This window comes from Electrona antarctica (genome assembly GCF_951216825.1).
Source record: "Electrona antarctica genome assembly, chromosome: 17".
Taxonomy (NCBI): Eukaryota; Metazoa; Chordata; class Actinopteri; order Myctophiformes; family Myctophidae; genus Electrona; species Electrona antarctica.
Genome location: NC_136798.1, coordinates 11873118 through 12017296, shown reverse-complemented (window position 1 = coordinate 12017296; position 144179 = coordinate 11873118). Strand labels below are relative to the sequence as shown.

General features: G+C 42.1%; 7 protein-coding genes across 9 annotated transcripts in view; 3 read left to right on the top strand and 4 right to left on the bottom strand.

Annotated features, from left to right (window-relative positions):
• ak9 (adenylate kinase 9) overlaps window positions 1-2673 on the top strand; it is a 12602-nt gene extending 9929 nt beyond the window's left edge. The window contains exons 23-29 of the mRNA XM_079526534.1: window positions 1-136; window positions 692-888; window positions 1040-1209; window positions 1422-1520; window positions 1637-1739; window positions 1847-1961; window positions 2360-2673. The exon at window positions 1-136 is cut by the window's left edge and continues 82 nt beyond it. Coding sequence (XP_079382660.1) covers window positions 1-136; window positions 692-888; window positions 1040-1209; window positions 1422-1520; window positions 1637-1739; window positions 1847-1961; window positions 2360-2568 — 1029 coding nt within the window. The 3' untranslated portion in view covers window positions 2569-2673. The remainder of the gene's footprint in view (window positions 137-691; window positions 889-1039; window positions 1210-1421; window positions 1521-1636; window positions 1740-1846; window positions 1962-2359) is intronic.
• Window positions 2674-3851: 1178 nt separating this feature from the next.
• Window positions 3852-13188, top strand: uap1l1 (UDP-N-acetylglucosamine pyrophosphorylase 1 like 1). Its single transcript, XM_079526532.1, has 9 exons — window positions 3852-4236; window positions 4335-4539; window positions 4679-4854; window positions 7020-7192; window positions 7665-7858; window positions 9867-10007; window positions 10288-10473; window positions 10680-10746; window positions 12620-13188. The coding sequence occupies exons 1-9, from the start codon at window positions 3957-3959 to the stop codon at window positions 12722-12724; spliced, it is 1527 nt and encodes a 508-aa protein (XP_079382658.1). The 5' UTR covers window positions 3852-3956; the 3' UTR covers window positions 12725-13188.
• Window positions 13189-33157: 19969 nt separating this feature from the next.
• LOC306941232 (uncharacterized protein) lies at window positions 33158-34718 on the bottom strand. 2 transcript variants are annotated; one of them, XM_079526566.1, is made up of 6 exons: window positions 34655-34718; window positions 34517-34574; window positions 34298-34429; window positions 34116-34208; window positions 33938-33982; window positions 33158-33834 (listed from the first exon to the last, which is right to left on the bottom strand). In XM_079526566.1, exons 1-6 carry the CDS (start codon window positions 34672-34674, stop codon window positions 33751-33753), a joined length of 432 nt encoding a protein of 143 aa, XP_079382692.1. In that variant the 5' UTR covers window positions 34675-34718; the 3' UTR covers window positions 33158-33750. The 2 variants fall into 2 exon arrangements, with proteins under 2 accessions (XP_079382692.1, XP_079382693.1); XM_079526567.1 differs by lacking the exon at window positions 33938-33982.
• A 5451-nt stretch (window positions 34719-40169) lies between these two features.
• Window positions 40170-42805, bottom strand: LOC306940649 (uncharacterized protein; the record flags this gene model as incomplete). Its single annotated transcript, XM_079525755.1, has 9 exons — window positions 42777-42805; window positions 42618-42701; window positions 42447-42512; window positions 40900-40951; window positions 40765-40815; window positions 40625-40669; window positions 40477-40541; window positions 40327-40393; window positions 40170-40223 (listed from the first exon to the last, which is right to left on the bottom strand). Exons 2-9 carry the CDS (start codon window positions 42677-42679, stop codon window positions 40170-40172), a joined length of 462 nt encoding a protein of 153 aa, XP_079381881.1. The 5' UTR covers window positions 42680-42701; window positions 42777-42805.
• Window positions 42806-49508: 6703 nt separating this feature from the next.
• On the bottom strand, window positions 49509-70553 carry LOC306940342 (structural maintenance of chromosomes protein 6-like). Its single transcript, XM_079525361.1, has 27 exons — window positions 70424-70553; window positions 69268-69466; window positions 68198-68318; window positions 67990-68095; window positions 66998-67134; window positions 66814-66875; window positions 66114-66194; window positions 65424-65525; window positions 63360-63479; window positions 63174-63272; window positions 61288-61434; window positions 61086-61174; window positions 60480-60644; window positions 60092-60270; window positions 59640-59841; window positions 58579-58693; window positions 57820-57980; window positions 57090-57225; window positions 56458-56538; window positions 55837-56007; window positions 55145-55282; window positions 54778-54923; window positions 54061-54186; window positions 51543-51648; window positions 50938-51090; window positions 50679-50776; window positions 49509-49903 (listed from the first exon to the last, which is right to left on the bottom strand). Exons 2-27 carry the CDS (start codon window positions 69454-69456, stop codon window positions 49807-49809), a joined length of 3327 nt encoding a protein of 1108 aa, XP_079381487.1. The 5' UTR covers window positions 69457-69466; window positions 70424-70553; the 3' UTR covers window positions 49509-49806.
• A 984-nt stretch (window positions 70554-71537) lies between these two features.
• On the bottom strand, window positions 71538-101451 carry LOC306940343 (structural maintenance of chromosomes protein 6-like). Of its 2 annotated transcripts, none has more exons than XM_079525363.1 (27): window positions 101338-101451; window positions 95866-96061; window positions 88204-88318; window positions 87977-88082; window positions 87281-87417; window positions 87083-87144; window positions 85584-85664; window positions 85334-85435; window positions 84916-85035; window positions 84731-84829; window positions 83836-83982; window positions 83588-83676; window positions 82737-82901; window positions 81256-81434; window positions 80331-80532; window positions 79954-80068; window positions 79672-79832; window positions 79318-79453; window positions 79149-79229; window positions 77086-77256; window positions 76242-76379; window positions 75920-76065; window positions 75599-75724; window positions 75283-75388; window positions 74636-74788; window positions 73186-73283; window positions 71538-71913 (listed from the first exon to the last, which is right to left on the bottom strand). In XM_079525363.1, the coding sequence occupies exons 2-27, from the start codon at window positions 96049-96051 to the stop codon at window positions 71811-71813; spliced, it is 3324 nt and encodes a 1107-aa protein (XP_079381489.1). In that variant the 5' UTR covers window positions 96052-96061; window positions 101338-101451; the 3' UTR covers window positions 71538-71810. The 2 variants fall into 2 exon arrangements, with proteins under 2 accessions (XP_079381489.1, XP_079381488.1); XM_079525362.1 differs by lacking the exon at window positions 101338-101451 and adding an exon at window positions 99454-99582.
• On the top strand, window positions 100050-103175 carry tmem18 (transmembrane protein 18). Its single transcript, XM_079525364.1, has 5 exons — window positions 100050-100404; window positions 100591-100708; window positions 102104-102158; window positions 102398-102491; window positions 102593-103175. The coding sequence occupies exons 1-5, from the start codon at window positions 100312-100314 to the stop codon at window positions 102689-102691; spliced, it is 459 nt and encodes a 152-aa protein (XP_079381490.1). The 5' UTR covers window positions 100050-100311; the 3' UTR covers window positions 102692-103175.
• The last annotated feature ends 41004 nt before the right edge of the window (window positions 103176-144179 follow it).

Genomic DNA, 144179 nt, shown 5'->3' with positions numbered 1-144179 from the left:
TACTTCCAACAGCAGTACGATAACTGGGTCCTGCTAGACGGATTCAGGAGCAAATGGTGGGTGTGGAACCATGTTATAGAGGAGGTTTGCGTCTCTATGAAGCACATTTACAGCTACCTGGAGAGGAACCGCAGTGGTAAGTTATGAAGGAAGAGAACATGTTGCACCACATACACATACATTATATACTATTAGGCTACATCTGCCTTTATGTCGGGCCCAGCACAGCAAAGTGTGATGGTCCCAAAGCTCCATTGGTCAGCATTAATGTTACATCTGCATTCCAGATATCTATTCATTTCTATTGTTTGAAAGACTTTAAATGTCTCTAGGCTCATCATATCTTTCAGCTTTGTCTCTTGCTTGGCTCTAAATGAGTGGCAGTGCTATGTAGAACATGACTGGAGTTTATAACATGTAATAAGTAGACAATTATTAATTCAACAACATATCCTCATGTATGTTCTACTCATGAATGAATGAACAGTTCTTTATTTCTGCCATTTTGCCTCATTTTACCTGATCTGGGTCCAAATTCTGAATGTTTAACACCAATAATCTACATGGCATATCCATGTAATTGTATGTCCAAAGTAAGAAATACCATGATCATGCAAAAACATTGAACATGAACCAAAATATAAATACATCGCTGTTCAACTAAGAGCTATTAATTGTGTTAATTCTGCAGGCCAGGCGGCTTGCGTTGATAGGCTGTGCATTACCCCCAAGGAGCTGCAGTCTCGGCTGGGTGAGTTTGGCCACTATTGTCCAGTCTGCTTGGCTCTGCACCGCCACCTAGTGGATTCCACAGACATTGCATCCCTTGCACTGGCAGCTGAGTACAAGAGACACTACTACAGGATGTGTTGCAGAGACCACTTTGAGGTGATTGTCCATAGACCTCATTTACAAAACACCAAAATCCAGGATAATTGTTATAAGAGGGTTACACAAGTTCTATGCTACATAATTTGATGTGTATTTATTAAAGGAACCTCAAAGCACACAGTAACATATTTTCCCTCATCAACCACAGCGGTTCATGGCCACTGCAGATCAGTTTGTGAGCCCTGGCTGCCCATACCCACTGCCCCCACCCCACCTACTGCCCAGAAAGCTAACTGCAGTTCAGGTGAAAAATCGGTTCCCACAGCAGCTTGAAATGAAGGGTTTCTGCCCTGTTACTTACCTGGATGGAAAGCAGAGGTATGCTGCAACACAGTCCACAAACCACTTCACTCTTGATAGAAAGCACAAGAAAAACGATACATTCTACAAACATGCTCAAATATCACTAAACAAACAAAATCAATATTGAAACCGATTTTCTGTCCAGTGAAGCCACAATCTGATCCTAAGTATTATGCCTTTAAGGTGCAATGTTTCATAGTGTTAATGGTAGATTTACCTCTCCGCAGATACGATGCCCTGATTCGAGGAAACATAGAATATGCTGTGGAATACAGGGAACGGATTTACACGTTTGAGACAGAGCATAAACAGGACAAGTTTCTCAGGTATGGAGTTGACTCTCACAGTATGTTCTTGGCATGGCAAGTGTTTTTCAGCTTAATGAAGCCTATTCACAATGACTATAGGAAGCTTTAGTGTTCAAACTATACCTTATACACAGGCTGCCTGAAACCTACTGGGACCAAAAGCTACCCATTAAGCTTCCGCCCATTTGTGAGCCAGTGCAACTTACCTCCCTCCCAATGCTGGGTTATTTGCAACAGGTGAGACTTGCACTCAATGAATACACCTAATGCAAACAATGTTTGAATTACAGTATGCTTCTGAGACATCCAGCTGAAGTGATTTGTCTCATGTTTTTTCATGACAGGGTGTTGCAGAAGCCATTATCAAGGCCATGACAGCTGTTGGGCGTCGCAAACCAAAGCATCCCTATATGAGTGTGCAAAGATCAGCTCTGCTCTATGTGGCCTATTATCTGAAAGGTAAATGAGACTTCAGTGAGCTCTTGGGTCCAAGTCATGTGTCATTTAACACATTTCTTAAATGTAGTTTGTCAGCAGTGTGGTTTTCCCTAGTTTGACCAATATATCGATTCATATTTTAGCCCCAGCCCCTTAGGCAGGATGGCAATGTTGGTCAGGCCGCCTGTCATTCGGTCCCATTTATAGGTCGCAGACCACTTTTTAGGGGTCACGACTCAAGTAAAAAAATCCCATTTTCTTTTTCTTGTTTCATATTACTTTTTTTTCCTTCATCTGAGGTTTGCAAAATAGAATGAATTCCCATCTTGCTTGCTTCTCTAACAATCTGGTTCATCTTGGTTTCTATTCGCCTCTGCGTTTCTTGTTCGCCTCCATCCTTTTCTCACTTTTCCCCACAGCCTTCAACCATAAAAGCTCAGACTACGTCCATCGGAAGTACAAGAAGAAGTTGGCGTTGTTTGAAGAGAGTTGTGAGCTCATTCCCTACCTGGTCAACAACATGACCAGGACCTTCAGGCATCCTAGTGACCATCCCATTGACTTTGAGTTTAAGTTGCACAGATTCCTCTCATTAGGTGACATGCCAGGAGCCACAGGGATGCTGTGACAATTAAATTGTGATACACAGATACAGTATTACAAGATGTAAGGACGTGGAACACTTTGATGTTGAATGTTTTCCAGTCTTTGCACTTCATGACTATTGCAAAATGTTCACTCAGTTATATCTAATTAATTACAAATATACTATGTTGTAAACTACTAAGTAAATAGCCTAGTGGTTCATGGGTTGACCCCCGGCTTGGGTGGGTTCAGGTATTAAGCAATTAATAGCAATTATAGTCAGGTTGGGTTGTGGTCAGGTTATGGTCGTTGATTAACACATATTATAGTCTTGTGGGTTGGCCCGTAGGTCTATGGGTAGGTCCCTCAAAATGGGCCGGTTTAGGTCAGGTTTTAAAAAGAAAAGAAACAGGAGGCCTTAATGTTGAAATCCCCTGGATGGTTAGTGAATAGCAATCCCATCCCTCAATTTACAATTGCTGTAAAATAATATCTGTAACTTTATATTGGAAACTAATTAAAATAAATTAAGTTAAAATGTGTTATGTCTTGTCTGTCTTGTCTGTTAGTGTTTTTTCCTTTTTCTGGTCCAGCTCCAGACTGCATGAGTTGAATGCAGGACAACTGAACTGTGTTGCTCTGGGGGCTGGGCCTATTTAATAAGTTTGCTCTTTGCCTCACTTTTCCCTCGCTGATGCAGCCAGAGCCAAATGTGTATTTCCTTTAAGTAGCCTATATTTGGTTTATATTCATTAAATAAATCCTTTAGGCCAATATTACACTTTTAAGTATTGCCTTAATTGTGTTGCGGTGTTTGGTGTAGTATAGCCTATTACTATTTACATTATTTTAACTACTAGGAAAAATAATTTAGAAAGAAGAAACTAAGAAATCTCTATATTCCATCAGTTAACCCAAAAATCTCTATTTGGCTGGCATAATGGCACATATTAGCTTTGCTCAGATAACAATGAATATGCCATCCATGATATCCTATGATACTTTTTTTTAATGTATTTGGTGGTCAGCTGACTGAGTGACCGTTTTTCTGCTTGCCTGTACTGCTGGAGTGCAAGTGCAGTAACACAATAACGGTCTCGTGCTCTCGACAAACCCCAAACGGGAAGTCAGTACACACAGACAGTCAGACAGACACAGTATACTTTTGTTTTGTTTTGCAAGTAATCAAGACACTTTATGATTATAAACATATTCGGCGGAATATTTGCCATCATGTCAGCAGTATCACAAGACATCCTTGTTCGGATCCTGCCCTACTCAGTCACGAGTTCGTCATGAAAAGGGGCCGTCGCTTCCTCTTCACAATAAATACCTGACCGAATAGTGGAACAAAACACACTGATCGAGGCAGAGTGTGATATTCTGATAAAAGTTCGTTTTGGCTACTTTACAGTTTGACCAGGGTACGCGATGCCTTCGTTTGAGGAGCTCAAGCTACATTTAGACAATGCAGGTCAATCTCACGTCCTGGGATTCTGGTCCGAGCTCACTGAAGAAGATCGGGACAATTTCCTCAGTGAATTGTCTCTGTTAGATCTTAGTGAATTAAAAGCCCACTGTGAGGGAGCCGCAAAAGCTGCAAGTGGTCCGTCCGTGAGAGTAGAACAACACATAGAACCACTGCCTGAGGAGTTTGTCGGCAGCATTCAGAGAAGCGAGGGGAGTACTCTGGCAGATTGGGAAAATGAAGGTGATTTACCGTCTTTGTTGTGCATTCATAGCCCATTGAACATTCTAAGTGGTCGTGATAAAAAACGGTACAATACATTCATAACATGTACTCCGCAGGACTTTTGCAAATCTCAGAAAATCGAGTTGCAGTTTTGCTTTTGGCTGGTGGTCAGGGGACCCGCCTCGGGGTGTCTTATCCTAAAGGGATGTACAACGTTGGTCTCCCAAGCAGCAAAACCTTGTACCAACTCCAGGCAGAGCGCATTCGCAAAATACAGGAATTGGCGACTTTAAAACATGGTTCAAAATGCACAGTTCCTTGGTAAGATTGTGTGGCCTGTCTGTCTCCCCAAATGCGGGGTATTTACTGAAGGTTTTCACATGTGCAATGTTGTGAATGAATGTCTCTCTCTCTCTCTCTCTCTCTCTCTCTCTGACTGTTATTGTGTAACTTTCATCAGGTACATAATGACCAGTGAATTCACCCTGAAACCAACTGAGAATTTCTTCAAGGAAAATCACTACTTTGGCTTGGAGCCATCAAATATAATTATGTTTGAGCAAAGGATGATACCAGCAGTGACCTTTGATGGGAAGATTATACTGCAGAATAAAGGAAAGTTAGCCATGGCCCCAGGTAGGTGATGAAGATCTTAATGTAGTCACTGCTGAACTTTGTGACAGAAATTTGTATTTATTCAAGAAACTATTTGGATTACAATTATAGTCTATATTATGTGCGCTTGTCTGATATCCAAATATGAAAATACCAGTAATAATAAACCAACTAGCAGGTGTTAATAATGGCCCAGTAAATACATTTCTATGGGTTTTATGTCATTTAGGTAAGTAGATGCAAAATGCTGTTAAGTTTATTGAGAGAATTGAGCACCTCTCCTCACAAGATCCCTCCTTGTAACATACAGGCTGGACAGTGTATTATTTATGACCAACCAAGCCCACTATTAAAGGAGCTCTTCACCCATTTTCAACGTGAATGGATTCTACGTCCGAGCATAGACATGGTAACGCCCCGCCTGCCTCTGATTGGCCTACCGACACTGCCCATTTTGTCCCCATGGTCTCACCCCTATGGGCTTGGCATGCGCGACAGGCTGCAGCCTTGTAACTAATAACTTGTAACTTTTATTTTTGTAGAAGAGGCAAACTAATATGGTTTATGCCGTTTGCTGTGATTGAATAATTGATTGAACACATACGTTGTACTATGATTTGATTTGGGTGTGTTCTAAATAAAGTGTAGTGTCCTCCACCTCGGAGGAAAGTCTGGTGCGGCAGGCAGTGTCGGTAGGCCAATCAGAGGCAGACGGGGCGTTACCATGTTTATGCTCGGACGTAGAAAAGATTCAGCTGTTCATAGCTTATTGCTCATCACAAATGCTAATTTTGTTCCCTGGCTTTTCTCATCTCAATGGGATGAAAACTATGAAGTGAGTGGCAAAGTGAGTTTAACGTCATTGAATGCAATCAGACTTTTCTGTTTGGATGTATGGGCTGCCAAGGCCAGAAAGTAGTTTTTTGCTACTCAGTCAGTAGGCGTTCCAGCATAATTTCCGGGTATGATGATGTCACACGCATACCCTATAGGGTGGGACTTTGATGTGCTTTCCCTCATAAATAGTTGTTTGAGTCACTGGCCGCTGCAGTAAAGACATAAAAAGGCTTTGGGGCCTTTTTATGTCTATGCTTTTCCTGAACACGTGCATGCACTGCTGCGCACAGGGTTATTAGTGGTATTTATGCTCAGAATGGCATAACATGTTTATAGCCTATTGATCCGAGCTAATCATGACGCTGCTCTGGGGGGCGATGGTACGTCTGCTCCCTAGGCCTACACTACAGATCCGGACTTCACTTCCGGCTCAGGCGGAAGTGACCCTTCTTCTCTGCTTATTTCTTCTCTGGCACTAGTGCCACAATCTCGCCTAGAGGGCTGGGCAGTAATGTGTTAAGTTTAAGTTGCTGGAAGAAGGGTCCAAAAGGGTCTAATTTAGCTTTATGTAGAAACTTGGTTACATTACAGAGTAACAAATATGTTAATTTAACTCCCAAGTGTACAAAATGAAACCAAATGCATAAATATGTAACATGGCCATATCACTCAAGACTGGTTATTTCCATCATTTGAATGTGGCCATTGTATCCTGCTGCTGCTTGAAATATCTTGAGTGCTTCTTTCATTAAACTATGGAAAGCTTCTCCAAATATGTGTTGCATGCACCGCAGGCTCCGCAGCAAAAATAGAAAAATATCTCCAAGTGGTTGTGTGGCATGTGCCACTGCCCTGTAACCTGACTCCGCCAGATGGGGCAGCAGAGAGTACACTGGGTTAACTGCCCTGTGGCACAGCCAGTTAGTGCATAGATCATTATGGTCCCAAATTCCCAATGCGGTGGTTCTCAACCTGTGGATTGGGACCCCATGGGGGGTCCCCACATGATTTGATTCAGATGAGAGTGAAGTGACATTTTTAATACCTGAAAGAAAAGAAAAAAAGCCCACATTACTGCATCAAAAGTAATCAACAAGCTATATTATAAAATAATCACACCCGTATGAAGTGAGTCCTTGGGTGTCCTGGTAAATTTGTAGATAAAGGATGGGTACTATTGAATTTTGTGTGAATGTATACAGCATAGATTTTACAAAGCAAAATAATTAGCCAATTATTATAATACCTAATTTGGTCAATTTTAAGAAGCACTTGTACACTAACACCATCATTGTTATTCCATAAAAAAACGGTCTTGTTGTAAGTTAACCTCTTTCTCTTCTTGTCAGATGGTAATGGTGGTCTGTACCGGGCAGTCATGGATAACAAGGTACTAGAGGATATGACAAAGAGAGGAGTGGAATATCTCCATATCTACTGTGTGGACAACATCCTGGTCAAAATAGCTGATCCCATCTTCATAGGATTCTGTGTCAGCAAAGGGGCAGACTGTGGAGCGAAGGTATAGTAATACCTTCCGAAAGCAATACAGACACAATGGAATTTTTGCAAATCCACTTTGATCATTGTGACTTGATGTAGCACCTGTTGAGGGCAACACGAATGATGTTTACATGCACAGAGCTGCATACATAGTTTAGAATTTCTGTTTATGTATACAGTAAGTTGGTCAAGATTCCTTGCCTTGAAGCTTTTTCCTAAGCTTCTGTTTTGCTATTCTAAGTTTATCCATGACAGGATTATAATGTTAAAAGATACATATAGCAATCAAACAGGAGAACCAGTATTGAGGTGCTGCTGATCTTGGTAAATAAAAGTACCGGTAGTAAAAGTAAAGAGAAGACTGCACAGTTTGTAGCCACAATGCATTAACCTGGAAAGGTCTTCATCAGGGAATCGGATAGATCTATACCCACTATATGCATTCATTGTACAGTTCAGTTTAAATTATGCCCCTACATAATTTCTGTCAGGTTGTGCAGAAAGCGTACCCCGAAGAGCCGGTTGGAGTGGTGTGCAGAGTGGGAGGAGTCTACCAGGTAGTTGAGTACAGTGAGATCCAGCCAGAAACGGCTGCGCTTAGAGGCCCTGGAGGCGGCTTGCTCTACAGTGCTGGAAATATCTGCAACCACTTTTTTACCAGGACTTTTCTGCAAAAGGTTGCACAGTAAGGACCTTCTTCATGTTTGCTTTTTATGTCATGACACATTGGAGAGAAAATGACAATCTTCAGATAAAAGTTGTGTTTTTTTAATGGCTAGAAGGTAAATACTAGACTCTAGGCAGATTCACACTGAGTCTGTTTGATTCAAGCTGTTCCCGAATACGATTGCCTGGTACCTGCTGGCCATGATTCTTAATTATTCTGCACCCGAGTACACTTCATTCAACTGTATTCAATGCTTTCACATTGCATCGATCCGTATCCGAGTACACTTCATTCAACTGTATTCAATGCTTTCACATTGCATCGATCCGTATCCGAGGTGGTCTAGGTGGTCCCAGGAACGGTTGGGTGATCTGCTCCTGGGAACAGTACGCAGCATTCACAGTTCACACTACTACAACATCTGCCACGTGGTTCCGAGTACGCATCCGGGACCATAGTGTGAATCTGTCCTCTAACCACAATCTGGTGTTTTTGAAATCTTTTCAAATGGCTCTTTTCTCATGACTGAGCTGATTGTGTCAGGAGTCAAATTTGCAACTACCGATATAATTTTACTACTTTGCAAAAGTGTTGCCTAGTTAACTAGCAAAACCATATCAGATTGCAACTACAAAGTTTAATTTGGAGATGTTTTTTTTTATTTGCTTCAAGGAATATCTTAGGAGTGTTCATATTTTATGGCCATAAGGCAGAACTTTGTCCCCCCTACAATCAAATGGTAAATGCTGCTGCATTTAGTTGTAAACTCGCAATTGTCAAGTTTGGAACGGAAGTCTATAGTACGGCATTGTGGTAGATGGAACCATCGGATTGTAAAGCCTTCAAACATCCCATTATTTTAAGAATGGCAAATTCTCTTATTTGATTTTTATTCTAATTTTTTTTTAGTTTTCTCCTGTTTTGTTTACCTAAAGAGGAAGTGACTCAGAAACCATTTTATACCCCAATCTTGCCATGTTTGTCATTCTTTATGATGACTGCTGTACATTCCCTTCAAGATTTTACATTATTAACAATATGATTCTAAATGAAGGTAAATACAAAAGAAAAACATTAACATTTAGAGCTGCATGGTTAAGGTCTTGCCTAGACTTCTGGGGGGGGGGGGGGGGGGGGGGTTGTGATGAATCAGGTGTCCCCTTGGTGGAACCAAATTGTATCTACCTTCCTCCTCTTTAACAACAGGAACCGGGAGCTGATGGCTCTAAACATATTTGCGCCCAAATGATTAGATTCCCAAGATCTTGCGCCCAAATGATTAGATTCCCAAGATCTTGGATTATGCATCTGCGACCAAGCAGTGGTGTGGATGTTGTCAGTTTGTGGATGTGGTGTGGTTGTTGTCAACCAAAATGGTCAAGTTGGAATGCGCAGAAGTTTTCCCTAGCATAATGATGTAAATTATGGCTGCACTAGATTAAAATTGTGTGTGAATCTTGCTGCTAATTACTGGTAACCATCATGACTATGGGCTTTGTTAACTTTGTGTTAACAAGACAGATAGCCGTGATATAATCAAGATATACCACAACCTCTTGTGTATTGTTGTACATGAACTACAAAGGCTGTAGCCACCTACACCCTGTATTATTAGTGAAACTGACATAAGTTGCAACTGTACTTGGTACATTGGTTCACTCCTCACCAAAAATAGCAACCTACAAGCTTGTAGATCTGCTATTTTGGTGGGAACGTTCCCCCCAGAATATAGATGCTGGTGTTCAAGTGGTTGAAAAGGAGGCTAGACAAGGAAAACATCACTGAAATGGTGCGTCCAGTAATGCTGATGTTGTGACACTCCAGTAGTCCTAATGTTAAGATAGTAATGCATTCAATATTTCCCTACACCTAACCTGGATTCTCTACCTATATTACAGTTGCTTTGAATACTTTATGGGGGATTGTTTTTCTCAATGTCTTCTTCACTACAGTCCAATCCAATATTAAATGCAAGTTTGATGCATGGACTGCTTTTTGTTTTCAAGAAATTATTTTCACCATACAGGACATTTGATGGAGAACTAACGCAACATGCTGCAATCAAGAAAGTACCTTTTGTGGACAGCGACGGCAATCGGATTAAACCCACCAAGCCCAATGGCATTAAGATGGAGAAGTTTGTGTTTGATGCCTTTCAGTTCTCAAGGTATTAATTATCCCAATACTGTTTCTGCATCTGGTAATCCTGCTTGTTCTTGAGTAACCATTAACTTTAATCAAAGTATATGCAGAAACTAAAAGACCTCATTATCTCATAGACATTCACAGTGAGAACTCCTTCATTGATCTCTAAAACGAACTGTATTAAGCCAAACCTGACCTTTTGAATACTACTGAAAATGTTCTGCGTTTTTGTACCATTAATTAGATTAGTCATCTAGGTTGTGTCATTCATTTAAGGGCATTTGTCATTTTTTTCTTCAAAGGAACTTTGTGGCCTTTGAGGTCTTGAGGGAGGAGGAGTTTTCTCCCCTAAAAAATGCAGATGGGGTAGCCTTGGATACCCCAACAACAGCCAGACACTCTTTACTAACACAGCACTGCCGCTGGGCCCAGGCTGCCGGAGCCATCTTGTTAGATGATCATGGAAATGTCCATCCCACTACGTCCAGGTTGTAGCCACACCCTGCAGTAAAATGAAAATAAATTGTATTCACTGTGTTCAGAGAGATGTTTTAATTTGAAGGTTTAGACTAGAGGAGTTTAAATGGCATTCCAGATCTGTTTAGATCATGATGGACAAAATGCAATGCAAGTTTTATTTTTTTAATTTTTTTTGACTCATAAACAAAAGTGTGTGTTTGTGTCTGTGTGACAGGGAGAAAGCAGAGGACAACACTCCAGTGAAATGTGAGATCTCCCCACTGGTCTCCTATTTTGGAGAGGTGAGACAATGAAACTGCACAGTTACAGTTCCATAAGGGAAAATATGACTGGATTCTGGTCTTAAGTTGCTTATGGTGGACTGTAATTCCATCCATCCATCTTCAACCGCTTATCCGTAGTCGGATCGCGGGGGCAACAGCTCCACCAGAGAATGCAATGTAATAGATCACATTACTGATTGGGAGGGAATTGTCTTGTCTCATCATAGGGCACGTAGGCTATGCTATCGCAAAAAGCATGTTTTAAAATTCCGCATTTGCGGCATCCCCTATGGATGAAAATGGAATTGCTTTGGGCTCTCCGTTGATTAAACCACCCTCGACATGTGAATGAAATTTGGGGTGGATTGGACATTCCTTTGGTGATTTGTGTAATTTTTTGTAAAACGGGCCCCTCCCACTAATTTATAGCCGAACGATACGGACTATGAGAATTCTGCCTGTGGTATTTTAATCGGATAGGTCCAGAGATCATGTGTACCGTTTTTTGTGAGATTTGCACAAAAGCTGTAGGTGGAAGAGCAAAAAGTGTGTTTTGAAGAAAAGTCAAAATGGCGGTAAAATCTATCCTGACGCAAATGGCCGTGGCCTATGGGGAGATGCGTCATGACCCAAGGAATCCAGGGAAAGTGAAATTCTAAGGTGAAATGTAATGTGGGCTGTTATAGCGCCACCATGACACCGACTGATGTAATTATTTATTACATTCATTTTAATAATAATGCCACAGACGAATAACAGTCTAAGTCCACACTATTGATCCATAATGTATAAATGATAGATAAGGGGTCAGGACAACGAGGCCTTTTCGTGGAGAGGTCAGTCTGAAATTTGGACTTAGACTGTTTTTCGTCTGTGGTACTCATTATGAACCTCCAATCCAAGTGTTGTAACTGTAGCTCTGACGGTTTCTGAGAGAAAAATACTTGATGTGAGTTTTCGCATTTTCTTATGTAAGTCGATGGGAAATTTCAATGCACTTATAAATTAATTATTAATCAATAATTATTTTAAGTGAAATAAGGACTTCGTTAAGACCTCCGTAATATGGTCAATGCCTGTGTGCAAATTGAGGAGCTACGTTTTTCAGTCATTCATTCAGACAGACAGACAGACAGACATTGAGTGAATTATAGTATGACATTGAGTGAATTATAGTATGAGGAATTATAGTATCATGAGATGATGATGATAAATGGATGGATTATCATCTACATTTTGACAGAACTAACCACCCCAAACATTCTCCCGGATCATTTTATTTGCCTCAAGTGGCTCAGAGTGTTGGAGAAAGTAGAAAGCACAGGTGCGAATTCTTCTTATAACTGTCAGGGGTGCCCCAAACTCCCCCACCCCAATAGCCCGCTCCTACAATTCGACAGTAGGGGCTTAGTCAATTACTTTTCTAAGGTTGGCACAGTTATTCCACAAGAGGGAGCTCCAGAGACTTTGTAAGTAGCAGATTCAAAAGCTTTATGGAAAAGGTTCATGGTTTGTTAATTACACCCTTTGGAGTTAAAATATAAAAATGTGTTCTGGTACTTCTCATAATTTGCAGCAGCATGAACAAAAAGTAGAAGAAAGAACAGAAAACATGAAAACAGCGGTAAAAACAAACAATACAAATTATATATCTGTATACGGTATGTATGACATCGTAAATTGGTACATCAATATAAAAAAGCTCTAAAGTGTATAATTCAAAGTTCAACCCCTCTGGCTGCCTCTTGACTTCAGACAGGCCACCTTAACTAGGTGGAGGTTAGGGGGGTTTGGCAGTTTCTTCTTTTTTCTGGGGAAAGTAGCTGTTAAGCAATCTCTTGCTCTGATTTTAACACACCCACTCACCCATGCACTTTTCTGTCTTTATAAGGGCCTGGAGAAGCTGCTGAAAGGGAAGACTGTGACAACTCCCTTCATCCTGGATGAAAAGAGGGCAAAGGAACTTCAGTCTTCTGTAACACTTTCTAATGAATGATAAATGGACTATAAACTATTATGTAGCCTAGTTTTTCCAAAATGTGAAATAATGTATACATGATGTTTACATGCATGGTGCATCATTATCAGGCTTAATGTATCCTTCCACTTCTTGTTTATGCCCCAAAATGACTGGATATACAGATTGTACAGCATTTGTAGAAATATTAGACCTGCCAAATGTTTAAGCATGTTCTAATCGGGTATACTTTACTTAAATCATCCACCTATCCTGTTACCCTTTAATCCACATGAACCCTAATGTGGGTTTAAGATACTTAAAAAATAAAGGGAATACAATATAAAAGCAAAACAGCATCCTGCATCCCTGTACCACCTTAACATTTTTATTTAGCTTATATTCATTTTGCAACCATTTTTTCACCCAGTGTCAATTATCTAATGTAATCCTGGGCGCTACACTTCCTCTGCCAACCTGGGGGGGCTGCGGACTGACCTCATGCTTCCTTCTATGCATGAGGACTCCAAGCTGCTTCTTTTCACCTGACAGGGGAGAGTTTCCCCGGCCGAACATCATGTGCCCCGGCTGGCCAGAGGTAATAGACTAGAGACCAGGATTACTGCATGTTTTTTGTGAGGGTAAAATGTTATTCATTTGACATCAACTTGTTTTAAGATAATTGTAATTGTTTCAGAATAAGTTCATTTGTTATGTTATTGACTTATTGTGTAAGCCAATTAAAACATTCTGGGCCATCACTGGCACACAAAAGGTTTCTGAAAATGTAATAGATTCCTAATTATTTAATTAATTTGATTGCATTATTATTGCCATGTGGCAGGTATGTTACACATACACGGTAACAAGACTAGTCTCAGTGAAAGTACATTCGATGTAAACCGTCTCAATGGTTCACACTCACCAGTCATACACATCATTTCAGTACTGTAGCTTATAGGTTAGTCGTTCTGAAACGGTTTCATGTCAAGGACCCCCAAATTGATATACACCCATCAAATGGGGTTCAGTTAAATTTAAAAGGTTGAGAATAACTGTTCTACTTAAGTGTTGTCATTGTTTCATGAGTTAGTGTATTGCATATACTAGTAGTATATATTCTTTTTACTTAATTGGGTTTTAGACTAGTAATACATCTGGTTTAAGTCCAATGTGATGTCCATGGCAAATAAACATAACATAGCTTACTCGGTGGAAAATAGTTTTCACAGCAGCCATTTTCAAACATTAAATAGAAGGGTAAACACAGGTGTCACACCCATTGTGTTCAGGGTGCTGCTATTTTGAATGTTGGCTCTACACAACATTTATAGCTCATTAGAATGTGATTATCCTATTTCTATATCAATGTGGCGGTGAAAAAGGTCTATAAATAAAGTGAAAGTCCTTTGGGACGTCGAAGTCAAACGAACAAAGAAAACACTAATTTGGTGCTCAGTTTACTACCAAATATTCAGTAGGCTTATACATGTTACATGCAGATACCCTTTTCACAGCATCAATTTGAATGGAGAACAACATTAAACTATGCTGAGCATCAGCTCTAAAACTGAAATTAAATATCAGTAGGCCTACTAGTAAGATTGAGAGTTGTAAGATTAGCCCAGACGTGCTGATGTAAATGAACTATAGAGAGAAATGTGTGTTCTCCCTATAGGCCTACTGCACAAACATGAGACTTGAAAATACTCAGGCAAAAATACGGAGAAGTTCTGAGGCAGAAGCAGGCAGTTCCATTTATTTTTTATGGCATATCCATCTGACGGCTTGTGGGAACTAACACACACTACAGTAGCCTACATTACATTGGGTCTTTATACAGTACAGGACAGAGACAACAAATGCAAGGGTGGGCTCAGGTTTCCAACCCCCGGCCTAAAGTTTAAACCAAGTGGTCAACATATCTCCATATTATGTGTGGTGAGGTCACAAAAGAAGCTAGTGGGTGTTCTAACAGGCGCCAAACAACCCCCGACCATTTGTTTGTGGTCATCAATAGATAGTGGCCACACCAGGGGCTATTCTGAGATTCTTATCTATCCTGCATGTAGGAACAGCTGAAGTTATTTAGGCCTACTAACTAGAGAAGAGACAATTTAGGGCAGGCTATGTCTCACGGATGTGAAATAGCAGCAAATATGGTTCATTTCTGAAACAAATACACCACAGTTCCATGCTGTGATGTTTCAAACTTGATTTACACCACTTTCCTGTTATGACTTGCTGTTGCTGTTCTTAATCTGCCACTACATTTCCATTGAAAAGATTACTATCTGCAATAGGTTAACACCTCGCCCCTCACTCAGTTTTTCCTGTTAAGACGGTTCCTGGTTAGTGCGGTGGTTCTCGACCTGTGGGTCAGGACCCCCCCAGAAAAGGATTTTCTTCAGGAAGGTTGGTCCCCCAGAGATGATTAGCTTAATGTGCAACATTGTTTTCTCATTCAACAGCTAAAACAAACCATCAGTGTATACAGATTACACTTTAAACAATATATTTATTGACATTCTTTTTCAATTATATGAAACACAGTTATAGCTCTTTTGTTAATAAAATGTCCAGAAAAAACACAAACATAACAGATAGGCCTACACAAATACAATAACAAACAATAACAAAAAAAAAATACAATCGTTAGATTACATTTCTTAATGCCTCTAAAAAAAACATTGGCCAAATTGTCAAATATTACCTAAGAAAGAGGTAAAAATTATGAAATTGCGAGGCGTGAGCTTGTAGATCGGCTATTTTCACAATATTTATCTGTGTGGAACTGAGTCAAACGCCTTAACTCATACATTAAGTCATTGTCACAGTGAGGGTCCCCGGTTCATATGATTATTTTGGGGGGGGGGGTCGCGGACCGAAAAGTTTGAGAACCACTAGTTGGTGCACAATTCAAATCAAACCCCTGTCTTGTCTTACATGCCTCACCTCTCTCACTCACTCTACCCTTTAGATCCCTGTCTCTCTACACAGACCAGACCCATCTAAAATAAAGAATAAAAATGCCAAAAATAAATCTAGGGGAGAAAAAAAGAGTTTCCTGTTAGAAAGCAATCTGCAATAGTTTAACACCTCGCCCCTCCGTGTTTCCTGTTAGAAAACAATCTAGCTGGGTATCATGAACATTCTAAAAATACAAAAGGGTTAAAGGCACATTATTTTCATGAGGGCACAGTGTAGACAAATACGCTTTACTGTAGGACTAACCAGTACATGCAGAGTGCTAGCCAGCCAGGTAGTCTATTATGTAGGTTTATGAATTCTGCAGGTACTATTTCGGTGCCTAAAAAGTATACATTTACATAGTATGTGTGCATTTCATGACCAGCAATCGCACATTGTGATTCAAAAAGTCATTATCAAAATAATGCATTTCACAGAGGCATACAATTATTCCATCAAAAATAACCGTTTTGTTTTGCAATACCAATACAGAAATATACAGTACATGTTTCTGAATCAATGTTTAGGTTACAGTATACATAACATTTTAGAAAAATCTAGAAGAGTTCTACAGTAGCTATGCTCTTTGGTCACAAGGCTGTGGATTGCTCCGTGGCCGTACCTTGAGTTGGCTGTGTGGCCGTGACCGTCTCTTGTGTTGTCCTTGCGTTGGGTCCCCAAGTTGGCTCAGTGGCCATACCTTTAGTTGGCTGTGTGGCCGCGACCGTCTCTTGTGTTGTCCTTGCGTTCATTTATAAGAAAAATAGCCTGACATTTATAAGAAAAATAGATATTACACTCCAGTCAACACCTCTCAGATGATTTTCTTATTTACTTTGAGTCAAGCCAAATTACATACAAACAACATAGTGTACAATTATTTCAGTAAAGTTTCATATAGGTTTAGGGCCAATTGACTTAGAGATAATTGTCTAATCTAATCAAATTGATGTGAATTTAGAGTGAACTGCATAATTGCATCACATGGTCATTTAATTTGCTGCTTTTAAGCGATAGGCATCCTATCAGACAACACTATTATTATTATTATATTACTGCAATTATTCTCTCTGTAATGTAGGATAGTTTTCTTAGATTCATTAGCTTTATAGCTTAATGATTTTCTTCATATAACTTATTTGCTTCATCATAGTAGACCGACGTACGACTGATGAGAGTGAACAATAACAACAACCTAATATACAAACTTACAAACTAACAGTAGTAGGCCTGGGTATTTTGAATTATTTGAAACAGAACGTGAATTTGTATTGAGAACCAACCTTCTTCATTTTATCGTATTTTTCCTTATTTTTCTTCTTCTTCTTCTCTTCTCGGTCTCTGTCTAAAGACTCTTCCTCCATCAAAGGAAAGTACCTTGGTTCACTCCTATGCGTCGCAATAAAATCATAAAGATAAGACCCTTCCTCTATCACAGGATCGTACCTCTCTGGCACTTTGTGGCATTTCTCTTTTCGTCCGGAACTCTGCTGTTGCACACCGTCGTGACAAGTGGACTGTTGATCCGTGCAATCTACCTGCCGTCCATACTTAGTCCATAAGCTTTGTGACTCCCCCGTAGCGCCTGAATTTCTGTTAAACAACCTCGATGCGAGAGCTTTGGGCTTCATGTCTGTGTTGGTGGAGTCTCAGGAATGGAATGAAAATACCACTCTGTAAGGGCCCGGGTCTCGCCGAGGATGTTGTCGACGTGCATGAATGGGCGTGCATTCCATTGGTCAGGCTGAAGCAAGGGGGCAGTGAGGCTATTCAACGTTGAAGCTCTGGGTCCTAGTGGTAGGAGGAGGGACTACAGGCGGACCCGTGGATTCATGACCGGGAAACCCCGTGCAGCTGGGCTTTAACGTTGAGCGCTCGGTTGCCCTACGTCACTCAGGACCTCAAAGTTGAGGTCCGGGGAGGGACTTCCGGCAGTCTTCCGGGTGCTTCAAAACGCCACTGAGCAACTTCCACTGACATGAATAGCTGGGGGGGCGGAGCTTCGCGCCAGTTCAGTCTCTATTATATATATACTCTATGGGCTGAAGCATAGAGTATATAAAAGGATAGAGACTGAACTGGCGCGAAGCTCCGCCCCCCCAGCTATTCATGTCAGTGGAAGTTGCTCAGTGGCGTTTTGAAGCACCCGGAAGACTGCCGGAAGTACCGTCTCAGAACGTCTACTTCCGCATTTGACCACCAAATTTTGGTGGTCAAATGCGGAAGTGCAACCGAGCGCTCAATGTTAAAGCCCAGCTGCACGGGGTTTCCCGGTCATGAATCCACGGGTCCGCCTGTAGTCCCTCCTCCTACCACTAGGGAGGAGAGCTTCAACGTTGAATAGCCTCACTGGCCCCTTGGGCTGAAGCATAGAGTATATAAGGCTGAAGTGGCTAACTGGCAAAGTGCCCTTTAAGGCCAATAGCACCCAGCTGCAGTCTCGCAGGTAATTAAGAAACTGAGTGCCCTCCAACCCCACAAGGCCACAGGCCATGACAACATTCCCTCCAAATTTCTCAGAGACTCAGCCATCTCTATAGCTCCAATCATCACCCACATAGTAAACCTCTCCATCAAACAGGGACAGGTCCCCCAAGATTTCAAACTGGCCAAAGTAACCCCCTTGCACAAGAAAGGGAGTAAATTAGACCCCGGCAACTACCGCCCTATTTCTTTTTTTTGAACTTTGTTTTTATTTCAAAAAATGAAACACGAACAATGAAACAGAAATCAAACATAAATGTGAATACAAGAAAACAAAAATACATAACAAAAACAGAGACAATAAAAGAAATCAAAGAAAAACAGAAAAACAGCTTGACAAACTTCAAAAACACAGCATTCCTCAGACAGTACAGGACAAGGCAGGGAACAGCAGGAGACATGACTCACAATACAATACAATATACAGCAGATATCCAACATTCGAAGCATTTTTATAGACTCAACAACCCCTACTCAGCACTCTTAGACCTCTACACATACACCGAAACACCCAAGTACAATATTACAGAAGTCCATTTAAGTATGAAACTTTCCATTTTTAATTGTAACCTTGCCGTCATTTCCTCCATTATATAAACCTGCTTCAGTCTCTGTTTCCATTGGGTTATAGTAGGTGGTTTTACCTCCCTCCAATTTACTGTTATCATTTTCTTAGCAATCAGTAAAAGTATCCTTAATATGTAACTCCATCCACGCAACTCCTCGGGTATAATTCCCAGCAGAAATAACTCGGGTCCAGAAGGAATATTCAACCCCAAACACCTTTCAATTTCCTTTTTAACATTTTTCCAGAACCCTGAAATTATTGGACAATCCCAAAAAATGTGTGCATGGTCTCCAACTCCCCCACAATTTCTCCAACATAATTCTATGGATGGTGTTTTCACGTATGAAGAAATGACCAGAGGAGTATTGAAATATCTAGTTTTGAGTTTCCAATCAAATTCCTTCCACAACTGGCTATTTATTCCCTTGTGACAACCTTCACACATGTCCTCCCAGGTTTTGTCTTCAATTATTATATTTAATTCCAATTCCCATTTATCCTTAATGTACCATGTATTTTGAGAAACATCATCCAGTGCTTTATATAAATTAGAAACATGTTTTTTAGTTGGGAATTTTTTTTCTGCAATACCAATGAAATACACCTCAATTTCGTTTGGGGTTTTCCTAACCAGCTCTCTCTCTCTATGATCCATGATATAATGCCTTATTTGGAAATATCTAAATAAATCACTTGAAGGGAGTTTAAATTTCGTCTGGAGTTGAGCAAAGGATTTAAAAGTTGTTCCCTCAAATAACTGATTTATGGTTTTAAGACCCTTATCAGCCCAACGACTGAATCCAGTATCACTTATGGATGGAGAGAAATCAATGTTACCCACTATTGGCATTGCCCTTGAAACTGACCCTGGTCCCCACAGTGTTTTCCTAACTGCTTCCCACACCTTTAATGTATGCTTTATCCATTCATTTCCTATTTTAATTTTGTTTTTCTCAATAGTTTTTTTATCAAGGAAGGGTAATGCTGACAGAGACACCCCTTTAATTGTGCTCTGTTCTATTCGGTTCCAACCTGTCTCTTCATCATTACCTATCCATGCGACAATTGCAGTCAGCTGAGCCGCCCAATAGTAATGCTTTAAATTGGGAAGGCCTCCCCTAATTTTTGGCAAAAGAAGTGTTTTGAGCCTTATCCTGGGCTTTTTATTTTGCCAAATAAATTTAGAAATCATTCGATCAAGTGCCTTAAAGGTGGAGATGGGTACTCTGACAGGCAAGGACTGAAACAAGAACAGAAGTCTAGGCAATACATTCATTTTCACCGTTTCAACTCTACCCAATAAAGAAAGGGGAAGAACATCCCATCTCCCCAGATCATTTTTAATGGCTCTAATTAATTTTGTATAGTTTGCATCAAATAATTGTGTGGGATTTGGTGTGATTATAATCCCCAAGTACCTAAACCCCTGTTTAGACCAACGATATGATACATCTTTGTTTAGTTGTGTAGGCCAGGACCCAGAAATCATCATTGCCTCCGATTTGCTTTCGTTAATTTTATAACCTGAAACGGATCCATAACTTTGCAGGCACTGCATGAGTGGGGGGATAGAGAGCAGTGGATTTCTTATGAAGAGCAAAACATCGTCAGCGAATAGCGCCACCTTGTGGACGAACCCACCATCGTCTGGAATGCCTTGGATCTGAGTATTTCGACGTATAGCTTCAGCCAAACATTCTATACTAATTGCGTAGAGAACAGGGGATAATGAATCTCCCTGTTTTACGCCCCTCTCAACCTTGAAAAATTCTGAACAGTGACCATTAACTCTAATTCTTGATTTGGAATTATTATATAGCAGATTAATCCAAGAAACAAATTCTTCTCTAAAACCCATTTCTTTTAAAGTCTCTTCTAAAAAGAGCCAATCTAATCTATCGAAAGCCTTAATCCCATCGAGGCTAAGGAGCATCGATGGGTCTTTATCTCTCGCTGCTAGTGACTGTATGTTTAATGCCCTCCTAATATTGTTTGTCCCTTGTCTAGTCCAGATGAACCCCGTTTGCTGAGGATTTATTAATTGTTTAATGTACTAGAATGTACTAGAACACTGTATGGGGTCTTTTCCTTCTTTATGTAGTACCGTGATGATGGCTTCTGACCACGACTTTGGGGGGTCTCCTGATGATAATACACAATTATATAATTTGCATAACCTAGGAGAAAGTTCATTTACAAAAACCTTGTAATATTCCCCTGAAAAGCCATCTGCACCTGGAGATTTGTTGTTTTTCAAGTTGGAAATGGTTTCTCTTATTTCCTCCTCAGTACTACCGCCCTATTTCTATTCTTAGTTCCATCTCGAAAGTGATGGAAAAAATAGTCTATGAACAGGTTGAAAAGTATCTTGCCACTAATAAATTATTGTACGAATTCCAATCTGGCTTCAGAACATCCCACTCCACTGACACATGCCTTCTCTATTTGAGCGACCACATCAAACAAGAGGTGGACGCTGGCAAATACTGCGGCATGGTCAAGCTGGACCTCCAAAAGGCTTTTGACACCGTGAACCACTCCATACTGGTTAACAAGCTAAAAGCAATTGGTTTCGATAGCACATCAGTGAGCTGGATGCAATCCTACCTGGAGGGGAGAGAACAGATGGTGGAAGTGAACGGAACACTGTCCCCCCCCCCTCCCAGTGAGCTGTGGCGTTCCACAAGGAAGCATACTAGGGCCTCTACTGTTCCTAATATATGTAAACGACATGACTTCAGCTTGTGACTGCAACTTGTTCCTGTTCGCCGATGACTCAGCACTGCTGGTCTCGGACAGGGACAAACTGCAGGTTGAAAATGCCCTCAGCTCTGAACTCGGTAGAATCTGCACCTGGCTCGCTGATAACAAACTATCTTTACACCTGGGAAAAACTGAATCCATTCTCTTTGGCTCTAATAGTAATCTCAGCAAGGCAAATGGCTTCTTGGTTAAAGTGGGTGACAATGTTATCACACGTAAAGATGAAATTACCTACCTAGGTTCCATCCTGGAGGCTAATCTTTCCGGTGATAAAATGGCCGCCAACGTAATCAAAAAGGTCAACCATAGAACAAGATTCCTTTACAGGATCTCCTCACTGGTCAACAAAAACACCTTGAAGACCTTAACAGGAGCCCTTGTACAGGGTTTATTTGACTATGCATGCACCTCCTGGTACCACAGCACCTCAAAGGCCCTTAAAACCAGGCTCCAGACTTCCCAAAACAAACTGGTCAGGCTCCTACTTGACCTAGCCCCCCGAACCCACCTCACCCCTGCCCACTTCGACAGGCTGGAATGGCTTAGGGTCGACGACAGAGTACAGCATCTTGCAATGGGTCTGGTCCACAAGATTCGATACACCACCAAGATACCCATGTACCTGTCTAGATACTTCCTTAATGTTAACGAAGTCCACACCCACAACACCAGAGGGAGTGCAACGAACCATGTACAACCCAGATTCGGCACAAACAAGGGACTAAATTATTTTCGCTCCTATGCCACCAAAATGTGGAACGCCCTACCAACTGTCATTAAGACATGCGAATCCCTTGACTCTTTCAAAACCGCTCTCAAAGGGCACCTACGGACGGCTGCAATTCGAAACTGGCCCCTGTAAAATCGGAATCCCTCAAACACGAACGCAAGGACAACACAAGAGACGGTCGCGGCCACACAGCCAACTCAAGGTATGGCCACTGAGCCGAATTGGGGACCCAACGCAAGGACAACACAAGAGACGGTCACGGCCACACAGCCAACTCAAGGTACGGCCACGGAGCCGACTTGGGGACCCAATGCAGCTCCTCCAAGGAAAACAAACAAATTAACGGAGCTGAACGTGAATCTTTTTTTTCCCCTCACTGTATATGTTTCTTTTCCCTTTTTACCTCCTTTATGATGAATTCCTGTTCTGTCTATAGAAGTGTCTATTTGTATGTCTCTAAATGTTTTGATGATTTGAACATGGTGGACCCTATTGGAAACAAGTGTAATGCTTAATTGGGTCGTCCACTCACAGTTAACAGCCTTTGTATTGAGTTTGTGCTTGAAATGTACTGTAATTCTGCAAACTGTTAATAAATTCTTCAATCAATCAATCAATCAATCGCAGACGAGTCGTGGTCCGTGAGTGGCGGTGCTCCGTGAGGGAGGTTATGAGAGAGCGTGAGGGCGGTGATGAGTGAGCGGTGATCGGTGAGGGACCGGAAACTTAACTTGGTCCATTATTTCTCCACTTTAATAATACCAATTGGTATTGTGTTTTATATCATTTTAATCGTTGATTAGTCACCTTTACAACGAGGTACAGCTTGTCATGACCACGCGTCCGTGTAATGAGCAACATTGCTAAACGTAAACTTAACTTTGGTCCATGATTTCTCCACTTTAATTAATACCAATTGGTATTGTGTTTTATATCATTTTAATCGTTGATTAGTCACCTTTACAACGAGGTACAGCTTGTCATGACCACGCGTCCGTGGAATGAGCAACACTGCTAAACGTGAGGGTCGCACCCCCAAAACCACCAGCGGTCCTTGGGGGGGTTATGAAATGAAATGAAATGAAATGAAATGAAATCTATATTTACCCAGGGTATCTGGGCTAAGCTCAAGAACTTGTTTCCAGCCAGGCCCTGCTCATAGAACACATTTCATCGTAGTGGTTCAATGCCTTGTTCAAGGGCACTTCAGCGGTGGTAATTTTAACGTGTCGGACGGCTGATTCGAACTAGGAACCTTCCGGTATCAAGACCGCGCCGATATCCGTTCGGCCACCGCTGCCATCCGTTCGGCCACCGCTGCCAATATATATATGTGTGTGTGTGTGTGTGTGTGTGTGTGTGTGTGTGTGTGTGTGTGTGTGTGTGTGTGTGTGTGTGTGTGTGTGTGTGTGTGTGTGTGTGTGTGTGTGTGTGTGAAATCCTTGGTTCACTCCTTAGCCTCATAATAATATTATAAATTATTATATTTGGGCAACCACACTAATAATAATATATAGTATTAGGGCTGTCAAACGATTACATTTTTAATGTTTTACATTACTTTACATTACATTTCTTAAAAAATAATTAGTCATGATCAATGATGACCATTCGAACTATGTCCAAAATATGCCATATTTTTCTGTAGTCTATATTGTTGTGGGAATAGAAAGATAAATAACAGTAGACCATCTTGCCAACCGCCATCAGACTATACCAGTAAGACGCCCTGAGGGCGAGAAGCGAGGTCACGTGCACACATCTGCCTGGGTGACAGCAGACTGCTGGGCGAGCGCTGGTGCTTTGGCATGGGGGGGTCAGATCAACATATTTAATTCTGTACTGGCCATGGAGCGTGTCTTGAGTGTACAGGGTTTGATGAGGGCCCAGGTAGGGCCGGGCCTTAATTTTTGGGCCTGTTGAGAACTCTACTAATAACTTTGGGGCGGGCCCGTCTAGAGTTTGAATGGACAGGTATCAGTCAAAAGGGAGACATCGAAGAGGAAGGACGGGTGGGGAGGATCAACATATGGAATGTCAGAACAGGTCAGCTCCATATATGGAGATCTAAGGGTTTGAGGTCAGATGTAGAGTTACTGGCCGGCTCAGCTCCATATATGGAGATCTAGGTGATGATCCAGTCTTCTCCATGTATGGCTATCCAGGGTTTATTTATTTATTTATTTGACAGGGACAATGCTTATTAATCAATATTTCAGTTTTCACTTCCATGTAAATGTGCCAGAGTTAGCCATAAGCTAATTTACATCTGTAGTCCCTGAGCAGGCTCTTAAAATGGTAGTAAAACTAAACATACAATGACACATACAGTACAATACAATGCAATACAATACAGATAAAAGAAAGACAGAGTGTATAGTGTGCCAGCACACAACACCATGCGTTGATGCCATGTGTGCATATGTGCCAGCACCCAACACTATGTCCATACAAAAACATAATACAATACTGTACAATACATGGAACAGATCAACATGGTACAGGGGACAGAACAACTGCAAAGTGAAGTGAAAAATGACACCGGTGATGAATACTAAATAGTGCTGATAGTTACTCATGATTACAGATTTGATTTGTTTTTAGCCACCTCTTCAGGTTAAATTTGAAGGTCAAATAGTTGGAGGTCTCTCTTACTTCTGTAGGGAGACTGTTCCAGATGATGAGGTTTGATGAGGTCAGTGTCGTGATCTTATATCATATATGGAGACGGCCATATATGGTGGTGTGACGTGTCACGAGACGTGATGTCATGAGGCTTGACCATATTTGGAGGCGTGACACGAGGCGTGACATGACACACTTACTGACTGACTGACGGGAAATGCAGGTTTTCATAGTAAACAGTGGCCTACAGTCGCAACAACACATTCTTAAGAACTTTGTCCCCCAATGCATATGGTCCTGTGTCTGTGGTCTATGGTCTGGACAAGTATCACTTGTGTGGGACACGGGGACGGGGTTATAGCAACTTATTACTTAAATGCCTTGATGTCATATTCGACCATATAGGCCTAATAGCCTATTGCATATCATTTCATTATTAAATCCCTGTGGTGTCTCACATTTTGTTTTAAAATGCTCATTTTGTTCATGAGTGGTGTTATCATTAGGGCATTTGAACACTGATGCCTGCCAGTGGGACAGGGTCTCAATTTGTGGGACGCCTGAAAAGTCTTGGAAATGAGGAACTGTCCCATCTGGCCACTCTCCTTGTGATTTGTATCTGATGTGTTTCTGTCTGTCTGTTTGATTTCTGTTTATTTCACATTGTGTCTGATGCATCAATTTCCCTGCAGGGATAATAAAGTAGGCTACATCTCATCTCTCTCATCTCACATAACACATCCACTGTGGTAGGATGGTGTCTCTCTGATTGTGATTTGAGCCTATGTAAATTAGGCAGCCTTTTAATTTAAGGCAATATAACCAACGTTTGCCCATCCAGATAGGGCTATAGATAGTGCAGTGGATGAGAGTATGGGGTGGGTCATCCAAGCATGCATTAATTGTGTTATAAATCTTAATCTAATTCATTTCACAAATTAATTAACTCAGTTATTTGAGACAGCCCTAATACACAGACACACAGACTCAGGAGCAAGTTGTGGGAAAGCCAATCTAGGTGTTTATTCAATAAATACATGTTTACAGATTGGTTAGGAGTAGAAGGGGAAAGATAAATTAGGTATTTCATAAATCATAGTTCATCCCTAGTCCAGGGGTTCCATGCACGTGTCTTAAATGGTGCTTCAATTGTCCAGTGTACACACACACACACACAGTATCTCATTACTAAACTCTATATTTTACCCAATTTAAAATAATCTATATCAAAACATATTGAAGTACAGCAATACATGGCAAGCATGAAGGTACTAAAAGACCCACCGACATCAGAAACATTGAGATATACCATAATACAAAAATGGTATAGTCCAGGTGAAAATCTCCTGTGTTAACACCTTAGTGCAGGAAAAAACCCTCTAAAAGAGGCTTAGTTTAGGTACCCCTCCCCGAGGTATAACAAAACGGGACAACGTTTTTTCATATCTTTAGGATGTCCCCTTCATGAAATGGATTGTCCCGAGATTTACTTTTACTGCAAAAGTCATGAAATTAATCCATGAAGTGACTCACCACATAGGCAAAAAAACGCCTATCCTAAAAGAGGGAGTTCCAAGTAAATCCTCTGTCATTTTCTACCTGCTGTTTGTTTTTACATCATACTTGCACAGATGGTCTACAGGTAGTGTGCCTACATCCCAGCACAATCAGAATGCCAATATCTGGTTCTATTGTGAATCAGCAGCCTTTTATATAAGGTATTAAATAGGCGGAAATAGCATAAAGTTTACTTTTCTGAGCAACATTCACTTGTCCTACTCTTTATCAGGGGTAGAACTAAATGGGACATAGTTTTTTCATATATTTAGGATGTCCCCTTCATGAAATGGATTGTCCCAAGTTTTACTTTTACTGCAAAAGTCATGAAATTAATCCATGAAGTGACTCACCACATAATGAAAAAACGCCTCAATCATGACAGAGGGAGATCCAAATCATTTTCTACCTGCTGCATGGTTGGTTTTATGTCATGCTTGCACAGATGGTCTAGTTAGGTACATCCTAAAGCAACCTAAATGCCAATATTTGGTTCTATAGTGAATCAGCAGGCTTTAATATAAGGCCTTATTAGAGGCAGAAATAGCCAAAAGCATCTATTTACTTTGAATGCAAAAGTCATGCAATTCTTCAATTAACTTTTTGCACCAAAAAAAGTGCATACAGTGACCCCAGTGTCTACAGGTGTCTGTAGACAGTAGTGTCTACCCTACATGAGCAGGGTTTTATTAGCCTGGCTAATAAGCCAGAACGAATCAGCCGTTGTAAAAAACAATTGCCTCTGGCAATTTGAGTCTGGCTTATTAGCCAGGCTAGGGTTTTATAGGCACTCTGGGTTAGAATCATAGGTGTTACACTCAAGAGTACAGGTCTCCGCCAGACCAATTACAGGTTATTGTGTGCTGGAAGTCAATCTTAGCCAGTCAGGATGGAATATGAAAAATCTGAAAGAACTGTTTCTTTATTGAACAGATGAAGGACACACGCGGACGGACAGACATGGGTGAAAAACATAGAGATGCCATGCCTTTCGGCCTGGTGGAGACGATATGTTTTTACCCAGCCACTTCATATTCATATAGAATCTATTATTCTCAGATGGACCTAATATCGCTACACCTGAAAGCATCATCAATCATTGATGTTGTATTCTATAGGTCCATATAGCCTAAATGCAGTATGGTTTAATGCTGTAGAATTCACAGCTTTGTGTGTGCCATTCTTTTTTTTTTTAAATATTTTTTATCCCACGATTTTGTAACCCATTTTTCACCCCTGTGTCAATTATCTAATGTGATCCTGGGCTCTACACACCCTCCACCAACCTAGTCCCCATATATGGGGGACATGGGGAGAGCAACGGACTTGAACTCATGCTTCCTTCATGCCTGAGTGTCCAAGTTGCTCCTTTACACCTGACAGTGGGAGTTTCCCTGGTTGGACGTAGCGCGTGGAAGGAACACGTTATTCCAACCAGTTCCTTTCCCCTCCATCAGGCACCCCGGCTGGCCAGGGGGAGGCCAGTTTAGAGACCAGGATTACTGCATGTTTTTTGTGAGGGTACCTACCCTAGGGGACACGGGGAGAACATGCAAACTCCACACAGACGGGCCCTTTCGCCAACCCCGCCTCGGGTATGGGCACTGATGACGCGGAGGAGGAAACACGCCGCCAGCACCCACAGCGCCCCGAGTGGGAATCGAACCCAGGACCTTCTAGCTGTGAGGCGACAGCACTACCAACTGTGCCACCGTGCCCCTGTGTGTGCCATTATTAATGAATAATCAACAATCAGCAGCTTATGGAAACCAATTTGGCCCCAGTCAGTCAGTTCCCCCCACAATGCTCAAGATGACATTGAGAATAAGCTGCTGATTAATAAGTAGTACCAAAGAAGACGTTAGGCCTCACTCACACCTATACATCTAGCATACAACAATGTTGCCTTATATAACAATATTTTGTCATTCCAGCTGTTTTGAGGCATAGGCTCGAAACATCCTTAGATTCCACATAAATGTGAGTAAACTAAAAACATGGCATCAAAATATATTTCCTGTTATTAAGTTTGTATAGGCATTTTACAGTATTAGATCAGGATTAGAACATTTAGAAGTAACTCTTGAAAAGAAAAAGATAGATAGATAGATAGATAGATAGATAGATAGATAGATAGATAGATAGATAGATAGATAGATAGATCCACTAGACGCCTGAGGGTGAGAAGCGACCGCGTCATAAAGGGCGAGGTGACGTGCACGCATCCACCTGGGTGACTGCTGGGCGAGCGCTGGCGCTTTGGCATGGGGGGTAAGATCAACATATGGAATGAATTATGTACTGGCCATATATGGAGCATGTCTTGAGTGTACAGGGTTTGATGAGGTCAGATCAACATATGGAATGTCAGAACATTCAGCTCCATATAGATCTAAGGGTGGCAGCGGGGGCAGTGTCTTGAGTGTAAAGGGTTTGATGAGGGCCCATCAGGCCTGTTGAGAACTCTAGTTTTCGCCGACTGCCGGGCGTGGTTTGAGGTCAGATGTAGAGTTGCTGGCCAATATTGATACATCAGGGATCTCCATATACTGTATGGGCTTAATTGCGACATCAGGTTGTATTTACTATGACATCAGGGATCTCCGATGCCATGTGATGTTATGAGACCTGGGCACCATATATTGGGGCTTTCCCATGGTACAAAAATGTACGATTTCATAGTAAACGCGACCTGCGGTCACAATAAGGCCTTATATAAACGGTTGCTTATTCACAATAGAACCAAATATTGGCATCCTGGGGGCAGAGAGCACTGAGGGGGAAGGTGCCCAACCCCCAGAAAAGGGCACCATTTTGGGGTGGACTTTTTGTGGGGGTCCCTTGTGCCATTTCACATCAGAAATATCCAACTAGGATGTTCCACAATAACTTGGCCTGTGTCATTGGACAGTAAAATAATACATTCTAATTTCCATGTAAACATAAAAATATATAATATTTGTGTGTGTGTGTGTGTGTGTGTGTGTGTGTGTGTGTGTGTGTGTGTGTGTGTGTGTGTGTGTGTGTGTGTGTGTGTGGTGGGGTAGGCGTTTCTCTCAGTGGGGATCACTTCATGGATGGATTTAATGACTTTTGCAGTAAAAGTAAAACTTCTGACCATCCATTTCATGAAGAGGACATCTTAAAGATATGAAAAAACAATGTCACATTTTGTTGATAAATAGTAGGACCAAAATTACAAGTGAATGTCAGAAAAGTAAACTTTTTGCTATTTCCGCCTATTTAAGGCCTTATATAAAAGGCTGCTGATTCACATTAGAACCAAATATTGGCATTCTGATTGTTCTGGGATGTAGGCACACTACCTGTCGACAATTTGTGCAAGTATGATGTAAAAACAAACAGCAGGTAAAAAATAACAGAGGATTTACTTGGAACTCCCTCTTTCAGATAGGCGTTTTTTATTGCCTATGTGGTGAGTCACTTCATGGATCAATTTTAAGACTTTTGCAGTAAAAGTAAATCTCGGGACAATCCATTTCATGAACGGGACATCCTAAAGATATGAAAAAACTATGTCCCGTTTTGTTATACCTCGGGGAGGGGTATAGTCAACTTTTGGGGCTTTTGTTCCTGCACTACCTAGGGATAGTAGTCCGGGAGCCGTGGGGCTGAACGTGGTTTCGTCAGATAAAGTTTATTGTCTCCACCAGGCCGAAGGCATGGGGAGAGAGTATGTTTTGCACTCCGTCCGTGTGTCCGTCCGTGTGTGTGTGTGTCCGTCCGTCTGTTACCAGCTAATCTCCGGCACCGTTAACCCGGTCGATGCCAAACTTTGCACACACACTCCCTGGATGCCAACGATGAACCTCTGCCCCACATTTTCCAGAACGGCCTGTTATAGCGCCACCATGAGGCAGCTTTTCACATTTTTACCTAAAACTGCACCGATCTGCGTGAAACGTTGCATGCACACTCCCTAGAGGCCAAGGACAAACCTTTGACCTGCATTTTCCGCATCTGCCTTTTATAGCGCCACCAGGAGGCCGACTTTTGTAAAACACATTTTTTGATATTACTCCTCCAGATTCTGTCCAAAAATCTCACAAATCGATCCACAGTATCTCTATGGTCATGTGCTCAAGTCGGATCTGTCCGATATTTCGTATTCCATCCTAATTGGCTATAATTGGCTTCCACAGTTTGCAAGATTGCCCCGTTTTGAACAAAAGCCTCAAATCATGAATGCAGCATGCAATTTACGTGAAATCTTTCACACATTTTCTTACTAGGCTGAGGAATATATCCCACCCTTTTCACATTGGCCTGTTATAGCACCACCAACAGGTTGATTTTTGCTAAACACATTTTTGGAACAAAATGCCTCAAATCAAAGGCAAACATGTTTATATTACTCCTAAACATTTTGCCAAACATCTCACACAGTCCTATCCTCCTGGTGGAGACCTGTGCCCAGAAGGGCACTTTTTCTAGTTTCTCAACTGATTCTTGTAGCTTGGGGTCACCTCTCACGAATTCAAGAGGGTGCCCAGTGATATCCCTTGGGCAAATTTAGTTATTAACCCCTTAATGCCTGAAATACTAACAAATCCCTGAAAATAAAGTTTTATGGTATTTCATGCAAATTACTTGGTCTAAATGCATCAAATTTGCTTTCTGCATGCGTTTGTGCATGTGGATAGGCACAATGTAGTAGATTTATGATGAATGCATTATTAATTAATGCATATTTATTACACTTATTACTTTATTACACTTATTACTGCAGGTCTTTAGGTAGATTGGTAGGGCTCAGTGGCCTGATAGATCTGTCTTTTTCCATCCAAACTACTCTCGGTCTCATGCTGGTGTAAGATGCCCATCAACATTTTGCCACAAAGATGTTTAAAAGTGGGGGATCTATACATTCTCAATTAATCTGTTGGTGGTAGTGCAGCTGGTTTGAAGTACATGCATGACCTTTCCCATTCTTTTCTCCCAGACTAGTAGTCTAGTTTCCTCCATAGTTTCCTTAACGGAACAGGACCTGAAGGTCCAGATGGCACTTGCTGGAATGCCTATAGCACAAGATGAGGAAATGAAAATGAAATCAGACCTCAAAAGGCGGCTGTTTGTAGCTACAGTGATTGGAGGAGATATATCATGATAGGACATGGTATTTCTAGCTGACCCCCGTCTCCCTGGCATCTCTGCTGACTGACCTGATCATGACCATGATGTAATCACAGACTTCACAGTAGACCTATATCTCGAAGATTAGGTAGACATCACTGTCAGATAGGTATGTGGTTGACATCAGCTGGATGGTCCAACGGTCTGATCCATCAATGACAGTGACATCTGCATCAGCAGCATTCCTCCCGAAGTGACGTCTTCAATGTGGACGTGGCTTTGAATTATTTAGACTTAGATCAATCACTTCTTTTCAATGTATTTAAATAATCGATTTTCACTCATCTTCTAACACCGTGCTCATGCTTCTAATCTTTTTCTTTTTTTTAATCTTTCTTGGACTTTGTCTTTCTACAACAAACAAAGTGCTGCCTCTTTTCCAATATGCATGTTCATATTTATACCTTGCTTATTCGATGATGCTGTTTATTATTACTGTTCTGTGTTGAGGACCCACTCTAAAATGAGATGATGCATCTCAAGGGGCTTATCCTTTCAATAAAGGTATATACATTTGCATTCAATCCTCTGTGAACATGGCAGTTAAGACTGGTGCCAGCTCATAGGCAAGGGCGTCCTCCACATGAACATCACAGTCACTAGACAGGAGTATGATGACCATTGAATAGATATAGGTCATACACTTTGGAGTGTATACTTTGAATTGGATTTGGCTGTTGTTGCCACCATCTTCAACCTGAAAAGAAATATGCTACAGTTTCACTAATACAGATGGTAGAAAGCAGATTTGATACATTTGACTTGATTATTGTGCATACAATCTCATTCTCAAAAGATATATGTTATGGCATGTTGGGGTTTTCAGGCATGAAGGGGTTAATAATATGCATATCCACATTCATAAACACTGTAGAAATCAAAGTTGATGCTAGTTGTTGATTTAGACCAAGTATTTTGCATGAAATACCATAAAACTCTATTTTGGGTGGATTCTTTTGTGTTTCGGGCATTAAGGGGCTAATAACAAAAAATGCCCAAGGGATATCACTGGGCACCCTCTGGAATTATTAAGAGGTGACCCCAAGCTACAAGAATCAGTTGACAAAAAAACTTTATCTGACGAAACCACGTTCAGCCAAAAATCACCCTTCGGTTCCCGGACTATAGTCAGTATCTTGTTAGCAATATATCAGTATCATGGTCAGCATCAAACATCAGTTTCCAAATGAGTGATTTTAGCAGGTGTGATAAGCCCTACTGTATAGTCTTAAGTTATTACATTATCCAGTTAAAGAAAGGCAAAGCAATGTTTCAAGACAACTGGTAGCACTTTATTCGTTTACGAATGTGAACAAACCGTTACTACTTGTCTACAAACTGCTTAAAAGTTTATAACTGGTTTAACCACAGTTACAAAAAAAATGTAATGCTATACGGACTGAATTCTGAACATTGTACACAACATACACTAAAGTAAACCTTGTAAATATAAATATAAATATAAATATAAATTTGCCATCAAGTCTGAAGCACATTTGATTTGGCAATTAAAAGGTAATACAAACATCACTCAAAGCAGGCACAGAGGCAGGATCAAAGTTAACCACTTTATTAACTCAAACTCTGTGAGACATCTCGACTTATTTCAATAGGTCACAACTTTATATTGCAGAGCCTTGCAACCCCCGTTCCAGGTCCTGGCTTTTAAATGTGCACTTTCATCCAAAACCTTATGCATGCAGAGAAGCAGAGACAGCGAAGAGTCACATAAAGAACAAATTTCACTGGAGCCTTTGGACATTGGCAATGTCACGGAGCATCATCCCCCGAATGAAAACTGTAATACTGTTGGAAACCTCATAGTGACAACATCCCAAGAGTGACTAGAGTCAGACATTTGCAAAGATTCAGCTCTTGGGGGCACAATGTTTCCATTCCGTCTTGTACATTATTTAAAAAGAAAAAAGAACATTGAAAAAAACAACTGTTACATTTAATCTACAAGTAAATTTTGCTTTGCTCATTCCTCACTAGAGCCTGTGTCAAACATTTTCAAATAATGTTATTTTCAAATGTTTGATAAAACACACAGAGCACCCTTCAACCATCTCCCCCGCCTAAATGGGAATTTATGATTGTCAACCTATCTCAACATGTGGCCATGTGACATTTGCGAACTATTTTAAAAGCGAACTTTCTGTGAACCGTTTTCCAAATCAACTCGGTGGGTGACAACTTATGACAGACTAAATGTTATCTTAAGTGAAAGAATAAATGTCGAGGGCCTGTTCTGAATCTGGTAAACCCCTCCAGCTTCTTCAGTATGTATATCATAGTCTGCAAAGAAACAAAATACAAAGATCAATTGTTGATGCATAACATGTCTAACAGTACTACATAAAGTTTAAAAAAAAAAAAAATACAAAAAAAAATCACTCACATGTGAAGTGAGGGCCGCTCTTATCATCTTACAACATCGAGGAGGCTATGATTAGGTGATGTAATGATGATGCAAAACGAACATTAAATTATCTTTATTGTTAAGGCGTTTTTAAAAACAAACATTGAACTATCGCCCCAAAAAAATTATACATTATTCATTCGTCCATGATGCATACCTCAGGAAGCATCACATCCAAGATGAAGTCCATATGGTCTAGGTCATTGGACAGCTGTAGCGTTCCTTTTACGAGTCTGACCAACTCGTTTGTCTAATTGGGGGAGATAGACATAATTAACTGACAACCAATAATGTATACATGTATACAGTGAGATTGTATCTTCTTAACATTAAAAATACCTCATTTTCCATGAAAACTGTGAACTTCCTCCGTCTCAAGCTGTCCCGGAGCTTGCAACATCCCTGCTTGTTCTGGTACAGGTACAGTCTGCTTGAGAGTTGCTGTCCTGATGTCAGGGTTGTGTGAAGAGCCTGAGAAAGCAGACGCAAGTTACATCTAAAGAACTCAATATGCAAAGTAACATACAACTTTAGTTTGAAAATTTGCAAATCTCTTACCTGGATTTCTGGTCCCGTTACGACCCCAGCAATCCCAGCTCTGCTTAATTCCAACGTCCTGTAGTGAAATAGAATCCCTTTTGTTATCCCATAATTACCAACAAGCTTACAACACTGCCCAGAAAACAAATTGCAAACCTTTCCAGTGAATGGGGCATCCAGGGGATGCTTGTTACATCCACAGCAAAAACTGTCCACTGGGACTGCGATTCCAGCGCAGTGTGTGTGGAGCCACCCTTGGCACCTCTGACACTGGACCATTAGGGGGTTTGCGTGTTCAGGATACCACCATCTAATAACATATGCACTCATGTAATTTTTGCTTAAAAAGGGGAATACCACTCATTTTCAACATTTTACCATTAATATACATTATAGTTGTGTGGAAATAATACAAAGGTCCCCCCATTCTGTGTTGCCTACAACTGGAGGTCTGAAGACAAAATAAAATCAGTAACATTATGAAGTACATCTTTTTTTCAGACCTCCAGTTCTAGGCAAAACAGAATGGGGGGGGACTTTCTTATTTCCACACAACAATAGTGGTATTCCCCTTTAACTCTTAAGAGTTTCAAGGATTTCTATATAGTAGGTAGACTTCTCTATGGCATAATCCCGTTTTTGAATGATTTATTAAAAATTCTCTGTTGTGAATGTGTGACAACGAAAGACCTTCAGAGAAAGCTTGACTTGTCTGCTTCCAGGAAAAAAAATGAACCGAGTTGATAAAATGTTTAGTTTTTGTGTTGGAAGCCATTTAACACAGCCGACGCGAATCGCGTATCAATACGTTATCAATTAATCAAACGTCGGGTGCGAATCACGTATCAATACGTTTCAATCACTTTTTTATAGCATACTTTCATTCATCTTTTTACCCACCCGGACAATGAAGAACCATCACCCTATCATTGCTGCTTAGTCCCGCTCACGTGATCAGAAAAAAAACCAAAAAAAAAAAAAACCCTCCCCTCCTGAAAACAGGAGGTCGGGCCGCTTTACGTGTAGAAGCCAATGTAAAATGGATGCGCCCATGCCGATCTAGCCGGTGTGTGAAAAGAATCAAATTTCACCTAACCTCGCCTCACCAGGCTTTCCTCCACCTATTGGCTTTCACACAACACATAATACTCGATTCCCCCCTCCCCTCCTGTTTCTCCAGAAGGAGGATCTTGCGAGATGGCTCTCGGAAAAAAACATGAACGGAACGCTGCCTATTCCTAAACACATATGCACCGGATCCGATCGGCATTGCATTGCATAACCGTCTGCAACACACATGGACAGATGCATGTTTCCTTCTTCATACTGTAGCGACCAAACGATCCCCGAGCCTACAATACTACGAACTAACTACAGTATCGAGGGGCCGCCACGACAACAGACAGTCTACCGTTGGTGGATCACGTATCGCCATGCAGAGCAGTCATAATCGGAGATCACTCGGACGTGTGATTGTAACGCTTTTTTATTCATTATAATTGTAGTGATAAGACCGCAATGAACGCATCGGGGACGTAATCGACCCGGGTGTAATGTATAACGAACTTTTCCGCGTCCTAAACCGTGGTGTTGTGATCCGAAGCTTTTTTTTCTCCATCGCCCCCAACCTGCATGCATGCCCAGGCATGTTCCTTCAGCTGATGATGACAACGCGTCTCACCGTTATACTATAGTTCTGAACCGAACGGTGGAATGGGACTTTTTATAGCCGTACGGATCAAGACCTTTGCTGCCCAATGTGCCCATGAACCCCCCCCCCCCCCCCCCCAATGTTTTGCGATCAAGACAATGAGGCAATCATCATCTAAAGAAAGCAGAGTTATGAAGGTTTATAGTCAACATTGACAGGCAGATATAACAATAAACACAATAAATATGCTATACATCCTATACACCGAATGAAAGCCCTGAATGTGTACTTTTACGAGGAAAAGACTAAACATTGATCCCATGTACAGTTTGTCATAAATTGGTTACATTGCACATTGCGCCCACCAGATATAACTGCAGAGAAGACATGGACCCGAACTCAATATTCACAAAATAAGGCCTATAGCGACATATAAATACTATATACCGTATGAAACAGAAGACTCTCTGCTTTCATAAGAAAAAAACTTCTACTGTAGTAATAATAAAAATCACACCCATGTGAAGTGAGTGGTGCAACTCTGTCCCATATTCTGTTCTCTGCTTATTCAATACAGCTCGCTATATACGCTATATACGGATAAAAATCACACCCCTGTGAAGTGAGCGGTGCAACTGTTCTCTACAGTTGCACCCAACTGTAGAGAACAGTTGCACCGCTCACTTCACAGGGGTGTGATTTTTATTATTACAGTAGAAGTTTACAGACCAAACTGTAAATAAAAGGTTTACATGACTTTCTGCCTCAGTCCGTATATAGCGAGCTGTATTGAATAAGCAGAGAACAGAATATGGGACAGAGTTGCACCACTCACTTCACATGGGTGTGATTTTTATTATTACTACAGTAGAAGTTTTTTTCTTATGAAAGCAGAGAGTCTTCTGTTTCATACGGTATATAGTATTTATATGTCGCTATAGGCCTTATTTTGTGAATATTGAGGAGTTCACGTCCATGTCTTCTCTGAAGTTATCTGGTGGGCACAAGCTGCATTCAATAACCAATTACTGTCTAACTGTACATGGGATCAATGTTTACTCTTTTCCTCGTAAAAGTACACATTCAGGGCTTTCATTCGGTGTATAGGATGTATAGGATATTTATTGGGTTCAATTTTATATCTGCCTGTCAATGTCTCTGACTTTAAACCATCCATAACTCTGCTCGCTGTTCAAGATAACCACTTCCAGGCAAATGCAGGTGTTGCAAAAAGGTCAATATCTCCAGAATGGAACATGGTAAAATCAAAATGTATTTTTTAAATTGAAGTGGACAAGTTCAGCTTTCTTTTGATGTATGCGTGTGATTCTCGCTATAAGAGAACATTTTGCTGTGGGCCCCCGAACAAGGCCTTTGTGCAATGTTAAACGGTAGCAACATCCAAATAGGCCTGTTGAGATCTTGTAGCAATCAAAGTGTTAAAAGAGCCTGCATTTACACTGGGTAGTGTTTCTAGGACAACAAAAAAAGTTATGCCCGGTTGAAGTTTTATTTTCTAAATAACTTTTTTTCTGCTGGGCGTACATAGCCATGCAATATCTCATTTTAAAGGGTGAGTTGTCTAGTTCAATTAAAATAAAATAAAAAGTTTCTCACATGTACCACTGTAGATATTTTGCCATCTATAAATAGCATGGTCAGTCATGATCAATCTGACCTATCCAGCTAAAAGTCCCCATAGCTCTGAAATGGAACATCATATAAACTCAATTCTTCTTTGGGGTAAAATTAGACATTCTAACGCACATTTTGATATATACCATGTTTACATTCAGTCTTACCAGTACCTTGTCTATTCATGCATGTATCTCAAAAACCTATTATGAAGAAACACAGTTTTGATAAAAAACACATCCAAGGACATTGTTTTGATATGACTTGGTGCCCATGAAATGTATCAAAATATAGACTTGAATGTATACTGTATTATAAAAAAGAAATTGAGTTATTACCATCTACCGTTACAGAGTAAATCAGTTGAAACTCGCTTAGTCATATACAATAAACCTCACAATAGTGAACAAAATAGCCATGACAGGTCTAACTCATTGTAAAAGCGTCTTTTATTTTTTATGACTACTAACATAATAAAATTATAATAAGTATTACAGAAAATAAATAGGCCTACATACAAAACAGTTGTCCCCAAACTCACCAGTGTCCCCAAACCACTGCATTCCAGTTGTTCTTGACGGTGTGTGTGTGTGTAGGCTAAATAATAATAAAAATAAAAAAAACTGCCCCCCTGAAATGAATGAATCCGGTTCAGTGTCGGAGAACTCCATCGCAGTCTTGACTCTTCGTCTTCATCATCATCATCCTCCTCCTCATCTGATGTCAGTTCTAAATATATAAAAAATAAACATTTAGCTGTTGTCAGTGCACGCTACTATTACATGGTGTTTGTAGCTGGCTGCTAGTATCACGATAAAATAATAGGCGACGTTAGAATGACACCAATGAGTGCTCGCAGGTATAATATCCAGCACCATCGCGTCGCCACATTCCACTGGCTGTTGGCTAGTTGCTAGCAAACACTGCAGAAATGGTACTGGCTATTGGCCGGGGGGGGGGGCGTAGGCTATCTGACATCATAGTCATCATCATCATCATCATCACACAGTGACACACTAAACAATGTAAAATCATGATTGTATACAATATACAATGAATGTGATTATGATGCAAGCTCATAACTCATGGACAAAAGAAATCTACAAGCTCACAACGCGTCGCGCATGTGACCTGTTTGAGCTTGTAGAGCTGGCTGCTAGTATCACGATAAAATAATAGGAGACGTTAGAATGACACCAATGAGTGCTCGCGGGTATAATATCCAGCACCATCGCGTCGCCACATTCCACTGGCTGTTGGCTAGTTGCTAGCAAACACTGCAGAAATGGTACTGGCTATTGGCCGGGGGGGGGGGGGGGGGGGGGGGGGACGTAGGCTATCTGACATCATCATCATCATCACACGGTGACACTAAACAATGTAAAATCATGATTGTATACAATACAATGAATGCGATTATCATGCAAGCTCATATAACTCATGGACAAAATAAATCTACAAGCTCACAACGCGTCGCGCATGTGACCTGTTTGAGCTTGTAGATCATCATGTTTGTTCTCCGTCTTTGTAGACAGTAAAAGGTGCTGGCTAATGGCTGGAGGGGGGGTTAGTGTCGGTCGGTGCAGTACAAATGTATCGTAGCAGGCATGCAGCCATGCACGCATGGCAGTACAATTATTTTATATTGTAGCGTGCCATATAGGCGATCTGATCTGAAGAGTAATGTTCGCTCCTTTTATTTACTGTCTACAAATACGGAGAACAAACATGCATCGTTTACTGAAGCAACGCGTGGTTATGCGCGACGCGTTGTGAGCTTGTAGATTTATTTTGTCCATGATTTCTGATCACTATAGAAGGGCATTTTCTACAATAAGATTACCTCAAAACATTCCGGGTTGATCGTCTTCTTTCAATGGTTTCCCGGTATGGCTCATCGGACGACGATGAGGAGACAATGAGTGGTAGTGGCCGGTCCCCGCTCCGGTTCTAAGCTGGAGAAGGCGACTGGGACGCGTATGGATCAATACTACTACCACAAAACTCGCTCAAATTAATATTACTGCTTTCAACTTTTTCTGATAGAAAATCGCTCGGGCGAGACGGCAAACGGGCTGAACACTGAAAACTATGAAAACTCCCTCCGCCCCCACTGTTTACTGGGGGGTGGGATCAGCTTCCAATGGCAAAGCGTACACGTGTGTCACGTGACACAGGTTTTCTGGGAAATGTAGTTGATATTTATGCTCAATACTCTATACAGAGGTGCGGACCGAATTAATCTATTGGTATTAGTAAAAAAAGAGAACTACGGAAAATCACGTACAAGTCAGACCGGACTAATGCATAACTCCACGTGTTTTCCAGTAGTAGTCTGTCTAAGGGTTAAGTGATATTTGCAAATTTCACAATTTGTCCCATCACTTACCTTTTCTGGAAGATGCAGACATCAATAGAGGCAGCCATACAGTCATGATCCTAAAATTTAACATCGGGAACAGGTCATTTTACAGAACAGTAAAACAAGTGTAACCAGACAAATACAAATTTCAACTTGTTCATGCGCTATTAAGAAACATGCCTCGTTGTCTGCGTCCTCCCGCACTTTCAGTGCATCATCTGACCAATGGGCAAATTTCCTTCCTTGACTATATTAGAAAGAAGGTTTAGGTTAGATTCAGAGACTTAAAAATGTCAAAATAAATTGCATTCCATTATTTTACTCTTTTACCCGCCGAGAGTGAAATTCTCCATCAGAAGCAGACACCACCACAGCCTTATCTTTGGTATGTCCACCTAAGAAATAAACAAGAGTCAACAAACTTCAAAATGAAGACTTAATGAAGGTTTGTGTGTAAATGTGTACAATTTCAACTCACAAAACTGAAGTCAAATGGCTCATCAATCACCAGGTGGAGAGCATACTGCAACATATTTCAAGCATACAATGTAATTTTCATTCAATAACCAGTACGCAATAAGTACAGTAATAACAGCTTTGTGTGTCAATTTAATTTACCATCAGCATGAAGACTCCACAACACAGTCCATCCATCTGTAGGGGGATGTTCTGGAAGAAACAGAATGGTTCAAGTCTAACGCATAATACACCTACAATAGATGAATACAGTATACATAATTTCTTTATTACTACCTTATTCTTCATGACAGTCCAAAGCCCAGGCACCATTTTCATAGCCATTTTACTGCAAAATAAACATGTAATTACTATTTACAAGTACATGACTTGATGGATTGGGTCAAATGTATGATATCAGCACGGTTACCGTGGTTACGTTTAAACTCATCTCAAGTTCCATGCTTAAGATGGGGTGTAAGTTAGAAATATAAAATGTCATACATTTGAACCAGTCCAGATCTCACTCTCCTATAAAGCCATACAGAACAGAAAGAAATACCCAACTCATCCAAGAGTGCATGCATTTCACAGCAACAGAAGTTATGCAGCAGAACACATGCAACCAAGCAATACAAGTCATACATGCAACATAAAACATGCAACCAAGCAATACAAGTCATACATGCAACATAAAACATGCAACCAAGCAATACAAGTCACACATGCAACATAAAACATGCAACCAAGCAATACAAGTCATGCCAGCAGAACACATGCAGCTGTACAACTCATAGAAGGTAATTGGGCCATTTGAAATTAAGGGCCAACTTTTGAACGTCGGGCCAACTTTTGAACTTGAGGGCCAACTTTTGAACTCGGGCCAAAATTGCATTAAAAATAACCTGAAAAGTGAGAGATTTTCCTGACTGCCAAAGCCATGGGGGTTCTTAGAGTCTAAGAAGTGCAAGACTTTGTCTTTTGGTCTTATGACCTGAGAAACAGTGGTAAAGAAGTTGCAAAAAAGAATTAGCATCATGTGTAACCTCCAGTCTATTTTTCTTTAAAAGCAATTGTGAAACAGAGCTGCTACCTTTAAACAGATCTTAAATCTGAGTTTTTTGTATACCATTTAAATAGTCATGAGAAAAATGCTGCCATTTGTCCCAAAGTGACTGAAAAGAAGTGCTGCTATTAGTTTCAAAAAAGCTTTATAACCCGTTATAACATGTACATAACAATGCAATGTGACATAGCTCCATTTACAAAATGCTGTACCCTGTCCAACTGTATATACTTTCTCCATTTTCAACTGTTTTTATTGTATTTTGTGACACTTGCTTTGGCAATGTAAACGTTTGTTTTCTCATGCCAATAAAGCTCCTTTGAATCGAATACATTATTTTTGAGCGGTACAAACCACTCCAGCATGTGACTATGTGTGTCTATTTGTCGGTAGCAGCACGTTACTGTGTCATACGATACATAAATCATGATAAGAGGCACCGCTCACTTCACCTTCACACACACACACGTGGTTTTCAATTACATGACCAAAATAATATTGTCAAAACAATATTGACACTGATCACAGAAGTATACATTACTCTATTAAAGTAGTTACAGGGGGTGCATACTTAGTTTAGACTAGTCATTGGTTAGACATTGGTTAAGGTTAGGTTTAGGTGTGCTGCCCCGTGGGAGGTTAGGTTTAGGGTGAGGGTTTGAGATAGGTTGTAGTTGTAGGACTAATGACTGGTCTAACCAATGACTAGTCTAAACTAAGTACTGCACCCGTTACAAAGTTATAAAGACTACATTTGTTGACATGCAAAAAGCCTTACACTGAGCATCCAGTGTCCTGGTTTCCATGTCGGGCATAGGATGAGGTCTTTAGAAGCTGCATCATCCTACGAGAATAAGGGAAAAAAAGTTTTAATGTAGACTGGCATACAAAGTTTTTAGAAGTTAGAGCTTTCATTTATATTGATCAGATAAGTTTGATGATCAATTACCGGTAGGGACAGAAAGGGATCGTCATCATATGGTGCCTTCCATGACGCCACCACATACGCATCCATGGTGACTACATCCTTTCCCTGTAAATACATACTACCTTTCAATATGTCCAAAAACATTTAAATAATTTCTTAAGAAACTTAGAAACAACTTACTCGACATCTGGCAATCTCAGAGATCATGGTGAGACAGCAGTTGACAAGTAGTTGGAAAGTAGTAAAAATTACTTTGGACAAAACCACTTAAGGCCATTGGACTCCACCACCTCTACCCCTCTCATGGAAGTCATTGACAATATAGAAAGTCACAACACCAACTTTGAGACTGTATTGCTTTGTTTTCAAAATATAAGGTTTTAATTTCCTGAAAAATGAACATTTTGGAGTTAGGTGGTTTCCTCCCGACAGCAGAGATATAGTACTCACCGTGGCTTCCACCTCCCTCTCCAACCCCAAAGTCAGGAAATCTTTGCGCTTTAAAGTTATTGCGCCGACATCAATCATGTGCTCTTCAGGAGAACGTTGCCCATTCAGCACATAGTCAAGCTTTAACAGTCAAGGAAAGAAATTGTACACATTGTAGCAATGTCACAACACATAGTCTGACAGTTTTCTTTTTTTTTTCTTTGTACCAGTGTCTGCTGTCCCCCATGGAAAGCGAAGTCCCAGTCTCTTCTTCCCCGGATGTTTTCAGGTGATGTTAGAGGCTGCCAGAGGGAAATTGCACATTTACAAAAAGATAGGGCATTTAACATGAAATCTTTCTAATTAAAAAGAGAAACATAAGTACCCATGACTACCTGGCTGTATACATTGAATTGGACCGCTTTTCCAAAGGTGTTTTCAATGAGTGTTGTAGTCTCCTTATTCAGCCTGGCGTTTCTGTGATGCAACATATTTCTTAACATGAAGATGTAGGTTGCTGGTGCCGTGTTGTTGAGGAAATAATTAGCTTTCCTCATGTGTGCGAAGAACTGTTCTACAACTTGTGTGTTGAGAAGCCCAGACAGCTGTGGCACAAAACCCACACGTCGCAGAACATCCTTTGGATCTGTGGAATTGCCTTCGTGGAATTTGTCACTCAGAGCATAATGCTCTTTGGAGCCTGTGTATGGATGACAGTCAACAGCAGAAGGATTCTGCATTTCCGACAGCCAAGGAAGATCAACATGAATTCTACCCTCTCTGGCATCTCTGATGTTTTCAGGAGTTGGATCCAACAGCCGCCCCTCATGTGGACTGAAGGTGACGGGTGACCTCAAGTTGGTGTGCCTAGCCAAACCTCTTGCAAAGTCATACACACTAACATTAGGCATGTGCTGCCATGACAGAAGGAGATCTGCGTAGTCCCTTGGGCTCTCTCCCCTGAGTAGAACCTTCAAGCTGTACACAATGCCACATGGGCAAAGTATAGCTGCCCAGCCACCTGGACAGAGATAAATTATTAATAAATGGAGCAAACATTTTTATAACTATCCATCATAAGTAGTTAACTATCCATGAGTCATCGTTATAAGTCCTTAACTGTTAGTTATTAATGACTTGTTAAATAGTTAACGGTTTATTAATTATGTACTTATAACTTATAATGAACCTAGTTATTATAAAGTGTTACCAAAATGTGAAAATAAATCATGCATTATGTAAGAAATACCTGATGCACCCCATATCTTTTCAAAGATCTCGTCATAGCCAGCCCTCGATGACATCTCAGTCTCCAGTCTCTGAATAAGGTCGTTTCTGGAGCCAACAGTATCCAGGCCACACTCTTTACATAGGTCTCGAATGACCCCAGCCTGGGTAATAATAAATGCAGAGACTTTAAATGTAATGAAAATTTCTGTTGCAATTGCCATTGTGTAAATCTGAACAGGCATGCACAATATTCCATACCCGTTTATTCATGAGCTCATCAATAAGACGACTCTCAGTTACACTCAGTTCCGCCTCATTAACAGAAACTCTAGCTGTAGGAACTTTGTGGAATTCAGTGTTCAACACAACTGCAGACTTCCTGGTCTTGGGACCAATCCAAGGAGCCCAGTACTCGTAGGATGGTGGCACAGAGAAAGGATTCTCCTTATTACCTTAATGGAAGAAAGAAATGCACTAGAGTGTACTGTAAACTTTTATCAATAGGAATCTTTTCAATAAAGTTTTACATCTCCATTGTTGAGTGAAAGTCAGCAAATCTTTTGTACTTACTAGTAAGAAACCCCCTGGCAATCTCTTGCTTGCCAACAGAATCCCAGAACTCTTCCACATTCACTTCTCCCTTGTAGCCCTCAGGTGGCATTTTGAGGTCACTGGCTACAAATAACAGACTTGTATCAATATTATGACCACCACAGAGAACCTTACAATCACATAAAAGCAATAATTTTCTGCACATTTAGAAATAAATGAATTTAGGAAGGGAAGTTGTGTAGTAGTTACCATATACTATAAACACCCTCCCCATCTATGATTATGAGAAAGCCAAAATGTTTACCAGACATGTTGAACACAGCTTTTCTATGGAGATCCATGACGACAAGTGGTGGATGGTCCCCACAACGCACACAGTTGTAACTGTAGTCACGCTCAGATAGAGCCTCAAAATGCAGGTACCCGTGATGGAGTGAATCAGCCAAGGGGAACTTCTGCTCTGTAAGATATTCTAGAGCCAGAATAGCACTCCCAATAGACTGGTTGGTCTGAAAGGGAAGGCAACATCAAAGCATTGTAAGGCATTCACTCTGCCTCCTATGCATGTATACCTAGGATTAAATTCCAATGAAGAAACAATATTTAACCATTTTGTTGACCAACTCAATTAAGAAATAAAATTACACTGTAGATAATTGCAGCATAATTAAAGAAAAATGCAAACCTGCAGATTAGACCTCAAATGGAGACAGAAGTGAAGACTAAGAAGTATGCTGTCATTGAAGTTATGTAGTCCATCTGCAAACTCTTGGTACCGATAGTACATGCCACACATGGGACCCCTCTTGCAGTATGTACTTATGTCTAAAAGATAATACTGTATATTAGTTCTTAAAATAAGTTTTAAATTTAATATATTACTTAAATCAGATTTACGCCAATCAAATTAGATTTAAACTTACCTTCAATAATGCCGTCAGTGGTGACAATTTTAGCATGAGAGGTGATCTTAATGCAGTCACTCAGGGGCACCCTTCCAGGACAGATGGAGCACTGGGACTCGGGAGGAATCAAGTGTGTCGGGTAATCCTCCTTAGTCTTCCTCTTCCGCAAGTCCTCTTGCAGTACAGCTGGAAGCTTCTTTCGGTTGAATATGTATTCGACCATCCTTTTCAGAATCTCACCTTCAGGAGCGTATACCGATTCATCACTCCTGCCGTCCAAAGATCCATGTTGTCCAACTTCTTCCTCCATTTGCAATGAATGCTCTGTTGATCTCACCCGCCTGAAGAGGTCTCGATGTTCCTGAAAGAGGTGCCACTTTGCAATGTATTTGTGAGCGCATGACCTGCAAGAGCTGTTGCAACCACAATGCCAGGTGTTCTCCTTCTTATTATAGACGACCATCACCCGCCCAAGACGACTGTAATAAGAGACTGATGGCTCATAGACAGACACACAATATTTTGGAAACATCAGGGTGGTACAAACAGACAATGGAGCTTGCTGTGCACTGGCAGCCTCTTTTCTTTTCATGCACTCCCTCAACTTGTCTTCCCCAAACCATCTCTGCGTCACCATCAACTGCAAGGTGTCTTGAAGCAACTCTGGGGCTGTAACCGTCACTGTACAGTAGTCAAGTGAGCGGAGGTGAACACATCTGAAGCTTGTGAGATCATTTCTTACGGCCACTTCTTGATTCTGCCGACAGCTGAGGGACTCGCAACGAAGCTTGTGGTCTCCTCCCCAGGACCTCTGTTGCACATGCAAGGGAATAGTGCATCCATGCAGTGTCTTGAGAACAACAAACATGCCATTTTTGGCATCTATGCACTCGCTTCTTAGGTAGGATGTTGCTGTGATGTCCTTGACACTATGTACTGAATGTTTTCGTTCCAAATGTTTTCGGAGATTTTCTTTATTCACTACCATACTACACTGACCACAGCGAACCAACTTGACCTTCGACCTTCTTACTTGTGGGACCTTTGCACATGAGGCTGGCAAAGATGGCTGATCAGAGGATGACACATGTGAGGAAGATGAAGACTGTTGCATAGAGGACAGTTCAAGAGAAGACAGCTGCATGAGAGGCTGGACAGAGGACAGCTGCATGGAACGCTTCAGTGGAGGCTCCAGAGAGGAAGACTCCAGGGAGGACAGCTGATGGCGACGCTTCAAAGATGACGGCTGCATGGGACACTGGACAGATGGCTCGAGAGGAGACTGGACATTGGGGGGCTGCAGAGGAGACTGGACAGAGGAGGGCTCCAGAGGAGACTGGACAGGCGGCAGCAGAGGACACTGGACAGGCGGCGGATACTGGACATCGGAGGGCACCAGAGGACGCTTGGCGGAGAGCGGGTCCAGAGAGGATGGTGGCATGAGACAAGAAAAAAAAGAGCTAAATCAATATTCAGGAGTATGTTAAAATAGGCAATATTTGTCATAACCATCAGTCTGAAAGTTTGACAATAGAGACCACCAAAACCACTTGTAAGACCAAATACTGCTGATCCACGCCTTTTTTCTCAGCTTGATTACTGCAATGCACTTTTTTCTGGACTGCCATAGAAAATTGACAGATTACAACTTGTCCGTGAACAAATTCCCACTATACCTTCAACAGTCAGCCTCTGTACACTTTTAAAGCACAGCTCAAGACCCACTTCTACACTCTCGCTTTTAACTGATCTTTTAAATTCCTTGTTATTCATGCCCTCACTGTATTGCATTACTGCTATTATTTTAATGTTTTATGCTTCTTCTCTTTTTCTCCATTGCTCTGTAAATGCACTTTGAGTTGCATTGCATGTCACGAAAGGTGCTATACATAGTTTTATTATTATTATGAGTTGGCAGGTAATTAAGTTAACAAAACATGTTGGTTGTACAACATGAGTTTGTAGAATAAATAATGAAGTCCATTATCAGGCCTTCAAAATAGCATTAGGTAAATCATTAGGTAAAGAGGTATAATTTATGCCACTACATTCAATACATTACCTACAGGAGACAGTTTGTCTATTGAAACTAGCTGTACTGACAATGTTAGCTTAAATTCATAATTTGAAACTGTCGTTTCTTGGCATTTCTTCAAAAACAGAATCTAGTATTTCTGCATTCAACTGCGCTAAGGGGCACAATGTTATTGTTAGATTTGCATGTCTTCAAATATGCACACTTACCAACTAATAAGCTTTCAATGAAACTATTTCAAACAAACTATATCAAACTTCTATATACTATATATATAAACTTCTATACTATATCTGCGAGACTGCAGCTGGGTGCTATTGCAAACTTTTCCAAACGGAGCACATCATTATGATTAAGCACAGCTGGTACTACCAACCGGCATTTAAGCGCACACCAGCAAGTGCGTGGCGTGCACGCGCATAATGTTGCACATGCGCATGCGTGCGTGTGCTCTTGTGCACGTGCAAGCGGAAAAAAAGCACTTCCGGTTACTCACGGATCACCGCCCTCACGGAGCACGGCCCGCTCACGGAGCACGGCCCCCTCACGGAGCACGGCCCGCTCACGGAGCACGTCTCGTCTGCGAGGCTGCAGCTGGGGTTTCTTGGACAAAAGGCATTTGGTCTGGATGTGAAAAATAAAAATAAATTTGTATGTCCGTCATTAAAACAAATAAATAATATCCTATCAATTTATTGCATAAAAGGGATTTGGTCTAAATGATCAATATACTGATGACACCACAAATCTCAAAGGAGACAAAGACTGACAGAGAGACAGGGACGAAATGTTATTATAATCGTCGCGGGGGCACGCAACGCAATTGTTGACAGTTAAATAAGATCAACATTATGAGAACTCCTCACCAGTCACCAGGATATAGGTATGGTATAAAGTCTGCATCACTAGCCAAAGAACAAATGTATACATCGGTTCTAAATAGATACATTTAATTCCTCCTGCTAGTCCAAGTTCATTTAGGGCAGGCCAGGCCCAAAAAGTGAATCGACGAGTACCTCCATTGTTGGTTCCAAGGACCGTTTCGAAGTTGGACTGACCTTGGTCTTAACAACGAAGTTCCCAGACAGAAACCATGTCAACTTGTCTTGTTTGTCTTCTAAAGACATAAATAAAAATACACTATACACTTTACAATGTGTTTGAAGGCAGCGATATCTAGAACAGGGTTTGTCTGACTGCATGTCTGTCCTCAATCTCCACATTAGACCAATCACAGCTCATAACACATAAGAAATGTCTGGTTAAGTGTCAAAGTTGTCATGAAAAGCATTTTCATTGTAACTAGTTGAGACCACACTTTCATTAGACCCGCACAGTACTAGGCAAGATTGGGCAGAGTGGGCTGTGTGGCTACATTATCAAACTATGTTCTTTACACAAAACGTAATGGCACTTTGCCAGATCCAAGATTTACCACTCAAAGTTCACGGTTTTGGGTCATTTCTGCTGAGCAGGCAGGTGATGTCAAGAAGACCCGGCCATCATCTATGAGACGGAAGTTTTTCTGAAATCCTTTCTATCGCGTGACTCATGAGAACACTGCTAATGAGATTTTCCTACACTGACTGTACGTCCCCAGACTGCGGTAGCACAGAACCCAGTAGAAGTCTTTACATTGGTTTACTTCTTCTAGCATCGTTTAGGCAGGTAGTAGGTCTCCCATACTAGTTTGTCTTAATACGGTTAGTGTATATTGATTGTATGGCTTTAATAACATTAGAGAAAACGTAAAACAGAAAAGACATTTTACATGTTCAGTGCTTCATCAATTTATTTAAAAATAAAAAAAGGACTGATGAAGGAAACAAAAACTATTAACATAAACATAAAAAGCCTGTTCTTTAAATAAACCTTAACCTTTAAGAAAAAAAGGCTTCAACATTATACTAGACCTGAGGGCTGAGGCCGATTCTCAAAACAAGTAAATCCTCTCCCTGACAAACTTATATTAAAAAAACAAAAACAAAATAATGTGGCCATTTCAACAACATCACACGCACAGGTGTTCCTGGCTTTAAAGGTATATGTGCTCCAGGTCTTAATTATCCTCTTCGTCTCGCTGTCTGCTCGATGGCTGTTGACGATCAGGGTCATTGAGCCGCAGTATACGGACCTGATCGCTACAGGCGACAGAGCTGAGAAAACAAAAAGACCAATATTAACAGCAATTAAATGGATTACTGGGACTGATTGCTCTTGATTGATTGAAATATTTCTTAACAGTTTGCAGAATTACAGTACAATTCAAGCACAACTCAATACAAACTTACGTAACTTATTTGGGAAACATTTGCATTGACTCCTTGGCAAACAAACATTTCAACACAAAACATTTTTTCTCCAAATAAACACACTTAAGATGGTATTGATTATACAGCATCTACATTTGATCCTATCATTCCGAGTTCAACCCTTTGCTCGTCATTGTTGTTCCAACTCATTTAGCCAGTTTCTCTCTTCCCACAATGCCAGCGATTTTGAGTGTTTTTACTAATATTTCAAGACCCACCGAATATTTTGTTCTATGACGATGTAAACACGATGTATCTCAAAAGAAAGAAGTCTCTACTTTCATCAGGAACAAAAGTATGTTGCCGCGTTGTTCCGTTCTTTAGTTATTGGTAATTGAATGTAAATCAAAAACGCTGTCTGGGATTTGAATAAATCCTACAAGTGGACGGGACTGTCTGGGATTTTTTAATACTCTTCTGTATACTCTTCTTTGAAGTCCTAGGATCACTCACAGGTTGCGGAACAGTTATCGGTACCACTGAAACCACCACAAACATGACGTACAAATGCGCCAATGGCGGTCTGTGCGTTGGATTGAAATGATGTATGAATGTGTCAAAGGCAGTCAATTATATATCACTTTATGCTCATACAGGTTAGTGATACATAGTGGCTAACCTCATGCTCTGTGGAGTGAGGAAGATGAACTGCCTGTTCCACTGGTTAGAGGCAACCTTTAACATCATGTCCATGGAAATCCTCCTGTTCACCATGTCCTGATAAGACAAGACACACAGGCTGAATTATTGTCTGAGAAATTAACCAACAGATGGAGCAACACATACTGTATATAGACAGAACCAACATTAGTATCATATACTAGACAAAAATCTTAACTGTAAAATGGCTTGCCATTTACTCTAAACAAACGTATTACCATGTAGACATCAAACTCATCAAGGCAGCGGAATGGGGCCTCCGTGATTGCCCACAGAGACATCACGAAGCAGACAGTGGAGAAGGAACGTTCTCCGCCTGACAAGGAACGCATGTCGCTCAGATTAGCCTTGTCACCATGACCGGGCTGTACCTGGAGACAGCAAGATAAAAAGAGAGAGAAGGAAAACAGACAATAGGTAGATTGAATGTAGTAGGAAAGGAAAAGTTGAGGACACATGGGGAAGATAGTAAGGGCCAAAGGTTTAAGAAAACAGATAGGGAAATGAGATGAGATTAGTTAAGTGTAAATTGAAATTAATGTTTTGTGTTAAGGCAGGCAGTTAGGCTGGATAAGGTTACTGAGATGCAAGGAAGTACAACAAAAGGCATAACTTGCTTCACATAACAATTGTGTTCATGCTATATAGCAAAATAATCATTTCATCCTCATGCCCCAACAAACAGCTTGGTTTGTATACAAATATATTTAGGGTTAATGCAATTTAACGTAAAAATATTGCACATTTTGTCTTCAACACTATACAGTCTAACAAAGAATACATGCTTGACAAAGAAGCTGCATTACAGATAAAGAATTCTTACTGAGACTGTGAGAGTTTCCTTATTGTGATCAAATGCCATATTCCCGGTGTACTCTCTCTGGGCCAGCATACTATCAAAATAGTATTTACAACGAACCGCCATCAAGCTAGGAGAGAGCAAGGAGACAGTTTTAGGTATATAAGTAGTAAAAAGGGGAAAGCAGGTAAAATGTAAAAGGTTTAGTTGCGCAAATACAAAATATAAGTTATATATTTTGGGATCATCCAGTCAGCCATATACCCTCACTCAAAACGTTTTATTCAAAAGGTCCTGATTAAAACAAAGAAAACGGCCTTTCTGCATGTTCTCCCTGTGTCCCCTAGGGTAGGTACCCTCACAAAAAACATGCAGTAATCCTGGTCTCTAAACTGCCTCCCCCTGGCCAGCCGGGGCGCCTGATGGAGGGGAAAGGAACTGGTTGGAACAACGTGTTCCTTCCACGCGCTACGTCCAACCAGGGAAACTCCCCCGTCAGGTGAAAAGGAGCGACTTGGACACTCATGCATGAAGGAAGCATGAGTTCAAGTCCGTTGCTCTCCCCAGGTTGGCGGAGGGTGTGTAGAGCCCAGGATCACAATAGATAATTGACACAGGGGTGAAAAATGGGTTACAAAATCGTGGGATAAAAATTATAGGAGTGAAAACACAACATGTAAGGTTCACAAATACTGCCCCCATTGGTGGAAGAAGTTGGAATACTTATTTTCTTTATTGGATGATTTATAGCTGTGTACTACCGCATGGTAATAGTGAACAGAGACACCATGGGGTGATGTTGCACTATAAATAAATACATAAATAAACTGAATCCATCTAAAGTTTGCACTCTATTTAGGAGGCCCTCCTTGCGGCAGCAAGGAGCTGCTGAAGCAATTAAAAATAGATGGAGGACATCTTTACACTTGTTTGCTGCTCGTTTCATAAGTGAGAGTGTTAAACAAGGAGTGTTCTTCGAATGTACCAGTTTAAGACTAATTCAAGCTGAAACTAGGGATGGGTCCGATTTGTCGACAAATCGATTATCGTTAACGGGACCCGAAATCGATTATGAAAATTAATAATCGATAATCGGGAAAAAAAATATTTTTTAAATGAAAATCTGTTTGAAAGGCAATACTGTCATCCAAACAGGACAGGGCTATAGGCCTACCAAAGTGTGCCTGGGATGTGTCTGTGTAGCTGCATGAGGAGTGTGAGTCATTGAGTGTGAGTGGAGATTGATTCCAATCAAGATACATGTTGAGGATTTAGCAGGTGTTGGGAATTTACCTAATCAGGCCTAGGCTGGGGTTGCTATGGTGATCAATTGGCTCAACACTTTTTTTTCCTTTAAAAAAAAAAAGAAAAAAAAAAAGAAAACATTTTTTTTTAATGGGGGTGGGGGGGGGCTTATCGATAATTGATTAATATTGAATTATGCTAATCGATTTTCATTTGACACATCCCTAGCTGAAACAAAATAAACTAGAAAAAGTGCCCTTCTGGGCACAGGTATCCACCAGGAGGATACCTGTGTGAGATGTTTGGCAAAATGATTAGGAGTAATATAAACATGTTTTTTTGTTTGTTAGTTTTTTGCAACAATTTTTCATTTTGTTGAGGAAATGCAGAGCCAGATCACTCATAGCATGAGGATAGAATTCTGGATGAGCAGCATTTTGAACGAAACGGGCCACTCCTGAAAACTTTGGAAGGCAATCTTAGCCAATCAGTGTAGAATCTGAGAACAGACTCATCTTGATCACATGACTACAGAGATCATGTGTACCGATTTGCGTGAGATTTGGATGAAATAACATAAGCAATATATTTTGCAGAACTCGGCCTCATGGTGGCGCTATAACCGGCAGATGTGGAGGGATGCAGGGACAATGTTTTTCCATGGCCTCTAGGGAGTGCGCATACATAAGTTGTATACAGATCAATGCAGTTATACCGTAGCTAAAAACAGGAATTGGCCTGCGCCACCGTGAGGCTGATTTGGGGGAAAAATTTGTGGCATGTCGTCCTTGGCCTAAATGTGCGTGTATAATTTAATGGAAATTGCACACAGTTTGTGATTTTTGGCATTTTGTTCAAAACGGACCAATCATGTGAGCTTTGGAAGCCAATCTTAGCCAATCAGGATGGAAGATGGGAAATGGTGCAGATCCGTGTTCATCACATGACTATGGAGATAGTGTATACCGAATTGTGTGATGTATGGATAAAATGTGTACGAGTAATCTACAGCAATGTGTTTAGCCTAAATCGGCCTCATGGTGGCGCTATAACAGGCCGTTGAGGAATATTTGGGGCAGAGGTTCGTCGTTGGCATCCAGGGAGTGTGTGTGCAAAGTTTGGCATGGATCGGGCCAACGGTGGCGGAGATTAGCCGGTAACGGACGGACGGAAGGACGGACGGACGGACGCACACACACACGGACTGAGTGCAAAACATACTCTCTCCCCATGCCTTCGGCCTGGTGGAGACAATAAGTTGTTCTTTAAATACTGAGACACCTTAGTTCCAACTAACCTCCTGAGGTTGTCATAAGCCTTGATTCTCTGTGTGACAATTCCATCCATTGTTTGGATGAATTTGGTGAGGGTTTTCACTTGCTGGCTCGCATCTTTATAGTTCTTAGAGGCCTCATGGTACTGCCTGGAGAATCACACATGCACAGGTGAAATGAGAAGATATTTAGAGTGGGAAGCAAGTAAAGATGCACTAGAGATAAACCGTACATTTCAATTAAACAGAGACCCGATACATCCCTATAGAGCGTCGCAGTCCCGCCCCCTCCCGATGACTAGAAGTGAATTCCCCGTTCATTTTCCTCATGAACTTTTAAAAAAGTATTTATATAAAGACGTTTACACCGCAGACAAAGCCAACTGGAGTTGTGACGACAAATGACAGTAAACACAATGTTTTGGGCCGATCAAATAATTTGTAAAAAGAAAAACATGGCAGGATACAACACTTTTTGTTTTTCTTCTTACAAATTATTTGATCAGCAAAAAACATTGTGCTTATTGTCATGATGTGTCACAACTCGAGTTGGCTTTGTCCATGGCGTAATAGTCTTTAAATAAATACTTTTTGAAAAGTCTATGAGGAAAATGAATGAGGAATTCACTTCTGGTTCTAGCGTCGTCATGAAAGGGGGCGGGACTGCGACGCTCTATAAGAAAGGCTAAGCAAACATTTGACAGCAGCCATGATGTGGGAATAAGTGGCATGGTGACCTACCTAACAATCTCTTCACGGTTGCCTTGCTGGTCCTGCTTGGAGGTGATCTTAAGCCTGAGACGGCTTATCTCTGTGTCCAGGCTCTTTAGAGTCCGATTCACCTCCAGTCGCTCAGGACACACCTGTGTGGCCTTGGCTACAGCTTCCTGCGTCACATCACGGGGAGATATGAAAGTACAACTAAATACTAAATCTCTTGCATTAAAGCAACAACGTATCTGAGCTCTTCAGCCCCAGCGCCCCACCAATTGTGAAGTTCTGCCAATTACTGTACGTAACTAACCCCACATGTCCACATTTGTTTCAACTAATTGTGATTGTCCTAAAAATTACATTAGGACATTTCTCTTGTCCCTATCAAGAGTACCTGGAGCTCCCGTTCCTTGACACTCATGCCGTCTTTGAGGTCCTGGATGCTTTTGGTGTGGCCCTTGAGTCTATCCTGGTAATGCTTCAGGTGGTGCTTACACTTACCCACCTCCAGTTCACGCACACTTAGTTCCTCCTACATTGGGGCACAGGACAAAAAGGGGACAAACATGGCAATGTATAATTTGGCCTCAGCAATTAGCAGTAGTAGCATACGAGAAAGACAAGCTGTTGTCTCTCGTATCCTGTGTGACCATTTGTATTGCATTCAGTGTGAATGCACCTTGAGGACTATGAGCCACATTAAAGTTGCATTCCATAAGGTCATAACATGGTCCATGAACAAGACAGGGCCTGAATTGTGGCATAGGATTGTGAGAATTGCGCATATTTTAATTAATTCCCACAAATTCAGCACCCGTAGGCTATTCTGCCACACTTTTACAGTGAGGTTAAATAGCATCAGATTTGATTTATTTATTAGTTCCCCATTAGCTTACTGTGAGTCACAGCAGCTACTCTTCCTGGGGTCAGAAAAGTAGACAGAAGACTGTGTGCAGTTTCCCTTATCCTAAAGTCCGACCTCAATCCCCAATTACGCACGACTGGACTATGGGCATATAATAATGTAAAAAATGATTTGACAGATATTTTAGCATATCCCTAGTATTCACTATGTGTAGTGTGTACCTTCATGTTATCGATTTCCACCGACACGCCATTCATCCGTTCCTTGTGCTGATTGTACTCCTGCTCTGCCTCCTCGTACGAGGTCTTTAGCTGGCCCATCTGAGCCAGCGATGACTTCAACTCGCCATGTGTAGAGGAGATCTTACCCATGAGCTCCTCCAGGTCTTCCTCCTGTGGGAGAGCATATGACTTTTAATTTTAAGGTCGCAATTCTTTTATTAAAGTAATTTATTAAAGTCATATTTGGTAGTAATTATTATACTCTTGATTTGTAAAGAAAAACACTTTCTAAAAATAAACTTTTATTTGAACAATTATAATAAATAAATAAAATGTTTATCAGCAATTCAAAATCAGGTTGATGTAATGGCGGGCATAAACGGGCATTCCAGGCTGATGCTCGCCCACGAAATGAATCATGGAAATTGTATGAACACTGAGATTTCAATTAGATTGTAAACGTTCCGTTGACCAAAAATGTACTGAAATGCACATGAAAAGCGTGACCGAGTACAGAAAATCTGGCCGAACCAATTATACAGCAGAATAGAGGAAAGAGTAAAATAACAAAAAACATGCGGGCTATTATTTCCGAAAACTGAGCAGTGTTGGCATACACACCAGGGGCTTGAGGTCTTCAGACTGTGGCTCCTCTACATTCTGCAATTCATTCAGCTCTAACTGCAGTCTTCTTGCGCTTTCCTGGAACAAAATAAGTAGAATATCAATTGGACATACATAGTTGATAGAAAATATCAGTCAGAAAGGCAAGAATGTCAAAGGTAAAAGAAAAAAAAGCAGAAACTTACATCCCCTCTACACGAGAACGGTGTTCATAGAAAACAGCAAAATAAAGTATCTTTTACTGGACGAGAACAGCGTTTTCAGGTGAAAACGCAACAAAGTGAAAACACCTTCCAGAGTGGAAATCTTTGAAAACGCGGTATCCTCCCGTCTCCATGTAAACAGGCAAAACGATGAATCCGCAAAACTTGTGACATCATGGCTCACGTGGCTCACAACACACAGGTTTATTACCGTATGATAGGAAGTGCACGCAGTGGTTCTACCATTACATGGGTGACTGGTCTATCTGGCAGTCCGTCACCACCACCTAGCGACCTGGCATGGCATGCACACTACAGCATATTCAGTAAGTGTGCGTCTACGTGTAAAAGCTGAATAAAAAATGAGAACGCAACGGGACATTGCCGTTTCATCTGGAGACCGTCGCAGTCTAAAAGTGGCCTTACTTTGGTGTTTGTCTTCTCCATTATGGCTCGCCTCAGCAGAGCCTCGTTCTGCTTGATGTCTTCATCCACGTTCGCCATCTGAGTATGGAAACGAGCAGCATGGGCCTTCTGGTTCTGTAGCTCTGACGTCAACTGTCTGGGAAGGGACAGAACGGGAGGTGAAAAGGGAAGACAGGATGCAAAATAAAAATGCACAATGTTTTTTTTACTCTTTGCATTGCTCAATGTATAGGCCATCACAGCATTTTGTTGACTAAGACTAAAAGACGAAGACAATTTTGATATTAGAGTCAAACCACACCAATGATTCACCATGTAACTCCTTGCAACATGCAACTACCTGCGACAGAATGGTGCTTTAACTGGGCACATCACACACAAGCACCAAGGTGCGCAGAGCTGCAACGAATGGGTTTCCACAGAAAATACTTTTGCATCGCAACGTAAAACGCAAGTGTTTTTGCGACTTGACATAAAGTGACGTGCACAGTCCAGACACACGCGCAGACGGACGGATAACTTGGATGGAAACTAGCGTTTTTTCATGGTAATAAAGCTCATTTGAATTGAATTACTTGCGATACAATGCAACAACATGCGCCAACGTGCAACGGGACATATCAGACCGCTGTGACGAACACCAACACTGTTTTGTTGTGTCTCGAATCATTGGTGTGGTTTGGGCTAAACAGGCGAGTGACCGCTTTCTTGAAATCATTTCTACACTGACCTGATCATCTCCTCCACGTCTCCACCGAGGAAATTGGCTCTGTTCTGTTCAGCGCTGTAGAGGCGGTTAGAGTAGATCTGGTCCCCCTCCTTGCTGATGGCCATGGAACAATTCGGTGGTGGCTGTCGTCCCTGCATCACTCGACGAGCCTCTGTTTTGTTCTTCAGAGATATGAGCCCCAAAGTTAAGTCAATTGCTGTAAGGGATTTCTACAGCAGCATTGTTTATTTATTTATACGTTTATTTGGACAGGACAGTACATATTAATGAACACCACACATGGAATGCGGTGTATAATACACCAGATATAGCAAGAATGCCAATTTCCATCAGTAGTCCCCATACAGAAAACAAGCATTACAAATAAAAAGAGCACATATAATGAATAAAATGGCACATGCCCGTTTAAAAGAGCTTCCAGTTATCAAAGGTAAAAATAAAAAACAGTTTTAGGATGCTGCAGTGATGGTAAGCAATTTTTATTAGATTTTTTTTGTTAATCAAATACCTTTATGGCTCTCTTATATAACTGTTTAAAGGGCTTGTGAGAGAAGATCATACAGTGCAAGTACATCCTGGCAGCTCCAACTGTTAGTACCGGTGTTGGACCCCCACCCTCCAGAACACATTTGAAGAGTACTATTTTAACTGGCCTCTTTGTGAACACCATGAACAGTCTTTTTGGTGTTTAAAAGAAGACATGAATTAGGAACAAGACGTCTTTTCTTTTCCCACAAAAAGTGAGCTATTGCTCGTCACCTTGATGAGCAGAACGTTTTCTATTCCCCTCTGGTCAATGAGGCAGTTGGCTACAACCGGGTCTTCAATTTCCAGAGATTGCAGCACTGAGGGATATTCAGGATGGTTGACAGCCCTGAAACATATATGCATGCAAGATGAAACAATCATTTAAATTGGGAAAACAAAAAACAGAACGACCACAAAAGAATTAGTCACACTTTATCGATTCTGCGCAGGCCGACAGCAAGTTTCAGAGCGTATCAAACTATACCAGCATGGCATCAAAGGTGCCCACACCGTGGATGGATTAATGGATTCCTTTTTCAAAGGTCAAAACATGCAATTAAATAATTGTCTCCAATTGTAGGCGACTACTTAGGCTATTCCATAATGGAGTCAAGCAGCTTACTGGCAGAACGCCCACGACTTTGTAACCCAATTGCCTAAACTGTAATCCTGGGCACTACTCTCCCTCTGCCAACCTGGGGAGAGCACCAGGTTGGAAGCTCATGCTTCCTTCAATGCATGAGTGAGCAGGCTGCTTCTCATCACCTGACGGCGGATAGTTTCCCCCGGTAGGACGTAGCGCGTGGAAGGAACACTAAAGTTATTCCCACAGCGACAGAATCGAACCCTGGACCTTCTAGCTGTGAGGCGACAGCGCTGCAGACTGCGCCACCGTGCCCCCCAGAATGGCATTTTGAAGCAATTGTAACCAATCTGCACTAGGGATGTGAATAAAAAGTTGATTTGACTAGATGCTCATGGTTTTCCCCCCGTTGTTGGCTTCGATGGTCGATGGTGATGAAATAAAAAAAGTAAATTCTTCAGATCATGGATATAAACTTTAGATGATAATTGTCTTAACAATTTTGGCGAGTTGAAAGAGACGCAATACAGTCTTTTGAAGTGCTGACCAACTGGAGGACCAAAAAAACCCAATGGTGGGTTAACAAATTTAGTCTGGGATTGAATAAGACTTTGGCAACAGAATTGAAATTGTTGGATAAAGAACCAAGCGATAACTGCATTTTGGCACTTGCACTAAAGGACTCTTGCTCCGTTATACCAGCCCTTACTTCCTGCTGGTGTTATGGACTTGCGGGAGGAAGGGGCTTGTGATGATGTTTGGCCTGCGACCACCACGGAATAATCTGGCCATGAGGTCTTTCAGCACCTTCTCATCCTCATAGTTGTCACAGGCAAAGGCTTGTAGCTGTCCTTTCAGACAGATCTCCACAGCCAGGGCCATCTCTGGGTCCTTTAGGCCAATACAGTAACCTAAAGAAGGGAGAGAAAAATCTAAATCTATCAAATAGTGATGCATTGCAATCAGACTGGTCATCATGCGTTGCCGCCTGCATAACAATGTATAAATATAGCACTCCGTCTCTTAACCCATGGAGGATGGGAACACTGCGAACCCCTTTTGGGTTGTTGTTGCCATGTACAGTGCTGTATATAGAAACAGATTTGTTTTGTAATTTAATAAATATTTTTAGTTTTTCAGAAAACTTAGGTCAGGTTATACCCAGTGGTCCACGGGGTTTCTCTTTGAACTGGCGCCTGTTGTAGGCTTCCTGGATGGCGTTGAGTAACGCTGGCATGTGCTCTCCAAAGCGCTGCAGGCGGTTGGACCGGCTGCCCTCCATCGTCTGTAGATTCCTTGCATTTGCTTCTATGGACCTGTGGAGGGCATCCTTCTCTCGCCTGATGACAGGGAGAAGAGTCAAAAACAGCCAGAAGGCAAAGGAGTATTCAAATAAATTGTGGCTATGGCACATGTAGGACGGTTTAATATAACATCACTCCATCGAAAGATCTAATGGCTGTTTTGGGTCGGAAGTGTCTTACTTCAAGACGGATCCCCATCCCTACTGCAAACCAGTCTGTTCAGTTTGCTCGTCTCTACTACCCACCTGCTCTTGCCGAGCTCCTCCTTAGTGAGGGTGATGGCCTGTTGGTACTGGTTAATTTGCTGGTCCAGTGTGGAGTCCTGGTGTCTCAAACTCTCCAGCGTAGCCTCATGCTGCTCTATAAGCGCTGCCCTTGCCTGACTCTCCATCTCATTGCCGTTACTGATGCTGGAGGCAAAATTAAACATTCAGGCGCTGATATACAGTGGCGAAATTGACAGAGAAGCAGAAATTGACAAAAAATGAAACAATGCTGCTCAGTAGGTGTGTAACAATATAATTTAACATTGATACGATATGCATCACGATACACAATCTGGGAACCCAGCGGCAAATAATTTGCCAGAGAATTCACCACTGGGCAAATATTTAGAAGCCTTGTTCCTGTAAAATTGGATTATGTGACTCTGACTACTTAATCTAAATGAATAAGTGAAATGTTTGATCAGGAGTCTCATGAGTCACGACCCATGCGAGTGGAGTTGCGCATCACATGCGCATAAAATAACATACCGTGAGCTATGAAATCTGACGGTATCAACAATGTGGATTTTTATATCACAGAAATACCGTTACATGCCTAATGAAGAGTGAGTAGATGGTTGGTACCTCAACTTGAGCTCCTCTATCTTCTGAGAGAGCTGGGCCTTGTCCTTCTCCAGAGCGTTGAGGGTGGCCTTGTATCTGTGCACACTGACCTGAAAGAGACACATTGTTCATGGAGTCAATTTAACTTTTTCTACCTCCAATCCACTATGGGTGGATTTAGGAGCGACCTTTGTTTTGTTCGATTTTGTGGTTTAAGTCTGACCTCGCCAGATTTGAGGTGGTTATTCTTTTGCTGGGCTTTGGTCTTCAGCTCTGCACATTGTGGCTGGAGATCCTTGTGCCGCTGTGTGATTCCCTCCACCTGCTCCTGGATCTGGTTGAACTTCTGTTCAGCCTCTACCACCTTGTTCTGTACAGGGAGTAGAAAGTCAATAGCAAAATAGTATGCTAAAATGTTAACATTCCATAAATGAGGCTCAGTATGCCCATTAAAAACTTCTTTCGTGGAAAAACTATTATTTATTTGCTTCCTTCAGACAATGCAGCAGCATAGATAACATTCAAAACAACAAAAACACAGCAAACAAAGGGATAGAATATAGAGTGCAAGAAAGCAATCAAACAACAAAATGTAGTTTAAAAAGGTGCAATTCGTGGCTATGTTCCATATATACAGCAAATCATTACTAGTATCTATACTGTGTCATCAGTAGATAGTAGGGGTAGGAAATAAAATCGATTCTTGGATTAATCTCCATGCCGACCTGGATGGTTATAAAATCGAAATTTTTATATACATTTTTCCATAACATTAGCGGAGCGAAGCGGCGTAACTAATCTGCGGCTGTGCTGCAGCGCCGCACCCGACAGTTCACTGTGACGCACACAGTGCTCACACGATTACAAGCAAAACAAACTCATGAGACACCGACGTTTAGAGAAAAGATGACAGAAAAAGAAAAACTGATTTGACCGGCTCCTTCAGGATTCAAAGCCAGTGTATGGCAGCATTTTGGGTTCTACGAGGTTAAAGGGAACTGGATAAAAGTCACATGTTTGCAAGTTGTATAAAGTTAAAGAGAAATAGAAAGGAACGCGACGAACATGAGGGACCATATTGCCCGCTGGCAATATGGTCAAAAAAGACAAAAAAGCCAGGTGAAAACCAGATGACCATCCTGAACATTCGGAAAAGGGGACAATGAAGTGCGCAGTTACGGTGACATAGGAATCTGTGGCAATCGATGACCATGCATCAGTCGTTACTGCAACCATACACAATTGTTGTAGTGACTCAACTTTGGTTTTGGCCTCCTTTCTAAAAAAAGCATTCTAAAAAATGCCTTAAGTCAGTATTATTTTACCAAAAATGACTGTTTATTAGTCACACAGTGAGGGGATTTGTATTGGCATTGTGATGAATCGGTAATCGAATTGTAGCCCTATTAATCAGAATTAAATCGAATCGTGACCGATTCGTGCCCTTCTGGCTCCCAAACTATGGAACTACTTCCCATTTCAATCAGAACTGCACTCACTCCCAATCTTCTGCCGTAGTCTGAAAACACACCTCTTCAGACTCGGCCCATAGCACAGTTGCTGTAGCACTTGCCCTACCTAGCCTTGATGACCTTCAGGTGTATGCAAAAGCTCAACTTATGCAATTTAGATAGTATAGAATTTTATGTAGACATAGCACTCTATAGCCTATACTCATAGTTTCATTATGTGGAAAAGAGGAAATAACCAGGTGCTCAAACAGTTGCCTTTTTAATTTAATAAAGGCTTTCCTCGGATTATGTGCCCGGATCATCTTTTTTCTTTCTTCAATTTGTATGTATTTGATGTAATACCGTGTGTTGTTCTTGCTTAATGTAAATCGCTCTGGATTAAGTTGCCTAAATTGTAAATTGTAATCCACACAACATGATTAGAGTACATGCTCATAACGCCATTTTTATTTGATTCTTCACCGGAAATAAAGGCATCAACCTACATGAGACTACACTTATATGAATAGCTTTGATGTGAAACTTGTTGGGATAAGTGTTGACATGAGTTACACTGGCTGGATTTTAGCCTCATGTAACATACAGCATAACTGGCCAATGGTAATTTTAACTTTTTAGTAAATATAGGGCAACTCACCTTCCATTCTTGAACCTTCTCATTGTATTTTACTGTACAACTTTGATCAGCCAGTAGCTTATCTTGCAACGGCTGCAACTGCTGCTCCAAGTCGCTCACCTGCAATGTTTAACCCACGGTCAATGTTTTCCTGACAATACTGCATGACATACTAAAAACATAATTGCACAGTTGCGCTGATCTCACCATAGCCCATGCCATCATCTTCCCCAGCTCATTCAGCTTATCATTCATCTCGTCCAGTGATGCCAAGCTCTTATATTGCTCCTCTTTTTCACGATACTTGCGCCTCAGGTCCGCCAAGCACTGCAGCAAAGTATATTAACCATAGACATCATCCAACAGTCATCATCCAACTAATCTGCGACTGTGCTGCGGTGTCATACCGGACAGTTTACGGTGTCGCACACAGCACTCACACACACACACACACACAGGTGGAATAGTATGAGAGTGGCGACACTAGCGTTGACTCCCATTGTAACAGTGGAATGCGGAAGTGCTCATTCTATCTCAATGGGATAGTTCCAATGTTTGGAACTATAGCCCATAGGCACTCGCTTTGCGGCTAGATCAAAGCGTGTCGCCAATCTTTTACTAGTCCACTCGGTCGCACACGCTTTCGCTTACAACCAAAACAAACGGAGTCACCAACATGGAGAGAAAGACAAAAAAAGGACAGAAAGGGAACATTTTGGATTCTACTCTCTTGAGTTACTAGACTGGAACCCCACCTATGCTTTCTATGGCATAGGCAGCTCCCGGCGGATCTGCCGGGAGAATCTAGACACAGCTGCGCGACAAGAGACTAATTAATTAGACCCATAAGGGTCCATTTGTTTCCTAATTATCATGTAGCTGGGGACACCCTAGAACTCTCTCAAGGACCCCTGCTATAGACGAAGCCACAGGGCGGCAATCGTAACTGCGGTGTCAAGTGCTAAGCGGAGCGGCAATAATGACACAGTAACTACAGGGCAGCGCTCTGTGGATTCATCTATACACTAAGTATCTTTAAAGAAAATAGTTTATCTGCAAGCTCATACGTGTCACAATGTGACCTTGTGAGCTTGCAGACTTGCCATTTTCGGCCAGAGCCACTTGCCCAAATGTCACATTTGTGATGACGGCTATGTACGCTTTTAGCCCAATTCAGAATCATGAAAATCCCCTAGTTTGATAAGTCACATGTAACTTAAAGCATAATGAAATTTAGAAAACGTTGCCTTAGATAGGCTGTCAATGGGGCCATCTTGGATTCGGGCAAATTTGGGGTATTTGCAGTGAGCAGATTAGGGTAGATTTTTATCCTGGCTAGTAGACCTAATTTCCTGTCAGAATCAGTTGATACAAAATAATCCAATTTTGTCCAACCTCTGGCATTTATTTACCTGACCCCAGAATAGGGACACTAGGTTGTAACTGGTTATGGGCAATTCAAAAAGCACCGAAGTCTGCCGTCAATATCGGTAGAGGGCGCCAAGTCCATGGATTCATGTACTTTTTATTTGCATTGTAATCCCCATAGGGGGATTTTAGATCGCCTCATATAAGAACTGTAATTGAAAAATAAGCACATCATCCTGGCCGTTTCACGCATATGGATATGAAGAATCACTGTAATTGAAAAACAAAAATCACACCCGTGTGAAGTGAGTGGTGCAACTCCTTGTGGCACCCAGGGTGCCGGCTCGATTCCGGCGAGCCGTCCCGCGTCCGAAACGGTTGAGAAATGACAGTTACCGTGTGGGGGTCCCTCTACTGTACCCTCTACTGTACTGTACTGGCACACCCAAAATCACCATATATACAGTTAATATGTGCGTTAGGTTGTGCACAGGTGGTGAAAAACAACCATGCTGTTTTCGTGCTCAGACGCACCCACCCAGCCAGCCAGCCAGCCACCCACACACACAGCTCCGTAAGGGAGTGGTTGCAACACTCAATAAGCAAATCATCCTGGCCGTTTCACTCATATGGATATGAAGAATCAACTGACTGAGAAATCGCTAATGTTACTGCTGCCGAATTAGTTACATTTTCGCTAGAAACAGACTATCAAAATGAGGGACTGACTGTACAGAGACACCTCCCCAACAATATCGCCAGTCAGTTTGTTTATTTTTGGACCGATGGATGAGACGATTTTAAGATGACCCCATGTTATTCTCCATAGAGAAAAACTTCCATGAACCAGGGGATGAGCGAGTGACATCAGGACTTCGGCACTCTATAAGCAGATGGTCTTACTTCACTGTGTTGCTCCATTTTAGACAGAGTGAGGTCCTTGCTTTGTTTGACGTGCATCAAGTCGTATTTCATCCGGTCCAGTTGGGTGGCCTTCATAAAAAACTGCATGGGGGTGAATAAAAAAAAGCAATCTAACTGTACAGTGTGACCTCAAGAATAATAGTAATAGCAAAAGAATATATTTCACAATTGGCACAAATAACATTATTTATTGCCCAAAAGTGAAATGAAACTTTGATTGCTGTTTTACATTTCTGACAAAGTATTTAATCATAGTAACGGTAGCTCTCCACTGCACTGATGTCGGCAGCCAAGTGTTGGAAAGTGTCGGTTGCCGGTTCTGTTGAATGGGCGTGTGTACACTGTTCGACTGTCGGGTAGAAGCGAGCTTGGGGCCTTGTGCCCATGCCCAAAGAACCCTGCAGTACAGTAGTTATCTTTATATGGTAATTTCTCAAATTATTTAAGCATGTCCCTACATGCTTAAATAATTTGAGAATTTAAAAAAAAAAGAGAAAGCAATATAGGATATTTTTAGGACCATAGTTGCCATCTGTCGGTGTTGGCTCTCAGGTGCATTGAACAACTTTTTTGATCTCCTGACTTAATTCGACTGCCAGTCGGTAGTAGTCTGTTTGGTGGAGTCACCTTTAGACATAAAAGCTAAAAGGATAACAAACCTAAACTCACCTTGTATTTATCACCCTCTCCTTTGGAATGTAGGAAGTGCTTGCTCATCTCTTGTGTGAGGATTGAAATTGGGTTGTCCACCTTAGAAAAACATAAAGCAAAACAAAAAGTGAATCCATGGCATTTCTATACATGCTGGACCACTCCGCTTCCTAGCGCCCGAGTATCACGTTTCAGAGTTCTCAGGTTGTTGGCGGAGTGTGCCTGGCACCTCAAGCAGAATATAAAACTTTGAAAACTCATCTTTCAGAATCTGAACATCAACGTTACCCGTATCAATGTGTGCAGCGACCACTTGGTGAAAATAGTTTACTTTATTTGGTAACAAGTGTAACATTAGCAGACATTTGTTGGAATGTTAGCTTTGCTTCCCTGGCATGCCAGTGGTTGCTAGTGTTTGATACAGTGTGTTTAAAGTTGCTGAAAATTCTTATTTCACAAAGCTTGTCTGCAATCTTTATAGTTACCAATTCCTGAGCAACGTTAGTTTGCTCAGCTCGGATTTTTTTTAAAGATGCCTACATGCTTAAATTATGTAATACAGATTAGGCTCTGCCACCAAAACCCCGAGACCCAAGTGAAAACCATGACAAAGTCACGTGACCTTAAACAAGATATTGCTATTAAGTATATCAACATGGACTCTGTATGTCTGAAGTTGCTGGAAAAGGAGTGTAGGAATATGGAGTGGAGTTTATACCTGAATATTTAAATTGTCCAGGACTGTCTGGAGCTCTTCTTTTTTGGATGATATGATGTGACCTATGATACAGGAGATAACTTGTTAAAAGAAAAATAGACAAACACAGAAGAGTGGAGTGCATGCTAGACTCCAACTAGTGTATGGGTATATTTATTAATCTATAACTCTTTATGGACTTCACCAGATTTGCTCTTCAATTTGTAGCTTCTTGCCCCCTCACGCGAGATCTTCACATCTACAGTGATGGACGAACCATAGACTTCCGGCCTGTAAGCATCTTTCCCCATGTTGCGCAAGGTGATTGAAACATCAGCCGAACTATGAGGAAAAAGGAACACAGAACAGATCAATTTGGTGGAAAGTTATAACAAACTGCATCACATGGACCAGGAAGGAACAAGCAGGTTAGGCCAAATGGGAAATCAAACAACAAAGGTTAAAGTTACATCTTTTGTACAGGTTCATACATGTAAACCTTAGGTAAGAGTAAAAAAGAAAAACTAGTCTAGTGTTATATGCCAAGAACAGGGAATGGGAGATGCACACGCAGATCAGACATGTGGGAACAACGGTCGTACATGCGGTCGTACATGCGGTCGAACATGCTGTTGTCGGTCTAATGACACTTGGACCAATAGTATGTCGGAAGTAAAGCCTGTACCCGGGAATGGAGCCTTTGGTTTTCTCCTAGGTTGACATTCCTCATTGACCAAAATGGGCTGGTCCCTCCATATTTCTCTCATCTCATTCAGCCATACATCCCAACCAGAGCCCTGAGATCAGCTGACCAGACTTCACTCCTGGTTGGGCTCAATGCCTGCCCCGGTACACCCAGTCACTCCACATTCGCTCTGCTCAGTCATTGGAGGTTTTTAAATCCTTTTTTTTTTGCTAGTTTTTAATGCCGTTTGGCTGTGTAATTACCGTGGCCCTCACAGCATACCTAGGATATACAGTATGCTGTATATATTGATGAGGTTTCATTTTCTTGTTGTGTCATGTTCAATTTATTCGCTTTTTTCTTTTTCTCAATCCGTCTGTATTTTAATAACTGTAGTGCTTTGGTTCGACCTTGGTCGATGGAAATGCGCTATATAAATAAAGTTTGATTTGATGATTAAATAAAACAAAACAAACAGAACATATCAAAGCAGTAAATATGTACATCTTTACCTTTCTCCTTCTTTCACAAATCCCTTAAGGGAGGACCCTCTGTTTGTGGCCTGTGCATTCCCTCCTAGGGCCACTATGAGAGCTGTCAGAATAGCACTCTTTCCACCTGTTAACATTATGACACGGAGCACAGAAACAAAGCACAGATGTAAGTGTAACATATTGATGTAGACAAACAAAAAAAGAATAATAAAACACTTTCACTCACTTCCATTGTTGCCAACAACAAAGTTGACATTAGAACTAAAAGTGAACGGGCCCAACAGTGCGTGACACATGAAATTCTTCAAGGTAATGCTTTCCACGATGCCCTCTTGACCACCAGCACCCTGCGGATGAACACACATCTGTGTAACTTATTACGTCAATATACATACATGATACATTACATACCATGATACATCATATAAATTTAACCAGCTCAGCATTCCCATGTGTGCCGTTGTACAATACATAGAAGTGTCTATTTGTACGTCTCTAAATGTTTTGATGATTTGAACATGGTGGACCCTGTTGGAAACAAGTGTAATGCTTAATTGGGTCGTCCACTCACAGTTAACAGCCTTTGTATTGAGTTTGTGCTTGAAATGTACTGTAATTCTGCAAACTGTTAATAAATTCTTCAATCAATCAATCAATCAATCATCAACACGTGCCTTCCAGAAGTAGACCTCAAGGAGAGTTGGAATTTAGGCATTTAGATTAGGTAAGGTATGGTCGTCCAGGCAGACCAAAGACAAATCATTTGGTTCAGCACTCTCGGTGAACCAAGCGATGGCGATATGAAATTGCATATCGCCACCGTAGGGCAGAAACCTTGTAATCTCCATATTTCAATGCCAGTCTTTTCGCAAATTAGTGCCCTAATTTGTCTTACTTTGTGTCACGCAAACATAGCCAACCTACAAGGGCTCAAAGTGCCACGATATGAGCTTGTATATATAATTTAGACTTCTATTGGTTTGTCCCTATTTGAAGGCTTCAAATAGGGACAACCGGAAGTTTACGGAATGCATTGGAGTCTATGGGCTCAGATGAGTACATCATGAACCATGTGACAGGGCTGTTCTGCCCTCTCAATATCGCAACCCTTCTATTAGATGGCTGTGGGTTTTATAAATATTTACCCAATTAAGTAATAAAAATAACTACATTGGATACATTTTGAACATTTCCTTAGCAGTAACGGTTACGGTTTTGGACACAATATTGAGGTTTCCACTCTACAGCGTCAATATCTGTAAGTTGGCAGCAGAAGTACCATGATGATAATAATACCTCCTGTGATGATCCAGCCTGTGCCAGAGGCTGGCTAGCGAGGCTAGACTGTCTCTGACTGGGACCAACAACATCCTCCACTTCCTCGCCTTCAACGGGTGGGAGGTCTCCTGACTCGTCCTCATCTTCAGGTCGGAGTTGTTTTCTGGGTGTTTTCTGGTTTTCAACAGAGCGGCTCCTCTTCGACATATTGATCAGTCTGTAATTACATGAAAAATAATGAAATAATAACCATCAAGATGAAGTTTCTCTTTTATTGGGACAGTGGTTCTGAAACTTTTTGATGCATTTAGCCACGTATGGATGCCACCCCACCCCATCTTAAAATATTTTTGACATCCTGCCAGGGACCCCTATAGCCTATTGACCTACAGGGTCTGTAGGGCCAATAATATACAGGTTATTCCTAAAGTAAATTATGCCTAAACGGTTAAACCCAACCTTAACCTCAGTAAAACTATTTCTAAAACTAACCCTATACCTAAACTTAACCCCAGTAAAACTATGCCTAAACTTATTTCTAACCATATTCTCAGTAAAACAAAATAAAGAATAAATGACCTCTGAATTCAATTACGTGATGCACAGCTGTGTAGTCTTGTGTGTACCTGCGATGGGCCATGCGGTGCAGCGGCCCAAACGCGCAAATTATCTCTAAATATCTATTTAACAAAGCAACAATATGCTATTTGGGGCCGTGTACACAAAAGCCCAATTATAAGTAAAATGGACCCCCAAAGCGTTTAAAGTGAATCGCTGCAGTTAAGTTGGTTAATACGTGTAAACCGTTAATACAGCTAGCATGCAGTGATGCAAAAAGCCTGCATCCTACACTAAATTGAGAAAGGAATCATGTCACCCTCCGGGGGTCCTGGGATGCAATACTGTACTCAGTAATGTACTCTAAGCTAACGTCGTTGACGGTTGAAGTAGGACTGAAAATGTCCCTGGGACAGTCACCGATCTAAAAGACTGGCTGGTTGCTCCAAATCAACTCACAAGCGCCATTGCATCGTTTCATCTGCCCATCTAAACGCATCATTAAAACTGCAACTTAACAAAACTGACTCTTAAACACTTTTTTAGTTTGCAGTAAATATTATTAGACCGAAAGTTGCTTGTTGTGTGTGAGGATATAGTTCATAAATGAACTTACCTGTTTCAGTTCTTGAGGAGCTGTCTGGAAGTTCTTGGTTCCGCTGTACATTAGGTGCACACACGTGTATGGCAGGCGTGCCTGATTGGCCGGAAGTGCAACTCACATTCTGTATTTATTTTAGGGTGCGTTCGGAAATGCGCACCGGGAGCGCACTCGCCTATTAGTTTGCATTGCACAGTGCGCTCAGTGAGATATTTCCGAACGCGCCCTTAAAAACAAGTAGATTTCTTGTAAATTGTATACAAGTGTGTGTGTGTGTTTGTCTAACTATGGTGACGACAAAGCCAGTAGTGTTTGATATATATATATATATATATATATATATATATATATTATATATATATATATATATATATATATATAGAGAGAGAGAGAGAGAGAGAATATAAAAGAGCATATAAAACATGTACCAATCAGTTTCATATCCTAAAATGTCGATAATTAAGTGATATGTGAAATGAGATTTAGTCAAAACAAAATCATGTGAAACAAACAAATGTTAAATTCAGCAAGTTCTAAACACAGATCTTGTCTGTCAACTTGTCTGTTGGAAAAATGAAATACAATTTAGGGTAGCTACACTAAATTAAAAAGTGTGCAGGTGAAGTGTTTTTTTTAACAGAGCAGTGGTTCCCAGTGGGGTTTGGGGACCCCAGGAGTCCTAAAGGGGCTTCAGGGAACCACAATAAAATGTGTCCATCCGTTTAACCATTTACTCATGGGATATAGCCCATCATCTACAAATTCATAAACTGTTGCAATGAGACGGCTTGAAAAATGAATTCAGTATTTGATTGAAACAATAACACAAATATTGTATGGGGGTCCCTGGCTCAAAATATTTTTGATTATTGATGTTGGTCCTCGGCCAAATACATAATTATTGGGTGGGTCCTTGACATTTGACAGTTTGAGAACCACTGTTTTACAGAATTGACACCAATATTTCCCACTCAGAAATAGTTCATGGTTTTGGATCATTTCTGCCGAGCAGGCAGCTTGTTTGCAGTGCTATTCTTATACCATATTTTGTTTTAATTAATGTAGTTTACCTTTTTACTTTTTCACATGTTAAGCCATAAAAAAAACATCACCACAGTATAACAAAAGATATTTCACATTTCATCAATCCTTTATTGAAAAAACAAATGCACAAAATGAATACAGTACAAAAACAAGAAAGCATCATAGACAAATTTCTTTTAAATTAAATGACCTTTAAATAAACTAAACTGAATGTGTCTGAATGTGTCTTAAAAGCTTAACTGGAAGAAAAACATCCAGGGAGAGGAAAAAAAGGTAGGAGGCTTTACATTTTCTTTAAATAAACTAATGTGAATCAAGTGAATTAAAAATAACTATATACACAACAGGTGGGACAGTCTTAATCCATTTCTTCCTCTTCGTCTCTCTGTCCCAGAGACTGCGTCCCACGGTCAGGGTCATTGAGCCGGAGTATACGGATCAGTTTGTTAGAGGGGATAGAGCTGAGAAAACAAAAAGACCAATAGTACAATTTACAATTTAGGCATTTAGCAGACACTCTTAATCCAGAGCGACTTACATTAGGCAAGAACAAAAAAGCATGGGAATACATCACATATATAAAATGCATTTATCATGAAACATGCATAAGCTAAGAACGTAAGTAGAACATATCTATATAATGACACTATACATATAAACTATACATATATACTATACTATGCTATACATATGTACTATGAAGTGCTATGACTATATAAAATTCAATTATTGTGCTGTCTACATGACATGCTGTTTCAAATGCTATCCAAGTCTAAAAAGTGCTATCTAAGGGGGTAGGGTAAGTGCTATGGGCCATGATGGAGTCTGAAAAGGTGGGTTTTCAGACTACGGCGGAAGATTGGGAGTGATGCTGCAGTTCTGATTGCAACGGGAAGTGCATTCCACAGTTTTGGGGCCAGAAGGGAGAAGCGTTTGGGACATGTGGAGTACTTCCAGGAATTACAAGTAACAGCAATTACATGGTGGACTGGACTGGACGCTCTGGTATAACATGCAGTGATGCATATAGCCTGCATCCTGCATCCTTAGACTCACTAAATTGAGAAAGGACGCAATCATGTCCTGGGATGCAATACTGTACTGTACTGTACTGTACTGTACCGTACCGTTGTTGAAGTAGGACTCATAAAATGTCCCTGGGGCCCATCTGAAAGACCACCCCTGGGTCCCGGGACCCATTGCATTGAAACCCCATTTACATCACTGAACATGCGTTACTTAACCGGGAAACATTTAAATTGAGTTTAGTTTAGGTTTCAACAGATAAGGTTGAAACCTTTAGCCTGGTGGAACCACTCCCCCTGCTGGACAACATTTGCATTCTGCCAGAAGGGTGAGTCTGGTATCTCTCGGGCAGAGACGATGTACTCCGGACCAATTCTGGCCGGAGCGATATGCGGCTGTATGGGGCCGCTAGAGGCGGGATCAACGAGAGACTTATGACATATTGAAGCTGTGCCACAGCACAAATTCAAGCTAACAGGACTACAACTCGAAATTATTATGGAGATATCAGATTTTTGTCCCGCTGCTTCCGGGTTCATCGTTTCTGCTTGAGAGAGACCAAATGCAGGCCGGAGGAGGGAACTGGTGAACTCAATACTGCCGCAATCTGGCAGAGTCAGGTTATGAAGCCTTAGGTTGAGCATGTAATTAAGTTGACAAAATATTCATATTAAGCTAATACAGGGATGTGATACATGGTGGCTAACCTCATGCTCTGTGGAGTGAGGAAGATGAACTGCCTGTTCCACTGGTTTGAGGCAACCTTTAACATCATGTCCATGGAAATCCTCCTGTTCACCATGTCCTGATAGACAAGACACACAGGCTGAATTATTGTCTGAGAAATTAACCAACCAATTGAGAGCAACAAATAACCGATTGAGAGCAACAAATATACAGTATCTACCCATTTCTAAAGCCAGTCTAGTATCATACTAGAAATAATACAATTATATTAAAGGAGAATTCTGGACTAGCAGTTTTCTTACAGTGATTTGAAGAAGTTAAAATAAATAATTACAATAAATAAACTCCATGCCGAGGGCTCCTCAGCAGGTAAATCGCTGAATGCTTATTTAGAAGCCCGACATTTTTTGTTTTGTTTACATCTGTAGTACATGTTGAAAATACATCCACAGATCTCACTCTGGCTTCCACCTTGAGAGCAGGAGGGCGTTAAGGCACAATATGGCTTTGAGGGGTCTGTGTGTGTGTGTGTGTGTGTGTGTGTGTGTGTGTGTGTGTGTGTGTGTGTGTGTGTGTGTGTGTGTGTGTGTGTGTGTGTGTGTGTGTGTGTGTGTGTTCCTCTTGACACAACATAGATTCTCTGTGGGTTTCAGGTCAGACCAGTTGGCTGGTCAGTTAAGCACAGTAATACCATGGTCAGTACACCTATTACTAGTAGTTTTGGCTCTGTGGGCAGGTGCCAGGAGCTGCTGGAAAAGGAAATCAGCATAACGCTTGTCAACGTACAAAAGCACACAGTGCTGTAAAATATCCTAATAGATGGTTGTGTTGTCTCTGGAATTGGAAAAAACAGTGATGATTTGGGGCCATGTTATCTGTATGGTGTTGGTCCAATGTCAACTTCACACACAGGATATTTTAGAACACTTTGTGCTTCTGTATGTTGACAAGCTTTATGGCTGATTTTCCTTTCCAGCTAGATTTGGCTCCTGCCCACAGTGCCAAAACTACTAAAATGACCATGGTATTACTGTGCTTAGCTGACCAGCCAACTGGCATGACCTGAATCCCACAGAGAATCTAGGTTCTGGTTGTATTGTCAAGAGGAACACTAGATTCAACAATACAAAAGATGTGCTGCCTTAAAGCCATTACCAAAGCAAACCTGGGCTTCCATAACACCTCAACAGTGCCACAAGATGATCACCTCCATGCCACACCCCATTTATGAAATAATTTGTTCAAAAGAAGCCCAGACAAAGTATTGACTGCATAATTTACGGTAACATACTTTTCAGATGGTTGACATTTCTGTATTATAAATGTTTTTTTTAAATGGTCGTGAAACATTCAAATATTTAGATTTTTTTTTGTGCGCTGTATGTCATAATCATCAGAAAGAAACGGCTAGACTGAAATTCTCCTTTAACTGTAGAATGGCTTGCCATTTACTCTAAACAGACTTATTACCATGTAGACATCAAACTCATCAAGGCAGCGGAATGGGGCCTCCGTGATTGCCCACAGAGACAGCACGAAGCAGACAGTGGAGAAGGAACGTTCTCCGCCTGACAAGGAACGCATGTCGCTCAGATTAGCCTTGTCACCATGACCGGGCTGTACCTGGAGACAGCAAGATAAAAAGAGAGAGAAGGAAAACAGACAATAGGTAGATTGAATGTAGTAGAAAAAGTTGAGGACATGGGGAAGATAGTAAGGGCCAAAGGTTTGAGAAAAAGAGAGATAGGGAAATGGACAGAGATGAGATTAGTTAATTGTCAGTTGATAGAGGGTGCATGTTTATTCAATATATGCAGTGTCAATGAAAATTGGTGTGTAAAGCAGCAGGCATTTGCTTCATAAAACAATTGTGTTCATGCCATTTAGCAAAAATAATAATTTCAACAGCGCCAACAAACAGCTACCCTATTTTTCAGGCATTATAAAATAAATTGTCACAAAGGTTTGTATGCAAATATATTTTTAGAGTCAATGTAATTTACAATAAAAATATTGCACATTTTGTCTTAACACTATACATTCTTACAAAGAATACATGCTTGATTTCATTGGAATATACTGACAGGGAAGCTGCATTACAGATAAAGAATTCTTACCGAGACTGTGAGAGTTTCCTTCTTGTGATCAAACGCCATAGTCCCAGTGTAACCTCTCTGGCCCAGCATACTATCAAAATAGTATTTACAACGAAGCGCCATCAAGCTAGGAGAGTGCAAGGAGACAAATTTAGGTATAGAAGAAAAGAGGTAAGATGTAAAAGGTTTTAGTTGGTCAAATACAAAATATAGGTTTTTATATAGAATTATTAAAACTGGGTCATCACTTAATCAAGCTGAAACAAATTCAATAAGTCGTTCTTTAAATACTGAGACAACTTTGAACAGATAATGACAGGTATTAGTTCCAACTAACCTCCTGAGCTCGTCATAAGCCTTGAGTCTCTGTGTGACAATTCCATCCATGGTTTGGATGAATTTGTTGAGGGACTTCACTTGCTGGCTCACATTCTTATAGTTCTTAGAGGCCTCATGGTACTGCCTGAAGAATCACACATGCACAGATGAAATGAGAAGAGTATGGGAAGATGCACGAGATAAACCGTATGGTTTAATATTAAACAGAAAGCCGTTACATCCCTATAAGAAAGGCTTGACACCAGTCCAAGCAATGTCTATCTTTAAGCAAACATTTGACAGCGGACATGATGTGGGAAGAAGTGGCATGGTGACCTACCTAACAATCTCTTCACGGTTGCCTTGCTGGTCCTGCTTAGAGGTGATCTTAAGCCTGAGACGGCTTATCTCTGTGTCCAGGCTCTTCAGAGTGCGATTCACCTCCTGTCGCTCAGGACACATCTCTGCGGCCTTGGCTACAGCTTCCTACGTCACATCACAAGGAGATATGAAAGTAAAACATTGTCTTGCATTAAAGCAACACAACGTATCTGAGCTCTTCAGCCCCAACACCACTCCAATTTTTAAGTTCTACCAATTCCTCTCTACACTACGCATTCTGGTACTAACTACATACTTTCTCTTGTCTCTATCAAGAGTACCTGGAGTTCCTGTTCCTTGACATTCAGGGAGTCTTTGAGGGCCTGGATGCTTTTGATGTGGCCCTTGAGTTTATCCTGGTAATGCTTCAGGTGGTGCTTACACTTGCCCACCTCCTGGTCACTCACACTTAGCTCCTCCTACAGTGGGACACAGGAGAAAAAGGGGACAAACACTGTAATGTATAATTTGTGCAGTCAGTCCTCTTGACCGTCACAAACTGCCATCCGAGTGAATTATGCATGTGCTGGTACACCGTTGAGTTCCTAGAGCTATTTGAGGGGCGGCGGTGGCTCAGGGGTAGAGTGGCTGGATGGTAACCGCAAGGTTGCCAGCTCGAACCCGGGCTCCCCCAGAGTTAGTGTCCTTGAGCAAGACACTGAACCTTTAATTGCTCCTGATGTGCTGGTTGGTGCCTTGCATGCTTTCCGCTGCCATCGGTGTATGAATGTGTGTGTGAATGAGTGAATGTAATGCACATCTGCATCTATGTAAAGCGCCTTGGATAAAGGCACTATATAAATGCACCATTTACCATTTATTTGAGACACTGGCAGAAAGCGCTGCCTTAGAAGCTAAAGAAAGGAGTAGAAAACCCCCCCTGCCACCTTGAGTACATGCGCAATTCTGTCTCATGGAGTTTTTAGGGGAGAAAATAGTTTTACTTCAGATTTTAGATGTTGCCATATACTGTATAGCAACACACATTTTTCATAAAAGGAGGCTTTTAGAATCAGCCTCAGGTGTCAATGTGCTAATTTGTCCATGTCTCAATAAAATAATGTGAAAACAGATTTGATAGATATTTTAGGACATCCCTAGTATCCACTTATGTGTAGTTTGTACCTTGATGTTATCGATTTCCTCCGACACGGCATTCATCTGTTCCTTGTGATGATTGTACTCCTGCTCTTCCTCCTCGTACGAGGTCTTGAGCTGGGCCATCTGAGTCTGCGATGTCGCCAACTCGCCACGTGTAGAGGAGATTTTACCCATGAGCTCCTCCAGGTCCTCCTCCTGTGGGAGAGCCGAGGATGTCATGAGATGATGAGGTGTGTTCAGCATACTCTGAATGTGCATCTGATGTTGAGCTCCTATACCTGTGGCAGGGCTCAGGTACTAAAAGTCCCCTTAACACCCCTTCAGTCATATAAGTGATGATACCTTTCACCTGGATTAATCTAGTCAGTATTTGAATATAAAAAGCAGGGGCTGCTAATCCTCGAGACATTCTGTGCATCTGTTAAGCTAAGTTCAAACCTGGATAGTTCGAGCGACACGATTACATACAAAGTCAAGGAAAAGACGAGACGGGCGCGGCACGAACGAGGTGAACAGGGTGACGTGAAGGAAGCGAACGGTCACCTGGCATCTTTGCCCCAGCTGGAAAAATCCAACTGAAGTGACCTTCACATGCCCCCGATTCCACCGATCACATCCTGACAGTCAATCAGCGTTGATGTTGTCTGGAGCCTCGGAAATGTTTTGGCTGTTTTGGATGTTTATTCATCCAACTTCAACTGAACTGACCTCCGGGACTCAGCAATGGTGGAATGGAAAAACAATACTAAAGCCCTTTGTAAAGACATAGGAAAAGATTTTGCTGCTCAGTATTGCAATGTTATATTGCAATATATATGATATATATTTGTTAAAATGACTCAAAGTCGATTACCAGCAGCCACTAAACAGAAGTCAATGAAAAGCTGCAAAGTCATGATGTAAAATGTAACCCAGGGGCAAAAACTACAATCATTCTTGGTTCTTACCCACTACACTTTCAGAGGGCATGGCCTTGTTCTAGCTCGCTTTGCTAAATGTTAAAAAACAGTGATTGTGACATCAGCAATTAAGAATTAGGCTGATGTAATGGCGGCTGTACTGTCCCAGAAGGACATTGTTTTCAGTTATAAATAAGTTTATGTAAATTCATGCATATTTTGGGTTATCAAGGTTAATTTTATTATGAATAATTAGCATTCAAAACAATATGTTAAAAGGTTATATCACAAGCCACGGTAAGAATGTACCCATTGATCATGTGACTCCTTTCCCAACTACTACAGAGTGTCACATGATCAGTGTAAATTGTCAGAAAAGGTCAGATGTGAACGGAGTTGCTGGAGAGAAGTCACTTTTATGGGAAAGTCGGAGAGAGACGATAATTGACCTGCACATGGTTCAAGAGGCGCACACGATACATGTTCTTTATTATGTGTTCCTTTATTGATTTCTGATGTGGTCATGTATTACTGTAATGAACAGTGTCCTGGTGTCTGTTTTGAGGAGTTGGAAAGTCGCATGCCAAATAAAACCAAGATAAAGACATGTGTATGCTGCATGGATTGGTATTGTAAGATCCAGAAACATCCAATGATTCCAGATTACAACACTGATGTGTCCAAGTTTGTGCATCAGTATGTTTTATTTACTGGTACCATTTTTGTACTGTCTGGAAGAGCGGGCTGTGGACAGTTCAGAAGTCCACCTACCAGTGACATCATCGATAGGGATTTCTATTTATGGAAGGCATTGTCCTCAGTCCTCACGTTAACCAGGTTTAAGGGGGTGGGCCCCTTAGATCGCCCAAAGGGCAAGTTTCTGATAGTAATTTCTCCCCATTATGTACCTTTAGAGAGGTTATTAATAATTTTAAAATCGAAATGAATATTTCCTGCATTTTTGCAGGGTTAAGTGGGGAACAGAACCTGGGGAACATAGAACCTGGGCAACTTTTGGTCTCGTTCTATAGACCAAAGATTTACAGAAATCCATGTGAATGTCTCTTTAAGTGCTGTAGTGTTGAAGAACCAAGTATACACAGCTAGAATAGGAGAGAAAAACAAACAACTAAAACCATGTAGGTTGTTTAGATTTCGGGAAACCAAGAGCAGTTTTGGGATACGCACCAGGGGCTTGAGGTCTTCTGACTGTGGCTCCTCTACATTCTGCAGCTCATTCACCTCAACCTGCTTTCTCCTTGCTTTTTCCTGGAATATATGATGATATTTTGTATGAACTATGAACGTGCAAAATGATAGAAAGGCAAGAGTGTCAAGGTGAAAAGCAGACACATACTTTGGTGTTTCTCTGCTCTATTTGGGCTCGCCTCAGCAGAGCCTCGTTCTGCTTAATGTCTTCATCCACCTTCGCCATTTGATTCTGGAAGCGAGCAGCCTGGGCCTTCTGGTTTTCTAGCTCTGACCTCAAGTGACTGGGAAGGGATAGAACGGGAGGTGAGAAGGGAAGACAGGAAAGAGATGTCACATTGGATGTTTGTGGATATATAGTTAAATCTTAAATACTCTTTGATTATGCGAGCAACAATGCGTACAGATTGGCAGGTCGGTTATGGAAGATTTAAAGGATGGTTAAAGGAAACCAACATCAACCGGCAAGTGACATCTTTCGTGACATAATTTCCATGCTGACCTGATCTCCTCCTCCACGTCTCCACTGAGGTACACGGCTCTGTTCTGTTCAGCGGTGTAGGCGCGGTTAGAGAAGATCTGGTCTCCCTCCTTAGTGATGGCCATGGAACAATTCTCTGGCGGCTGTCTGCCCTGCACCACGCGACGAGCTTCAGTTTTGTCCTACCTCAGAGAAATGAGCAGAGCCCCAAAATTAAGTCAATTGCTGTAACGAATATCTACAGCAGCGTTTGTTAGATTAACTGAGGTCTTTTCCCACAAAAAGTGACATATTGCTCGTCACCTTGATGAGCAGAACGGATTCTATTCCCCTCTGGTCAATCAGGCAGTTGGCCACAACAGGGTCTTCAATTTCCAGAGATTGCAGCACTGAGCGATATTCACGATGGTTGACAGCCCTGACACATATATGCATGCAAGATCAAAACAGTCAGACAACCATTTAAATTTGCAACTTTTACAATGGCAAAAGAAAAAACAGGCATATATGTAGTAAGAAACCTATATGAAGCACTTTATATGAAACGTAAGAGAAAGTATCACAATTAACTTTTTTAGACAATTTTGCAAGTTTCTGAACAGTACACATGTTACTTACAATTTACGAGGACTCGATAAGACCACTCATCCAACATCTTTTCTATAAAAACCAGCCCTTACCGTCTGCTGGTGTTGTGGACTTTCGTAAGGAAGGAGCTTGTGATGATGTTTGGCCTGCGGCCACCAGGGAATGTCTTTACCATGAGACCTTTAAGCACCTTCTCATCATCATAGTTGTCACAGGCAAAGGCTTGTAGCTGTCCTTTCAGACAGATCTCCACAGCCAGGGCCATCTCTGGGTCCTTTAGGCCAATACAGTAACCTAAGGAAGGGGGGGAATCAAGAGAGAAAGATGGATGGATATAAATAAATGGGATTTGCTGCTGAAAATAAGCTCCGTAGCAAACAAAGGTTTATGATATTAACACTTTGTGTGATTTGTACGGCAATGCACTTTTGAAACGTAGTCATCAACATAATTTATTTTGTTTTTGTGTAGGATGCAATGTCAACAAGATGCCATTTTACACTACACCAGCTTGATGATTCGATTCGCCATTGTTAAACACAAAGTGACAACCAAAACAAAACCCTGAACAGTCGAGGTACAGACAACCAAGAAGAATGATGATTTAGTACATTATATAGATAAAGATGGGACCATATCATGATGGAAGGTGAGAGGACATCTGTATGCATTCGTAGTTGGTTTGATACAGAGCCAGTATACAGCATCATTGGCATTGCTCTGTTTAATCAAGTAGTGATGCAATCAGACCAGTCATTATGTGTTGCCTGCATTGCAATTCATAAAAATAACACTCTTAATAACAGTATTTTTGAGTCGTTTGTAGTCAGTAACAGATTTATGTTTTCAGCTAATAACATATTATCAACAAGCAGTTATGTACTTAAATAGTTGTTGCTTCCTTCCACCCAATATATAGCTGTTGACCCCTTCCACCCAATATATAGCTGTTGACCCCTTCCACCCAATATATAGTCACTCATTACCCCCTTCCACCGAATATAGAGACAGTTTTACCCAGTGGTCCACGGGGTTTCTGCTTGAACTGGTTCTTGTTGTAGGCGTCCTGGATGGTGTTGAGGAACGCTGGCATGTGCTCTCCAAAGCGCCGCAGACGGTTGGACCGGCTGCCCTCCATCGTCTGTAGATTCCTCCTGTTCATTTCTATGGACCTCTGGAGGGTGTCCTGCTCTCGCCTAATGACAGGGTGGAGAAGAGTCAAACACCGACACAAGAAGGCAAAGCCTAATTTGTAAAGAAATGGTGGCTCTGAAAGAACATGTAGGATGGTTCAATACAACATCCCCCATGGAAAGACCTAAAGCCTGGTCCAGACTCCATTGACTTGCAGATCGCTCACTACTGGTAAACATCAACATTCCCTCACTAGACAAAAATCACACCCGTGTGAACTGAGTGGTGCAAGGTCTTATATAGCCTGATTAGCTGTGGTCTGACGTAATGTCAGTGACCATAGTAACCATGCTAATTATTTTGAAATCACACCCGTGTGAACTGAGTGACCATAGTAACCATGCTCATTTCTTTGGTACGAACACGGGTACACGGGTACAACGCCAGTTGTTGGAGTGGTTTACACCACTCAAAAATGTGTACAGTATGTCCCATATTAGAAGTTAAACAAGCACTTCTATCTAGAATGCAGAATTGTATGAGGAACAGATACAAGTTCTCAAGCTAACGCGTGTCCGTAGCCAATAGGGTAAAAAGGCTGTCTGGAAATTGGAAGGTTGCCAGTCTGACCCCCAGCTTGCAGAGTCTGTGCCCAAGTATCCCTGAATACGAAACTTAGCCAATAACGGCTCCCTAGGCACCACACTGATGGCATCTACTGCTTGCAGTTAGGATGGGTAAATGTTGTGGTATGTGCATTATTTGCACATGTAGAATTTGTCCTATGCAACAACTCAAGGGCACACACTAATTGTTATACAATAGTTAAATCATTGAACACACACAGTCCTGTGCCAATCCTCTACTTTGACTACCACCGTGTGGCCACTAGCGGTAACTACAAGGTTATAGCCTACTACACTTAGTAATCAGTACAAATCGATCACGCTCAGTATTGATAAAGATATTAACATTAATTCCCTGATGAGATCATAGAATAAAATTAGATGATCATTTATTAAACAGTTAATGTGAATACTATTACTGTTACTATGGCTGCTATTGTATACAAGTCTTTGTCTGCTATAGAATATATGTGTCATTTTTACAGCTAGAGCTATGGATATATGGATGGATACTGTTGAATGCTTATTATATTCTTACCTTAGCATCTTATTATTGTCCTTACAACACTGCATTTACAATAAAACCAAAGCCCAACCAAACATAAAATAACTTTTCCTCATTATACTGGATCTCTTCTCATCTAGTCCCTCCTTAACATTTTAGTCTAGTTTTTATTTGGTAGTCCATGAGCATGTTTCGGCATAGTTTTAGTCAATAAAATGAACACTGCTACCAACCTCATCTTGCCGAGCTCCTCCTTAGTGAGGGTGATGGCCTGTTGGTACTGGTCCATCTGCTGGCCCAGTGTGGAGTCCTGGTGTCTCAAACTCTCCAGCGTAGCCTCATGCTGCTCTATAAGCGCGGCCCTCGCCTGACTCTCCTCCTCATTGCTCTTACTGATGCTAGATGGAGGTAAATATATAAAACATTCAGGCACTGATATCAATGTGTGTAATTGATGGAAGATGGACAAAATAAATTTAACAACGCTGCTCAGCCACATTCACACACATATTGTGTGTGAATGTGAACAGTTTAACTAAAATTATCAATGACTAAAACATGGTGAAAAAAGCATATCTTCTACAAGCTCACAACTCTTTGCCTTGCAAATGCATTGAGATGCCATTTTCACTTTTTGCACGACACCGTTATGGAAGTATAAAATTATGCTGAAGTAATCGATTGAATAGTCACTACACAAATTATCAATACGTGCAAGCTTCTTTTTTGTGTAGTACAGGTAAGTACCTAATTCTACATGACAGAAATTCCAACCTATAGCCATAGGTACACTTACACCATGGCACCAAACAAAGGATTTCTCTATCTTTGCGTTTTCTGTTGACATTAACTGTTGAGATCAAAATTTGGAATTAACTGGTGAGATCAAAATTAAAAATTTTAATCAAACAGATTCATCCAAATTCTACTTCAGACTGTAGAAAAAGTGGCATCTACTGTGGATTCTTTCCAATGTGGCTTTATCCATTTTATTGCTCTAATGATTAATGATGACCCATGTGGATCAGTATAAATATAAACAAAACAGGGGACATGTAGAAGATGATCAGTGAGCGGTTGGTACCTCAACTTCAGCTCATCTATCCTCTTAGAGAGCTGGGCCTTGTCCTTCTCCAGACCTTTCAGGTTGGTCTTGTTTCTGTGCACACTGACCTGAAAGACATTATTCATAGAGTCAAAATTATTCTTCTGCCTCTAATCCACTATGGGTGGACTTTGTGATACAGGAGTGAACCCGCTTTTTTTGCAGGAGTGAAGACGCTTAATAAATAGTTCTGTACTAGGTTTATGATATTGTGGTTGAAGTCTGACCTCGCCAGATTTGAGGTGGTTATTCTTTTCCTGGGCTTTGGTCTTCAGCTCTGCACATTGTGGCTGGAGATCCTTGTGGCGCTGTGTGATGCCCTCTACCTGCTCCTGGATCTGGTTGAACTTTTGCTCAGACTCTGCCACCTTGTTCTGTACAGCCAGGGGGAAATAGTAAGTTTAAAACAAAACTGACTGTGACTCACTATGCCTATTCAAACTTAAACACAAAGTGTTTCTTTCATGTAATTAATTTGCCAGCAGATGTCTGCTAGAGTAGCACAGGTCTAAAGAAATTGGACTCGGTCCGAAACGTAACGTTGAATAATTGCACCAGTCCGAACGGAGCAGAGTACAATAAAATAAATGACTGGATCCGGTTGCAAAATGGACCAGACGATAATTGGACACGGCCTGAAGTGGGACGGAGGAAAACTGGACCTGCATGAATGAGACTCACTATATGAAGAGTTTTGATGTGAAACTATATGAATAGTTTTCGCTCTCACATCTTCCTGAAAGTGTATTAATTTATTCATTACACCTCCGGTATGTAAAGTCCCCAAAGACAAAAACAGCACTTAACCCATTCTGGGCGGGAACCCCTTTTGGTGTTAGCATTATGTTATGCTTTAGCTATTGAAAAATAGCAGATCTACAAGCTCATAGCGCGCCACCGAGTGGCACGCTGTGGCTGACATAGAAACGTAGCTTTTTCAGAAAACTGTCAGGATGTAGAAGACATTTTTAGAATCTGATCTCAGGTCAAAATGGGTTATAATAATAATAATAATAATAATAATAATAATAACTGTTGACATGAGGTACATGCTCATTTATAGCTTTAGGTATACATGACTGGCCAATCGTCATTTTAACCTAAGTTAACACAAGACCTCACCTTCCATTCTTGAACCTTTTCATCATATTTTGCGGTAGAACTTTGATCGAGCTGTAGCTTATCTTGCACCGGCTGCAGCTGCTGCTCCAATTCGTTAACCTGCCATGTTTAACCAACGGTCAGTGCACATCTTGACAATACTGCATGACATTCAAATAAAAATGACACAGCTATGCTGATCTCACCATAGCCCATGCCATCTTCTTCGCCAGCTCATTCAGCTTATTGTTCATCTCATCCAGTGATGCCAAGCTCTTATATTGCTCCTCTTTTTCTTGATAATTGCGCTTCAGGTCCGCCAAGCACTGCATCAAAGTCACATAGATTAGTGATAGTAATCCAACAGGATGAATGAAAAAGCTTTGATTTTCTGAGGCTGGACAGTAAACTGAGCCTATACAGGAAGACTATTTATTCCTTCGTCCCTATGGAATAAATATCTTTGCCGAAAATAGCTGATCTACAAGCTCACAACGTGTCACAATATGGCTCATTTTGAGCTTTTAACTGCCATATTCACTGAATGTTTCCCCAGAATACGGACATGAAATGGTTATGGGCTATAAAGATGCATTTGAATTGAGTGAGCAGATGAGGTCTTACTTCCCCATGTTGTTCTATTTTAGACTCAGTGATTTGCTTGGTTTGTTTGATGTAAACGAAGTCCGCTTTCATCTGTTCCAGTTGGGTGGCCTTCATAAAAAACTGCATGGGGGAAATAGAAATAAGCAATATAACTGTACAGTTTGACCGCAAGAAAAATCGCAATAGCAAAAGTATTTAGGCAATATAGATCACATCTGATAAAAAGTAATAAGGTGAATTTATTGCTCCAAGATTAAATTAAACTCACCCTATATTTATCACCCTCTCCTTTGGAATGCAAGAAGTGCTTGCTCATCTCTTGCGTGAGAATAGAAACTGGGTTGTTCACCTAAAAAAGAAAGATATAGTTGAACACAGAAGACATATCGCTGAGTCGCTGACCCACTGTGACGTGCACTGCAAATGCTAGTCAAGGAAATACAGAATTAAGTAGAGGACTCTAATCATATTCACAGAAAATATTGTAGTATGCTAGAGTTGTTTATGTTTAGGTGGCGGTGAACCACTTCCGTTCTACTTCCTGGCTGTTTGTTTACATTCACCAATGCAGCAACTCAATACATTTGTATTACTAGGATGAGCGGGGCGAGGGAGCACTTGCTCATCCTAGGAACTCAAATATCGCCTAGATCTGAGCCAAGTCTCCTGAGGTGGCGCGTATCCAGACGTAAAAACAAATCCGGTCTGCAGGATTCATTGTTGTTATGATTGTTAGTTGTTATGATTCCGTTCCAAGCGCAAGTCTAACCAAGCATTAAACAAGAACTCAGGTGGATTAAAGACAAGCTTTTAGCCAAAGTTAATACATTTACGATATTAAAACCACCTTTTTGTTCATCACTCGTTTATATGATGTTTTTGCATAGTATTGTGTATATTTGTCTATCATTAATGTTTTCGATTAATTGAGTATATGCGGACACCAATGGAAACAAGCCGAAGCTTTTCTGGTTTCATCCTTTTAGCAGACCTTGTATTGTACTGTACTCCCCTGTGACGGTCCTTGCAAACTGTCAAGTGTCAATTAAGTATTCAATCAATATTCAATCATGCATCTGTGACATAAACAATGTGCTCACTTTAAAAGTTTATTAAAAATGAAATCTCCCCGGCATTAGGTGAGTAGTTCATTTTATCCGTCTCATGCTGGCTAAAGTAACATTGTGGTGGTAGAGTAGAGCTGTCCGCCCGCAATGCGCACCAAGCACTAGCCCAAAAATGCTATGTGCACCCATTTATGTGAATCTGATTGAGAAGGAAGCCCGTTTCTTTTTTAACATAAAACAAAATGCTGGTTTAGGGGCTGTGTCGATTAGAAAGCAATTCTTTGTGAAGCTGCCAGTGCTTTTCTGCCTTACATTTCTATGATAAAGATACAGTTGAAAACATGTATTTTCTCAAAACGTCACTGTGTGCAGGCAACACAAGATGCCAGTGGCGATTTGACATCATAAGTCACTGCCATTTTTCTACTCTCAAAAGGCTTGTCTGCAATGCAGTCATGGCATGAATAGTCATGGCATCAGTCATGGCATCGTAGCGCGCCACCGAGTGGCTTGTAGGTCTGCTATTTTTGAAAAATCAAAGAACGACTGACATAGAAACATAGCTTTTTCAGAAAACTGTCAGGATATAGAAGACATTTTTAGAATCTGATTTCAGGTCAAAATGGGTTAAACAAGATATTGCTATTAAGCATATCAATATGGGCTGTGTCTGAAGGAGTGTGTAGGCATAAGTTTTCACCTGAATATTGAAATTGTCCAGAACTGCCAGGAGCTCTTCTTTTTTGGATGATATAATGTGACCTATGAGACAGGAGATAACTTGTTAAGAGAAAAAGAAAAATAGACAAACACAGAACTCAGTGAATAAAGAGTGGAATCCATGCTAGAATCCACCTAGTGAACCGGTATTTAATCTATAACTCTTTATGGGCTTCACCAGAGTGGCTTTTCACTTTGTAGATTCTTGCCCCCTCACGCGTGATCTTCAGATCTACCGTGATGGACTGACCATAGACTTCTGGCCTGTAAGCATCCCTCCCTTTATTGCGCAATGTGACTGAAACATCAGCCGAACTGAAAAAGAGAAACACAGAATAGATCAATATGGTGTCAAGGGAGGCAAATTAACAGCATCGCATCATGACTTGTTGAGATGTGACCAGAAAGGAAACAGTGTTACTGCACTGCAACTGGGCAGTTGCAGTGCAACTTCACACATTTCTTATTGGCCGAAATGGGAGATCAAACTAAAAAGGTTTGAGGTTGTTGTTGGCTGTTGCGTCTTGTGTACATGTACATAAAAGTAAAATTAATGTTTGTGCATTTTATGTATATCTTCTTCAGACATTGTACTACCATAGGTAGTAGTAATAAAACATAAAGTCAGAAGGCTAATAAGAATAGTTACCACACTTTTGTATATGTGCACACACAAAATAAATAAGACAGTATGATATAAGCTAAACCTTTTCTGTGTACATTATCCAGGTTTAGTTCATACATTTACTACAGCTAATAAACAAAGAACAAAACAAGCTGAAAAGCCTCAAAGTGTCACTCTTAACTGTCCTCTTTTTTTGATGATTAAATAAACAATAAGGACAGAAAGTCAGTAAATATACGAAATCTTTACCTTTCTCCTTCTTTCACAAAACCCTTAAGGGAGGACCCTCTGTTTGTGGCCTGTGCATTCCCCCCTAGGGCCACTATGAGAGCTGTCAGAACAGCACTCTTTCCACCTGTTAACATTATGACACAGAGCACAGAAACAAAACACAGATATGTAAGTGACAGTGTACATACTGACGTAAACAAAAACAGATTAAAGGGATGAAACAAAGAAACATTAAACTCACTCACTTCCATTGTTGCCAACAACAAAGTTGACATTGGAACCAAAAGTGAAAGGTCCCAACAGTGAGTGACACATGAAATTCTTCAAGGTAATGCTTTCCACGATGCCCACTTGGAGACCCTGCAGATGATCGAACATGTGTTAGTATGTCATACATACCATGATACATCAATTAAACCATCTCCTGTGCCACTTTCTTCTATTAGACTTTAGAGAGCAAAAGTCAAACACTTTTTTCTGTTTTGTTTAACTTGATTGGGACCCCATCCCTGACACCAAAGTTCAGGGTGTCTATTAATCCAAATTCTTACGGTGAAATTGGTAACCTGCTGAAATATGTGATCATCTTGTGGACTTGGTCTTTAAATATGTGGCCTAAATACTGCTAGGTTGAACTCTGCCAATAAACAAACCACAATTATGTACGTCTACAGTTCTACACGATTGTCACATATTTCAGCAGGTCAGTGAGGTCACCAATTTTACCATAACAAAGCCAGCAAGTGTGCGATGCGACACATTGTGAGCTAGAAGATTGGCTATTTTTGCTACTTTATACGATTTTGGGGGGCTTTTTCTGCCTATATTTGATAGTGTACACTAAGCTGACAGGAAATGGGGGGAGAGAGATGGGGAGTGACACACAGCAAAGGTCGTCGGGATCCGGAGTCGAGCCCACAACACTCTGTCAGGATTAGCAGCCCAGGTGCCCGGTCCGCTAGGCCAGCATGGGCCCTTTACAAGATTTTTTTAAAGTGAAAGTGGTTAGTGCCTGTGGGTTCTATTTCGTCCCTGCTGACGGTGCTTAAGCACTGAATACGTCCCTTCGCGCATGCGCCGTCGAGTATTTTATACCAACAATGTCAATTTTGACCCCATGATGACCCGGAGTCGTCTATATCTTCCGGCAGTCTACAGGGGTTCAGTCCCTAATTTCTTCTCGCTCGCCTGTGAGAACCAAGTTTGCACCGAGCTGCGATGTGTTGCTATGCAATGCAATATGTAGCCTATGGTGTCTGCCGAGTCGCTGGTAGTTCCGTGACCGAATCGGTCGGAGTAGCGGCTGTTCGCCCTCCAGGAACTGCGACTATGGATTTTGTTTTTACTCCTCTATGAGTGGAGTTTATTTGGATTCGCGTGGACGGCAGCGTCCAATCTCTCTCGTGGACAAAAGGTACGTTATCGTCTAAAGCGGTGCTATCCCCGCTAAACAGACGTTCAAATTATATGATATATTGCATCATGGCATAACCTCTTGTGAGTAAAGGCTGCGTTTGCGCCTCCTCCCTGCTCCGCATACGAGGTTTGTTTGACGGTGAACGCTAACAGACGTTCAAATTATATGATGTATTGTATCATGGCATAACCTCTTGTGAGTAGAGTCTGCGTTCGCGCCGCCTCCCTGCTCCGCATACGAGGTTTGCTCGACTGTGAACGCTAGCGCTTATTATAAGCGACTAAGATTTGCCGAAGGATGGCCACTGTCATATTGCCTTCGTTTGATAAACACGCTACTTGCAAGCTTTGGTTAGCCCCTGCTGTTGATGGCAAGCGTTGGCGCTCCATTCTCTCAGCAGTCAGCATATAACTTATGATAAGTTAAGCTAGTTAAGGCTAAGTGTCATTTTCTGTTTGGCAAGCCTTGCTGGCCAAAGCCATAATGCCGATAATATTGGCAGCGTTCAAGCTTAACTGCTTCCGCGGATAGCTTGTCTTCTTGTTGTTGTTGTTAATAATAACAATAACAACTTGTTGTTATTAGCCCGGTACAGGAGCAGCTACCTGCGTCCTCCCAGGGTATTGATGTGGCTACCAGTAGTTTGTAGCTCAGAGTATTAACAGCTATTGGTGTACATAGCTTGTCTGGTTATTAACCCAGCTGGCCCCCAGCAGTGGGCCTCGATACTGATGCTGCTACCAGTATGTCTGGAGCTCAAAGCTCTATTAACAGTTTTTTGCGTATACAGTGGGTACACTTTGTTTTTTCCCCCACAGGTGCCCCTGGGTACCTTTGGGGCCTATTAGCCCAGCTGGTCCCCAGCACAGGGCATCTGGCGCTGCTGCCAGCGTAGCTCACAGCTGCTACCAGTAGCTTAAAGCTAAAGGTGTTTATGAACAGCTATTCGTGTAGGCTATAGCTTGTCTTGTTGTTAGTAGCCCAGCTGGTCTCCAGCATTGGGTCTCTAACTGGCGCTGCTACCCGTAGTTGTAGCCCAAGCGCTTATTATACTATTTGTTATAACGGCGATCTGTGTATAGCTTGCCTTACTGTTTATTGGCCCAGCTGGTACAGGGCAGGCAGCGTATGCGCTCCGCTCCTCCAGCATACGGCCTCTAGTTTGATGTTACTTGCTACCAATCGTTTGTTAGCTCAAGCATTTATTAACAGCTATTAGTGTATAGCTTGTTCTGTTTATTAGCTGCAGCTGATACAGGCAGCGTACACGCTCCCTTCCTTCAGCAGGCGGCCCCTATCGGTGGAGCTATTGGCTGTAGCCTTTTCTCCAAAACTTGTTTGTGTTGGTTTATTTAACCAAACTTTTGGCTGGTGTAGGCAGCGTTAGTGCTCCCTCCTCCCAGCGTGAATGCGTAGTAGTGCCTTGACTAGTGCATTGGAAGTGTCTTTTGTTTCGCTCTGGACTAGCAAACATAAATAATAATGCACTTGGAGTTTGGATAAACGTCATAGTGCTGTGATAAACGTTCGCATAGGAAACACTACAGCTGCTACATAGCAGCGTCCAAGCCTCGACTGAAGGCTACTTTATTATCATAATTTATAAGTAAGCCTCAGCTGGGGGTACAGGTAGCGTGCAAGCTCTCCTCCCCCACCGCGACCATGCAGGTCGCACAGTCTAGCTAACAGCAGCGTCTGTGCGCTGTTCCTATGACGCACTTTACATCTGGTTAAATCTCAAAGTGCTACAATGAGCATTTGCATAAAACGTAAATGCATATTCACATGCTGCGGCAGGTATAGCAGCATTCAGTTGTTTGATTAAGTCATTATATGCCGATCTAAGTTAAAGCCTCTGCTGGTACAGGCAGCGTACGCGCCTCCTCCCCCCAGCATATGGCCAACACCTAGCAACCAGTAGCGTCCGCGCCCTGGGCTAGTTGGGACTGGTGTGCACCGGCCGGTCCAGAGGAACCGGTGCCACCACAACGGAGAGCTCCCACTTTTGTACCTCGAAAGCCTCTGCTGGTACAGACGGCGTACGCACTCCCTCCAGCATATGGCCAACACCTAGCAACCAGTAGCGTCCGCGCCCTGGGCTAGTTGGGACTGGTGTGCACTATGCCGATCTAAATGAAAGCCTCTGCTGGTACAGGTAGCGTACACGCTCTCTTCCTTCAGCATATGGCCAACACCTAGCAACCAGTAGCGTTCGCGCCCTGGGCTAGTTGGGACTGGTGTGCACCGGTGTGCACTATGCCGATCTAGATTAAAGCCTCTGCTGGTACAGGCAGCGTACACGCTCCCTTCCTTCAGCATATGGCCAACACCTAGCAACCAGTAGCGTCCGCGCCCTGGGCTAGCTGGTGTGACTGGTGTGCACTGGCCCGTCCAGAGGAACCGGTGCCACCACAATGGAGAGCTCCCACTTTTGTACCTCGTGTGAAGCTCCCCTTCAGCCGTGAGCCGACCTTGGTCCTGCCCCGTGTGCCAGGAGGAAAAGGTCTGACCGCCGGCCACAGCAGATCTGAGAGGACTCAGCTATCTGCGGAGCTGGCCCACATGAGGTCCATGCTCACCTAACATAACACCTAGGCACCTCGGAGGGTTCGAGTGCCTCCCCCTCCGATGCCACAGCTGACTCGAGGACGATGTACTCTCCCCGACAGCTTAAGCTATGCACTTCCATGACTATGAGGAAGATGCAGAAGACGTTGCCCCCCAGGCATCAGAGCCAGCCTCCCACTTCTCAGCTCAGGACCCACTGGCCGAGATGGCTCCATGCGCACCTTCATGCGCATAGCCGTGGAACGCTAATTGTTAGTCATACCACAGTAGGCAGTCGGATCCTCCAAGCGCCTTCTTCAGACGCGGGTCAGCCCTCACCGTCACTGGAGGCATTTGGTGTCATGTCCTCAGAGAGAGGACGGCTGATGTCCATCCTAGCTCTAGCCCATCGCCAAGTCGGGCTTTCACAGTCAAGCCTGACTGAGGAGCCTCTCTTCCTTCAGCATATGGCCAACACCTAGCAACCAGTAGCGTCCGCGCCCTGGGCTAGTTGGGACTGGTGTGCACCGGTGTGCACTATGCCGATCTAGATTAAAGCCTCTGCTGGTACAGGCAGCGTACACGCTCCCTTCCTTCAGCATATGGCCAACACCTAGCAACCAGTAGCGTCCGCGCCCTGGGCTAGCTGGTGTGACTGGTGTGCACTGGCCCGTCCAGAGGAACCGGTGCCACCCGCCAAGTCGGGCTTTCACAGTCAAGCCTGACTGAGGAGCCTAGGCCAACTCTCCGTAGTCTCCCTGAGGAGCCAGGAGCACTAGGTGGTTCAGCTGTGCAAGAATCGCTGGAGCGAACCATCCAGGTGGGGAAGCCAGGCTGCAGCATGCAGGCCTATGACACATCACGCCTCCCAACGAGCTCCAACAGAGATGAAATCACTGTCCTCTGAGCTCGCGTATCACCGCCGGCCCACACTAGGCCAGTGTGTTCCTTGGCGTCCCACGCAGGGACCTGCCTGTGACTTTCCGGACTGTGCAGTGCCTTCTGACGCCAGCCCCCCATATCCGGGGGGGTCAAAATGGCCGTTATCAGCAACATGACGAGAGCCCTAGTACCTGAGAGGCAAGCACATTCTCATACGTTCGGGCAACACCTCGACCGTGTATCATGTAAGTCATCGGGCGGGGCCACGTTTGCTTGGCTGCCGTAGGTGTCTATGGACCCCCTGACTTGTGCAGCCCCCCCCCCCCGCCTGATCAGCCTATGGGCAAGTTATCTAAGTGGAGAGCGGGACTACATGGTAGGCTCTCTCCCATCAAAAGCTTCCATGAGGGGAGCGGTACCCCATCCAATGGTGGTGAACACTAATCAGAGGCTACCTCGGCAGAGCGGAGGTGGACCTCCTCACCCTAGAGTCGCTGACTCGCTAACCTCTCCGGTTCTCCCTAACGGAGACATCCAGCCCTCCGGGCCAGGACGCAATGGTCCGATGGTTTCATAGAACCTGAACGCCACAAATGGCTGTCAGCCCGCAGGCCTTCATGCCACATAGCCAGTATGAACAGAACGACCTGCATCGTTCCTGACACACATGGCCCTAACTAGGCCACCGCCCACAGGGCACTATCCTTTTAAATGCGCACTGGCCAGAGGCACTGCATATGCCTTGCCACTGCCTCTCTGATACGACCAGCGCTTCAAAGAGTTCTTTAGGAGGGTCACACCATTCTTCTGGTTGCCCCCCTCCAGCCAAGAAGTACTTGGTTTCCTCTGCTGAACAGACCCAGTCGGAGGACGCCATGGCGTCTCCCCGACAGAGGTCTCCTCAACTGGGAGGCGGTCGGATATGGCATTCAAATGCTCGACGACCCCAACTGTGCGTTTGGCCGCTGGTAGCCCTGAACCGCTGCCGAGCAGCTGTGTGAACCAGCCAGGCATGCCACCCTGAATTCAAGGGTGCCATGACATCCATCAGACTACGGTACGATAACCGATGGAATCTATTTCCAACTGACGTGAGGGTCAGAGCAAAGACCTAGTGCGCTGCTCTGCCTAACTTTCTGGCGTTCCGCAGTCCCTCCTAGACGAGGGCCGATCTCCTACTCTAAAAGCATAAGTAGGGGAAATATCATGTCGATATGCTAGAATCAATATCGCACAGCCACAGTGGGGAGCCACAGTCTGGTGTCCCTCTTCCTGATGGGGGCTCTGAGGTTGCATCCTCTACGAGCCCTGAGAACTCCGGCACAGGCTCTTCCCTAGTGCGGCATGGTCTATACAGGCCTCCCTTTGAGCCCTTGGCACGGGCGGAGTTTAGAGGGTCATGGAAGACTGAATTCTTCCTGGCCATTACCTCAACGTAGCGTGTCAGTGAGCGGCACGCCCTGTTTGTCAGTGACTTGCGTCTGAAGCAAAGCTCAGACGGCCTGAGTGTCTCTGTGGCCGAACACAGTGTTCCTCCTGAGGGTGCTGTCACATACACACCTCAACCAGCCTATACGGCTAGCACAGTCTTGCCCTCCACCAGGAGAGTGGATTGACAAGCGGGAACTATTGCGCCCAACGTGGGCCCTGAGAGCCGCTTGTTAGACCTGCCACATGCATTCGGCGGTCAGAATGGCTGGTCCGTTGTGACGATGGCCCTTTCAAAGGCGGTGCTCTCTCCAGACAGCGCCCGCCCCACACTATTGTGGATGCCATTAACCACGCGTATGGGGCGAGTAATCGTACCCTACCATTTGGCGTGAGGTGCCACTCTAACGGGAGCGTCCCCACATCATGGGCTGCCCCGAGGGAAGTACCCCTGGAATATATCTGCCGCTGCCTCATGGGCATCACAGCGAGTTTTCTATGTTCCACTGGGTGAGTGTTGCCACTCCCCACCCGCTGGACGTGGTCCTCTTACGAGAGTCCTCCGATTCTACTCCTTATGGCTTGGGATCAGGATTCCTCGTGACTTTGCTGGTATAAGTCATTCAGTGCTTAAGCACCGCCTCTGGCGGTCAGCAGGGACGAAATAGAACGTAAGTTACGTATGTAACTATGGTTCTATGAGTCCCGAATGACCGCCAGAGCACTCTTGTCACTCAGAATCCTCGTGGTCTCGCGAGAAGATTCTGTAGGGACTGAACCCCTGTAGACTGCCGGAAGATATAGACGACTCCGGGTCATCATGGGGTCAAAATTGACATTGTTGGTATAAAATACTCGACGGCGCATGCGCGAAGGGACGTATTCAGTGCTTAAGCACCGCCTCTGGCGGTCATTCGGGACTCATAGAACCATAGTTACATACGTAACTTACGTTTTATAAATGTATACCCAATTATGTAATAAAAGGCTATGCTTGTGATTTTGTGAACAAATAACTAAATTTTTCCTTAAGGGACACTTCACCCCTTTGGCAACCAGATCTTATTTTAATGATGTTTGAGAGAAAATAAACACTTTCCTGGGGGGTTTTATGTGGGTAATGTGTTTTTAGATATTTTAGTATTTCAAAGACTGGACTACAATTCCCATAATGCTGTGATGCACTGCTCCTTCTTGTGGATAGGGGGAGGGCTGTCTTACAACATGTAGTCCAAGGACAGTCTAAGAAGGATGAGACGCGAAGACCGTACGGGCGACGCCATGTTGCTTTGGAAGGAAAGAAACATGCGCAATGGGCTATATGCAGCCAACACTTCCGCGTTCAGCTTCCTTGGTCTCAACTGCGCATGTTTCTTTCCTTCCAAAGCAACATGGCGTCGCCCGTACGGTCTTCGCGTCTCATCCTTCTTAGACTGTCCTTGATGTAGTCCAGGAAGTAAGTGAGCCCAGTGTCCATGTCATCATGGAAACATAATTAAAATAAGATCTGGTTGCAAAAGGGGTGTCCCTTTAACAGTAACGGTTTTGGACATAATATAAAGGTTTCCACCCTAGCCACCGTACCTACGATATATGTAAGTTGGCAGCAGAAGTACCATGATAATGATAATACCTCCAGTGATGATCCAGCCTGTCTCAGAGGCTGGCTGGCGAGGCTAGACTGTCTCTGACTGGGACCAACAACATCCTCCACTTCCTCGTCATCGTCTTCAACAGGTGGGAGGTCTCCCGACTCGTCCTCAGGACGGAGTTGTTTTCTGGGCGAGTTGTGGACAGAGCGGCTCCTTCTCTTCGACATATTGATCACTCTAACCACAAATACAAATTACATAACTATCAATAATGGATTAAAATAATCAGTTAACCACAATAATCTGACCTTCTCTCATTCAGGAGTTTGACCATGGAACTTCCTGTTGTAGTTTATTTTCTTTCCAATATTTTTTTGCCAATTCATATGCTATAACTTTATAACCTTTTTGCCGTTATGCTGTTCCAGGCTATTGAGATACATTTTTATTTTATCATATACATTACGGATTGAGCAATTATAGGGGGTTATATGTGACCATACCATTAACAACCTATATAAACATTTAAAAGTTTCATTATGCTTTAAGTAGCATGTGGTGGGTCAAACTAGGGGATTCTGAATCCATTTCAAGCATTAGTTTTGCATGAAAAACACTCCTTGGGCTAAACGGACATAGCTGTCATCACAAATGTGATGAGGGCATATTTGTAAATGGTAAATGGTGCATTTATATAGCGCCTTTATCCAAGGCGCTTTACATATAGATTGTGCATTACATTCACCCATACATTCACACACCGATGGCAGCGGAAACCATGCAAGACACCAACCAACACATCAGGAGCAATTAGGGGTTCAGTGTCTTGCTCAAGGACACTTCGACACTAACTCTGGGGGAGCCCGGGTTCGAACTGGCAACATTTCGGTTACCATCCAGCCACTCTACCCCTGAGCTATGACTTGATGCCCGGCCACAAAACGGCCTGGCCAATCAGCAGCAGCTATCCCGCCTCTAGCTGCTGCTGATTGGCCAGGCCGTTTTGTGGCCGGGCATCAAGTCTGCCTGAGAGTTCCCAGATGGGAGCATGAGGGGGGAACCCAGTGTACTCTCTGCTGCCCTATCTGGCGGAGTCAGGTTAGAAGAACCCTGGGGGTCCCCAGAACCCAATATGAGTATAATAGCCTATATGTAACCGTCACTGCCGGGCCAGATGTAATCTCAGGCCGCCTTTTGCCGAACACTGCTCTAGTTTGACCCATCACATGCTACTTAAACGTCTGGGTTTCTACTTAAAGCATAATTAAATTATTTTTTAAAGATTTGTTTTTGGCTTTTCTGCCTTTGATAGTTTCAAGTGAAGATTGACAGGAAAGCAGGAGATAGAAGGGGAGAGACATGCAGCAAAGTTCATCATGAACGGGACTCGAACACACGACACGCTGTCAGGCCAGAGCCTAGCCGCAATTTGCAACTCTAGATTTTTTATAATGGGATGAATCTAGAGTTGCAATACCCTCCATTGACTCCCCACTCATCATTTTGCGTTTGCGATCTGCTTGTCTTAAACGACGTTAAACTCACCAACATTGCAGCTGTAGTCCAAGCTTGAATTATTCTCTTTCAATCTGCAAAGCTTGTTTTTCATAAAAATCCCCCGTAGACATGTTATGAGCTACTTTCTGTCAAGAAATTCTGTGCAAGTGATTCTTTTTCTAAGTGCTGGAGTTTGGAAGCGCTCGTCGTAAGTCACTGAACGTCCCTGCATGCATCTGTTTCACATTTGCACATAATGCAGGAGGCAGCAGCGCGACCCCTTAATACAAACGAGCGCTTCCAAACTCCAACATTTTTTCTTCTTGACAGAAAGTAGCTCATAACATGTCTACGGGGGATTTTTATGAAAAACAAGCTTTGCAGATTGAAAGAGAATAATTCAAGCTTGGACTACAGCTGCAATGTTGGTGAGTTTAACGTCGTTTAAGACAAGCAGATCGCAAACGCAAAATGATGAGTGGGGAGTCAATGGAGGGTATTGCAACTCTAGATTCATCCCATTATAAAAAAAATCTAGAGTTGCAAATTGCGGCTAGCCAGAGCCTATATGTGTCCAGCGGGCGCCCCAGCATAATTAAATGTTTACATTTTTGCGATTTCGGTATTCATTTAATAAATTATCCTGCATAATTTGTGGCAATCTGTGCAGCCTTTTCTTCACTTTTAGACTTATTTACCCAGGTCAGCAGCACCTCATCTGACTTGCGCCCTTCTCCTGTTTGTTTGCAAAGAGATGCACGGATGGACATGTTTTTAGAGGAGTCAAGGCTTGAATGAATGTGATGGGCACTAATATATTTTATAAAGGCACGGTCAAAATATCTCCATTTGCTACATACTGCTCGCCATGCCTTTTGGCACAACAAAACAACTATTACAGGGGAGCGCAGACAGTGGCTCCCGAACCCAAACCCTCAGAACAAGAGGTGACCATGCTTTTGCGGTGGCAGCCCTTTAGAGCTGCTCAAACCATTGACATTTTTAAATCCTTTCTTAAAACGCACCTTTTTCCCCTGGCTTTCAATGTGAACTGATTTTAACCTATTTAGGCACTACTGTACTGTACAGTACTATCCTTGTCTTTATTGTTTGTTGTGAAGCATTTTGGTCAACTCTGCTTGTGTTAAAATGTGCTATAAAGGTTGATTTGATTTGGCTCCCTGACGGTTTGTGGGGATGACTTGATTTATCCTGTGTGCAATGTGCATAAAGCAAAGCAAAGCAAAGTTCTTTGTTTACCCAGGGTGAATGGACTAAGCTCGAGATGCTTGTTTACAGCCAGACCCTGCTCATAGAACATTTCATGGTAGGGGTTCAATGCCTTGCTCAAGGGCACTTCAGCGGTGGTCATTTTAACGTGCCGGTCCGGGGATTCGAAATGGCGACCTTCCGATAACAAGACCGCTCCGCAAACCGTTCGGCCACCGCTGCCCCGCTGCATCCATTACCTCGATGTAAATTTCACCCCAAACTGAGTCAGGTGTGTTTGGGAGGTCATTCCCCATCCCACAAATAAATACACATCTCTAAATATTTAATCAAGCAAATTACAAGTTATCTGAGGTGTACACAATATAAAGGCCCGAATGTATACGTAAAATTGACCCCAGGAGGAGTGTTTCAAAGTGAAATAGCGCTTGGTTAATCAAGTTGGTTAATACAGCCTTCGTACGACGGTGTCGTGCGCCGGAAATAGCAGACCTACAAGCTGCCAAGGAGTCGCGGATGCTGCGCGTTGTGAGGTTGTAAATCTGCTATTTGTTTTCCTCCAAGCGACACCATCGTCCGTCAAGTGTTTAACACATAAATGGCGCCGCCAACCAAAAACACACACACACACACACACACACACACACACCACACACACACACGTAAATGGACACGGGGTAAAAGATTTTTCCTTCTACACATATGTAACGTTTTGTATTAATTTAGCTACTATATTGTTTCAAAACAAAACAAAACAAAACAAAACTAGTGAGTTGGAACGGCGCCCAGGAAGCTGTCTCGTGACAAACAAAACGGACGTCAATATATAAATACTTTGCAGGCAACAGAACGAAAGTTGCCTCAAGTTTGCGTGAGAACAGTTCATGAGTGAATGAATGTACCTGACAGCAGCTGTCTAAAAGTGAAATTCACAGACGAGAGTACAACATCCACCGTGAGTCCAGTTCGCGCGCGATGCGGACACAAGCACTATGTTGTGCTTCCTCTTCTTGTCAACACAACACTTGTTCTACTACCGTTTTCTTTCCCCTTTTTTCCATTGGTAAATAGCGCTGTGGTGCCTTACTGCCCCCTTCTGGGCTGGGGTGTCGTGTGAGGCAGTGGAAAATTGGTTCTTAATTGCTAAATTATTAATTATTGCTTAATTACTGTTTGAGTTAAATTGTTTTAATGTACTGCTTTGGCCTCAATCTAAAACATAAGACAAAAAAAGGTTTGGAATGATTACATTTGGATTCATGTATAGTACATTTAGTTAGAATAATGATACAAAAATATATATGTATACCTAATTACCTATTTTTTCTTATTACTACTAGTATTGCTATTTATTACTGAAGCCAAACAGCAGGTTTAAAGACAAAAGTCAGATGGGACAGACGTGTACCAATGGGCTAGCTAGACTGACGTGACGTCAGAGATTCACACGGAAGATGCCTGTTTGTTATGATTTAGCACCTTAGAGTTTTGCACATTACATTATTTATTTACATCGGGCAACTGAAACAGTTGCGCTATGTTACATATCCTTTTTAGATTGCAATTTGAATTTAGATAGTGACTGCCTGGCAAATAATAATAATGCTGACGTCATTCTCGTGCGACAGTAAGCGACGCTTCCTCTTTCCTCCCTAGTTTTTGTTTACATGTAGGAGGTGAACTTAAACAGAAAGTGTACATGATACTACATACCAGACATAGAACGTCCCCATCACAGTAAATGTAGGTTTGCTCTGAAGATGACGGAACAAAAGGCGCAAAACATTACTTCCATTCCCATCGATGGGTTCAGTAATGTAAGAATCACGTCAATATGGACATTCCTCACGTCTGTAAGTTTGCCTTTTATCCTTGTCTTGAAAGAAGCTTAGCTCATAGCTAACGTAGCCTTCCCGGGTTTGAACTTTGATGACGACAACCTTATCTAAAAGCATATTCAGATTATATTCAGTGATGAATAGCCTCATTAACACTCGTATATGTTTTGTTGAATTTTCTTTTTGTCATGTCTTCTTCAGATCCAGTGGTCGGAGACGTGGCTTCTTTGGCTTCTGGCGTTTCATGTTCTTTGTTTCTGCGTAACTCTTCTGACGTGTAGGTTCTACAGAGTACAGATCTGTCAGTTCCTGCTCATGGGTGAGTAAAGTACTTAACTCTGTACTGTACATGACGAGAGGAAAAACACAAATATTGTATTTCCTTAAATTAATGTGTAGAGAAAGTGTGTGTGTGTGTGTGTGTGTGTGTGTGTGTGTGTGTGTGTGTGTGTGTGTGTGTGTGTGTGTGTGTGTGTGTGTGTGTGTGTGTGTGTGTGTGTGTGTGCGCGCGCGCGCGCGCGAGAGAGAGAGAGTGTCAATGTTATATTGAAAATGTTTTACTGAAAAATTGTGAAAATGTCATGCTGAAAAATGGTCTTAAGTAATAAAGTATACATGACTTCTTGTTGATGCCCCAAAACGATATACAGGTCGGATATACAGGTTATACAGGTTTTGTAGCAATTTGGCAATTGTAGAAAGATTATACCTAATACCTTCAAATGTTTAAGCATGTTCTAATCATTTATACTTTACTTAAGACCTTTTTTCAAACTCTTTTAACATTTTGGAGCCATACAAAATTGACAATTTTACATTGAGGTGCCCAGATGTCCTGTTACCAATGCTATCTGGCATCTAGAGTTGCAATACAAACCATTGACAGCCCATTCAATGAAACTGAAAAGTCTTATCCTATCTGATTGTATTTAACAATGTTAAACTCACCAACATTGCTGTATGTTAAGCTTGGGTTATGCTCTTTGTTAAAAAAAAACACTTGTGAATTAACAGTCAAATTCTTCTGTGCTGGTGATTATTTTATAAGTGTTCGAGTTTGGAAGCGCTCATTGGAAATCAGTCAACAAAGCTGCGGACCACCTGTTTCAAAATGCACTTAATTTGGAGGCTGCAGGACGGTGTGTTATTGAAAACGAGTGCTTCCAATCTCATAAGTTAACATGTCTACGGTGGGTTTTTATGAAACATAAACTTAACAGATGCAAAGAGTATAACCCAAGCTTACCGTACAGCTGCAATGTTGGTGAGTTTAACATTGTTTAATACAATCAGATAGGATTTTTTGTTAATGAATGGGCTGTCAAGAGTTGCTATTGCAACTAGATACCAGATAGCAGTATAGCATCTAAGTTGCTATGTCTAACCCAAACCTCGGTAAAACTATGCCTAAACTAAACCTAACCTTAAACTCACAGAACTATACCTAAACCTTAACCCCAAACAAATACATTTGTCTGAAAATGTTTTGGATGTGGAAAAAGTGCATTCCAGTAATACGCAATATTCCCATTATTGTGCCTGGATTTCCCTTTGTGCCCACTCTTCCGAGCTCCTGCTGTTCCCACTCTGTTTTGGTGCCCAGATTTCCATAGTGCCCACTCTTCCAAGGTGCTCAATTTCCCCAGTTCTTGGCCACAAAATGCAATACTTGAAAAAATAGTGGTGAATGTGTTGTTTGTTCTCAATTCTTCAGTTGGCATGGTGTATAGTGCTGAATATCTAAACGAGCTAGCTGCAAGTAACTGGAGGTAAGTCTATCCTTCAATATTTAAATACTTGTTACGTGTGCGTGTGTGTGTGTGTGTGTGTGTGTGTGTGTGTGTGTGTGTGTGTGTGTGTGTGTGTGTGTGTGTGTGTGTGTGTGTGTGTGTGTGTGTGTGTGTGTGTGTGGACAGGTGGTTGGGCTAATGGATAATAATATATGATTTTTCATAAAACCTCTGTTTACAATTCTGAGCCATGATTAAATTAACTTGATATTTTACAGGTTGTTTTCTAAGTTCCAGTACTTTGACTCCAAGGGCATGTTCATATCCTTGGTCTTTTCCATCCCCCTTCTTTTCAACACAATTATCATCGTGGTAAGTGTTACTGTTCCAAGTACTGGCTTCATCCTCATGCAAAGTCTGAATCATATGTTGTTCTTCTGTGCTTCATGCATGTTGTATGTGTGCTTTCACAGGTAGTGTGGGTGTACAGGACCTTTTCCACCATGACTGAGCTGAAGACCCTCCAGCTGAAGAGAAGGGCCCGCAGAGAGACCAGAAACAAGGCCGACTGATCCTGAGCCGCCTCCTGCTTTATACTGGATCCTTTGGAAACTATTAAGAATCTAGCAAGTCCCTCATCTAGGGATGCCAGTATGCAGTAGGCAACTCAGGGTGTCTATACTCAAGGACTTCATGGGACTTCAGACAGAGGCAGACTTGCACATTTTATTATGCAGCCATGCTTGGTGTGCTCTGGGCTGTCCTTTGCTTTCTTCCAATACTGTTGATTGATAGGTGATCTTTTATCTGAATTGGATATCCCCTTGCTCATGTTACTGTAACGGATATGAGGTCATGGTATTATCGGAAACGAGGAAAAACAGTGAGCTTGCTTGTATTTCTGCTTCTTGGTCATGGTAGCTACTGGTGGATGGTGCTGTTGAACATACTGTATATGAGGACCAAAGGACACTAACGTCTTGTATTTAAGGAACAAGTTTTACAATCTTATGTTGCAATAATGTACATTTTATGGCTAATAAAAAGTAAAAAGCATTTCTGTGATTACTTTATATTTAATAACAGATGTCATTATGGCTGCTACCTTTTAAAGCCTAGTGTACTGTAACACTTTAGTTCTCCTGCCTTCCATAAGAGGGCAGTATGCCCCAAATGAGCAGCTGCTCATACAGTAAGAATAATGTATAGGAAGGCTGTGACAGAAACAGGAACTATTTGGTAGACCCTTGAAGTCCGTAGTGCTCCTTACACACTATAGTTAGTAGTGAGTGTGCTAGTGATCCCCTGTATTGCCCAACATTTGAGGGTTTGGAACTTTGGTATAGTGTAATTAAATATTTATGATGTGGGGAAAAACCTTACGTGTTAAGTTTTAGGCAGATGGAGCTAATACATTCTTTCATGCTAATGCATTTTAGATGGCCAAAAGGTATGAAATTCAGATTCACAAAACACCTGACTTTGTAAGTCCCCAATTCTCCTAAACTGTCAAAAAGTAGCAAAACCTACAAAGAAATTGCTTCACCAAATTGTGATATGACAGACAAGGTAGAATATTACCTATTTTCTCAATCTGTCCCATAATCATTGGATATAGTTTTGTATTAAAATATAGTTTTAAAAGCCTAAATGTTAATGATGAACCACAAAACAGCTGCAGCAACGTCTTGATTGGTTTGTTTTAAAAGTGAATCTTTCCTATGGTCATGAAATGTGTGTCATGACTAAAAGAAGATTGGCGATTCAATAATGATTTGGACCCCACTTTGAGGTATTATTTGTCACTACATTTGCATGTATGTGAAACGTGTCCAGTGGGCAGCACCTGTCATCTGTGAGAGACTCGGAATAGGCTCTATGCATAACTAGGACTGTAGTTCCCTTTTCCAGAAGGTGGCATACCCATTAGCTGTTCCGGGTCAGTTTCTCATAGCTTCATTTGATTAGCTCAGCAGCAGATTTGAACCGGAATCACATGTGTTTTTGGTGTTGTGTGTTTCCGGTTTAAATCTGCTGCTGAGCCGATCAAAACAATTTAAAATTGTGGGAGACAACATGTCTGTCTCGAAAACTGGCAGGAAAGGGAAAAAGAGGATTCTCTGCTGAAACTGCTACCTCCGCAACTCGACTCCAGATAAGCGGATAAAGATGGTTGGGTGAAGACTAAATATCGAATTGTAGATAAAATGCACTGCCATAGTGGGCATGAATGTGTTAATCAGTTGTTTTTAAGTAATGTGTTAGTATACTTTTAGTTAGCACTGGAACATTTTCTAGTTCTCTGTGTATGAGTTTCTACACCTGCATGCACAAGATGCACTGAACATACTGTAAGGCTTCTCACTATGATACTGTATATTGGAGACTTGATAGAACTGGATGGAGTGTAAGAGATTAGGCAGTACCAGTAGGCAGTACTGTATATGTAGGCCTAGATCAGATACTATCTGTAGAGTTTTGATTGATTGGAGTATTTATTCACAGTTTGCAGAATTACAGTACATTTTAGTACAACTCAATGCAAAAACTTAACTGTGAGTGGATGACAACATAAAGCATTACACTTGTTTACAATAGGGCCCACCATTTTCAATTCATCAAAACATTTAGACCGTTTTAGAGACATACGAATATACACTTCTATATAGCCAAAAACAGGAAATCATCATAGGAGGTAAAAAGGGAAAAAAAATATATACAGTGAGGGGGAAAAGGGGTGGGTGGGGGATTCAAATTTTACGGGGGCCAGTTTCGAAATGCAGCCGTCCATAAGTGCCCTTTGAGAGCAGTTTTGAAGGAGTCAAGGGATTCGCATGTCTTAATGACTGTTGGTAGGGCGTTCCACATTTTGGTGGCATAGGAGCTGCGAAATGAATTTAGTCCCTTGTTAGTGCCGAATCTGGATTGCACGTGGTTTGTTGAACGCCCTCTGGTGTTGTGGCTGTGGACTTCGTTGACATTAAGGAAGTATTTAGACATGCAGGTACATGGGTATCTTGGTGGTGTATCGAATAAGAGACTGATAAGGAGTGTAATACCTGCACAACAGGCTGATAAGTATTCATGACATTTCTAAGATATACCCGACAGTTAAAATGTTAGTCGAGGAGGCAGTTATTCTTTTGCGAGGGAGTGCATAATCTGCATTTACTCAATTTCTCACTTATTTTATTGCTGTGGAGATGGACAGGACTTCTGAGCTGTGTTGTTGTTTTATGCTATTTATATAACACTTTGTTTAACACAGATGGATCTGAGTTGGTATGCTAGCTGTTCCTGTCTGAATCTGTCAGGTTCCAGCATCGGACATGAGTGATTGGGTCAGCCGGTTGCAATCATAATATGGAAGTCATCTGAGGAGGACAGGAGCTAGGGGTGTTGTGGTGTTGATGGTATTGCACGTGTGAGGGTGGGGCTCTTTGGCAAGGCCATGTGGGCTGTTGCATGCCGTCGGTTTATGTCTTTCTCGTCCATGACGGCCATGAAGTGATTCCACTGCCAAAGGAAAAAGCCCCAAATCTAATGTCGGCAGGTGCTCAGATGCGTGGACACCCATTGTATGTGACGTGTTACATATACCTTCTTCTACAGTATGGCTATGGGCTAAGGCTGGGCAGTGGAAGAAATGTGAAATCAAACTACCGTAGATGGGATGTGAGGGCCATATGGAGACACTTATCTACTAACTTTCGTGCATGTGAAAGGCCTAATCATATCAATGCGTCATGGTATATACAGTATACATCCTCTGTATCCTATATACAGAGGATGGGGTTTGGATCAAATCTGCTGTCAAAGACGTTAAAAATAGGAGACAGTGGTATGTACAGTATGGTGGAAAGATGATGGAGCAGCTACGAGGCTCATAAGGATGTAATTACCTTCCAGATTTACATGCATGTTCAAGGTCTTAAACAAATAAATATATCATGGTGTACTGTATGTTAAAAATATGTCTTCAGTTTTCAAACAAGCATTGCCTCCCTGTCTAGCTTCACAGAAACAAATCTGTCATGGTGCATATTTTCATGTCAGGTTTTATAAAGGCACAATCTTGAATTGGAACGTGTATGTATTAGAAAGCATAACAATAGGCTATGAATCATGATAATATTAGAGATGACTTCTCTAAAATAATATTTAAATACAAACAACAATAACAGTAGGATTTGGGTGGGTAAACGGTTTTGGCTCTGTGTGCACTGGCTCCTACTCTCAATAGTCCATCAAAATCTCTTTTCTATAGCCTCCAGGGTAGGAAAGGAATCAAATGGGATCATCCCAATGATCTGGCTGCTGGCAGCACCTCCTCCTCAGACTCTCCAAATCTTTGACCAAGTGTTTGAGGAGGCCAGCCCAAACAGGTATGTGTATTTCAGGACTGGTCTGATAAAGGTCACGTATGCTATCTGGGTCAGAGAGGAGCTGTGCTCCATTTTGGCGACGTTTAGATAGTGAACACTTGGTTGAGCCTTTTTGGCCGATTCTAAAACGTCTTATAAATCCTAAACGTTTTCTGACAAGCTAAGCATGCACGTGATTCCCCCCACTTATTGCAAGATGGTTCTCAGAAATGAACGGTTGTGTTCCTCTTGAGAAGATTACTTATCTTTTGAGAAATTCGAAACATTTTTGAAGATTTGGCAACCTTATTTGAATTATAGGCCTATGGAAAAATTGTCCTTACCTGTATCAGATATGTTATAGGTTAGTTATTTTCAGTTATCTGTAGTCTAGATCTATTGCTTCTAGAAACTACTTAATTTCTATATAGTAGATTTGTCTCTTCTTATTTTTATTTTTTTTCCCCTATTTGTATTTTTTGTATTATTATTATTATTTCACCTTTATTTTTGTTATGGTTTAACTGTGCTGTCTTCTATGTATGTGGGTTGTTTGTTTGTGTGTGTGGGGGGGGGGGGGGGGGGGGGGTGTATGTGTATTTTGTGAAAAATTTAAAATAAAAACAAAATATTCCGAAAAGCTAAGCATGCACTGAACTTGGTGCGTCCCATTTGAGGTCAGAAGAGAGGTCTCGTCTATTCCTGAACTTGAATGTGTTCACCCTCTCTACTGGCTGGTTGTTCAAAACAATAGCTTACATATTCACTTCCCAGGGACAAACAGGAGGCTCCTGGGAAGACTGTGGGGGGGACATCCCTCCCTATGCAAATACTACAATCCTGGAGGAACACTACAGCTTCCACAATCAGCCTATGAATCACTGCAGGTGAAACACTCCAGTTGGAGTGAAGAGGCCAGAGACAGATGGCAGCCAGAATCTTTCCAGTGAGGTAAGAGTCAGCGTCCCTCGGCTTTGTGAGATCTTTTGGTGAACCAAGTTATTGTGTCTGTATGCAAGAGGGAAAATAAATGAAAATAGCAACTGCCTAAATACTAGAAACAAATGAGCTGATAGTGAACCTGAGTGAGCTGTGCTCAAATGCTGTACACGTGTCCATGCATTCTGACTGATGTGTATTTGATACATTTCACTCAGTAGAAGAGATTACTTGAAGCGTGGTTTACGTACAAATGTACACAGAGCAATGATAAATAAGGACTTATCCACTTAGACCACACTGCCATTGATTCAGTTAGTTCATCAATAAGCAACCTTCCATATAGAAGACTGCATGGACTCCTATCCTCCAGCAACAATATAATTTATGTGGAGGCATATGATTCTTTTTTCTTTTTCCAGGTCACCTGGGAGAGCCCTGGCTTCTGCTCCATAGACTGCTCCACCTTGTGGCTTAGCACTAGTACAGTTACCATATATCTGTGATGCACAAGCTCATTGAGCCTTATGAATGATCCAAACTTTACTTTGTAGATAGAGCAGTATTTAGTCGAACATGGTCTGGCAAGAACATGAGCCAAGGAAATTGTTAGAACTCTTCCCAAACATTACCCCAGCTGTGCGATGGATTTCAGTCTTGCATCTGTAAACCATCCATGCAGCTCACAAACCCTGGCCTATCTCTCCGGGAAGACCCAGTTGAAAGAACAAGTAACAAGAAAGTGAAGGTCCTGTCAGCCAAATTTTGTTTTAAAATCCCCCCAAAACACAAACCTAATAGAAATCAATCGTGGCATCTTGTTTATGGTGGATGTTTGATTGTGTGTGGCGTGTCTGCAAGTAGAATTAACTACTGATTTATGCATTGTAAACAAGTACTGTAGGACTGCTACAGTGGGGCTAACTACGAATTTTACTGTAGTAAAAGATATAAAAGTAGACCCACACGTTTAGCTCCGATGCAATACTTTATTGAGAGACATTAAAAAGGTATATATATTAGAGCATATAATAGAATATAGCTGTCAACGAACAGTGATTATTACCATCAGTGTCTGTGTTGATGTTGTAATGTGACCTCACTGTGATCCCAAACCATTTTTATATTTAGAAACATGAGTGCTCCCATCGAGTCACTGTGGAAGCATAAACCTTGCTGGACACAAAGAAATATAACGCTTTTGTAAACAGAGGAGATATAACTTCACTCGGATTAATAGATGATTCCATCCGGACTATATATACTGTGTATATATAATAATAATAATAATAATAAAGCTTTATTTATATAGCACCTTTTAAGAACAAGTCACAAAGTGCTTAACAGAAATATATAGAGAAAACATGGATCAAAAAGGCATAGAATACAATAGAAGACATTTGTCAATAGAACATAATAGAAGATAATAATACAAAATAAAAGAATCACATGGGTGATGGGCTAAATGCAGCTCTGTAAAAATGAGTCTTTAGGAGCGATTTAAAATGTGACACAGACTCGGCAAGCCTGATCTCCAGGGGCAGGGCGTTCCAGAGTGACGGTGCCCGGATCGCAAATGCCCGGTCATATAGTCCTGCGGGACCCCAGTCAACTAAGTACATAAGGTTTAAGTTGTTAAGCAACACAGCAGATTTGGACAGAATGTCAAGTTAACCCAACCCAATCTAACCAGAACAAGGGTCCAGCAACAAGATGCTATGTAAGTATCACATGACAGCATTTGAAGGTGAGGATTAAGGATAAACTATGTTCATTCATGTTCTTATTATATTGTTCAATGTAAGAAATCCGTGGTTCTATTCATGTTCATTTATTTAAGCATTAAGCACAGTTCAAATACACATTTCTCATGTTTGTGAATAAATAAGACTATAGGTACAGTATAAACTAAATTATCACCTGATATTTGTTGTCGCATCTAACCTCGCTTCACTTGGACTGCTATGGTTCAATATTGGGCAAGAACAACACACCAATAAAGTGTCAGGCTTTGGCATAACCTGTCATAATATCTACCATGACCTTCTGGTGGATGTGACCGCCTGAGGCTTCAGATGACAACAGCAACATCATCTCACCCCTGGCTGAGTCACACTGTCTGGGTCAGTAGTTGTCTCTATGCCCCCATCCCACACCATCACCATCCCAAGTATTACGTCATTTCATAGAACACAATAAAAAACAATTACATAGCTTACAATCAATTCACCTGGCATCAGTAAGAACAGTAGAAAACATAGATTCTCTTATTGTAATATTAGGCAACAGTATAATTACAATATCCAGTAAATATGTATCTTTGTTGGTTTGGTGTACATGCTTTTTAAAATACGTAGAAGAAGTAGTAGTAGTATTCAAAAGTACAAATAAGAGTACATTAGATTTTTATGTCAATGCTATGTTGAATATAAGCTGTATTGAAATGTACGCATTTTACAGAAAAAAAAGTCTTAAAGAGTTTAAAGTTAACCCTTACAGGTGAGGTATGTGGTCAAAAGTACATTATTTGTCTTTGAAATGTAGTGGAGTGAAAGCCAAAGATACAAATACTCTTTGTAAAGTACTTCGTAAAGCGCCAACTATATTGTTCACAATTGTATTTTTTTATATAGTTGCCGTGAATCCACCTGACTTAAGTTACAACCATGCATTTTTAAAACTATATTTTACTGCCCACCAGAAAATATCTATATTGACAAGTCTTTTAAGCCAGTGAGTCAGTCTAATTGATCATTTACAGTGACTCATCTTTCAATCTGTATCAGTTACAGCCCCCTACCCCCTGCCAGTACGTGTTCTCTGTTCTTTGCATAACTCATCTGTTTGGGAAACTGTTAATGTACAGTAACAACCTCGTTTAAGCCAACACACACCGTCTGAGTAGTTGCACTTTGCAGTTAGAATTATCAAATGTTGCCTTGTAATAGTTTTATTGCAATTTCTGTATTTCATATATGCCAGTTATTCTCAACCTGTGGGTTGGGAACCGTATAAAAAAGGCCAACATACGCCCTGTGTATACAGGGTATCTACACGTTTCAATTTAAGGACTTTTAAGACCTTTTTAAAAAATCACACCATTTCTGGATCAAAACAAAAGTAATCAACAAACTATCCTATCCATCCATCCACACTCACTCATTCATCCATCCATCCATCCATCCATCTATTCACACTCATCCATCCATTTATTCACTCATTCATTCATTTATTGCTCTGTAAAGCACTTTGAGCTGCATTTCATGTCATGAAAGGTGCTATACAAATAAAGTTTTCATACGGGTTCTGCCATTTCTCGCAGTTTTGGCAGTTTTGGCAGTTCTGTGCGCCAATTCCAATGACCCCGTCATTGGAATTATATTTATTATTATTATTAGGGATCAAGCCCAAAGGGCGTAGACCCCACTTGTTTCCGTGAAAATTCCGCCATTTTAGCAGTTTTGGCAGTTCTGAGCTGTCATTCTTCACGAAATTCGGCAATATGGTAGAGAGCCGTGAGGATCCCTCAGGAACTAAAGCTCACACACATTAGTCAAAAGACCTTTGACCTTTAGATCTCCCAGAGTCTGGACTCTGGTTACGGGACTACAGCGTTTACAATTAATTGGCTGAGCATGGAATGTGATGTATGAATATGATGTATGATGTTAATCGCTCCCCTCACTTCACAGTTCACACAAGTGTGATTTTTTTGAGCTTTGTGTGCGCATGTGTACCCCATAGCGATGATTTGATTGGCTGAGCAAAGTACGTATTGAGGATAAAAAGTGAGGACAGAAAAGTGAAGACGGACGCAAATTGTGATTGGCCGGTGTGAGATGATGTATGATGATAAGAGCGCCCCTCACTTCACACAGGTGTGATGTTTGAGGGGCTCTAGCCCCTCCTATATACAGCTTTTGTCCCCACACGTCTCAATATTTGCCATTGACAATGAAAGGAGAAATTGGGTCAAATGTCCACCAAATATGACCTAAATTTGTACCTTGCATACTGTAAGGTTGTACGATGACACTTCACACGGGTGTGATTTTTTCTTTATTACTAGGAAATAAATTCCATTACTAGGAAAGGCAGGAAATGTCGAACTCTGTTGCTGCACTAATGACTCCTACTTCACACCAGAACACACTGGTCTATAAATATGAAGCCAAATATGAAGCTTTCTGGGCTTTAAAAAACAAGGCATTCGAAAAAAGGTTGGCATCAATAACATTATTTTCTGCACATATGTGTACACACTGTGTTCCGGCATGCATCTGCAGTACTTAGTTGGATATATAGTAGTTTCCCTCAGGTCTTTTGCACATATATATTACAATGAGTGACAGTGCTACAGACAGTCACGGGATTATGAGCCAAATTTGATGCCAACAACAGAAATACCGTAAGGTTATGTAAACCCACATCTGTTACACAAATAGAAGTTACACGGTAGTATCACTGATCAGTGATCACCAATGTACAAAATATTTAGGTTACCCTCCATTATGTTTGGTCAACACATGGTTTTAATACAGTATCTATTTTTCAGGAACCAGATTTCACTCTCTTCAGTCATAAGATTGATCTAATGCTTTATCTGGACAACTGCTTGTTGCATGGATAGACCCACAAGTCCAAACCCAAACTATCCCTTGCCAAGTAATTGACCTCAGCAAATGAGGTGCTGAAGAAGGAGGCATGACTTCTCCTTGAGAAATGTTCTTGTAAAATTACTTAGCCAAAACATGGGGGGGGGGGGGGGGGGAGATGTGATGAAGAGAGAAAGGAAACTATAAAAAAGGGGGAAGCACAGAAAAGAACAGAGATATAAACATGCCCTGATGGGTGGGGACTAGGGGGAGTAAGTGCAAGGGTGTGTTTGAAGATGATCTGAAATTGTTTTCAAAGTAACAAGTGGTGATGAAATGACGCCACTGTCCAAGGTGCGTTGGAGATCTGAGTCTCCTACAACAACAGAAGCCATGGTAAAAAGTGGATAATTTAAGATGTTACAATACCAATGCACCACTCTTTCCATAGGACAGCATAATGCATTCAGTCCCTTCAATCTAACATGCAATTGTCATACAGCTGCATAAGGATGGATACACACATGCACGCACGCACGCACGCACGCACGCACGCACGCACACACACACACACACACACGCGCGCAATTTCAAACCATGAACTGTACAGAATCTTCTGGAAGCAACTTGTTAAAACTCCCATTCATTTGGAGGAGAATCATGGTAGTGCTTCAGAGACTAGAGTTAGCGTACGTTCCGGTTCTGCTTCGATTAAAAAATAAACGAGGAGAAGAGTAATGCCAGAAATCATGAAAATGGGCCAGGATAGATCCACTGAATGCAATCAGCTTGTTAATGTCCATTCTAACACATCTTCTGTCTGGACGACGCGTATACTCCGGGGACAGTGTCTCCATTGTCACTTATGCCAATTTGGTGCTTGTGTCTGAAATGCATGAATCATACCCCACCACTGTAATGAATTATAGAACCCTGTCACTTGGGGTGAGGTGCCTCATTTGTCTGTATGCCTGTAGTTACGTCTGTACAGAGTGGAGCAAGAGCTGCACATTATCATTGTTCAGCCCTGTCAGGGAGGTGTTTCCCCACCCCTGAATATGATGCAAGAGCAAAATGGCCACTGTGTGAATGTGGCCAATTGATAGTCAGAAATCAGAATCTTTATTGCCAGTATGTGGGGCATACAGGAACTATTTCTGACGAAAGTGTCAGAATTATAACATGGGGGGCGGGTCTTCGGGATTATGAACTGTTTCATTCCTCACTTTGTTTTGGTTAAGTTATTTTGGAAAAAGAGGACCTGTACTGATGGTGACGGTGATCCCCGTGCATACGTTGGTTAGACATAATAGCGGTAATAGACAGGTATTAGTCGGACAACACCGTCGCTGCTGACATGCATCGCCGGTGGACGGGTTAAAACTCACCCGTGGCTCCCGGCATACGCGGCAGGTTAAAACTAACCTGCGGCAGGTTAAAACTAACCTGTGGCTCCCGACGTGCACAGCAGGTTAAAACTAACGCGTGGCAGGTTAAAACTAACATGTGGCAGGTTAAAACTAACCTGTGGCAGGTTAAAACTAACATGTGGCTCCCTACACGCACAGCAGGTTAAAACTAACCTGTGGCTCCCTACATGCACAGCAGGTTAAAACTAACCTGTGGCTCCCTACATGCACAGCAGGTTAAAACTAACCTGTGGCTTCCTGTGAGGAAGACTTGCTGTTGGAGATGATGCCCACAAGGGTGTAGGTACATGATTGATGGGTATAGTGAGTAGGAGGTGTAAGTGCTGTATTCATATGGTATAATTCATAATCTCATGATGAAAGAAAGAAAGAAATAACTGACTTTCAAAGATGCCCAAAGGGTCAAAAAATGATTCCGCCATTATTTGCACTTTTGGTCTGGTGGCTGCTTGCAGCTATATTATTTGTGTGTGTGTGTGTGTGTGTGTGTGTGTGTGCGTGCGCGCGTGCGTGCGTGCGTGCGTGCGTGCGTGCGTGCGTGCGTGCGTGAGTGTACACAAAAGGAAGCCCGAAGCGATACAGGCCCGTTTATAAAGATCCAATCTGTGTCGTCAATGTTGTGAAATCTATACAGGAGGAGAGAGCACAGCCCTGGTGCCAGTGCTGATGGACATGGGATCACATGCTGCTTCCTAACTATCATCATCCATTTACAAGTGTTGGAGGGAAAAGTTACAGTAGCTGGGCTGCGTGCCGTGTATGCTTTTCCAAACCAAATTTCCCGCCCCAATTACTGTGATTTAGTGGTGTGGTGATGTGCGGAGGGAACATTCGTTTTGGTTCACATAACAACCTATTCCGTCCATCGTGGCTTGCCAATTCAGACAACACGCTTGTCGACGTGTGAGGCCATCAGCTAATCGGTGTGGGGCACTTGCTCGCCTAGCGGCTTACTAGGGTGCTCCTCGGTGCCTCAAAGGCCTCACTGCTCCTTGTTCTTGACTCTCAAGCGATTTCCAAAGTCATGCATTCTGTAATACAAAAACTTTGTACACCATAAAAGGATAACATTGCTAGATTCACATTGATTTCTTGTCAAATCCTCTTCTTTCTAAGAGGATTTGTGAATTTGTTGAAAGACAGTGGTTTCTTGGCCATAAAACAGGCTTTACTGTCTTCATTACACTTGATTTATAGACCATCTTGCAGCAATCTCAATTGTCTGCATTTCACTTGATTTAAAGAGCATTTTGCTTGCTCTTCATGCCCATATTGGAGGTTGTGGGTGGATTCATTCCAATGCATTCTGACGTCAGCTGACCTTCTCATGACTATACAGCCACAAACACCCTGAGCTGTGCGTGCATGCGTGCGTCTAGTTTTTCAACATTATTAATTTCGGAATAAATAAAATAAGCCTAAATAATATATAAACCTTTATTATTCGCCGGATAAAAATTATGGTGTCATAGTAGGCATCAACAATCACACCAATGCAACAACCTTGCAACTGCCATTTGGTTGCACTAGGAGTTCCATGGCTAATCATTGGTGTGGTTTGGGCCTTAATGAAACACAGATGAGGTACATTTAACCAAACTAAAATAGATGCATTTAAAATGTAGTCTCTATAGTCTTAAGTAACTCCTGACTGACAAACAGACCTGGACACTTCACCATCCACATTCGGTGAGTAAACGTAAGCGGTTGTGCAGTAAATTATATGTTGGTGCACGCTGTATGGTGTTTTAAAAAAATCACACTCGTGTGAAGTGATGGGCCCTCTTATCATCATACATCACATTCCGTGCTCAGCCAAGCAAACATCACAACGTCATTCCGGCCAATCACTTTTGGTGTCTTCACTTTTCTGCCCCCACTTTTATCCTCAATAGGTACCGTACTTTGCTCAGCCAATTAAATCATCGCTATCGCTAGAGGCCACTCACAGCTATGTTGCACCGCTGATGCCTTGACGACACACTGAGGCTCGACAACACGTTCCATATTTGGGTGTAGCAGTAGCTGCATCGGGAACTCCTTACCAATATGGTTATGGTCGAGTCATGTTGACATGAGAGTGACGTCAGAGGCCTGGTCCGTCTAATGGTCCTGACCAATAATTGTAAAATTGTAGTCCACACAGGTGAGGCCAGACACATATTTACAGTAGGCTGAGAACTAACAACTGTGAAAGCGAACAGGAACACCCCAATTACACATTTGTGCAAACAACAAAACACGCACGCACGCACGCGCACACACACACACACACACACACACACACACACACACACACACACACACACACACACACACACACACACACACACACACACACACACACACACACACACACACACACACACACACACACACACACACACACACACACACACACGAAGAGGGGATCCGAATATAACTCAAGACCCAAACATGTCGACAAGCTCTACAGGCACCCTCAACTTTAAGGCATGATTTATACTTTGTTGAATTTAGGCTCACAAGCTTGTAGTTCGGCTATTTTCAGCATTGTACGATGGAGCGTAAATTGGGCATTAGCCTACATTCTTCTCAGAAATAGTTCTGTGAATAGTTCTATGGACACTCAAACAAGTTCATTCATCGAGCAACTTTCAAAGCATATTTGCAGGCGTCAGGAAATTATAACAGCTAAATCATAGATGATTTAAGAACTCTCCCCAACTCCCCAAACTACCGTATTTCACTTTCCTTCGAGGTGAGAGGATCCAGCGGTTGACCATACAGGGAAGTGTGTGTGTGTGTGTGTGTGTGTGTGTGTGTGTGTGTGTGTGTGTGTGTGTGTGTGTGTGTGTGTGTGTGTGTGTGTGTGTGTGTGTGTGTGTGTGTGTGTGTGTGTGTGTGTGTGTGTGTGCGCGCGTGCGTGTGCGTGCGTGCGTGTGTGTTTATATTTTTCATAATGCTGATTTAAAGCTATTTGAACAATGGAATAATGGTGTTTGGAGAGTATGACACACACACACATTTACACGCACGCGCACACACACAGGGTCTGGGTACGTATGGGAGTGGGGTGCACCGTGCACGGGGGGGGGGGGGGGGGGAGTACTTGATAGAATGAGGCTCCAAACAGAACTCATAAAATGTCTGGGTTTGTTTTCGAACATGGAGGATTCTATAATGATTGATCTTAGAGTCTCGACTTCCACAGAAAGCTGTCTGCTGCATTTTCTCCCCAAATGGATGAGTCACCATCATCATCATCTTCACAATTAAGAATTCTGCAACGTGTCACCACAGACCACACTAAGCTGACAAGACTCAAGCACTCAAGCCACATTTTTTCTATTATACGGCATGTTCCTGAAAGTCTATAGTGGTCTATAGAAGGGTCTGTTGTGTGTCTCGCAAACCGCTTGGCCATATCCAAATGTATTGTGCATTCTGCCATAGGCAAATGTATTGTGCATTCTGCCATAGGCAAATGTAGAACTCCACAAATTGTTGTTCACATAGTCCTACACTTTTGGAAATATTTAACTTTGATTTTATAATGGAAGTCAAAGGGGCTTGATTGTCCTTATTTGAGCAAGGATGACTTATGATGATACGAATTGGGGTGACACACCTTGCCCAAATATGGAGTCCTAGACCTAGAGTATATTGTAAAATATACTGTAAAAAAATCACACCTGTGTGAAGTGAGGGGCGCTCTTATTACACTTATTACCTACTTACTTACTTACAACATCAATTACAACATAATGTTTGTTTAAGCAACGGGTGCTAATGTTTGTTTTAGTCCTCAAAACAAACATTACATTTCTCTTTATTGTCTATGATCAAGACTCAAGAATAGCAGATCTACCAATGATGTAGATGTATCCTTTTTTCTACACATGCATGATTGTGTTGCATGAGCTTGTAGATTGGTGTATGGCAAAGTATATGCCTTATGTGGTGCAAGAGCTTTGCTGTTTGTTCCTCTGCATCACAGCAGTGTCCATTCTCTCTCGTAGGCTACCACTGTCATAGATCCATTGGTGATATGATCCAGATGCATGGGCGGTGGAGGGACCAGTGGTCGACACAGAGGTCTGCAAAGTTGGCAACCAGCTGCTGCGATTTATTATGTGCAGATGTTTTCCATGCTCTGATATCACAATAAGCTAAGTTAAAAAAAAGCACAAGTCTTTCGAGACATCTTCACATTGTCAAGTCTGTCACCGCTCAACGCACCCGTTTGAAAGTTCCACTAATCTGGTCCACAAAGGCAAAAAGGACATTTCACAGGTGTATAGCATGGAAGACATCTAAAAGCCTGTTATGTTCCTTTGCTGGAACACAAGTTGTTTTGTTGACCTCTTAAAAAATAATCAGAAGACCAAATTGTTCAACAACAGACATAAACGTTAACACACTAACTACTGTAATAGGAATCGGTTTCTAGTAGTCCACCCATCTGAACGCCATTGTTATGCAGTCTACCACATGGCGCTATGAGGGCGGGACAGCCTGACAAAATCTCAGGGTGGGGTTTGAAAGATGCACACCCTTATTCACTGTATACCGATTTGGTAACTCACAAACACTGTCTGGACTCTAGCTAGAGATATCTCTCCCCTCCCCTCTGTCACTCTAACCATAGTGTGAATCTGCTCTCAGGCTCCATAATGTCAGGCCTATAGGCCTACTTAGGGGAATGTGGGATTGTCACAGAGCCAGTCAAGAGCCGGTGTGAGCACCTGCAGCAAGCCTCAGTGTCACCACAGTCTTGCTCTGTCAAATTGTCATGTGTGTAAAGGGCAGATTCACGCTATGGTACCGGGTGCGCACTCGGGACCACTTGGAAGATGTTGTGGTAGTGTGAATGCTGCGTACCGTACTATCGTTCCCCGGAGCGGATCAGCCAACCGTACCCGAGACCAAATGGAGGTAGTCTCGGGCCCGATTGAAGTGTACTCGGATATGGATCGCAGCAATGTGAAAGCATTGAATACAGTTGAATGAAGTGTACTCGGATGCGGAAGAATCAAGGCCAATGTGAATCATGGCCAGCGGGATCCAGGCAATCGTATTCTGGAACAGTTTGAATCAAACTCGGTGTGGCTCTGCTGTGACTCACAGTAAGCTAATGGGGATCTAATAAATAAATCAAATCAAGCCTTGTTCAAGCCTAGTTTTTGGCTGTATGTCTGAATGTCTGTACTATTGCTGTCATTTTGGGACCCAATGACTGGGTGGCAATATAACATTTCACTGATTTCAGTGACTGTTTCTGCAGGGCCCTGGAATTGAATGCTGATGAATCTACAGTCTACAGTGTGTATGTTGTGTTGTTTCTGCTGTTCTATGTAGTTGTGACAGGGAATGTGTGTATATGTGTGTTCACTTCAATTAGCCAATGTGTGATGTTGCTATTTGGCTATTTCTTTAAAGTTCAAGCTAGAGGCTTGAGTTCAAATGGACATTTGGATGATGGTGATGTTGACGGTTGTGAGTTGTAACAGGGTCGATATAGTACGTGGTTCATATGATTGACTTGGCAACACCTCTGTCTATAAAGGCCTTTTCTTAAGACCTGGTTTACTGTGATTCACCCTAATGTTCCGTATACAGAAACAATAGATCATTATAGCAGAGCGGACCATGAAAGATTTACTGTCTAAAGTGATGGAAATAATTTCATGGTCTGGAACCACAGAAAGTTGTCATTCCTCTGCGAGAAGATACATTTAGAGTGTAGAAAGAGAGAAGAAAGCTTTAGGAAAAATCTCATACAGTAAGCAGCAGAACTACATGTGAACATCCCCTCATTACGGTGTCATTAACCTTGTTCCAAATGTTATCTCCATCTCAAGGAGATAAATCCTGGAAAATAACTAATGCCAAAAACGTCTACCTGAAATACAGGAAGTACAAGCTGACAGCTAGGACAGGGCATGTTGTCCAGCCAACCAGAACTTTCTATAGCCCTCTACAACCTGTACTTCCTGTTAGATACATGCATCATTAATGATACAGCCTACTGTCTCATTAATTCCATTTGCTTTTCTAACCTCCTCTTCTCGACTTTCCAACGACAAACAATGACTCACCGAGGTCCTTCCTGGTCTGGCTCGTGTTTTGGCTCTGAGCAAATTTAACGTGAAGGAAGGGGTAGCACCGTGTGTTTTCTCCTTCAATCAATTCGAGATGACAGGCTGTCGCATGACATGTTCCCTCGTCACCAGGCCTGTTAGCCAAGGGTTCCGTCTGCAAGACAATCCCCTCCCGTGCTCCCCAGGTGACCAACTCTGTCACTGATCTGGAGAGTAATTTCCCCGCTACATGGCAGACGGTAAACACAGATAAACCATAAACACCTTCCCGACGACACGAAGATGTGAAGGAGTGTTTACCCCTCTGAGAGGAAGATGGAAGAGGGTTGTCAGGTCCCTGGAGGGTTCTACACTTTTGTAAACCCGGTCCCTGTCAGGCCGAACAGAAAAGGAAATACCTTTTCGTGTCTGAGATCTAACGGTGCAATGGACGCAACAAACTAAACATTTAACTGTTTAGCAGACACACGCCTATGTCTGAGGCCGACACAATCAGGTAACCTCTCTCTGACCTTGTGTGTTGCACCCGATTGTCTTTGTGATCAGTCAAAGTATTGATTGTGCGCTTTGGCCAACCCCTGATACCCTAATAGAATTGTCGCGTTAATAACATTTGTGGGAAAACCAAGACTGTAACTTTCTTTCTAAATCCAAACGAATGATTGTAGCAATAATGACGTCACTGGTAATGTGATAAGCCCATGGCCCTGTCCTGATATCTGTGACGGCATGGTGAGTCACGCAAGTTAAAACAAGCTCAGCCATAAATGAAAACACACAAACACACACAACAATGGGGAAGAAGAAAAGGCCACAGGGAAATATCTAAACAGCATGTTTCTTTCTTTAATATGCAAAACTGTGTTTAAGAACTTACAGCACTGCCATTACATGATCACACTGACCTCTGATGTGTGTAATATCTCCTTACATAAGATATGTATGAACCAAAGTAATACCAAGGCTCCTCAGCCGGAATTCGCCTCGATACTGTTGTCTTCACTACAATACAGTGTGTGTGTCCTTTTGTAAATCTATGCGTTCATCTATATGAATTATTGATATTTGATAGTGCCATCACAATGCATACACACAGTACAATCCTCAGTGTTTCGTAACACTGAGAGTGTAATGCACACTCACCTTTGTAAACTCTCAGAGTTAAAATAACACTAGAATTTACTGTGTACGACTGTCAGAATAACCACATACTGTATACACTCTATCCCATCACATCTCAGGCGTTAGGTGCTCTGTGGTATAGTACTGGTATGCCTTTCAAAGGTCTTCAAACACATGGACACAGAAACATAAAAAGGTCTAGCTTTTATACAGTATTTATATTTGCATTTATGTAGCGTTTTTGAGACTCAATGTCTCACTTGGCTCCAATCTGCTCCTCCTAGGAAGCAAATAGGGGTTCAGTGTCCTGCTCTAGGACACTACGTCGTAATGCCAGGAGGAGGCAGGGATGGAACCAGGAACCCTCTGCTTCTACATCCTGAGCCCTGCCACCCCAAGGCCCTGCTGCCTATACGAACCACAACAAGGGATGCATGTGTGTAATGGGTGTATCAGATAATGGCTCATTAGATATATATCCATGAGTATTCTGGACTAGCTGAGTCACTCGGCTTGTCAGGACCAGGACCAGAAAGAATTGATTAGTAGGAGAGGAAAGGAGCTATAGAGGAGAGGGGCCATTTACACAAACAGAGACAAAATAATGAGTATACTGTAAAGTATGAAAAGATGTGTGATGTGAATAGATTTTATTTTAGACTTTTAAGGGGTTTAAGCTTATGTTTCAAATAGTGTCTAAGAAACAATAATCACACCCGTGTGAAATGAGGGGCGCTCTTGTCATCGTAAATCAATTTATGTTATTATCATTATAACCATGATACAATGTTTAAAAAAACCAATCAGCTCTTATCATCATACATCATCATTCATCACCCATACTGGCCAATCAGAATGCCTGTTGCCTGTGATTGGTAAATTCTGGCCAATCAGAATGCCTGTTGCCTGTGATTGGTTAGCTGATTTGCTCGTTTACATATGATGTACATTTTCCCTTCAATGTCAATAGCGTTTAATGTTTTGATGTTTAATTTACGTCATAAAAAGCGGACATCTGACGTCATTTCTCCGTTCACCGCCAATGGCAAAACAAGATTTAGCGGACATTTGAACGGAATTCTCTTACCGTGGTCAATGGCAAATTTGAGACGTGTGGGGACAAAAGCTGTTTATAGAAGGGGCTAGCGCCCCTTAAAAATAGACACTCATTATGTTTACTCATGCCTATAACAACAACAACAACAACAACAACAACATATCGTTTTTCTACACTTTATACAAAATAAGATTATAGGCTACATTTATCCTGCCAGTGAAGAGAATGTCATGCAAACCAAACACTTTAGTCAGTTTTGTATAATCCCAGGCAGGGTGGCATGGGCAGGCTTTTATAAGTGATATACACAATGTTTACGTAAAACTACAAACAATATGTCATCTGTGGGTAGTCAGCAAAGAGAACAAGGGGAAATAATTCTGTCTCTATTTGTTTTCCAGGGAATTCAGGCAATGCATTTTTCATTCCTGTCTTGATGCATTATTCATCCTCTCATTTACTCCACTTCCTGGAACAAAATGTTTGTTCCATTACCCCTTTTTTCAGGCAATTTATTAATAACTTATTACACGTTTCATTGTGCTCACACTCACAGGGATTTGCATGGAATTCAATTTACCAGTGATTTGAGTGTTTCTTTTTTTATAATATAACTACACAAATGTTAGTGGTACAACCATAAAGAGTGACAGGCAATAAGAATAAGAGTCTTGTTGTGAGCAGACCATGGAAGAGTAGCACAAATGGACACACCTAGTTAAGACGATGCCTTACAATTAACAATATCATAACAATACTAAAGTACATCATCAATAACCCTACTCGGACTACTGAATTGATTACATTTCACCTTGATCTTATGTTAACTCCTCTTATCTTAATATAAATGTAGTAATATTTATACGATCCTGTTAGACATACAATAGAGTAATGAAGAAAACACTGAAACATCTGGTTAAAGTTGTCTTTGCAGATTGTAATCTACAGACAGAATTTATGACCAAATTGGCTCAAATTGCTTTACATTACAATTTCTTGGTTGCTGCTATTGGCCAATGGATTTCTTTCTTTTCCTTTTATTTTTGTCTTAAGAAATCATTCTGCTTGTTTTCTTTCTAATTTGTCATTTACAATAGTGCAATTAGCTTTAGTCATTACACCTGCTGTGAATGCTTTGTAGTTTAATGCTTGTTATCTCTGGATTGAATCATAGATGATGCTAACATCTTCCTTCATATTCCGTCATATAGACCCACACACGCAGATCCATGTGCATTCATGCTCATATATCCACATGCACACCACAGATGCAAAAGCATACGCACTAATGCACACCCACATAAACATAATCCCACTCCAAACCGCTGCCAGTGTCAATTGCCATTGAGTGTTAGAACAAAATAATATATATATATATTTCAGGATTCAATTTCAGCACAGCCACAGTGTAAACCTATGATAAAACATTCCTCAAAAGAAAGTTAGCAAACCCTGTCAGACTCATGAGAGTTACAGTTAAATATGAGTGGAGGAACAAGAATTAACGAGTCATATAATGTTTTTGTTTTGACGGCGTAAATGACTGAAAGTCGTAAAATTATATATGTTTCAGCTACAGTGAATAGAGATAAAAACTACTCCCTTACTTTCGGAAAGGTCATGGCACTTTTTTGGAAACCTCCCTTGTATAATTGTTTTGTCTTAGGCCTATCTTATTTAGTTCAGGGCAAGTGCAAATGGGAACACCTACAACATTATGCTTTGATGATAATTACAAATATGAACAGATCAAACGCGTTCGGAACAAGCGGCTTGTCAGATAGCAGGAATTCACCAGATTATTTATATTTCATGAATCATCTCGAAAAGGGTGAATGACGAAATTGTGCATAGTGACACTGCAAGAGAGAGTGCAGATGGAGGCCCAGAGAGAAGACTGATTCCCAAAGAAACCTCCCACTTCTTGGACCTTTTCACACCACTCATACGCCCTTCTGCGGAACCACATTCATGACCACGGACTGTGTGCTTGTGCTGTACTGTACGTGCCTGTGAGTTTTGGGAGGAGTGATAGAAAGGTGGGGTGTGTGTGACTCGGGAGTGAGGGGGTCTGTGGGAGAACTTGGATGCTCACTGTGTTTCTGTATAGGCCTACTGTAGGCCAATGTGTGTTTCTAAGATATCGAACACGTCCATACCTCCACCCTTGACCATAGGCCTTGAGTGGAGATACGTAAGTGGGTAGGTCAATAGAAATGAAGTGCATGTCATTAGTGCGCATGATGATGTGCTCCTTCACCCACCGCCTGCCTGACATGTAGGATAGCTAGAGGAGGTGGAAAGCGCCACTTGAGTGTGTTTACCAGCGGGACCTGGTAACCTGATGAGGAAAACTAGAAAAAGTGCTCCTGGAGCTAGCCTCGGTCCCAGCCTTACTCATCTGTGAAGAGAAAAGCCTGACCGGCCCTTTTTGAAACTAGCTCCTCGCCACTCGCCCTACACACTTCCACTTGGTTTGAGCATAGATATATAAATAATAGAGATGGCCCTGGGATTCCCATCCCATCCAGTGCCGTCTCTATGATTTATATATCTATGCTCAAACACTTGCTTCATACACAGAGAATGTAAACAGATTTGTAAAGCATCAACATCCTTTCCTTGAGTGGTACTTCCGCCCTAATCCTGCCAAATTCCAGCAATGCACTTTACAGCGTAGGTCTTGCCCAGTGTGTCCTGGAGCACATATACCCCCACCGGGGTGCATACTTAGTTTAGACTAGTCATTGGTTAGACATGGGTTAAGGTTAGGTTTAGGTATGCTGCCCCATGGGAGGTTAGGTTTAGGGTGAGGGTTTGAGAAATCACTGGTCTAACCAATGACTAGTCTAAACCAAAAACTGTCTAAACTAAGTACTGCACCCATCTCCACCAGGTCAGGAACGTTTGTGATGTTAGGACACATTTTTTTGTTTGTTTGTTTGTTTGTTTCTTTTGCATAAAATGTGCCTCCCGGTGGCGCTATAATAGGGCACTATTAAAAGGGTGGCATTAATTGTTCCTCAACGTATTGGAAATGTGCGCACTAACGTGTGTTGTGTGTGTGTGTGTGTGTGTGTGTGTGTGTGTGTGTGTGTGTGTGTGTGTGTGTACATGTGTCAGTGTGTGTGTGTGTGTGTGTGTGTCAGTGTGTGTGTGTGTGTGTGTGTGTGTGTGTGTGTGGGTATGTGTGTGTTCAGATAAACCACTGAACTGTTTTTTCTGGCTTCCGCAATCATCTGCAAATGAGATGCCATAATGCCCTTTAACCAGAACGATTTGTTCTATATATCCTCTTCCCTTTCCTCTGGCCTTCCTCCTGTTTCCTCTCAGCGCTCCTCCCTTCTCTTGTGTTATCTTGCTCACTCGCTTTCTCGTCATTTTGCCGTCTCCCATTTTCCTTCTCTCTCTCTCTCTCTCTCTCTCTCTCTCTCTCTCTCTCTCTCGCTCTCTCTCTCGCGCTTGGCCTTCCAGAGGGGATATCGAATGGGTGGATTTGGTTCTGGGCCGTGTTCTGGCAGTTGCGTCACTATAAGCATCATCAAGCAGGCAGATCTCAGAGTAGACACAGCCATCGCCTCACTGAAAAGATTAAAGGAGAAATAGATGTAGCTTCTATTGTATGTGCCACTTAGTGCAAATAGTAACTATAGCTTGTATTTGCACAATTCTCGTGTGTGTGTGTGTGTGTGTGTGTGTGTGTGTGTGTGTGTGTGTGCGCGTGCGTGCGTGCGTGCGTGCGTGCGTGCGTGCGTGCATGCGTGCGTGCGTGCGTGCGTGCGTGCGTGCGTGTGCGAGCGTTAAACCACAGACCATATCCAGTTTCATGTGTGAGGTCAGGTTATCCCATGCTGTCATCGGGCCAAGAGCATGTAACGGGAATCCAACCAACCCTGACCACGTGGCTAAGGAGAATGCTGCCCGCGTAACAGGGGGATGACGGGAAATACATATGCTTCATTGTACTGCATGCAATAACCAGAAAATGCTGTACTTACAGTATCTGTACTACACTATCGCGTCCACACAAACAGGAAAAAAAAATAAAAAAATACTCAGTCCAAATGAAAAGGATCCGTTACAGTGCATTACAGAGTCCAGGATTTACGGTCGAAGGCGGATTATGGGACCCTGGGCAGACTTGTAAAAGAAATTCCAATGCTTTTTTTGCACTTGCTTTTTGCAATATGTCAATAAACTGGTGGGATAAACATGCACTTAAAAGGTGTTCTATGCTCAGTCAATGAATTGAATACATAGGACCACAATGGAAACAAGCCCCCAGGATGTTTTTGGGTTATTCTTTTAGACCAGGGCTCTATTTTCGTCACTGCCTATACCCCTTATCCCTAACGTCTTTGCCTTTTTTACTATTTTGCAAAAACATTTTACATTTTTCAACTAGCCGATCTACATCGACACATTGCGAGCTTGAAGATCGGCTATTTGAACAATTCAAAAATGTTTCTCAAAATAGTAAAATAGTTTAGGGATAAGGGGTTTAGCATGGACGAAAATAGAGCCCCATTGTACCTCCGTGCTGTTTACAAGTTAAGTTTCAATCAATCAATCATGATAGTTCTACAAAGTGAATGTTCCTTAAGTTTTCAGTAGGACCCTTGGGGCTGTTGATATGAATGACTAAGCCAATAAATGCAACGGTAATCCATGGCCTGCTTACGATACATGATTCACAGTTCACTCCAGGAGGAAACAGCAACAATCCTGTTATATTGCAGACCTCTCTGAAATGAAGTTATATTAGGCTGATTCTTCCAATTGTTCTGTCTGAGTCAATTGGTTGATCGATCAAATCCAATTAAAATTTCCTTCTGGATTGGTATTGCATCACTAAACAGCTACAGGATTTGTAGAGGCAAGCATGATTGAATGACTAAAAATACTGTCTTACTCATGTGCCTTATTTTAATTAATGCTCACAACTTCAAGTATTCTCTCGTCTTTTTATGTGTATTATATTGTACTTTACATTTTGTTTGTATGAAGTGTGTGTGTGTGCGTGCGTGCGTGCGTGCGTGCGTGCGTGCGTGCGTGCGTGCGTGCGTGCGTGCGTGCGTGCGTGCACGTGTGTGCACGTGTGTGTGTGTGTGTGTGTGTGTGTGTGTGTCTTATGTGCATGCATGTGCATGCTGTTCGTTCATAATCTCTGTGGCTACGAACAGTGTTGCCAAGTCCTCTTCTTGTAAGTGACTTTATTGGGCTTGTTTTTGTGTAAAGTTGCTTGTGAATATTGGTAGTTGTGGGTTGCGGTTACTTTTTGGGGCTTGTTCCCAAAGTGTACAGTAGTTGCTTATTTGGGCTTGCTTCCTAATGTCATGATAATGTCATTATCATGTCATGTATTTCTCTGTGAACCCCCTTTTGAAAATATTTTGTTCCAGGAACCCCCATACAAGATTTGTCTAGTTAAAATGTTTGGGGAAAATAAATCTAGTCAGTTCTTTTGCGCTTGTTTTCATAGACCTGACCACCAGCGTCTGCGGTTCGGATGGCTCTGATCTTTAACTCAGTACATTTAATCAAATGTACTGAGTCAAAAAGATAGTTTCAATTATTTGAGTATTTCCATTTCTTGATGCTTTATACTACTCCACTACATCTTAGATGAATCAAAATATAACGTTTTACTCCATTAAATGTATTTTACAGCTACTAGTTAGTTTGCAGATTTAGCTTATTAATCTCCATATACAGTATGAGCACATTACATTTGTGACATCCACCGTCCCACTGTCCAATCCACCCATAAGCCAATTTTAATACAAGATTAATAATGACTAAAAGTATTAATCAGAAATTATCAAAACAAAGTGAAAATATCCATCTACAAGCTCATGCAATTAGAATTGTGTTATTTTTAATCTGAGTACCTCTTCCTCCACTTTGCTGACACAACATCCTTCATTATACAGTATGTCTTGGATGGAGGGAAGCTCATATCCACTTGGCTGTCAGCACAACCCTCTGCATTGCTTTGTGGTTGAGGTCGGTACAGTCAAAGATGCTTCATTTAGGAAGATACGCCGTCCCTGCACGCTTCAACACGAAATGGTAGGTGCTGCTGTCTGATGTCAGATCTCGCATATGTCCAATGATTCCAGTTGCTAGATGCGTAGAAGGTGCGTTGCTGGAACAGACAAAGGTCACTAACCAAGTAGATTTCCCACTGATTTTCTGCTCTGAAAAATTGTTCGACTGTTCGGAAGATGTGTGGCTTGAGAATAACGGGTCCAATATTTAGTTAAATCAGTGACCAATCAGGGACTAAAGTAGTAAGAACTTCTGGTCTCCTAAAGAGGCAGCCACCTACGTCACACAGATTCAGGAAGTAAAGCGGAAATGGCATGTCTTGCCTTTCTATTGTTCATGGGCACAGTTCCCATGGTAGTGATGCAGCCAGTCATGGCTGCATCACTACCCTTTTCCACCGGTTGGTTCCCAATGGGAACCGGTTCAGTTCTTTTTGGTTCTTAGTCAATGAGCCAGAGCTCCAAAATTGGAACGTTAATAATGAATTGAGTGGGCAAAACCAAAGGAGCGAAACATCTGTGAAGGGTGGCTCCCGGCTGATGACCCTGCAGCCAGCACCATGGCACCGTCGGAGGTGCGTCAGGCAGAAATGCCCAGCAAGTATTCTCACTTGTGCTTACATCTTGTTATCACCATGAAACTTCCCCAATTGAGTACTTACACGAAACCAAAGATTTATTGTATTACAAATTTTACATTTTTAAATATGCAAATGAGGCATGTAGGAAAATATGCAAAATAATCGAAAATATGAAAAAGCTACTACTGTGGAAGGGTTATCATGTATTAATTTACTTGTATTGATCCTATAAACAATTTAATATAGGTCTAGTTTTTCCCACCAATTTTGGAGCTATGGCTCATGGACCAAGAACCAAAAAGAACTGAACCGGTTCCCATTGGGAACCAACCGGTGGAAAGGGGGTCTCTGTACGGTCTTTGTAGAAGTCCCATAGGAGCTTGCCGGCAATACCAAACTGAGCCAACATAAATAGAGGATTTGCTGTGCCTTTCTCACCACTTGGTTGGTGTGTATATGTGAGTTTCTCAGCGATGATGATGCCAAGGTATTTTGAAGTCGCTGACCTATCTATCTATCTATCTGTGACACCATCTATGTATAGTCAGACTATTGGTCCTGTCGAAATTGAGGGCCTGGCACCATTGTTCCCCTGGCTCTCCACCCTTTTTCCGTATGCTGTCGTCAGCGACCACTAAGTTGGACCTGTGTATGGCCATGTGGTAACCGGTGTACAGGGAGTAAGGGGGCTCAGAATGCAGTCCCCCCGAGCCCCGGGGCTCCGAGGGCCACACTCATGTCTTGCATGTGCAGACTGACAGCTGCTCATTTCCGTATGTGGGAAGGAACCACCCATGAGTGGGCATTTCACCTATAATGTCATGCCCCAAATAGCGACGTCACCAGGTCAAAGTGGTTAACTAGAGTAATATTCACTGTAAGCCCACCAGAGTGCAGATTTGGTTTATAGATCAAATTGTATGTCATTTTGCAATGTGCATTTGGAACACAAAAGAATGTCTTGTAGGAAATAGGTGATTATGTGGTTGCACATAATGGTAATTGCTATAATCTTCCTTAGGAACGTATTCCAAAACTGATGCCTGCAGCGAATGCAATTGTTCCATACTTGAGTAAATCTTCTTTACATGACATAATGTTATGGGGTTTGTTTTTTAGGAAAGTCTACTAGCATGCTCTTGTCAAAGAATAGACTTTTCAGGAACAGACAGAAAATTCTATCAGGAAATAAAGGGGTTTTCACATTCACAGATTTGACTGGAGTGACATCACTGGAGTAAAATGTTTAGCGCATAATTAGCAGCGTTTTAGCCATACTGTACATTGAAGACTGTTCAATTTCATGGATACTAATGGAGTATTATCCCTACAGCAAAGATCAAACCTTGAATATTGTGATAATGTCTCGTTAAAAGATATTTACTATATGATTGCAATACTTTCTAAATGCAGTCTGTGACACAGAATGACTCATAATGAGTCTCATTATTCTGGCTACTATTTTCTCGCTCACCCTTGGTGTTCCCTCATACAGGATCTTGTTGGCAACATGTGCACTCTTGCTGTCAAGTACTGCACACAACATTCTGGTGTAGCACTCTTCTAGACTACAGACTTCTGCAGGGTTGGCTTCAGGGTCCAGCATTCACTGCCATAGGACAACAGACTCTACCGTTACATAGAAGAAGCTGAGTTTGATTTGACACCAGGGGAGGTTGGAATTCCATCCACATGCCGTTCAGGGCCCTCCATGCAAGTTCCTTCTTCACTTTAGGGTCTTGCTCGGTTCAGATGACCCATGAGCCCAGGTACTTGAAGTCCTTGACTTCCTTCAGCACAGTGCCTCCTGTTGTTGTCAGAGTTGAATGTTATGTTAATTGCGACCGCATTTACTATGAAAACCTGCATATCTGTGTGTTAGTCACGCCTCCATATAGTCACGCCTCATGACATCACATCTATATGGTCACGCCTCGTGACATCATGCCTCCATATATGGTCACGCCTCGTGACATCACGCCTCCTATGGTCACACCTCTTGACACGTGTTGTCTCGAGGTGTATATATATATATATATATATATATATATATATATTTATTTATTTTGTAATGTTTTTTTGTGGCTTTCGCCTTTATTTATTTATTTGTTTTATTATTTGTTTATGGAGGGACAGACAGTAGGCTGAAATGGGGAGAGAGATGGGGGGGTGACATGCAGTAAAGGCCGTCGGAATAGGGAGTCGAACCCGCGGCACACTGCCAGACTGGATTGCCAGCCAAGGTGCCTGGCCACTGAGCCACAGCCCAGGCCGTGATCTCCATATATGAAGAACACAACACTGACCTCATCTACCCCTGGATAACCATACATGGAGAAGACTGGATCATCACCTAGATCTGCATATATGGAGCCGGCCAGCATCTACATCTGACCTCAAACCTCAAACCCTTAGATCTCTATATATGCAGCTGACCTGTTCTGACATTCCATATGTTGATCCCTCCCCACCTGTCTTTCCTGTTCTGGCATTCCATAAGTTGATCTGACCTCATCAAACCCTGTACACTCAAGACACGCTCCATATATGGCCAGTACAGAATTCATTCCATATGTTAGTCAGCCGCTTGCCGTCACCCAGGGGGATGCGTGCACACGACCTCGCCCTCAGGGCGTCTTACTGGTAGTATTGGCGATAACCTCAGTTTTACATCCCATCTCCGTGCTTGGCTTGGAGTGGCAGCAGCTGTGTGGGAGGAGCGTGGATCAATATTTCTTCATAAATGAATGAAAGCAAAGCTGGGAAGTTTCAACCTCGACCCTGCACAGTCAGTGTGCACAGCAACTGGATCTTGGAGAGGAGAGAGAGACGAGGAGAAGGAGACACATGATGGGTTTCCAGGAACCCTGAGCCATGGATATCCCCAGAAAGGGATTATTTTCACCTCATAAGGACAGGGTATTACCGTGGAGTGAGACACAGTCTTAATATCTCTCTGTCGCCTTCTCAATAAGTAAACACTTCAAAGTGGAGAGTCCCCGGAAATTTGAAAGCGGGAAGCACTGGAGCATCAAGCTCATGCAAACAAACACATTTCTGCAGTGTTTTCTCATTTGTTGTGAGACTGAACCGTTTTCACCAAAGGCCAGACTCATAACTCTACAAATAATCAATCACTGTCTGGTGGAAACCTTTTATGTCTTAAACTGTTACTTATCAAAGCCTGTATTCCAAAGGATCCAATGTAATTATTTAGTCACAAGATCTTGTTAATACTTTTCATTGGATAAATATTTATAAATATCTTTTGCTTGTTGATCGACAGAATTTGCCACTTTTGTGTGACACACTATATGACGTAGTAGCGGAGCATTCATTTACAGGGGATATGGGAGATACACGTTTTTTGCCCGACAAGATATTGCCATCCTGTCTTCATCTTTCATACAAATGTGGGAAACACTTCAAAGTTCACTGCATAGCACGAGGGGTACAAACAATCAGCAGATGCTAGCCGTAGTCAGCAAACACACCAAATTGACTGGATTAGCCCTACTCCTCTGCACAGGACAGTAATGATCTTCTAATGATAAACACACATTATGCATACAAACAATGATCTGGACATGATCAAAAGAAAAAGGCTTGCCTATAGGAGACAATCTGACACAGTGTTGTACTAGGGAGAGAGGAGAGAAGCTGGACTCTATCGCCACCAACGGAGTCAGCAGCTTCAGAGGTGTATTAAGTGCAAAAGCTTCTCCAGTACAGCAGGGCCTTATGGGACTTATCAAGACCACGGCCAACCAATAATAATAACTTGCGATCAAAAGCATCTATCTGACACACTACAGCTCAATCAAGAAACCATCTGTATGCTGGCAACAAGTTGCAAAAACAATTACATCAATTTGGTTTGGATCGTAATTAAGTGAGGAATAATTGAGACATTACGACCTGGCTAGTTCTGTTTAGCCCTTTAGAGGAAACCGGTTACAGAGAGAGGTCTATAGCCTGCATTGACATTATTGTCAGGTTTCAAGTAACCTAAAAGAAAATCAGTTCAGACCAGTCTGAGTGTGTGTGTGTGTGTGTGTGTGTGTGTGTGCGTGTTAGGCTGCGCAACAGTGACACTTGGTGGTCAACAACGCTATTTCCGTACGTACGTACGTACGTACGTACGTACGTACGTACGTACGTAAGTAAAGGGACACGCATACATACATAGGGACACACATAGCTGTCTATAGGAGTGGCTAGCACCACTCAAAAAAGGGGGAAAAAGGAATAAAAAAGGGCAATGCATGGTCTGATGCTTTGGCAGTGGCCACACAAACATGAGAAAATATTGCCACCACTAATAGCAAGAGAATTGGAATGATATGCCAACTTCTTGTTAAAACGATTCCATAAATCTTCCCGACTTGGCACAATGTAGTGTAAAAAGTAGACGTGGGAACCAACAGTTCCTGAGCCATGTGGCCCATAGGTCAGGAGACTATCTACTGCTTCCGTAGCATGAGGCAGCTTGATGTACAGCTGTATACTGTATAAGTACACCCCCTGGACATGAGGCTACTATGTCGCAGGGACTTACCCTCAATCCAACCCTTGATGCATGCTGAGTGCCAAACTGAGAGGCACAAGGCATTGGGAACCTTTTTTTTTATAGTCCTTGGTATGACTCGGTCAAGGATTGAACTCCTGTCCTCCCAATCCCAGGGACATTCTAACGACAAGGCTACTGAGTTGGTATGTAATGTGTACTGCAGCTAATTTAAGCGAATAGAAGTTGACTTTTATAAATTAACAAATCACTCCACTAACCAGGTGACATATTATTATTGCAGTATAGTGTGTGATACAAGCTGTGACTCATGATGGCTCATGGCTCTGCAGGGCATTTATACTTGGTCTCGGCTCAGGTTAGTCCCAATTTTCAATTCAATTCAATTTTATTAAAGTGTCAAATCACAACAGGTTGTCTTAAGACACTTTACATGCAAGAGCAAAGAACCGACAGAGATCCCACCGTGAACAAGCAATTTTGCGACAGAGGTAACGAAAAACTGCCCCCTTAACTGTTAGAAACGTCGGGCAGAACCCGGGTGGGTGGCCATCTGCCTCGACCGTGTCGGGGGGAAGAAAGAGAAGGAGAGACAGAGAGAAGGGTCCCCAGGAATACAATGTGTAACTGTTGTTTATATTTTTACACAAGCAAGATGGTGATGCCTGCTCATATAATTGGGAAGAAGGAAGGCGTGCGATATGGCGGCATATGTCCAGCCCTTAAACAGCAGAAGAGATGAACACGGGGGAGTTTAACCTTGTCAGCGACTTGAGGGATATTGATCCGAAGCAGAATTGGAAATATTTCATAATGTCCGCATAAATGCAATGGTGACGTGTCCTGAGACCAGTCAACCAATCGATGACGTGGTGTGAGCCACTAGATATTTCAGGAGGTGTGAGCCAAGTGTCTCACAGCCTGTGAGACACCAAATGACGTCAAAAGGTCTGGCTCACAGGGGATGGTGCGCACAGTATCAATTATAGGTTCCATGTACATATATGCCTATTGCGTATGTACAAGAAAACCCTCACAGTGAAATACAGTCAGACTTATCACCTGCTCATTAACACTGGAACACAAACGAAACGCGCACGCACGCACGCGCACGCACACACACACACACACACACACACACACACACACACACACACACACACACACACACACACACACACACACACACACACACACACACACACACACACACACACACACACACACACACACACACACACACACACACACACACACACACACACACACACACACACAGCATGCTCATGAGCTACGGCTTGTTAATAGGGATTCATTTGTTATTGTGGCCTGTAATTTTTGTATAATTAAAGTAATATGCTGATATTTCTGGCTTCTGTGCTGATTTATTGGTGTGGCTTCATTTTCTCATTCAGCCTAGCCCTAGTGGCTTTGGTGGAACTGCTATTATTTATGTTTGGGTCTGTGGTTATCAGCACCATAGCAATAGCAGGCAGACCTTTTACAACATGGTAACGCTTACACAAACACATTTTTATCCTAGGGACATACCTGAATATATTACTGCAGCCATACAGTATATTGATATCTTTCAGTCAGACTTTGATTAGATTGAAATGAATGGTGCATTCATATAGCACTTTCATCCAAAGCACTTTATTATATAGATTGTTCACCCATTCATACACTGATGGTAGAGGATACCACCAACCTGCACATCGGGGTTCAGCGTTTTGATCAAGGACACTTCAACACTAACTCTGGGGGAGTCCGGGATCGATCCGGCCAGTCTACCGGCTACTCTACCCATGAGCCACTGCCGCACCGATAAAGACATTTAATCAAGCAAAAAATGTCTATCTACCGCATCAGTGGTTTTCAACCTTTTTCATATCAAGGCCCATTGTTTGTTTTTTGCCATTTGAGCTACAGATCATCATTTGATGAGATTTAGCCTTGCAGACCCAAAACAAACCCAAAACTAAAGCATGTTGTTAGCGTTGGATAAGGTCCACAATTCCATGCTGTATTGATGTTGGTAACATTATGAGAGATAACAGGCAAACTTCGACCAAAATAACAATTCTTCTACATTCTCTAATTGTGTAGAATTCTTGTAAATTAAGTAATGCAGATGTTTAACAATAAGAGTTCAAATAAGGGTCCATTATGGTTACCAACTCTCCATCATTTAGCTGGGGACCACCTGGAACCCCCTCAAGGACCATCTATATCTCTACATACACTACATACAGTATATACACTGTGTGTGCGTGCGTGCGTGCGTGCGTGCGTGCGTGCGTGCGTGCGTGCGTGCGTGCGTGCGTGCGTGCGTGCGTGCGTGCGTGCGTGCGTGCGTCAGAGAATGTCCTTACTTGAGGACAGATGGGGTGAGGAAGTGGAATGAGAGGGATCAATTCAAGTGTTATGAATTATAATCACATTTGCACACCAATTTGGCCCTTCAGCCTATAGGATATGTGTCAGGGATATGGGCGCTGGCTATACCTATTAGTTACACTAACATTGTATTGCCATGTTTTGTTTTGTTTTGTTGGGGAGATTTCTAAAGATCGCAACGACAAGCAGTGTCTATTTCACATGCCATACCAATGCAAACACATAGGCTAGCCCAGAGAGAGGGAGACAGAGATAGACATGGAGGAAGACAGAGGCTTAAGAGTAGTGCACAATCAAATGATTGATTGATTGATTGATTGATTGATTGATTGATTGATTGATTGATTGATTGATTGATTGATTGATTGATATAAATAGATACAGCAAGAGATACAGATATAGACAAAGAAAAAATAATTGTGAAGCTCACAGAGACCAATTCATTTCCTGCTCTTCTCTTTGCCTAAATATACACTTTATATTTTGTCACATTTACTTTAAAATAAATATTAATGTTCTGGAAAGTGAAGACATCTCCATTGGTTCCTTATGAGGGAGAATATATAATCACAGTCTTGTAGCTGATATAGAGGAGCTGGCTGTGAATCTCATTGAGGCATTACAGTAAGTGATCCAACAGCCAACAGCTATTAATAATAGGAGGAGAGAGAGAGAGAGAGAGAGAGAGAGAGAGAATTGGATGTATATCAAATCTATACTATCCCATGTCCAATCTCTGTTTTCTGGAAACAATTTTGCAGAATTGTCATCCTAACTGGAGTCCCATCAATGATAGTTGGAACGAAATCAAACTGAACAACACGAGTCAGTTGGAGCTGGATTCAAAGTACATTTATGCCCACCGAGGGACCATGGAAGAAGATTTCCTAAAAGATAGAACTGTCCCACAGAAAAAGCCCCGATTAAAAATGTGGTTCGGTGTTCAGTGATTGATAGCCTACTACTAAGAAACTCATAATTTCAGGTAAATTATCCTTTTACCAGGTGTTCTTAGATTGCATCCAACTAAAGTTTGACACATGCTATAGAGGGTGGGTTTCCCCACTACATGTCATTGTCTGTGATATTTTAGACTATTATTCTTTAATCTTGTTGCACTATGGGGTAGCGGTGGCTCAGGGGTAGAGCTCCCCCAGAGTTAGTGTCTAAGTGTCCAGGAGCAAGACACTGAACCCGAAATTGCTCCCGATGTGCTGGTTGGTGCCTTGCATGGTTTCCCCTGTCATCGGTGTGTGTGTGTGTGTGTGTGTGTGATGCACAATCAATGTAAAGCGCCTTGGATAAAGGCGCTATATAAATGCACCATTTACTATTGTCACTGTTACTTACTTGTTTGGTTTTTTGCACCGTGGATGAGAGGGAAACGCAATTTCAGCCCTCTAACTGACCTTGAAGTTTCTCCAAGTCATGCTGCAGCTTTGATGGCACCATAGACCATAGATTTTATCGCACTTCAGTGTTCGCATCATCACATCATCAGTGTTATGTAAATAATATGTGTTTTGTTTGTCGGCTTTGCTGATAAGATGTTTTATTCAGACACTAGAGGTTCAGGCCACTACACGCCCCCACACCTAATGCTACACCACCGATCCGATCGGTAACCGGAGACCTCGCCGGTTTTCAGACTCGCCGCAGTTTAGTGCATTTTAGTTTTACTTCACCTTTATTTAAATTGCATTAAATTGAGAGAGAGAGGATAGTTGTTTAGAGTTTACAGTAGATGAAGTAGGAATGCTAAAGTTTAAACACCAAAGTACCGAAACAATGTAATTCATTAGTAAACAATATACTGAAATATCATTGGTACTATCATTGGTATTCACATACTCACCTTTTTATCATTATCTAGCTGACCATTTAATTGCACAAAATAATTTGGAAATGAATAACATCTGTGGGTTTGACATGTTAGCATACCAATGAAGACATTGAAACTTGTTTCTCTCTACTTTTCGCTGCGGCAAGTTGGTAAAAGGGCAAGTTCTCCGGTATTCATCCGATCGATATGTCTAAGAACTAAAAAACATTGCATTGATGCACCTGGGACGTATCCTCAGTGATGTATCCCAAGGTTGTGTCTCACAACATCATACCCCTCACTGATGATCTCAAGTCCCGACTTACGTCCCAGTAACTACCCTTGATCAGTCTCATTAGGGAAAAACCAGGGACACACAATCCGCTGCTCCAGAATTACTCTGCCTGGTACGGGGCGGGCCATCCGGCGCGTGGAGGGACTAGGCACTGTGGGTTGACTCCTGGCCAGGCACCTCCTACGCCTCACCAGGTCCACTCCTCCTCTCACCAGTTGCAGCCAGGACCTGTGCGTTGCACCAGATTCCCAGCACCAGACTTCACTCGGGAGTGGTAGATTCTGCAGTCTCCACCGGCAGGGAAACGGTGGTGCCGCAGGCTCCACTTGCGGCTTGAATGGCCCTCCTAAAGGCCTCACGTGGGCTTTTTGGGCTTCCTCCTCACGGCAGACACAGGCTTGGGCGTTAACCCACACTGCTCACCCGGGTGCCATCTACATTCCGGCTGTCAACCATCTCTCGGGTGGTCACCAGACTATTCCCGGTTGTCACATAGTCCATTTCTATAAATAGAACAACTAAGAACTAAAAAACATTGCATTGATGCACCTGGGACGTATCCTCAGTGATGTATCCCAAGGTCCTCTGGGTTTCGGGTCTCACAACATCACCCCTCACTCGGGTGACCCAGCCGAGGTGATCAAGTCCCGACTTACGTCTGAGTGGGGCTTTGCCAGAGTATACCCATTGTACCCGTCCGTCTCATAGAGTTAAAAGAAAATCCCCTCCTATTCATTTGTATGGAGTTGCTCACCCACTCCGTTTTCACCCCTTCCGGGTTGGGAAAGTTTGGAGCCTCTGCGAGTCGTCTTGTGTGCGCAGTAGTGTCACCCAGAGCAATAGAGTAAGACAGTGTTACGACAACTCCGTTCACTTCATGGGGCCAGTCCAATGGCGGCTCTTCTACATAGACTTCTATTGGTGAATAGGGACACCGGAAGTTTACGGAATGCATTGGAGTGTATGGGCTCGCACGAGTACATGAACCACGTGACTGGGATGTTTTCTGCCCCCTCAATGTCGCAACACTGTCTATACTCTATGGCTCTGGTGTCACCTCAGTACGCAACCCTTCGGATCGGCTATCGAGATTGTCTATGGTTATGTCTGAGTCATAGTGATGTGGTCCACCCTCCCATTAGCCAATTTTACACACGCGTGTGAAGTGTGGCTGCCACATGACATTAGGGCAGTATTATGCGTGTCTTAAGTACCAGGTCTTATTACTTAACTTAAGACCTGGAGGCGTGATCAATGCAATTTGGCTATTCTGAGTGGCAAAACAGCATTGACCACGCCTCCAGGTCTTAAGTTAAGTAATATGACCTGGTACTTAAGACACGCATAATACTGCCCTAAAAGTCCATAGACTTTAAATAAAATGATGAATTGCATTTTCATAGCGCTTTTCCAAGTGCTCAAAACGCTTTACAATGGTTCATTCATTCATACATACATTGGGAGGTGAAGCGGCTAACAGTCGACGCCAGCGTCCTCACTTCCCACATTCACTGGTGGCAAGCTCACACTGACCAACTTATTGGAGGCAATGTAGGGTTCAGTGTCTTGCCCATGGAGACTTCGACATGTGGACAGGAGGAGCCGGGATTCAAACCGCCGACACAGCTGATCATTGGACGACCTGCTCTACCTCCTGAGCCACAGCCGCCCTCAAAATAAACATTTGAATTACAAAACAAGTTGTTACAAGATGTAACTTTTAAAAGCCAGACGTTGGAGGGGCTAGCGCCTCTCAAAAATGTTCCTATCACAAATTAGTATGACTCTGAGGAGCTCCCCCCAGCGACGCACGCACGCACACACACACACACACACACACACACACACACACACACACACACACACACACACACACACACACACACACACACACACACACACACACACACACACACACACACACACACACACACACACACACACACACACACACACACACACACACACACACACACACACACACACACACTCCAGGGGCCCGTTTTATAGCATACATGTATCAAGTTGGTAAAAGGGCAAGTTCTCCGGTATTCATCCGATCGATATGTCTAAGAACTAAAAAACATTGCATTGATGCACCTGGGACGTATCCTCAGTGATGTATCCCAAGGTTGTGTCTCACAACATCATACCCCTCACTGATGATCTCAAGTCCCGACTTACGTCCCAGTAACTACCCTTGATCAGTCTCATTAGGGAAAAACCAGGGACACACAATCCGCTGCTCCAGAATTACTCTGCCTGGTACGGGGCGGGCCATCCGGCGCGTGGAGGGACTAGGCACTGTGGGTTGACTCCTGGCCAGGCACCTCCTACGCCTCACCAGGTCCACTCCTCCTCTCACCAGTTGCAGCCAGGACCTGTGCGTTGCACCAGATTCCCAGCACCAGACTTCACTCGGGAGTGGTAGATTCTGCAGTCTCCACCGGCAGGGAAACGGTGGTGCCGCAGGCTCCACTTGCGGCTTGAATGGCCCTCCTAAAGGCCTCACGTGGGCTTTTTGGGCTTCCTCCTCACGGCAGACACAGGCTTGGGCGTTAACCCACACTGCTCACCCGGGTGCCATCTACATTCCGGCTGTCAACCATCTCTCGGGTGGTCACCAGACTATTCCCGGTTGTCACATAGTCCATTTCTATAAATAGAACAACTAAGAACTAAAAAACATTGCATTGATGCACCTGGGACGTATCCTCAGTGATGTATCCCAAGGTCCTCTGGGTTTCGGGTCTCACAACATCACCCCTCACTCGGGTGACCCAGCCGAGGTGATCAAGTCCCGACTTACGTCTGAGTGGGGCTTTGCCAGAGTATACCCATTGTACCCGTCCGTCTCATAGAGTTAAAAGAAAATCCCCTCCTATTCATTTGTATGGAGTTGCTCACCCACTCCGTTTTCACCCCTTCCGGGTTGGGAAAGTTTGGAGCCTCTGCGAGTCGTCTTGTGTGCGCAGTAGTGTCACCCAGAGCAATAGAGTAAGACAGTGTTACGACAACTCCGTTCACTTCATGGGGCCAGTCCAATGGCGGCTCTTCTACATAGACTTCTATTGGTGAATAGGGACACCGGAAGTTTACGGAATGCATTGGAGTGTATGGGCTCGCACGAGTACATGAACCACGTGACTGGGATGTTTTCTGCCCCCTCAATGTCGCAACACTGTCTATACTCTATGGCTCTGGTGTCACCTCAGTACGCAACCCTTCGGATCGGCTATCGAGATTGTCTATGGTTATGTCTGAGTCATAGTGATGTGGTCCACCCTCCCATTAGCCAATTTTACACACGCGTGTGAAGTGTGGCTGCCACATGACATTAGGGCAGTATTATGCGTGTCTTAAGTACCAGGTCTTATTACTTAACTTAAGACCTGGAGGCGTGATCAATGCAATTTGGCTATTCTGAGTGGCAAAACAGCATTGACCACGCCTCCAGGTCTTAAGTTAAGTAATATGACCTGGTACTTAAGACACGCATAATACTGCCCTAAAAGTCCATAGACTTTAAATAAAATGATGAATTGCATTTTCATAGCGCTTTTCCAAGTGCTCAAAACGCTTTACAATGGTTCATTCATTCATACATACATTGGGAGGTGAAGCGGCTAACAGTCGACGCCAGCGTCCTCACTTCCCACATTCACTGGTGGCAAGCTCACACTGACCAACTTATTGGAGGCAATGTAGGGTTCAGTGTCTTGCCCATGGAGACTTCGACATGTGGACAGGAGGAGCCGGGATTCAAACCGCCGACACAGCTGATCATTGGACGACCTGCTCTACCTCCTGAGCCACAGCCGCCCTCAAAATAAACATTTGAATTACAAAACAAGTTGTTACAAGATGTAACTTTTAAAAGCCAGACGTTGGAGGGGCTAGCGCCTCTCAAAAATGTTCCTATCACAAATTAGTATGACTCTGAGGAGCTCCCACCAGCGACGCACGCACGCACGCACGCACACACACACGCACACACGCACACACACACACACACACACACACACACACACACACACACACACACACACACACACACACACACACACACACACACACACACACACACACACACACACACACACACTCCAGGGGCCCGTTTTATAGCATACATGTATCAATAAAAGAATGATTGCAAGCATGTTTTTATTATTATGAATAGCCTGCCACTGAGTAGCTCAGCATATTGGGTTTGGGGATCAGACAAACAGCAAGATGAAGGATGCTACAGCAAGTGATGGATGGGGAATAATGAACTGATTAAACTGTGATATGGGTGTGCTAATCACAAACAGGACAGCTGTCTGGGTCGAGTCTTTTTACCTCCACCAATTTTTTCACCTAATGCCGTTTGTCTGTCTGTGTGTTAGCACTAGCAGGATACAGTATCTCCAATAGATATGATCAGTAGTATTTATTGTTGTTATTTGCATGAAAGCTTGTGGAAAGTTCATTCATGGGACAAGGAAGAGCTAAAAGGAAACACTGTTGATTTGTTACCATTCATTGTTTCTGATTATCATAGTCTATAAAAACTAAATTTATGATACGACCCATATTGACAGAGAAGTCTCATGTCTTTCTATTTTTGCTGTATTTGGCCCTAAAATCCCCAAAATGAATTTTGTGTGCACACGCATGCACGCACGCACGCACGCACGCACGCACGCACGCACGCACGCACGCACGCACGCACGCACGCAGTGACAGTGCCAAAGTGCCAAAGCTAGTGTTGAAAGAGATTGCCTGATAGTATGGGGGATTACCCTTCATATTTGCACAAATTTCACAACTATTTTTGGTTTATCTGCCGGGAACTATGGGTTCCTGATATCCTAATGAATGCACAGTACAATTTTGATTCAAAACAGACTATACAGTATGCAAATGTCTGCATAGTCTGCCACTACAGTCGTTTTTTCCAGCATTATTATCTCCACCAGATATGTACACACCCATAGACTATTATCATATTCTATATTCTAACATTTATGACATAACGCGATACTGACAGAAAAGTCTCCATTCTTTCAATTTTGGCCCTACTCTGCGTACCTAAAATTCCCAAGATGTATTTTGTGGGATGAGCACTGGCCTGACATGTGTAGCAGAGTGGCTCTCAGCCTGATGGCCTCAAAAGTCTAATATCTCTAGCCTGGACTGATAACGTGGATTCACTCTCGCTTCCTCCCCGGTAGAGGAGGCGTCAGTGAATCCACGTCTGGCCAAAGCCAGGCTATAATATGTCCTCCAAGCCATAGGCAATTGCTTTTGGCTTAGTGGTTAAGATGTTGGCTTTCCACGCAGGAGACCCGGGTTCGAATCCCGGGTGTTACGCCATGCCCATACTGGACACTGTATGACCACCAATACATAAACCTGATTCATATCAAATCAAATTCTCTGTAATTGATTGACTATGTACTGAACTAGTTTGACACAACCCTTAATTGTTTCCTGTGTTACAAGGTGGTCATTTAACCTTTTGACCTAGCTTGTGATTTGCATTGTGTAACAATGAGGGATATAATCGTATAGTTTTCCTGTCTGTTATGTTCATGCCTGGGAAGCTATAGTTTAGGCTCCCTCTGCTGCATCATGAGACATAAAGATGTCAACGCAAGCAGGGGGAGGTCCCCAGCTAATGACCCTGTGCCAGAGGTTGCCACAGTCATTATGCCTTGCACAAATCCCAATTAAAGCGACAGCTCTGGCCAAGGCACCATTCCTGAGCAGAGCGAGCTGGGCCATTAGTGTGGAGATAATTGTTTCCATGTTGCACTTAAGAAACCACACATGCAACAACTGGTTGATCATCATGAGCATATGTTCAGGACATGTCACCATTAATCGTGTGGGTTCAAATGATGTTTATATGTGTTTTATCATTGTTTGCATGTTTCTGTCCCTCACTGCTCAGGTCATTTAACCGCATGCACCCTGGCAACCCTATTCTGGGCATGACATAATAGGCAAACAGTCTGCAAAAATAGGCAAACATTTACTAAAGATAGCAGCAAGCTTGTAAATTGGCTATTTTCAGCAGACATTTGTTATAGAGGGGAAAAAAAGAGGAGACGAAGTATAGAGCCATGGGCGACACCGGTCAATGAAGTATATAATATAGGGTTTAAGTGGTTAAAGTGACAGACGGCCATGTTTGCTAATATTGTTGACTGCCGTGCCCATCTCCATGGAATGTACAATAGGCTATGACAGCATGTCAGGGTATTTTTGTGTTTATGAGGATGTAGGGGAAATCGCATACATACAGCTGGATTTAAAGTACCTCATAACCTCCATAGTCAAAGTAAGGTCCGAAATGCAGACTCGCATTCTGGGTTTGCCTACAAACACAATGTGCAAAAGAAGATAATACATAATGGTTTCCATCTCAATTCTCTCTGTCCTTGACTCTTTCCAACTTTAATAATAAACATGTGTATCTTACATGCTTTGCATCGTTGGATTCTTTCCTATTACGATGAAGGGTGGAGTATGTATTTTTGAATACCTTATCAGATGGTAGTTGAATTTGATATAGTTTTTATAGTTCTTACTCATTTATGTTGATATTGTTCCTTCTCTTAATTGAAAGCCTCACATTCTTCCCCCAGTGTATCTTTAGTTCATCTTCTTTTAACCCTTATGAGGCAAATATAAAGGAAAATGCAACTCAGATAAGAATCTGTACATTTTCAATATATTCTCAGGTCTGGGGGTGATAGTGAAGATTTGCAGGATTGCAACTGAAATCACAGTTCTCCAAGAATTGT

Coding starts and splice junctions, on each gene's coding strand:
- LOC306941232 (XM_079526566.1), bottom strand. CDS start 34,674: ATGCCCCATTCACTGGAAAG. Junction 34,430..34,516: donor TAACGGGACCAGAAATCCAG/GTAAGAGATTTG, acceptor CTGCTTTCTCAG/GCTCTTCACACAACCCTGAC. Junction 33,835..33,937: donor GAGCGGCCCTCACTTCACAT/GTGAGTGATTTT, acceptor GTTTCTTTGCAG/ACTATGATATACATACTGAA.
- tmem18 (XM_079525364.1), top strand. CDS start 100,312: ATGACGGAACAAAAGGCGCAAAACATTACTTCCATTCCCATCGATGGG. Junction 100,709..102,103: donor CTGTCAGTTCCTGCTCATGG/GTGAGTAAAGTA, acceptor TCAATTCTTCAG/TTGGCATGGTGTATAGTGCT. Junction 102,492..102,592: donor TCAACACAATTATCATCGTG/GTAAGTGTTACT, acceptor GTGCTTTCACAG/GTAGTGTGGGTGTACAGGAC.
- LOC306940342 (XM_079525361.1), bottom strand. CDS start 69,456: ATGTCGAAGAGGAGCCGCTCTGTTGAAAACCAGAAAACACCCAGAAAA. Junction 61,435..63,173: donor AGAAGGTTCAAGAATGGAAG/GTGAGTTGCCCT, acceptor CTCCCTGTACAG/AACAAGGTGGTAGAGGCTGA. Junction 56,539..57,089: donor TGGAGAAGACAAACACCAAA/GTAAGGCCACTT, acceptor ATTTTGTTCCAG/GAAAGCGCAAGAAGACTGCA.
- uap1l1 (XM_079526532.1), top strand. CDS start 3,957: ATGCCTTCGTTTGAGGAGCTCAAGCTACATTTAGACAATGCAGGTCAA. Junction 4,855..7,019: donor AAAGTTAGCCATGGCCCCAG/GTAGGTGATGAA, acceptor TCTTCTTGTCAG/ATGGTAATGGTGGTCTGTAC. Junction 10,008..10,287: donor GATGCCTTTCAGTTCTCAAG/GTATTAATTATC, acceptor TTTTCTTCAAAG/GAACTTTGTGGCCTTTGAGG.
- LOC306940343 (XM_079525363.1), bottom strand. CDS start 96,051: ATGTCGAAGAGAAGGAGCCGCTCTGTCCACAACTCGCCCAGAAAACAA. Junction 85,036..85,333: donor AAATAGAACAACATGGGGAA/GTAAGACCTCAT, acceptor ACTTTGATGCAG/TGCTTGGCGGACCTGAAGCG. Junction 80,533..81,255: donor GAAACCCCGTGGACCACTGG/GTAAAACTGTCT, acceptor CCCCTTCCTTAG/GTTACTGTATTGGCCTAAAG.